Source organism: Rhamphochromis sp. 'chilingali' (assembly GCF_963969265.1).
Source record: "Rhamphochromis sp. 'chilingali' genome assembly, chromosome: 1".
Taxonomy (NCBI): Eukaryota; Metazoa; Chordata; class Actinopteri; order Cichliformes; family Cichlidae; genus Rhamphochromis; species Rhamphochromis sp. 'chilingali'.
This window is the reverse complement of record NC_137929.1, coordinates 68,860,654-69,004,832: the sequence shown is the minus strand read 5'-3', so window position 1 is coordinate 69,004,832 and position 144,179 is coordinate 68,860,654. Positions and strand designations below refer to the sequence as shown.

Here is a 144,179-nt window from a genome sequence, read left to right as displayed (position 1 = left end):
ACGTGTGTTTATTCCTCCCTAAATATCGTCGGTGAAGTTTGCCATGCACGTCAGATTTTCCTGCGCATTTTTATACCTCTGCCAACAGAGAGAGAAAAAAAATCACATTCTAACATACAGCTGGTGCTTAGAATACAGTTGAATAACTATTAAAAAACAGATGCTATAATATTTCTGTCCGGGTTGCAGACTTCATGATGAACATGCTGTTGCAAAGCAGTCTCGGCTGACTGTTCTGTCTACCAGTAGCTGGTGTTTTGCGCCTCTGGTATTCTTGCCAATTCCCTTTCTGTGTCCCGCTCATGTATTGACCAATGTGCCTGTTCATCTTAGCCGATACGATGCCTGACAGGAGCTTCCATGTAGTACTGAGGCAGGTTATTGGTCGGTAGTTGGAGGGGACCGGTCCCTTCTTGGGGTCCTTGGGGATCAGGACCGTCCGACCTTCGGTTAGCCATTCCGGGTGTCTCTGGTTAACTAGCAGCTGGTTCATTTGTGCTGCCAGACGCTCGTGGAGTACAGTCAGCTTCTTTAGCCAGTAGGCGTGAACCATGTCGGGCCCTGGTGCTGTCCAACTCTTCATACTGGAGACCCTTTCTTGGATATCTGCCACTGTGATGGATACTGGACCCTGTTCAGGGAGGTCGCTGTGGTCTGCCCTCAGATCCACTAGCCACTGAGCATTGCCGTTATGGGTTGCGTCCTTCTCCCATATGCTCTTCCAGTATTGCTCCGTCTCCAGCCTTAGTGGTGCTGTTCTCTTATTGTTCCCTTGCCACTGAGAGCACACCTTTGCTGGTTCTGTGGAGAACAGCTGGTTTATTCTCCTGCCTTCTATCTCTCTGGTGTACCTCCTCAAGCGGCTGGCCAAGGCTGTGAGTCTTTGCTTGGCAGTTTCCAAGGCCTCAGGTATGGACAGCTTGCTGTATTTCTTATGCACCTTATTTGTCGCACCTTTCTGCAACTCCGTTAGTTGGCTAACCTCCCTCCGTGCTACTTTGATCTTGCCCTCTAGCCTCCTTCTCTATGGAGGGTACTGCCCCTCGTGGCTGTTCAACTTGTAGCCAAGCATCTCACTGATCACTGCTGCCGTATTGTAGATCAGCTTGTTAGTGTCGGTAATCGTGGTTGTAGGTATTGTCCGTAGTGCTGCATTAACATCTTCCAAAGGCGTGTAGCCTAACCACTACGCTATCCAGCTGCTACACACACACATATATATATATATATATATATATATATATATATAAAATAGACAGAGTGGGACTAAGTGTAGACAGGTTGCCCTGGCACCAGACCTTAGAAAGGGGAAGTTCTTGCAAGCTGCACAGGAAGTTTTAGTGCACAGGCATATTAATAAATAAGACACAGAAAAGAGGAACTGAGTAGAAGGAGTTTGTTTGTAATGAAACTGTGTGTGTCACGTGTGAAATGTTTGTCTCAAGTAAAATAGTTTCAGGGCAATTCTATGAAATACTGAGGAAGTGTATGTATACTTCTGACTTTGATGAAAGTAATAAAAAAACATAACTTGATGTTTCTCTCTCTTTATTCGGACATTTCACAAATGCAAAAAGATATGTTAATATTTACTGATCTAAAACAAAAACATTTATTCAGATTTGATGTTATTGTGTTATTTTCTAAAGTGTATGTAAATATATGGTTTCAACTGTAATTCTGTGCTCTCTACCTTTACCTCTTCATTTAAGACTCATTTGTGAATTCCATTCTACAATGTGGGGTCATCAAAGTCTAATCGCCAAATACATTACCTTCTCTATCTCAATAAATCATGTTCAATTCTTGAAAGTGATCTCTCCTTATGGAAATGTAATCAGCCCAGTTCATCATTGGTCTACTGTAAAAGTACTCAAAGTAACCCTGTTTTTCAGGAGAAGAATTTAGAAAACCTTGCAGCCAGAAAAATGAAAAACAAAAAAGACAATCTGCACAACCACCCACATCTTTTTAATCTCTATTTAATCAAAAAGTGAAAATACAAGGTCTTTTGAGAGTACCCAGGGCAACATAACCACCTACTCAACTGTCAGCAGTTTAATCCCACACATGTCAAAATTAACTAAGTGATTTTAGGTCAGGGAATAAGAGATGATATCATTCATTTTTATTACACTGAAAAAATGAATAAGACTCCTTCATAGTTCACACCAACACACTGACATTTTTTTTTTATTTTTATAAATTCACAAAATGTAATCTATTGGTTCTAGATGTATTAGGAATTTACCGCTTTTCATTTACCTGACCTTTTAATCACTTGAATCAAAAATGCACTCAATTATCTTTATGAACAGAATCTTTGCATGAGGCATCATTCAAGAAATGAAACTTTGCATTCAGTTTCAGCATTCATACGGCTCCAAAACACATTTACACAACCTGACAGGTTTATTGTTTCACAGTCAAACTGTCTTATAAATCACATAATCAATAATCCTAACATTGACCAGTAAGACAGACACTTGTTGTATACTCTACAAAATGTCAGAAATCAGCCTGTAAGTAAAGACATTAGAGCAAAATCCCCCAAACAAAAATATGATAAAATAACAGAAAACTGTTATTATTTTCCTGTATCTTCTTCTGTTAATGTGACTAAACTTCACTTTAAAGATTATGAAGCCTGGCTTTCACGGTTTTGTTTCATTTGTCTTACTAACAGAGTGACACCTCCTACTGCAGCTCCAACTGCAGCTCCCACTGCAGCTCCCACCGGTCCCCCCACAGCTCCAACAGCACCTCCAACTCCAGCTTCAATGCCAATTCCGATACCAATTCCAGCAGCAGCTCCAACAAAAGCAGCACCTCCAACAATACCTCCTTCAATAAACTTGTTTTTTCTCTCCGCTTGTCTTCTTGCCTCTCTGTGTGTCATCTCTGGATTTTCTGTCCGAAGTCGTTCCATCTCCTCTTTAATGGCTCTCTCTGCCTGCATGAACTTTTCATTGGTGTAGTATCTTCCTCCGTTTAGCTGAAGCATTTTGTCGATCTTCTCCAACAGCTCTTTGACCTGCGAGCGATCCTTGCTTTTGTTGTTGAAGTAGTAATATCCTCCTTTAAAGTGATGGATGAAGTCACTGAGAACTTGATTTTGACCAATAAATGTTTCTATGGTCATTTCATCAGCCCTCAGACTGTCTCCATAGGTGAATAAGGCCAAAATGTAACGTGTTGCTTCTTCTCCAAACAATTTTTGAATATTTTTTATTGTTTTTTTATCTTCTTTACTGAATCTATCAATTCTGATCACAACCAGGATCACATGAGGACCAGGAGCAGCTAATGAGACACATGCAGAAATTTCTCTCTTTAGTCCCTTAATATCTCCAGTCTCAAGCAGACCTGGTGTATCAACTACAGCCAGGGTTTTACCTTCAAACTCTCCTATAGCTTTTTGACACTCTGATGTTACTGTGGAAGGAGATACTACAGATGTAAAAGCTCTTGTCCCTAAGATGGTGTTTCCTGTTGCACTTTTTCCAACTCCAGTTTTCCCAACAAGCACTATCCTGAGGTCTTGTAGGTCTGTTCCTTCTGGTGTTCCTCCTTCCTGTGATTCTTCTGGTGCCTGTAGTTCCTCATCTATATTTAGAGATTTGGCAAACATTTAACTTCTGTTGGTATATATTTCACACATTACCATTTCCTTCATATAATATAAATATTTTCACACACTGACAATAGACCAGTGTGACGTTTCTCTAGTTCTTTGCAGTTCAAACAGAGAGCAGATGGACAGGGAAGCAGTAACAGGTAGCTAGGATGAATCAGGATGTGAGAAAAAGCCATAAATTAAGATGTATTTCATTAAAACAAAAAAAACCCTGTAAACAAAAAACAACAACTTTATCATCATCATCCTTTATTTATATAGCACTTTTAAAACACACCTGGTAGACCAAAGTGCTATACAATACAAATATAAATATATTAATAGTAAACATGTCAGTTACCCACAGAGTTAAAAGCCAGGGAATAAAAATAGGTTTTTAATCTGGACTTAAAAACTGGCTCTAATGTAGCTTGTCTAATATGGAGAGGAAGGTTATTCCAAAGCATCAGAGCCGCAACAGAGAACCCTCGGTCTCCTCTAAGTTTCAGCCGTGACCTAGAAACTAAAAGCAACAGCTGCTCAGCTGACCAAAGTGAATGAATGGAGACATGGGGCTTCAACAAATCAGACAAATTAACAGGTGCCAGACCATTTAGATTTAAACACCAGTAAAAGAACTTTAAAGTCATTTAAAGGATCCTAAATTTAATAGGAAGCCAATATAGAGAGGCCAAAACCGGAGTGATGTGGTTGAATTTCCTTCTGCCATTGGAAAATTGTGCCAAAGCATTTTGCGCTAGTTGCAAGCATGACAAAGTGCCCTGCCCAACCCTTATTAAAAGGGAATTGCAATAATCCAAACGTGAAGTAATAAAGGCATGAATAACAGTTTCCAAGTCACGCTTGGAAAGAAAGGGTTTAGTACTTGATCTTTGACCCGTTGTCAGGAATGTAGATTTGGTTGGTTGAGCATAACTTCTCCAACTTTGAGAGATGGTTTTAATCCTACACATAAAAGTAATCACAGAAATGTGTTGATGTTGATTAATGTAGAAATAAATCAATTTCAAACATTAATCAGCAATAACGGTTACCACGCATTCTAATTATTTCTTCACAGCTCTCCTACAAGTCACTTTTGGGTTTGATGTTTATGTTGAAAAATCATAGATCAGCTCTGCAATTTGTAGGCTCGATGGACCTCTTTTAGATCAGATGTTAGAAAGACTTTAAAATAAAAACAAAACAGAAAGACATCAAATACAAATAAAAAGTAGAAAAATATGTAAAAGAGACAAAGACTAGATCAGGAAATGACTCTAAATAATGTCCAGCAGGTAGAGCTTGAGCTTTATTACTCTGTTTGCTTTAATTTAACTTACCAATCAGGGGCTCTGTCTCTATACCATCTGTGTTTATGGCTGCCATGTCTGTGGTTCTGTGTCACAGATGTCCTGCTGTGGAATAATTCAGCTCTTTGTTCCCCCTCACTATAAGTTTCTGCTCGGAGTCTCCTCCCTTTGAACATGTGATATTCTTACAGAGCCAAAGTCTGTTACTGACAGAGATCACAGGAAACACCCAATAGATGAATGGTGCAATAGTTTGTGTATCCTGAGTCTTGGACTTGGGCTTTGAGTTTCTTGGCATTTCGGATTCTTATTCTCTGTTTTGTTGGTTCTGTGGTGTTCACGTTTTTTTTAGTGTGATTCATGTGTGAGTTTTCTACCTGTTCCATATGAAATGCTGCTTTTCTTTCTGTAATGTTTAGGCTGTCACTTTTGTTTTGGATTTTTTTTTTCTTGGCAACAGACATGTGTGACTTTCTGTGAATGAAAGCTCTTCCAAGAAACCATCTGACAGTTAGAGAACACGAAGATCCAGTTTTGTCTTAATGCTGTTTGTCTAAACTAAGGAGGACTCTTCAAATGTTAGTATGGCTTGATAAATGATTGTCAGTTGTCATTGCAGGTTAGAAGCATCAAACATTTTCTTGAAGGATGTTCTGAGAGAAGGGTAGAAAGATTTAGAATAATACCTCTTTATGTTTTTATTTCTATCATTACTAGCAGGTTTAATCAGTTACTGTTTTAATGCAGTGAACAGATAAATGACATCTTCCCTCCAAGAGGTCAGTGACATCATCATCAAGAACAGATATGAGTTATGTTAAAAAAAATATAAGGTAGGTGAAAAATCCAAAAACAACTCCAATAGTCCAATGGTGGTTTTGTCACAATGTTTGGGACGGATTCACGCACAGACCAGGTATCCTTGGTAAAGAGAAAGTGCGTTTATTTACAGTGAGACACCAGGTGAAGATATATATACAGCGTGGCGGGGGAAAGGGTCCGGGGGTCCAGGGGGAAGCAGGGATTAAGCCAATAAATGCTCTCAGTGGGTTCCTCGCTTGCTCGGGTCCAGGGCAGATGCTGATGGCTCAACAATCCAGCGAAGGATGACACAGGTCCACCGTCATAAATAGTGCTCCAAATCGGCTGGGATCAGTTGCAGGTGTGACGGTGAGCACAGGTGCGTTGGCCAGGGGCGGGAGCCCGTAATGAGCACTGCCCCGGCAGAGGAGAGAGCGCAAAGGAAAACACAAACAAAACATGTTGCCAAACACAGAGTCAGCCAGCGAGGCACGGAAATCATGACAGGTTTGGACTTTGTTATCATTTTTTTTCTCCCACCCACCAACATAATGGTGACAAATAAATGGAAATCCTAATCTCTGATCCTATGAGTGCCAGGCAGTGCAGAGTATAGATGGAACTGGGGTGGCTGTAGCTCAGGTGGCAGAGCAGGTCAGCCACTAACCAGAAGGGTGGTGGTTTGATCCCAAGCTGCTGGGATCGCAGTCTGCATGACAAATATTCATGGGCAAGATACTAACCCCATGTTGCTCTCCCATGCATACGAATGTTAGATACTTAAGAGCGAAGAAGTGACTGGGTAAATGAATTACTTTTATAAAGCACTTTGAGTGCTCAGACAGAGTAGAAAAGTGCTATATAAGAACCAGTCCATTTACCATAGCTGATAACAGTGGGTATTCACCTAGTTTTCACTGCCTCAAAGCCCTCCAAATGTTTACCCTGTTTCCGCTGACAAAAGCCGTGGTAGCCTTTCAGGCCCGACCTCCATCAGCTAAACTCTTTAACAGCACCTCCGCTCTAGATCAGCGCTCTTCAGATAACTGGGTTTAATTTAGTGGCTTGAATAACCAAGCCCCAAGGATCTGTTACTTTCAGGAGGCTAGAGTAACCTGTAAGTGCTATTTATGCTGAATGTAGATTAAAACCGTTTTTTACGTTTACTATTTACAAAGGATTAAACATGGGACAAGCACAATTTTGTACATTTTTAATGTAGGATATTTTATTTAACCAAAATAAAAGAAGCAAAGCAAAAGTAGAATCAAATAATAACAAGAACAGACTCAAATCACTTGAATTATACTTATCCGATCAGATAGGAAAAAGGTTGGAGAGAGGATGTGCAAACCCAGGCCTGGACTTATCTCTTGGTTCTGTGCTGAGTGGAAATCCAAATCTTCTCAAAGCTGCAACGTCTGCACCTCTTCTTCTTTTTTTGCATACTATCCTTTCTGCTGTGCTTTAGTCTTCACCTAGATTTCACCTTCATGTCCCCTTTTTACATTGGCTAAGGCTTTCTTTAGGTGTTGATCCTGTTGTCAGAAGAGCATCACCATAAGCTCCTTTACTTAGTGATAAACAAACCATCGGTGCACGTGAAAACCCTTTGGAAATCCATCTTTTTAGCTTTGTTGAGCTCTCTTTCTCAGGTGGCTATCATCTTTTCCTGATATTCAAAGAGTTCTCCATGTCCCACTGTGATGAATTAGCTGTGTGCAGGCAGGAAAAGCACCCAGAACCGAACAAAAAACATAAGGAGGATGAGTTAAAAAAAACAGGTAACCACGAGAAGGTGATGGCCGGGTTCACCAGAACCCCCAGCAGAGACAAGGCATAGCTGAAGGGGTTCTCCAGAACCTCCAGTGGAGACAGACAAAGAGCCAGCAGGTTGGAGACCTCTGGCTGAGGCAACACTAACTGTAGCTGCACAGGGCACACAGCCCACTCAGGATGCAGTGGCTCGGGCTGTGCAGTGCAGTCGGTCTGTCTGGGCAGTGCCAGCAAGATGCAGTCCCCAGCTGGCTGAATGAGCTCACCAGAGCTTCCCACAACAGATGGAGGTGGCTGGGTTAACTCAACCAAGCTCTCAGCAGGGATAGGAAACTAAGACAGCCCAGCAGATGCCCCTGGTGAAGCAGCTGAAGGCTGAGAGAGTTCAGCTGAGCTCTCAGCCAATGATGGTGGTGACTGAAAAGGTGGTTGAGCTAATGATGGTGTCACGGTCCTGGGTCTATGACCCAGTGTTTTGTGTTATTTGTGATCATTCCCAGTGTTTAGTGTTCTCTGTGCCTCCCTTATGTTTGGTCTCTGTGTTTCTTAGTTGCTGTCTCCCCTGTCAGTTGTCTCCCCTAGTCAAGTCTGCGTCTCAGTCTTACGTTTGCTGTTTTACTTTGAAGGTCTGTGTCTTAGGTGAATGTACTGAGTTTTGCTTCCCTTTGGTCTCATCATGTCTGATTCCTCCCAGCTGTGCTCTGCTGCTGTGTCTCATTCCCCTCGTTATTCCCGGGTGTATTTAAGCCCTGTGTTTGTCTGTGTCAGTGTTGTGTTCTCTCTCATGCTGTGTATTTCCTTCTGTGCCTCTTGGTGAAGTTTAGTTTATATTTTCCAGGTTACTTTAGTCCTGTATCATTTCTGTGTGTCAGCAATAAAGCTGCATCTCGAGTTATCCTTGTGTGTTGCGAGTTCTACATTTTGGGTCCTCTTCCTGTCTGCACACAGCCGAATCATGACTTATGGAGTAGGTGGGTGACTGAAGTGGTGACAAAACAGATGGTGAAGCAGGTACCACAACAGAAAGCAAAGTTAGAGACTGAACCAGTGATCGAAGTAAGGATTGTAGTAATGGTGGTTGTAATGGTTGCTGAGCTAACTTTCTTGAGCTGTCAGAACACAAGGGAAACGGCTGGACAGGCTAACCTGAGTCTCCCGTGGCAAACTCACAGAGACAAAGAATAAACTCAGAATGCAGCTACATTGCTGAACGAAGAAACAATACAAAACTAAACTGGGAAAACTAATTAGCTGAACACATGGGGAAACGCATAAAGAATTACACACAACCATGAGGGATGACTGTCATGGTCCCCGTGCTTCTCTGACTGGCTCGTGATGGATACAGGTTTTCTTTTGTTTTTTGATCTCTCTCCCTCTCTTCTGCTTGGCTGGGTGGAGCTCATTAATTCTTTTTTTTTTTCAGTTTTATTTATACAGCACCAAATCACAACAACAGTCGGTTGAAGGTGGTTTATATTGTAAGGTAGACCCTACAATGATAGATACAGAGAAAAACTATTGGGATTAGAGAAATATTTTGCTGCTATTGTTAAAAATCATTATCATTACCATTGCATTAATAATTAATATTGATATTGCATTCAGATGTTTAAACATATTGGCACCCAATTAGCCTTTAGTACAGGAGCAGTTATAACTACTTTAAACTGTGGAGTTGAATCTATAATCCTAAATGCTTTTGAATGCTTTTATAATTTTAAATGTTCATATGCAGATCACAGGTCTGCAGGCCTGAGTGTATTCAGCAACCTGCTGTGTTTGAGTTTGCTTGGTAACAGATGACTGAGAATAAGTCAGGAAGTATACTTCTAAAATGCCTTTGTTTCCTCTGTAAAGTGTGCATTTTGAGGAGCAGTTTGGATGATGCTATGTGAATAACCAGGTTATTCATTATTATCTTTTATACTTTTATATTCTTTTATTAAGGTTTTAGTAGTAATTCTTGTTTAAGAGATTTATTCAACATATTACATATAGTTTCAGTTAGGTTATTAGACATAAGGATGAGCCTCTGTTCTGGTAGAAGGTCAGAAGTGCAACAGGGGAGATGAGAGAGCATTTAAGGTCGACACCTACACACATACGCACACCTACACCGCAGTTAGACTCAGGGGTAGGTGAAGGTTCAAATAATATCTTGTAAAAGCTTGTGACTGCAAAATTGTGCCTGCATGAGTGACAGTTTGTTGCAGAACTGCTGCTGATGTTCCAGGAGATAAGCGCGGGCAGGACGGGTGACAGGATGCACCTGCAGTGGAGAGGAGAAAATGTTCTTTTCAAACTGTGTTAAAAGTCATTGTGGTTTTGATTTGACGTATGCATGTATTGTGTCTGCTTAACGCATGAGGGGGCGTTAAGAAATATACCCTGATGATATAAAACCATTCTTGTGTAGTTTTTAGGGCAAGATCTGATGCTGTCTGCGTACAGTGATGATCTCCCACGTGTGTTCATTAAAAATCATCGTTTGACTGCACCCGGCCGGATCAGTGTTGTTATTTGGATTTCCTCCTATATCCCTCCTTTTTTTTTTTTTTTTTTTTTTTTTTTTTTGTGCCTCTCCCGTTTGGCTCTTTTGCCATCAGAATTATTGTCTAAAGGCAAAGAAAGATGCCCAACGGATTTACTTTACCAAATTGATCATCCCAGCCTTGCCATAATGGTCCATTTGATTCACCTTTTATTGTTTATTTTATTTTCACTTGCTGAATACGGGACAGACTTGACTGGAGGAAAGAAGGGGAGAAAGAAAGAGAGGGAAAGAGAAACAGCTGAGAAGAGGGACGGGGGAGAAGGGCAAAAAACTAAAACCAACAGAATGGGCAGAAAAAAAAGAAAAAAAAATCCATATATCGATCACCTGTTGAGAAAGAAAAAAGAAAACAAGCAGAAGAGAACAAGAGTAATAGAATAAACAACATCACAATGATATATGGGAATATGACAGTAAATACTAAATAATAAACATTATTGTGCAGCACATAAGATCAACAGAACACAGTGTGCTTTGAGGTAGGAGCCAAAAGGGTGTAGTTTGTGTGTGTGATCACCCGTGTGTACACCTGTGAGCATGGACGCGCTTGTTTTTTTAAAAGGTTCCTTCATGTAATGATCTGCTAGAGGGTGTGGGGGGGCCACAGCCCCGTCCTCCAGGGCATGAAGCAGGTATGGAGGAGATCAAAACTCAGGACATCCAGAGACCCCCAGATCACAAGAGACCAAGGAAGACTAACAGAGGGGCAGCCGCGCCACTGTCCCAGAAAGAGCTGAGGAGAGTCCCGGATGAGGGGTCACTCAGCAGCCGCGGAGCAGAAGCCAGGGGGAGTTGCAGTGACGCGCCCGTGAGCTCCGCCGGCAGCCAGCTGTGCCTGAGTGACCAGTGTTGGGAAGGTTACTTTTAAAATGTATTCCAATACAGAATACATGCCCCAAAATGTATTCTGTAACGTATTCCGTTACGTTACTCAATGACAGTAACGTATTCTGAATACTTTGGATTACTTAATATATTATCATGCTTTTTACAACAACGTGAATGTACTATTGCTGTGTGATTTATTACTATTACTGAAGGTCCGCGACTCCGAACTGTAGTAAAGGGACCTCTGACTAATACGGCGGGGTCCGTGTCGGCTCGTAGCCGAAAAATAGCTTTACTTTGTTGTGTGGGTCAACTTTTATTGCGAGAGACAGAGAGAGGCGTTGAAAGGCTGCTCCAACGGAACTTATTGTTTTCGGAGGAAAACACGAACACGGTGTACAGTCGAGTCTTAATAGCTTACTTACAACTGGGCTCGTCAGGCACTCTTCTTGGCTGAAGTGGTTATTATTATATTTACATGCTTCCAGCTCCCGTTTTTCCTCGATGACAACTCGTACCTTTCCACTCCCCTTTTTCTCCCTCCTCGCGCTCACAGACACATAACGTGTATGGCAGTCCATTCTCCCTGCAACACGGACTACACTGCCCATGATGCTACATTCTTTAGAGCTATGCTTGTAGCATTCTGCCTGTTAGCTTAGCACAACAACAACAACAACAACGAAAAGGCGCTCTCTCACCCAGGAAACACACAGTCGCAGAGAGAGAGAGCGTCGCCCTGTAACCATGGCAACCGTAACGCTGCCGCCTGGAACAACAGAACACAGTTGTCAAACAAAACCCAAACAGTCCTGACCCGCGACAATATGAAACAGGAAAGTACCGCCGTGTAATCCATTTATTTCAACAAAGTAACTGTATTCTGAATACCACCTTTTTAAACGGTAACTGTAACGGAATACAGTTACTCATATTTTGTATTTTAAATACGTAACAGCGGTACATGTATTCCGTTACTCCCCAACACTGTGATTGACCGAGCCCCAGGCCGAGAGGCCGGGGGCACCCCACCTCCGAAGTGGCCCGAGCGAGCCCCAGGCTCCAGACCCCGATAAGCGGCCGCCAAGGAGTGAGCCGGTGTGTACCTGGACGCCCACCCCCAGACACAAAGAACCACCAACGCACCGACACCTGAGGGAGTCCGCCACTGGCAGGGGAAGTGGTGGTGAGAGATAGGCCTCCAAACCTTGGAGGGCCTGAGATGTCCCCAGAGAGGTGGCGTCTGATACCCAACCTGACATATAGACACAGACATACAGGCACACACAGATACAAACATCCATTCCCCCCCTCATGCTCTCATATGCACTCACTCCACACTCAACCAACGTGGAGACAGACATAAAGAGACGCTGTACACACGATCACACTCCCCAAGCGTACTCTACGAACCGGGTCCAGGTACCCTTGCCCCTGGAGGGGGAAACTGCACCCAGACCCAGGTGGTGTCACCCTTTTCCCTGCGGTGGGGAGAGGCAGACCGCCCCGACTCCGCAGCAGCAGGGAGGCCCCACACTCCAGACCGCAGTCGGACGGCCAACTCCTCCTCCTAGCCCCCCCGCTCCAGCAGGCCGCAGCGAACGGGGGTGAGAGAAGACTCCAAACCTCCCTCCACCCGCTCATTGTAGTGTTGATGCATGTGTGTTCTAAGGTGCATTTAAAACCCAGGAGGGCATGGAGCTACCTGCCAAGGAGCAGCAGGTAAGCGCATAGTCCCTCCTGCTAGCCCTCAATGTCTACGTGTATTTAAAATTGAGAGGTGGGCAACGACGCCAGGGGTGAGGTGTACACCCTTATGGTCTTTTGGAATCCGTGTAGCGTGCTCACCCCCAAGATCCTATATGTATGTGTAATGAGAGTGTGAGTAATGTGAATGTCTAAGTTGTGGGATAAAATTGAGGCAGAGGCAGCCAGAAGGGGACGGGGGGTAGCCTCCTCTGCACCCTGGTGACATACCCCTACTCCAAGGCCCTGCATGTGTGGGTGGTTGTGGTGGAGCGGGAAGAGGGAGGCAGCTGGAGATTGGGAGGGAAGGAAGGGAGGGGCAGGTGACCCCTCCCTGGGGCCAGCTCCCCCGCTGACCCCAGTAGGCACCCCCATACTCCGCGACCCGCCAGGGAAAGGGGGCCCAGGCCCATCCAGACCGGGGCCCAGTGCAGCAGCGCCTCCCGGCCCCACAGAGCCCGGGACAGTCCACCCAACCCCACCACAGAGAAAACTGCACCCACCCCACCATCCACTCATCTTCCAGACTACATAAGACAATAGACGCCCAGGCTGAGATCTTCCTCCACCTCTCCTGTATCTCCCCCTCCTGCAGAGAGAGTTCCTGAAGAGAGGAGAGCTCCTGCAAGATGTGACAACCTCCCCCACCAGTTGAAGAGCCCCCCAGGTGGCTCGACGCACCGGCGGCACCCTGCGCCAGGGCAGACACTTTCATAAGTCTTCACATATCTCGCGCCAAAACTTCTGAACTGGTGGACAGAACCAAAGAGCGTGGATATAATTGTCCGGTGAATTGGTTTGGCAGTGTGAGCAGTTGTTGGTAGACGTAAAGCCCATCTTGAACATCGGATGACCTGTATAGTGCACTCTATGTAATATTTTGCATTGAATTAATTGAAGACTGGGATTTCTGATTAGATGAAAGGTTTTTAAGCAAGTCTGAGACCAGAAGTTTTGGTCTAAGTTAACTGATAAATCCGCTTCCCATTTTGCAATAGGAAGTGATATTGATTCATCTGTTTTAGAAAGCATTCTATATATTTTGGACAGTAATTTGGGGGTTTTAAGAGTAAGAAATTGAACCACACTTGGTGGTGTTTGTAGTTCAACTTGACCCGGTTTAAATTTCTTTTTTACTATGGATTTAATTTGTTGATATTCTAAAAATCTTTTCTTGTTGATCCCATATTGTGTAACTAGTCTGTCAAATGAAATAAATTCTGTTCCTTCTAGTATATGTTCTACATATTTGAATCCTTTATCACTCCAATCTGAAAAGTTTATCATATTATTGTTTTGTAATATGTCGGGTTGTTCCAGATAGGTGTACGTTTTCATGGGATTGATGAAGACGCCGTCAATTTTAGAAACTCCCACCATGCTGTCAGAGAAGAGCTGATGTTGATGCTTTTAAAGCATTCATGTCGTTGGATGTTTGAGCTGATAAATGGTAGATCTGAAATCTCTAGATTATTGCAAAGTGCCTGTTCTACATCTATCCAAGGTTCATCTAAGAGGGTATGTTTTAGCCATCCTGAGATAAACTGAAGCCTGTTGGCTAAGAAGTAGTGCTGAAAGTTAGGTAGTTCTAATCCTCCTTTATCCTTGGTCTTTTGTAGTGTTTTTAAGCTTATACGTGAGGGTTTATTTTTCCAAAGGAATTTGGACATACATGAATCTAGAGATCTGAACCAGTCTTGTGGCGGTTTAGTTGGGATCATTGAGAATAAATAATTTATTTTTGGTAAGACCATCATTTTTATAGCGGCAACTATTCCCATGAGTGATATGGGTAGACATTTCCACCTAGACAGATCACCTTCTACCTTCTTTAAAAGTGGGATATGGTTTAATTTAGTTAGATCTGCAAGCTCGGGAGAAACATTAAGACCTAAATATTTTATATTTCCTGATTGCAGTGGTGTAGAAGAGGAATTATGGAGGGAGCAATTAATCGGTAGGACTGTAGATTTTGACCAGTTAATTGAGTAATCTGATATTCTTGCAAAAGAGTTTATCAATTCAATCACCCCAGAGATATTGGTTTGTGATCCCTCCCTAATAACAACAATCATATGACCCCCTATGAACAAGCACTTTGGCGACAGTGGGAAGGAAAAACTCCCTTTTAACAGGAAGAAACCTTGTTGGGCATCTTTCTTCGCCTTTAGACAATAATTCTGATGGCAAATAGAATTGATGGCAATATATACATATACATAAAAACACCCAGCACGCCCCTGCGGGCGGTTTATCCTTCAAGCTCGGGTCCTCTACCAGAGGCCTGGGAGCTTGAGGGTCCTGCGCAGTATCTTAGCTGTTCCCAGGACTGCGCTCTTCTGGACAGAGATTTCCGATGTTGTTCCCGGGATCTGCTGGAGCCACTCGCCTAGCTTGGGAGTCACCGCACCTAGTGCTCCGATTACCACGGGGACCACCGTTACCTTCACCCTCCACATCCTCTCGAGCTCTTCTCTGAGCCCTTGGTATTTCTCCAGCTTCTCGTGTTCCTTCTTCCTGATATTGCTGTCATTCGGAACCGCTACATCGATCACTACGGCCGCCTTCTTCTGTTTGTCTACCACCACTATGTCCGGTTGGTTAGCCACCACCATTTTGTCCGTCTGTATCTGGAAGTCCCACAGGATCTTAGCTCGGTCATTCTCCACCACCCTTGGGGGCATCTCCCATTTTGACCTCGGGACTTCCAGGTTGTACTCAGCACAGATGTTCCTGTACACTATGCCGGCCACTTGGTTATGGCGTTCCATGTATGCCTTGCCTGATAGCATCTTGCACCCTGCTGTTATGTGCTGGATTGTCTCTGGGGCATCTTTACACAGCCTGCACCTGGGGTCTTGCCTGGTGTGATAGACCCCAGCCTCTATGGATCTTGTGCTCAGAGCTTGTTCTTGTGCTGCCATGATTAGTGCCTCTGTGCTGTCTTTCAGTCCAGCTTTGTCCAGCCACTGGTAGGATTTCTGGATATCAGCCACCTCCTCTATCTGCCGGTGGTACATACCGTGCAGGGGCCTGTCCTTCCATGATGGTTCCTCGTCTCCCTCCTCTTTCTTGGGTTTCTGCTGCCTGAGGTATTCACTGAGCACTCGGTCAGTTGGGGCCATCTTCCCAATGTATTCTTGGATGTTCCTTGTCTCATCCTGGACTGTGGTGCTGACACTCACCAGTCCCCGGCCCCCTTCCTTCCGCTTATCGTACAGCCTCAGGGTGCTGGACTTGGGGTGAAACCCTCCATGCATGGTAAGGAGCTTTCTTGTCTTTATGTCAGTGGTTTCTATCTCCTCCTTTGGCCAGCTTATTACCCCAGCAGGGTATCTGATCACGGGCAGGGCGTATGTGTTGATGGCCCGGATCTTGTTCTTACCATTCAGCTGACTCCTCAGGACTTGCCTGACCCTCTGCAGGTACTTGGTGGTTGCAGCTTTTCTAGCGGCCTCTTCATGGTTCCCATTTGCCTGCGGGATCCCCAGGTACTTGTAACTGTCCTCTATGTCTGCAATGTTGCCTTCTGGTAGTTCAATCCCCTCAGTTCTGACTACCTTCCCTCTCTTTGTTACCATCCGACTACACTTCTCCAGTCCGAACGACATTCCAATGTCATTGCTGTATAGCCTGGTAGTGTGGATCAGTGAATCGATGTCTCGTTCACTCTTGGCATACAGCTTGATGTCATCCATGTACAGGAGGTGGCTGACAACTGCTCCGTTCCGTAGTCGGTATCCGTAGCCAGTCTTGTTAATGATCTCACTGAGGGGGTTCAGGCCTATGCAGAACAGCAGTGGGGACAGAGCATCTCCTTGGTAGATCCCGCACTTGATGGTAACTTGTGCTATGGGCTTGGAGTTGGCCTCTAGTGTTGTACGCCACATCCCCATTGAGTTCCTGATGAAGGCTCTTAGGGTCCCATTGATCTTGTACAATTCTAGGCATTCCAGTATCCAGCTGTGGGGCATTGAGTCATAGGCCTTCTTGTAATCAATCCAGGCAGTGCACAGGTTGGTCAGTCTGGTCTTGCAGTCTCGGCTGATTGTTCTGTCTACCAGTAGCTGGTGTTTTGCACCTCTGGTATTCTTGCCAATTCCTTTCTGTGTCCCGCTCATGTATTGACCCATGTGCCTGTTCATCTTAGCCGATATGATACCTGACAGGAGCTTCCATGTAGTACTGAGGCAGGTTATTGGTCGGTAGTTGGAGGGGACCGGTCCCTTCTTGGGGTCCTTGGAGATCAGGACCGTCCGGCCTTCAGTTAGCCATTCCGGGTGTCTTTCGTTAACTAGCAGCTGGTTCATTTGTGCTGCCAGACGCTCGTGGAGTGCAGTCAGCTTCTTCAGCCAGTAGGTGTGAACCATGTCGGGCCCTGGTGCTGTCCAACTCTTCATACTGGAGACCCTTTCTTGGATATCTGCCACTGTGATGGTTACTGGACCCTGTTCAGGGAGGTCGCTGTGGTCTGCCCTTAGATCCTCTAGCCACTGAGCATTGCCGTTATGGGTTGCATCCTTCTCCCATATGCTCTTCCAGTATTGTTCTGTCTCCAGCCTTGGTGGTGCTGTTCTCTTATTGTTCCCTTGCCACTGAGAGTACACCTTTGCTGGTTCTGTGGAGAACAGCTGGTTTATTCTCCTGCCTTCTATCTCTCTGGTGTACCTCCTCAAGCGGCTGGCCAAGGCTGTGAGTCTTTGCTTGGCAGTTTCCAAGGCCTCAGGTATGGACAGCTTGCTGTATTTCTTAGGCACCTTATTTGTCGCACCTTTCTGCAACTCCGTTAGTTGGCTAACCTCCCTCCGTGCTACTTTGATCTTGCCCTCTAGCCTCCTTCTCCGACATATATATATATATATATATATATATATATGTATGTGTATATATATATATATATATATATATATATATATATATATGTGTGTATATGTATATGTATATGTATATGTATATATGTATATGTGTATATGTATATGTGTATATGTATATATATATATGTATATATATACATATACAGTGGGGCAAAAAATTATTTAGTCAGCCACGGATTGTGCAAGTTCCCCCACCTAAAATGATGACAGAGGTCAGTAATATGCACCAGAGGTACACGTCAGCTGTGAGAGACAGAATGTGAAAAAAAATCCATGAATTCACATGGTAGGATTTGTAAAGAATTTATTCGTAAATTAGGGTGGAAAATAAGTATTTGGTCACCTCAAACAAGGAAAATCTCTGGCTCTCACAGACCTGTAACGTCTTCTGTAAGAAGCTTTTCTGTCCCCCACTCGTTACCTGTATGAATGGCACCTGTTTGAACCCATCATCTGTATAAAAGACACCTGTCCACAGCCTCAAACAGTCAGACTCCAAACTCCACCATGGCCAAGACCAAAGAGCTTTCGAAGGACACCAGGAAAAGTATTGTAGACCTGCACCAGACTGGGAAGAGTGAATCTACAATAGGCAAGCAGCTTGGTGTGAAAAAATCAACTGTGGGAGCAATCATCAGAAAATGGAAGACATACAAGACCACTGATAATCTCCCTCGATCTGGGGCTCCACGCAAGATCTCATCCCGTGGGGTCACAATGATCATGAGAATGGTGAGCAAAGATCCCAGAACCACACGGGGGGACCTGGTGAATGACCTGCAGAGAGCTGGGACCAAAGTAACAAAGGTCACCATCAGTAACACACTACAACGGCAGGGAATCAAATCCCGCAGTGCCAGACATGTTCCGCTGCTGAAGCCAGTGCATGTCCAGGCCCATCTGAAGTTTGCCAGAGAGCACATGGATGACACAGCAGAGGATTGGGAGAATGTCATGTGGTCAGATGAAACCAAAGTAGAACTTTTTGGTATAAACTCAACTCGTCGTGTTTGGAGGAAGGAGAATACTGAGTTGCATCCCAAGAACACCATACCTACTGTGAAGCATGGGGGTGGAAACATCATGCTATGGGGCTGTTTTTCTGCCAAGGGGACAGGACGACTGATCTGTGTTAAGGACAGAATGAATGGGGCCATGTATCGTGAGATTTTGAGCCAAAACCTCCTTCCATCAGTGAGAACTTTGAAGATGAAACGAGGCTGGGTCTTCCAACATGACAATGATCCAAAACACACCGCCCGGGCAACAAAGGAGTGGCTCCGTAAGAAGCATTTGAAAGTCCTGGAGTGGCCTAGCCAGTCTCCAGACCTCAACCCCATAGAAAATCTGTGGCGGGAGTTGAAAGTCCGTGTTGCTCGGCGACAGCCCCAAAACATCACTGCTCTCGAGAAGATCTGCATGGAGGAATGGGCCAAAATACCAGCTACTGTGTGTGCAAACCTGGTAAAGACCTATAGTAAACGTTTGACCTCTGTTATTGCCAACAAAGGTTATGTTACAGAGTATTGAGTTGTATTTTTGTTATTGACCAAATACTTATTATCCACCCTGATTTACGAATAAATTCTTTACAAATCCTACCATGTGGATTCATGGATTTTTTTTTCACATTCTGTCTCTCACAGTTGACGTGTACCTCTGGTGCAAATTACTGACCTCTCTCATCATTTTAGGTGGGGGAACTTGCACAATCGGTGGCTGACTAAATACTTTTTTGCCCCACTGTATATACATATATATACATACATATATATATATATGTATATATATGTATATGTATATATGTATATATTAGGGGTGCAACGATATTCGTATCGATATTGAACCGTTCGATACAGTGCTTTCGGTTCGGTACGCATATGTATCGAACAATACAACATTTGTAATTTATTTTATCAACTTTCCTTCTGACGATGCTGTCTGTGTGGAGCGCTCAGTGAATCTGCGTTCGACTACTCCGCCTAGGCTGCACTGTTGAGTGCAGATCCACTGAGCGCTCCACACAGACAGCATCATCAGAAGGAAGAGCGCAGGGCAAGCTAGCGAGACAGAAGTTAAGCTCTCCTTGCAACATGGCAAATTGAACATCCCCCACCCTCATTCAGATCTGGCGTTTGGAATTATTTTGGTTTTCATGTGACGTATGACCCTGAAGGTAAGCGCGTCATGGACTAAAGTAAAACAGTATGTTGGATGTGCCACGCAATGCTCAATTACATGGGTGGGAGCTAGTGTGTTAGCGCAGTTAGCTCGTTAACGTGTTGGCCAACACGTTCTCACTCCCAACTCGTCAAACGTGTGACGCATGCTCAGGCTCCCTCTGCTGTACTTATGGACGCGCAGGGTACCCCCCTCGCGTCGGGAATTGATGTGAAGGGTCCTCCGATTGAAGAGATTGCCGTGGAAGAGCCTGTTGTCCGTATATTTATATATTTCCGAAATCACATTGTAGTGACGTATACAGAACACAATAAATTATATAATGTAAACAACTACCTGAAAAACAGGTAGAACAATACTTTTGTATGGTTTATTGCATTTATGAAAGGAGTGATGTATACTGGGTAATGGCACAGCTAGCTACTGGGTGACTTTATTCACCCGCTTCGGCTGTTATCAGTCCATACAATGGGCGTTATTAGCACAAATCAGTCCCATAGATATGGGCCATCTCCTGCTAGATTGTTCAGAAGGTTGTTCTCATCCATCCAAATGGAGGATCACTAACAGGAGCGTGGAAGACTCCAGAATCCACTCTGGCTGGAATTCGGTGGATATGCAGTGTGTACAGGTAAGACCATTTAAACGGACAGCATTTATAGAATGACTATTAAAAGTCAGCGAGTGTCAGTAATGTTAATGTGGTTATGTTAGTAATACACAGAGTGCTAATATAACAGCTTTAAGATGCATTTGTAGATATTATTACGTGTTTTACCGTCTTTATGGTGCTAGCTTAAAGTTACGGTGTAAACGTTAGCTTATATTGGAGTAAAGCTGTTACTGGTTAAACGATGTTAGCACAGAAATATTAGCTTCTGTCATGGCTGATGAAGTTGCTAGTTAATAAAGTTTTCAGTAAAGTGTTTAATCGCAGCCACAGATTGACAGCAAATATCTCGATTAGCTTCAGTGCATCTGTAATAAATATGTGCAAGTTTCAGTGCTTCGTTTAAACTGTATGATACTTATACTGACCCAGGGTCAGTGTAAAATACAATCCTAGCTGTGTGAACAAAGCCTGGCTCCTTTAATGCTGCATGACAAACCTCAGGATGCAGGTTATTATTACTCTTTCCTGCTGGCACACCTGTCACACCTGAGAGTCAGCTAGAAACTTACAGTGACGTGGACATCATGCAAAGACTGCCAGACTCTGTAATACTGTAAATGATCAGTGACTCAGGTTAACACTAAACTTTAAACGGCACCTCTGTGTCTCTGTGTGCTGAACATGTAGGATTGAGTCAGGCTGCATTGACTGTGGGACTTTAATGTGTTAAAAGCAGGTTGAAGACGGCTCAGAAACATTTGAAGATTAAAATTCAGCATTATGGCTGCTGGTGGTTTGTAAAGCCTCTACTCAGCTGTATTTTTGTTACTAACTTATGTTTGTTTCATTTCATTCATTCTCCACATGATGTTCATTTACAGAAATGTTTCACAGGAACTGATTTCTCCCAAAGGTTGAACTAGTGTGTTTCCATAGATTACCTCTGTATGAATGTACTTCTTAAATGAAGGCAAGTGTTTGTCCTTTTTTGTTCCTCAGGTACAGTACGTGATATCAAGGGCAGGCGGTCAACACTGGGGAAGACAAGAAGCAGACGTACTTCCAAGAGGGAGCTGCAGTGAGGTCAGAGGTCAGAATCTGAAACGGCTCAGGTTTATATTTTAGAGGTTATAAAAAATCAAAATGTATTTATAAAGAAACCTTTAAATAATAGTCATAATTATGATTGTTATAAGAAATATCAAACATTTAAGTGGATTTTCTGTTACACATATCGTGTTAGCCCTGCGATAAACTGGCAGCCTGTCTTTGTCCTGTATCAGCTGGGATAGGCTTCATCCTCCCGCAACCCTGAATTGGATACATTGTATTCCAATTATGTAATCTGATCATTTACAAACTCAAGGTATCTAATCAAAATTTAATAAATGTAAATGTGTGAGCTGACATAGAGGACAGCTACATGTAGTCTGAAAAACCTTTGTTGTCAAGTTTGCAGGTCTATCAGCACGAGACATTCTTACATAGAAGAGACATTAAAGTCTCTAACTCAGTGAAGCATTATTGGTCCCGTCTGTTTGGATAAATATAGTAAGTTGATGTATCTGCATTTATTGACACATTTTCTTAAGTGCTTATCCAGCTCAGGATCACAGTGGAGCTGCAGCTGGATATGTTCACTAAATAAACCTTACAAAAGTTAACAATAAACCTGCATCCCTGTACGTTGTTGTCCACAGGATGAGAAAATCAAGCTGGAAGACTGTGGAACATGTTAATAAATGTTTGTGTGTTTATGCCTGTGTCTTTCACAGGAGGCGCTGGAAGGTTTCCCTAATAGTTCCTGGTGAATCAAAGCAGAACCATAAAGGTTGCTGGACTGCATGATGGCCTTACCCCTGAGCAGTCATCCTGTTAAAGGAGGAACAGTTAGAAGCTGTTTTCAAAGTAGCTGAGCAGATTTCATCTCAAGTAAGCGATTAACTGTTTGTTCATCTGTTCTGCCACTTAAAGAGCATTTAAGGACGTCTTTTGAGTGTCCAGTTGAATTAATTCTACTGGCTCTCATGGTCATTTGTGATTATAGACATATTTTTCATGTTCATCCAGCTATTTAGTAAATTCTATCTATTTAGTAATATCCATCAGCTATAAAATGTAATATAAATATAAAAATATCTAAATATCTCCTGTCCTTTATGTTTTAATGATGTAAGTCTGTTTACATTAGCATTCCTCACATATCAGTGAGATGCTGTACAGTACAATCCTACTGACACAGCAGAGGGATAACGACGGCTATTCAACATCGTTACACGACACATTCGAGCTGCATGACGCAGACAAAGTGACTAAATCATCTTTTTTGTGGTTTATTGTCTTCAAACCAGCAGACAAAGCCGATTGCAGAAGATGTCAGAGAAGAACTTCAGGCCGTGGACTGAAAAGGTATTTTTTTCTTGTTATCAAAGAAGTTAGTGCGCATGCGCCAACCAGCGTGCAGCCTGTTACAGTCGCTCCTGCTTTTCTCTTAGTTTAGCTTTTTTTTTATTACGTATTCTTTTTTTTCCTGACTTGTATTTTCCTCCGTTTTCTATCTCTTACTCAATCATGTGGATTGAGAGAGTTTTTGTTCTTCTGGTGGCCGTGGAACTGTTACTTTTATCAAGGAACGGGACCGCGGCACATCTCCTACACGCACGGACTGTTTACTCCAGAGATCAGCTGATCGCCCTGATGCCGGCCGGTTCGCTGGCCAGGCCCGCAGAAGTACCAGCTGAAATTTGGAGGAAAACACATCGGGGATGCAGAGGTCAAGGACAGAAGAGAAGAAAAAAGGTGACGGTGAGACAGCGGAGGCTCGAAGCGAGGAGGAGGTTTAAACCGTGTCTGCCGTCTATCGTGATGGGTAATGTGCGATCGTTGGCAATTAAAATCGACGAGCTCTCAGCACTGGTACGGAGTCAGAGGGAATACCGAGAGTGTAGCCTGATGTGTTTCACCGAATCATGGATGCACCAGGACATTCCCGATGAGAATGCTTCCGTGGAAGGCTTCCACACTGTTCGGGCGGACAGGGACAGCATCGCTAGCGGTAAGCGTAAAGGAGGTGGGCTTGCTGTTTTAGTTAACAACCGGTGGTGTAACCCTGCCAACATAACAATCAAAGAAAGGATTTGTTGCCCGGACACTGAACTGTGTGCTGTTGGACTCAGGCCGTATTATTTACCCAGGGAATTCTCTCACGTCATCTTGGTGGCTGTTTATGTACCCCCCTCTGCTAACCCCACAGCTGCATGTGACACTATCCACTCTGCCATAGCTCGGCTACAGACTCAGCACCCGAGTGCCTTTATTGTGATCTCGGGTGACTTCAACCATGTATCACTGGACAATACACTACCAACATTCAAACAATATGTGGACTGTCCCACCAGGGGAGAGAAAACTTTAGACTTACTGTATGCTAACGTCAAGGATGCATACAGCTCCTCCTCCCTCCCCCCACTTGGTAGGTCAGATCATAACCTGATTCACCTCACCCCCCGCTATGTGCCAATTGTGAGGAGGGAACCTGTGACCACCAGGACTGTCAGGAGGTGGTCAGAGGAGGCCTTAGCAGAACTACAGGGCTGTTTCGAGGTGACCGACTGGGAAACACTCTGTGAGCCTCACGCCGAGGACATCAATGGGCTTACTGAGTGTATCACAGACTACATAACTTTCTGCACCGACTCCATTGTTCCAGCTCAGACTGTTCATTGTTACCCAAATAACAAGCCGTGGGTGACTAAGGACATCAAAGCCCTCCTCAACAACAAGAAGAGGGCTTTCAGAGGGGGCAACAAAGAGGAGGTGAGGAAGGTCCAGGTGTTACTAAAGGACAAGATCAGAGAGGCTAAGGACAATTACAGGAGGAAGCTGGAGTGGAAACTCCAGCAGAACAGCATGAGAGAGGTGTGGAGGGGCATGAAGACCATCACTGGATTCAGGCCAACCAACAGCAGGGGAACTGAGGGAGGTGAGAATAGAGCCGACGAGTTGAATCTGTTTTTCAATAGATTCGACACCACAGTGTCTGCTCCCACCCCCACAACCTCACCTGCAGTCAGCCTGGAATCCAGAGCCACACCACTGTGCCAGCCTCTCTCTTCACATGTTGCCTCCTGTGAGATTCCTGACACCCCTCCCCCACCCATCACCTTCACTCAATACCAGGTTGAGATGCAAATGAGGAGACTTCACTCAGGCAAGTCTGCTGGACCAGACGGAGTGAGTCCCCTTGTCCTCAAGACCTGTGCCCCCCAGCTGTGTGGAGTCTTTCATAAACTGTTTATGCTGAGTCTGAGTCTGCAGAGGGTCCCGGTGATGTGGAAGACATCATGCCTCGTCCCTGTACCAAAGACGCCTCGTCCCAGTGGCCCCCAGGATTACAGGCCCGTGGCACTGACCTCCCACATCATGAAGACCCTGGAAAGGCTCATCCTGGACCAGCTGCGACCCATAGTAAGACCACACCTGGATCCCCTTCAGTTCGCTTATCAGCCTCGTCTCGGAACTGAGGACGCCATCATCTACCTGCTCAATCGTGTCTACACCCATCTGGACCAGCCGGCGAGCACTGTGAGGGTCATGTTTTTTGACTTTTCCAGTGCTTTCAACACCATCAGGCCGACCCTCCTGGGTGATAAGTTAGCAGCGATGCAGGTGGATGCTTCTCTGGTGTCCTGGATTGTTGATTACCTGACAGGAAGACCACAATATGTACGTCTCCCACAGTGTGTGTCTGACAAGGTGATCAGCAACACAGGGGCACCACAGGGGACTGTCCTCTCCCCCTTCCTCTTCACCCTCTACACCACAGACTTCAGCCACTGCACAGAGACCTGCCATCTTCAGAAGTTTTCTGATGACTCTGCGGTGGTTGGATGCATCAGCAGGGATGATGAGACAGAGTACCGGGCTGTGGTCGACTCCTTTGTCACGTGGTGTGAGCAGAATCATCTGCAGCTCAACGTGGCAAAGACCAAGGAACTGATCGTGGACTTCAGGAAGACCAGGAAACACTTGACCCCTGTTTCAATCCAGGGGGTAAGTGTTGACATTGTGGAGGACTATAAATACCTTGGAGTACACATTGACAATAAACTGGACTGGGCTAAAAACACCACAGCACTTTACAGGAAGGGCCAGAGTCGTCTCTATTTTTTGAGGCGACTGAGGTCCTTCAACATCTGCCAGAAAATGCTGAGGATTTTCTATGAGTCTGTTGTGGCCAGTGCGATCCTCTATGCTGTTGCATGCTGGGGGAGCAGGCTGAGGGTCGCAGATGCCAACAGACTTAATAAACTAATCCGTAAGGCCAGCAATGTTGTGGGGATGGAGCTGGACTCCCTCAAGGTGGTGTCGGAGAGGCGGATGCTGTCCAAGATAAAGACAATGTTGGATAACACCTCCCACCCACTCCATGACATGCTGGTCAGTCACAGGAGCTCGTTCAGTGAGAGACTGAGATTACCGAAAAGCACCACTGAACGACACAGGAAATCATTCCTGCCTGTGGCCATCTCCCTGTACAACGCATCCACTTAACACACTGTTTGCTGCTACAACTACACATGTTTCTTTTCCAAATATTTATTTATAAGTGACTTATGTATGTATGTATGTATATATATGTATATATTGTACTATTCTTAGTTAGTGTATTGTCTGTCTTGTCTTAATGTTGGTTTAAAATGGAGCACTGTAACAAAAAATAATTTCCCCCAGGGATCAATAAAGTATTCTGATTCTGATTCTGATTTGGAGTGGCAGCTTCTACAAGTGGTTGTGCTAAAGTAAAGCTTACAGTCTAAGAAATCACAGTGTTGATATTCAGCACAAAGAGAAAAGCTCACTTGTTTGAATTTATTTACAATCATAGTTTTATAAATTCTGACTGTAAACAGCTTTTACAGCTTTGATATTGTTTGACACTCGATATCAGGTGATAGGGTTTAATTTAAAGGTTTCTGTGTCCCAATGAGCCATTTACACTGACCAGTGTCAGTTTAACTGTAACACATTCATTATTTAGATTCAACAAAGAAATAACTGAATGTAAAAATGGCAGCCCTCAGGCAGGTTTATAGAGATACATGCATGCATTATGAAATTTATGTATCCCAGATAATTGTTATTCATCTAGTCATGGCATACCCACCTCTTCCTCCCCAGTTAACTGCAACCCAAAAGAACTAGTGGGGCTATTTACACACTCACAACCAGTGTGGGGTAAAAAGAGCCACCAAAAAGCTGTCAGCCACAGATGTGCTAGAAGAGTTAGAAACTCTACTTATGGAGAAACTTTCTAAGTCTAACAGGGGACAGGTACTCCTGCCCAAATAACATGATATAACCCCACATACAGCCCAGCCATAAAGTGAACCAAGTCATTTAATTAAAGACAGCATGGGACCAAATGCATGTAACCAGCCTGCACCCACCTGACATTTCTTCCTCCTGAATTAAATGAATGAATGGATGAAAGTTAAATGACTACAAACCTAAAGCCACTAGTTCCCACACTGGAGCTCCCTGACACTGTGTGTTAACTGTACTGAGCTTGTATCAACAGTTGTAACAGGCTAAGCCACCTGAGACACTGCATTGAATGATTGTTTCTATCTTAATGATTTCAGCTGACTCGTTTCAGCTCAGATGTTCTGCTTTTTCCTTTCAGTAGATCAAAGCAGCTCGTGCTCCTTCTGCTTCCAATTTAGAAGAAGAAGAAGAAGAAGGCGAAGGCTTCAGCGAAGTGGCGTTCATGGTCTCAGTGAACAGTCACGGTCACACACTGCATGTGGTTTTAAAAGCAACATGTCTGTTCACCACAACGATCGAGATGTGTAATATTAGTGCAGCTACGGTTTGTTCTTGAACATCAGTTCTGTTTTCTACTTTGATCACTTAGACCAAAAAAGTGTTGTTTTCAGATTCTTCCTTTTACATCTATAAAGCACCTGCTCATTTTTTATTACAATTAGTTTCACATGAATGTTAGTGTTTCCTTTATGATCTTTTAATGCTTACACTACACTGTACACGTCTACATTAGAGACATTTCTGTTGACTCAGAGTTGTGAAATGTTCTTTTATTTGATGCACAATATGAAGTTCATAATTTTCTTACAAATAAAACTCTGATGACAAACATGAACAGCTGTGCTTATTTCTGAGACATGAGTTTTTGAATGTGTTCATATTTAGACAGTGTGCATCTGTATGCTGAAACTGTGATGGTGAACCTGAGGTGATGGTCAACAGAAGGCAAATATATATCAATATAAAACAATATTGAAGTAATGTCTTTACCCCCTGCAGAGTGTGGACGCTGTGCACTCAATCACCTTATTCACTGTAGTAAACGTGCACCGCTAGCTCACGTGACTGACTCTCTCCATGGTTACATCGTATATTATTAGCTATGTAAACAGCTTCCAAAGATAGCGCCATAGCTCTCTGCAGCTGTAACACTTTCACACTTTGCAAATCATTTCACGTTTTTCATAGTTATGAAGACAGAATATGTTTTTAAGGTCATGCTATGCGGTTGCTATGGTGGTTGCTGTGGACTTGGGTGGACCGCGTCCGATTCCTGTTATTAGCTGTCCGCCGCAGGAAGGCTGCGTTCCATTTATAAGTAGTGACAGTCTGCCGCAACTCGAACTCAAACCCCGCTTTGTTCTTTAATTATAGGCCTTTTATAGCCGTTCATGACACGCACACACACACATAAAGCACTTTGCCTCACCATGAGAATGCAAGTTTACCTAACCTAACCTTAAAGTATCTGATATAGGATAGAAAAATGAAGCAACCAGAGATTTAATGATGAAGACTCTGGGTTCTGTAGTTCACGTTTTACAGTCCTGAATGACTCTTTGCATATGATTTATTGAAGAGCAGTTTAGAATGCACTTTACATTTAGACTGTTGCTGTTTCATTTTTTACATTGTTGCCGTGTTATGTCATGAATAAGGTTCACCTGCTGGGGGTTTGATGGATCAGCTGGACAATACAGTCAAAGACAGACTTCATTCATCATATGCAAGAATCCTAGTTGGATTTTTGTTGTCACTCATGTTTTTGAACCAAATATTGAAAACAATTCTGACAGACTGGATACCTGGTCAGGGTGTACATTACCTTGTACTCAAGCATCCCAGGACAGAGCCCTGCCCCACCATGAGCCTGGGTGGATACGTGGTTATAATATAAAAGGACCGATACTGAATATGAATATTTCATGAAAACTGAATTATAATACAAATTAGTAATAAGGGTTTCTCTGCGCCCTTATCTACCCCATACTCAAAGAGCTGCGGGCAGAGAGGGTGACAGGAGAGGATGGCACTGAAGAGAAGATGCTCGGTTTCTGGAGTCTCCTGGTCCTGTCAGTATTAGTAGGATGCATCTGCTGTGTCTTCTCGTGGATGCTCACCTACCTTGACTTGTTCCAGCCTGGTATGGATTCCCAACACTGCGGACAGTGGCCCACGTCAGAGACGTTTAATATTGATTACATATGTCTGAATTGCTAACCCTAACCCTAGCTCAACAGACCACAATGCCCTGGACTGTCAGTATTATTACATGCTGTGAACATAAGTAGCTTTGATCACAGTTTATGTTGTAAAAGAGAAGGAATATTGGAAAAAAGATCAACATTGTGATATTATTTCTTCCAAACTGACCAGAAACATGCTTGTCAGACTCTCACAGCAAAGGATCAGACCCACTGTGCATGACAGCTCAGGCCAATGATGTCTGTTAGATTGTCAGTTGTTTAGTGCTTCTGTACAGTTAGGGTCACAGTCTCTATTTCAGAATAATTAATATGCGGAAAACACTAAAAGTTGATTATCTTCCAATATTCTAGCATAATTAAAAAACTTTGACTTTGTAAGTACATATTATTAGTCCTAATGCCAGCATGATTCTTCATAACTCCTGCTTTGAAATACTGAACTTTAAAATTGACCTGATGAACGATCATTTACAGTGGCAGTCTGTCAGGATCATTCTGACTGTAAGATCACTCTATTAATCTGAATCCTTCTGCAATGTGCTGTGAATGAATGCTGATACTACTCACTGTGGGAAAACTGTTAATAAAATGAATCTGTGACACATGCAGCACATTCAGTGAGGAAGAGGACACAAAGGGAGGACACGCAGAGGCTGTGTTGAAGTCAGAAATCCAAATCTTTATTAAAAAACAGGCGGCGGTTACAAACAGGAAGACAAGCAGTCCATCAAACAGACTACAGGGTCAAACATACAGAGAATTCAAACAGCAGTAAAAAATAACTGGACACTGAAAAACATAAAGCAATGTGTGACGCAATAAAAGGAAGCAGCGCAGTATATTCACTGAATTATCATCAATTACAAAAGAGAAAAACGACGATTTCTAAGGATTATTTTCTTAAATACAGTTAGTGTGGCTGGTAAAGATGGAAACATACAGAAAGTAAACTATGTGAGTTTGTGAACTTTGTTAGTAACAAATGAGGTAAAAAAACAACCCCAAAACAGACAAAACACAGAAAGAGGCTCTCAGTATTCATTCATAATTAGAAAGAAACATTCTGGTCGTGGATTTTTACAGTCTTAGTTCCGCTCGCTGTCATCATTATAATCATCATGATCAATGGCGAGGTCCTGAGGTGGGCGGGGCTGTCTCTGGTGATGTCACCATGAAGGAACAGCATCTGGCACGTGTTGCTGAAACATCCCAGTACGCTGGTGTAGTTTCCTCTCCAGCTGTTTGACATGTGACACTTGAACATTAAGGGGAAGAAGAAGAAACAGTGTTAGGTCAGGTGACCACATGGTTTCTAAAGTAACTGACAGGAAGTAACCAGGCCATTAGAAATGGATGGCATGTGTTTAGAGTTACTGTAGTTGGGTAACTCTACTTACCAAAAGCAGAAGCACACAGATGAAGGATCAGATGCTGAATGTTGCAGGAACATGCTCATGTGTGGTGGTCATTCAGTGCTGCTCCGGCAGGTTACACAGTCCAAGACTGATATGCTGCCCATCTGAGAGTTTGAAAACACACATGCAAAGATTTATTTTGTATTACAGTCAAAGTTGGATGTTCATTTTTGTCCTTTAAAAATGTTTGTGTATTTGAAAGCACTAACATTTAAGGATGACTTGGATCGTCTCCTTTAAAGGGGAGACAAGTGTATCCACTGATCCACGTCACTTTACCTGGATGATGACTCCTCCCCCCTCACTCAGAAACACTCCTAATATAACCAAGCAAATAAATAATATTTATTTACTTACATCATTACAAAAACAGCAAAAACATCTCCCTTTGATTCTATTTCTCCATTCCTGCTGAACATCAGGCAACAAATATCTCAATAAATCACAGTAAAATGTAAAGCACATGTTTTCTTTGTCTATCCTCTGCAGAGCCTCTGTCAAGAAAAACATATCTGTAAGCATAAAACAAATATACATTTCATAACACGTCACTGGACAAACCTCGGTCAGCTGATTTCCTCTGTGCAGTGCAGATGAGCATCAGTCAGCAAGTCAAGGTGGTGAGATGGACTGGTGTCCTTTGTGACTCTGCTGGTTCTTCTGAGGAAACACCACCGTCTCTCCACACCGTCATCTGTGAGCACAAACTGCTGCTCTGCCAGCATGTAGGAATCACATATCACACACACAGGGGTGAAGAAACATCAGAGCTCAACTTTGGATACTTTAGATCTAAACAGATCAAAGCAGCTCTTAGTTTCAACAATCAGTGAGCAGACAAACAATGATACCAAACTGATTCTGTATGAATACAATATGGTATTTTCAATACAGGTGTCAAATTAATTTATTAAAACTAATACAGATATATGTATATTTTTGATAAATTAGTTTGCTAAATTATAAGAATATATATATATTTTTTTTTTTTCATTTAACAATTGCAACTGAAAGAAATTAAATACTGAACAAAAATATATTGTCACATTCTGAGCATGCTCAGCACGCTGACGGACTTGAAGTTGCTACAGATTTTAAGAAGTGATAATTATAGGGAAGAAACTTCTCTTTTTCATCCGTTTAATCAAACATTTGATGCCTTAGATGTCTCAGTCTATAGCGTTCTGCAACTACAACTAACCTGAGGCTTGGATTTGGCTGCAGGTGCCCCTCTACATCCTTCTCAGCAGCACACATGTGGGTACCATTTAATCCCACTTCTTCCTGAGCTTTGCTTCATCACAAGACCAAAGGTGGCGTCCCGTGTCACAGTCTTATCATCATCCAGAAGAAACATTTGAAGAAACATCATGGAAAAGAAACATTTACGCGCCTCCTGGTTTTGTTTTCTGATCCTGCAAAAAGACTGAGGACAACAAAGCCCAGAGAACACGAGATACACAACATCCAACATTCAGACTCAACAGCCTCCATAAATGAAGAGCACCAGGTTGGTTCAGTTATAGTAGATATGAGCATACTTCACATTACTGGGTATGAATAATAATGAGGAGGCAAACTTTGAAGATGCAGAGCATGATGTCCCATCATCAGACTGTAAACAAACATCCACCAGGCTCTTTGTTGGCAAAATTGATGATTCTCCCATCAGGGATCAGTAGCGTGTATTAACCTGTGGTATAAGCAGCAGTCACTGAAATATTACTGTTTCAGATAAGAAAGCCAGGGTGGGAGGGATCTCTGCAAACTGACTTACCTCTGCAAGTGTGAAGCTCAACAAAAATCTGACTCTCCAGTCACAGACAAACAAAAACTCCAGCTGGGAGATAGAAAACGCTGTCTGGGTCCTGCTGGATGTTGCTGGGCAGAGTCCCACATTAGCAGAGTGCTTCTTGGTCCCACTGACCCATGTGGACAGTGACTGTGGAGAACTGTTCTGGAAAACAGAGAAGAGAATTAAAATAACAAAAAGTAGCAGCAGTTCAGATCTGATTTAATTTAATTTCCTTCACACAGCACATTCGTCCAGGCTGACAGGTAAACATAGAATTAATCTCAGGTAACATGCAGGATCTATATTGCTATCATACCCCAGTTTCAACATCCATTTGATTTGTTACTTGAAATCTGTCAGACATCTGACTTTATTATATATCTTATCCACACACCATCACCTTTAACAATACTTTGTCTAAGCCAGGGGTGTCGAACTCCAGGCCTTGGGGGCCGGTGTCCTGCGGGTTTTATATATCACTCTGGGTCAACACACCTGAATCAAGTGATCAGTTCATTACCAGGCCTCTGGAGAACTTCAAGACATGTTGAGGAGGTAATTTAGCCATTTAAATCAGCTGTGTTGCATCAAGGACACATCTAAAACCTGCAGGACACCGGCCCTCGAGGCCTGGAGTTCGACACCTGTGGTCTAAGCCAAGTACCAACCAATTTGACAATTCATTGAAAGTACCATGCAGGGAAGGTGGACGCACCTGCATGGCATCTGCGCCCGCTGATAACAAGAAGGGGAATTAGGGTTTGTGTGGATGTGTTGTGGAGTGATGTATGTGTGGCTGGCAGCTTGGGAGCTGCAGCTGTAATAAAATGGCTCCAAAACTTGACCCGTGGACCAGCCGTGCCTTATTCACACCACATTGGCTTTGATTATTTGAGATGTTTTTCACCGTGAATCTCACATTACATGAAAATTGCACCGGTGTAATTCAGCAGACAATAGCAAAGCTCGTGATGAAGGCAGGCACACAGGAGTTAGTTCAGACTTGTCTAATCACAGGACTAGAACAAAACACACCGACTGTAAGAGAGATTCTGTCTGTAGCCAATTTCAGCTACATAAAGAATACTTCAGCACCAGTGACTGTTTACACGCGTTGGCTGTTTCCTCTTAGTTGATGTAGAAAGTTTTTCAGCTGCCCAAACGACCTGCTATTTGTTACAAGAGGACAGAGTCTCCTCTACAAACAGATAATTTTGCTATTGTTACTACAGTAACTATGGTAGGCCGGGATCTTTCTGTGTGGAGTTTGCATGTTCTCCCCATGTTTCATGGGTTCTCCCCGGGTACTCTGGCTTCCTCCCACAGTCCAAAGACATGCAGTTAGTGGGTTAGGTTAACTGGAGACACTAAATTGCCGATAGCTGTGAATGCGGGAGTGAATGTGAGTGCAATTGGTTGTCTCCTGCCTATGTGTGTTTGCTCTGTGACAGACTGGTGACCTGTCAAGGGTGTACCCTGCCTCTTGCCCTAAGACAGCTGGGATAGGCTCCAGCAGCACCCCCTGTGACCCTGAGAAGGATAAGAGGAAGTGAATCAATGGATGGATAAATGGATACTAACCAGAATCAGAAAAAATAGAATCTAAATAATCTGTATTGTGACTTTATACACAGGCAAGATTCAATATTGTGTAGCTTCAACCACTTAGAAAAAAGCCACAACTGTTTCTTTTGATAACATGTTGAATGATGATTAGTAGTTTAAAAAACAGAAGCAGTGCTAACAGCCACACAATGCTTAAATGTGATATTGTACAAACGATGCCCACGAATCAGCATTTCTCACCACTTCTCAAAATTGCAGCAGGAAATAGTTTTCACTTCTCTGTCCATTTCAAAGATGGCATAACCTAGTCCAAGCTTTCAGAAAGTAAAAGAAGAACTGATTTTGAGTTAGTTTCATAAAGTTTTGGCTTGACTTGGATCACAGGAGTGACTCATTTAGGTTAAGATACTGAGATTAAGAAGGTATCTCCTTCCTCTTATGAGACAAATTGTCATGGTCCAGGTGAGTGCTGGGTTTTCCTGCGTGCCAGTAAATCCATCACTGGGGAGTGTCAGGAAATCAATATCCTTAGTATTCTTATTTTCCTATTATATTGTTTTATGTACTTTAATAATGAAGGCTTGTAGAGCAAGGCCACCTTTGACTCACAAACTAAGTGCTCAGCCAGACTGAAAAACCGGAAGTTGTAGTGCACAGGCCTATTAACAGATAAGACACAGAAAAGAGGAACTTTCCATATAAGCAATGTTTGAGACTGTGTGACGTGTAAAGCACCAAAATAACACCCATATGAGACACAGCTTATGATTCTAATGTTAGAGCTCTTGCAACTGCCGTTTGAGCGGTGCAGGGGTCTCTCTCTTCCGGAAGATGATTGAATAAAAAGAAATATAAATGTTTTAACACACTATGAGTCGGTTTTCTCTGTTCTGTCATGGGGACAAAAGAATCGGGGTTCAATAGCAGAGTCACCACACCCCTCGTTTGTGGCACCTGTGTGTAATTTGCTGAGAGGCTCTTAAGACCAGCGTTCTCAAACATTCCTTGCTGGAATGGCAGCTGACCCACGTTAGTGAGAGTCATAGCTTGGTAAACCCTGTTTTTGTCTCGCTAACCCTGTCTACTTGCCTCTGCAACTTCACAGTGGATTGGATCTTGCTGCCTGTAACCACTCAACTCCACGTCGCTGGCCTCCTTTCTATTCACGGCGCTATTCATCTGCCTGCCTCCCTGCCCAACACTTCACAGTGAGTGTACACGAACTGGTTTAGCCACACTCGGACCACTAACCCCCTCCTAGCCTCGCCGTCAACCCAGACAAGTAAGACTATGTATTTTGTTGCCACCACTTCTTGGACTGCTGTGTGGGGCACGCATTGACTCTACACTCCTTTCATTACAGTGACTCAGAGAAACCCAGTGACCCTGTACCCTGTATGCCTGCTCCGGAAAATCCCAAATAACATGCCCAGCCCAATAAAGTGACTGTTTCTTTTGGACCTTGCTGCTGCACATGCAGTGTGATTCCTGTTTACTGGTTTAACAATTATTTTGGAGATGGTCTAGCCAAGACTTGTTTACTTTCTCAGCATTCCTAGTAACAGCTTTATCTGCTAGCCCTTGGTAATCACAGTGTGTTTGTAGCTACAGATTCTAGTACCGTAATCAGAGACTTTATGTTAGTAGGTAGCCAATGTTCAGAGGTCTGTTTTCCCTCCCGCCCTTAGTTCACGTAAAGCATTTTGTTTCTTTTACCTCCTTCAAGGTGTGCCATTTTTTTGAGTGCCAAATAAATTGTTCATTTGCACTATACCTCCGAGCCCCCGTGTGGTGTCTGCATTTGAGTCCACTTAATCAAGTTTGAAGATTGAGTTTTATTGTTATTTCCATGTTTGCTCTTATTTCACACAAATTACTTTTCAATTTTTCAAAAAAGCTGCCAGTCGCAATTAGCACAACTCTGAAAGGCTGGTGAAAAGTATTCTCCATCGTGTTTTTCAGAACAATCCGATTAAATCCCTCAGTACCTTTATCCCCTAGTACAGAGCTGGGGAAGAGCAGTACCAACAACTAAATTGAAGATTACCATAACAGATAACTCGCTGATGAAAAAACACACACCCAGACTTTACAAAGAAATTTAAAATATTGATATACAAAACAGCGCTACATGAAGTTTTCACCAGCTCTGAGCCCTGAACAAATCAGATTTAAAACTTGTACTTTAATCTGTAAACATGGGATAATGTAAAATATAAAAATATAACTTGTATAGTAAAGATGTACCTTTATTATATATTGCAATATTTTTAAAAAGTACATGTGAATTCTAACCATTCCGCCCTCTTCTGTGTCTCTATAATTGTTTTTACATCAGTACTGCCTTTCCCTTCTTACTGAGTAAACTCACATTTTCACTGTTCCAGTATTAAAATGTAATTTCTACAGTTTAGTGCCACTAAGCATTCCAAACTGTACTATTTCTGCTGTACTAATTTACTACCTGAAAGTTATATTTTATTATTCAGTTAAGCTTCTCAATCTTGGCTCTAAGTTCCCTGTTTTCCCCACGCACACTAAGTTAAATGAGTACAACAAATATTTTGTATTTTTCTTTTTTTTTTGTGTGTGTGTGTGTGTGTTAAAATTAAACTGAAATCACTTGCTGGGGTTAGGTTAATTGATAATTCTAAATTGCCTGAATGTATGAATGTGATTGTGAATGGTTGTCTCAGTCAGACAGACTTTCAACCACAGTGTGTCTTGTCTAGTTTTTGTTCTGCTGTTTTTCCCTGTGGTGGTTTCTGTGACACAGACACGCAGACCCCACACCACACACACGTGTGATTTCTACCACAGGGAAAAGCATAGCAGAAGAGAAATTAGATGAGCCAACATAATTTCGTGTGTGTGTGGTGTCTACGTGTCTGTGTGATGTGTCACAGAAACCACCACAGGGAAAAACAGCAGAACAAAAACTAGACAAGACACACTGTGTTTGGAAGTCTGTCTGACTGAGACATGTAATAAGTGCAATTGTTATACTAAAGAGAGAGTTTCAAGCAATTGCAAAAACTACAAATTAACAAGTACAGCAAATGTTTACCTTATTATTGAAGTAAAATTATTAAAATGCAATCCACATATCTCTCTCTCTCTCTCTCTCTCTCTCTCTCTCTCTGTGCATGCACATACACACAGACATATGCAGACACACACACAAATAGCTTTTCACCTGTTCAGGTGAGCCTCCCTTCTTTAAATTACTGTCATCTTGTATCTTGTGGATGCTGTTGCCTGTGGTCTATGGAAGCAGGCTAACTATGACCATCCATCTGTTGTTGTTTTTTATGTTCATATATGTTTTAGATATTATCAGAGCTGAAGATGTTCAGATGTTCACTGGGAGTGAACAGGATGGAAAAGATTAGAAAGGATTCTATCAGAGGGACAGCTCAGAGTTGAAGAGGGTGAGATGGTCTGCACATGTGCAGAGGACGGAGGGTGAATATACTGGACAAAGGATGATGAAGATGGACTTGCCAAGCAGCAGGAAGACTTCAGATAACATTCATGGATGTAGTGAAGAAAGACATGCAGAGGGTAGGCATGAAAGAGAACGATGATGGGATAGCAGGAAAAGGGGAACAGACGCCAATATCATGTTCAAAAAGTTCATGTTTCTGTTCCCATCCTAGTTCTTTTTTTAAAGATTTGTCAACAACTATCACACTGTTGCTTTCACTCATATAGCATAAAACCTCGCAATGGTCTCTTCACCCATTCCTGCTGGTTTTCAGTGTCCAGTCCAAAACCTCACCACACATACAAGAAACAATGTTTTAATAGTTTGTGTCAATTTCAGTCATCTATAGTTTTTTTTATTTAGTTTGTGTTTAGATCAGGGGTGGGCAACTCCAGGCTCCGAGGGCCGGTGTCTTGCAGGTTTTAGATATTACCCTGGCTCAGCAAACTAGTGATGGGTCGTTCGCGAATGAAATGGCTCTTAGAGCTGACTCTTTGACGTGAACGACGCGAGCCGGCTCCTTGTCGCGAGCCGTCACGTGGGTTTTTTTTTTTCTCTCACCCTCTCTCTCTCTCGCACTTTTTTTCCGCTTCACTCTGCACGTGAGCCTTGTGCTTTAGATGGGCAGAGGGGGAGGGGCGGTAGTTATACTCAGTACACTGTAATCCCTAACAGTTGTTCTAGCTCATAACTAATAAGCTCATAACACTCAAATGTCGTTTTGTAGTTGAGCAAACTATAAAGTATTGAGCTCTGTTGGCTTTTATGCAACTTTAATTGAATAGGGCTCAATATTTTTTAGCTAATTTGTTCGGAACGCTCAAAAAGTTTAAGAAGCATATATTAGTGACGTTCTGGTGGGTGGAGTCTTGTCGCTCCCTCAGGAAAGCTGAGTCAGCCATCTTGAATTTACCTTGATGCAGGGAAGATTTGGCCAGCCCATGTGGATTAAGAGTCCCCAACTTCAACCTACCACGACCACCACCTTATTTTTTTTCATCAACTGCCCTAAATTTGGTAAGTCTAACGTGTTTTTGTTTTGTTTAAATTTAATTTCGATAAACATTCTTTTTTATTTTTTTACTGGAAATACATTCGTACTTTGCGCACAGTGAATGTTTGTTATAAATGAATTCGAATCCAAGTAATTGTAATTTTAGAAGTTTTCGAATGTGACAAATACGTAATGTTATTTCAAATTAGAACGGTGTAACGTTTTGGCGGTTTTCCGTGGGGGACAACATTTCCCATAATGCATTGTATTCTTGCCCGGGAAGTTGACGGTGGCAGTTCTAGCTCTATGCCTTTGAACTTTCTACTAAAATTTTCTACTGTCCGTTTCTACCGGTTATCGTATTCGCCGGTAATGCACGTGCGTATTGTGAGTATACTTATTTCAATAAGTGTCCGTGTTACACAGTCAGTAGTTTACGCTGTTGAGCTATGTGTGTGTGCTAGCATGAAGCGAACAATAATAAACAACATGAGTGTGTTATCATGATGGTAATTAGACACATGTTTGTATTTTTTCGTAGTCTCAAATGTGTGGTTGTGAGATAATCTCGAAGTTCTTTTAACAGTTTAGAGGGGTATTCCACTAAGCGAGCTCTACAAGTCAAGCCTTGCGGAAAAATGCATCGCCTGATTCAGCCTAACATTACACACTGGTCAAACTCGGTGCTACGAACGAAGTTCACCTAAATTGTTCGCGCTAATTCGACAAGGCTCAACCAGCCAGACTGAGGCGCCTCCTTGACACCTTTAAGCCAGACCCTATCGATCTTTGCTAGATAAATTGAAATGAAATGAAAATAAAGAGCCGCGTTCTGCTCCCAGGCTAAGAAAGAATCATTGATGCAGACTGTGCGGATCACAAATACTCCCTAACCTGTAAGGCAGGGGTGTCCAAACTTTTTTCACTGAGGGCCACATACATAAAAATATAGGAGGGGCTGGGCCACTTACTAGAAATTAGGTAAAAAACCTTAACTTTAGTGTATTAAAGTGTATTAAAGATCACAAAATCACTTAAAAGTGGTCGAATATGTTATATTGTTGAATATAATTAAAGACAAAACCGCCTTCATCACAGCTTTCCATAAATTGATCTTTATTGATTCATTCAGAAAAAGTTTTGGTAGCTCATTTTCAGAACAGCAGCTTCAGATTTCTTCTTAGACAGAAGATTTACAGCACAGAGAAAAAACAATAAAGGGGAAAATAGGACGGGTAAATTTCAAGTTTGTTATTTAAGTTATTAAGCTTAGCAACACACCTATTAACATTAGTTTGAAACGGTTAACATTAACAGACTGAACTGGACTTAATAACAGGAGTGCATATAATCTTAGTAAATTATTGTGGTGAGTATCAGCTGCGCTGGGTATGTAAATCGGGCCATCCAGCTGCGGTGCTGATTCGACGTGACTCGTGCCAAAAATCCGGACAAATGTCACTTGATCAAGGAGCAGATCTGCATCAGATGAGATCAGCTGACTACGTGTGTGTGTGCTGTGCAAAAAATGTTTTTGAACATTAACAAGTCGTCTTTGTGCACATATTGTTTACAGATATCAGACTGCAAAGAGCGCTACAGAGAGTCAGCATTTCACCAGTTGTCAGTGGGTGAGTTTTATAATTTGTGTCCTAATTTAAATAAAAAATAAATACAAAGAAACTAGAGAATTTTGCCCTGAATTATTCAAAATTTTTAGATTTTTTTTTTGCAACAGAACAGACAAAATTAAATTACTGTGTGAACTTGTTGGCATAATTATGTTCCACCTAATTTAAAAATTGACATGCATTTTAAATACAATGCGTGTAAACAGTGCATTTTGAAAAGCCAAAAGTGCAAACAGGGCTGAAATGGTTTTGACTGCAAATGTTTTAATTGCAGGGGTGAAGTTGGCCCAATGGAGTGGAAATGCAAGTTGTGTTCTGCAACTTCAAATACTCGGGGACAATTATTTTGGCACTACACTGTATTGCATACCCAATATTCACGAGTGTCCCCCCTGCCATGTCTCTATGACAGTTGCATTTGTACTTTTCCATCATTCGAGGCAATGAAAGCTCATCTGTCAAGATCACATAATGATTCACATAGAGTTGATGCAACTGAAGGAGCACGTAGTTGTTTTATATGTCCTTTGTGTAACTTCACACAGCCCTTTTCTGAGGGAATTCTGTTTGGTCACTTGAGAAATCATTTACGAAGTCATGAGATGGTACCATGCCCATTCAAAAACTGTAATTACAGAACAAATAGTTACTCAGCATTTAATGCACACAAAAGTAGAAAGCATAGTGGTGATTCAGGCTTTGGTGAATGTGTTGTATTGGCATACAACGATAGCGCCCCAGAGCTAGTTGCAGCAGAAAGTCTTCGGGAACCTGCTGAAACTCACAGTCCAGGGTCTGCAGACACATTTGATCTCGATGAGATAAACAGTCAGTGTGACCCAGACATGTTAAAGGCCCAGCTGAACCATAACTTGGCATCGTTATTTCTAAAGATGCAATCTATTCTTCATGTGTCAGAAATGGCATCTCAGGAAATAGTGGAACATTTGACTCAGATATTTTTCTTGTCCCAACCGATACTCAAACATGACATCAGAGAGGTCTTAGAGAGTCATGATATCACTGTCAGTGAAGCAATTCTAAATGAGGTTGTCAGTACTGTTATGGACTGCAATGTTATTGTCAGTGCCACAGCTAAGGGGAAGCCGTTATCCTCAGCCAAGAGAAGGAAAACCTTCATCGAAAATAATTACCCTGTGGTAAAGCCTGTACAGTATCTGCTACAGCCAGGACACACAGCAGTACATGTTCCCATTCTCAAAATGATACAAAAAATCTTCAGTCATACAGATATTCTTGATAAAATTAAAGAAACAAAGGTGGCACAAAACGGTGTCTATGTAAGCCACCAAGATGGTTTGTACTTCAAAGAGAACACATTCTTGTCTTCAGATGAGTTCAAAATAACACTAATTTTGTACATTGATGATTTGGAGATAGCCAATCCACTTGGCACATCGCGCAAAATACACAAAATCTGTTCAGTATACTGGATGCTTGCTGATCTTCCCAGTAAATACCGGTCAGCCTTGCATGTGATTCAGCTTGCTGCTTTATGTAAAGTGGCTGACATCCAGACATTTGGGTATGAAAAAGCACTTGGTCCTTTGTTGAGAGACCTCCGTACCCTTGAACAAGATGGGATATTTATTGAGTCTATTGGTAAGGTAGTCCAAGGAACAGTCATGTGTGTGGTGTGTGACAATCTTGCAGCCCATGAGTTGGCAGGCTTTTCAAAGTCTTTTAGAGCAGAACACTTTTGCAGGTTCTGCACAGCAACACAAGTTAAACTTCAGACTCATGAAGTTGCAAGCGGCGAGTTCAGTCTTAGGACAAAAGACAGCCATAATAGTGATGTGCATGCCGTAATGCATGGGGTCAGTCGGAGTCAAAATGGTGTTCAGGCAGATTGTGTCCTGAGACAGCAACTAGAGCATTTTCATACTGTCACTGGCTTTCCACCTGATGCCCTCCATGATCTTTTGGAGGGCATTGTGCCTACAGAGCTCGCCCTGTGTATTGGAGAGATGATCCGTCGCAAATACTTCACCCTTGAATATTTGAATGACAGAATTCTGTCATTTCCCTACCAAGGAACAGACAAGCTTGAGAAACCTCATAAAATACCACAGAGCTTTGCTTTAAAGAAAAGCATTGGTGGTAATGGCCATGAAAATGCCACATTGCTTAGACTGCTCCCTTTGATTATTGGAAATGCTGTTCCTGAAGAGGATGGGATATGGACTGTGCTAATGCACTTAAAAGAGGTAGTAGAGTTATCACTGTCTTCAGAATTCACAGAGGAGTCCATCCAGTATTTACAGTCGAAGATCCAAGATCATAGACAGATGCTGAAAGAAGCCTTTCCAGATTTCAAACTCCGTCCTAAGCATCACTACATTGAACACTATCCTGACCTTATACGTCTTTTTGGGCCCCTTGTACACTTGTGGACAATGAGGTTTGAGGGAAAACACAGTTTTTTCAAGAGAGTTGTACACGATACACAAAACTTTAAAAATGTGTTAAAAACACTCGCCGACAGGCATCAGTACATGGTAGCATTTCATCTCAGTGCCTCAGGATTCTTCAGACCTCACCAGCAAGCATCAAATGTCTCCTCTGTACTGGTATCAATGCTTCCAGATGTTGCAAAGACATATGTTAAACAAATAACAGCAAGCAATGTTATTTACAGCACATCAAAGATCTGCATTGATGGAACTGATTATAATGTAGGAATGTTTTTGTCTGTTGGACAAGAGGGAGGACTGCCTAAGTTCTGTAGAATTGAACAGGTTCTCCTGGTTAATAGTAGTGTTGTCTTTCTTTGCCAAAGGCACATATCGCACTACATTGAACACCTGAGATCTTACGAACTTTTCCCAAATAATCTGGCTGTTCACACCCCATCAGAGCTAAATGACAAAACACCTCTCTGTGCTTACAACGTAGATGGAAGATTGCTCTTGACACCAAAACGTTTCATATTATTACATTGAAGATTTATTGAAGCAGGTTAACAGCTGACTTCAACATTCTCTTGGAGCTGTGCTGGGCAGTGGGTCCATGAATAAACTGCCTCACTCCAGCAGGTGTCCTTCCATACTTCCCATCGTTCAAGTGAGGCTATGGACTTGTGTACATTGTTTGTATCACGTTTACTCTCCATAAAAATTAATGTTTGTTCTTTTTTTTCCCTTTTTCTTTTTTTTTCTTCCCCTAGGAACCAAAAGATGGCTGCTGCCCAGAAGCATGTGCTGCGTGTGTATGTTGAACGAGACACCGCCCTGAAACTTACTCTACTTGAGCGACCAAAGTCAGTGGAGGAGCTGAAAGAAATAATTCAAGAGAGGTTCAAACCAAGACTGGATGGGGACTTTAGCCTTCACTATGAGGATCCGGACTTTGATGGTGATCTTTGTCTCCTTGTGGACATCCAGGAGTTACCAGAGAAGGGCACATTAAGAGTTGTCAGACCTGAAAGCGACACCTTCTCTACTGCATCTTCTGACACAGACATACTCCCACATGTACCTGCGATACAGCGCCAGAAGAGTTGGCCTGATGAATTTGTTGTTCCTAGTTTTGGTTATGAAATGGATCATATACTAGAAGAAGGAAATCGAGTTTATGAAGAATCAGGAAAATTGCTGAAGTTAAAGAGATCACAGAAGAGTGAAATCCTTAGAAAAATGGCAGAAACAATCTACAGTTTTAAAGCATACGCACATGACAAGGAATTGGCAATGGCTGCTCAAGCTTTGATTAGAGCTCATCCATGTCTCAGAATGACAGCTGGTGAAGACGGGGCGTTGGGATGGAAACGCCACATGGGGTACAAGCTTGCATCTTACCGTAACAATCTGGCCAAAGCTGGGGTTGCAGAAGTAGCCATCAACACAGGGAGGCGGAGCCGAAACAACCCCAACAATGATCACCCCCATCAAAACATAAAGAAAGCTCGAAAAGCTGAGGTCAACTACATCACTAACCTACCGAAGGATCAAACCCCAGCCTCTCTGGAAAAAATGAGAGAACAGATCATGCATGAAGTCGAAAAGACTGAGAGAAACTACTTGGTCATAGGCAAGCTCATGGACACAACCTATGCCCTACGTCGCCAAGAAATTGTTGGAGCTGTTGTAGCTCCACGAGTGAGAGACGTCGTGGACAGATGGCCAGCCCTACTTATAGAGTCACAGGTAAAAATAAAATAAAATTAAAAGTGTGTGTGTGTGTGTGTGTGTGTGTGTGTGTGTGTGTCTGTCTGTCTCTTTACTGTTCTCCCAGTTTTTAAAAGTCTAGATTTTCAAACAATTTACCAAAAAGCAAATGGCAGATGTAAAATGACAACACATCACTGTGATGTTTTTTTTTCTTTTTTTCCCCATTCATAGTAAACAAAGTCTCTAGAAGTTTATTTATTTAAATTTCCTTTAGATAACATTACAAAGAATGACGAATAACTTTCTATTTTGGCCTTGGTTCTGATTAGAATTTCTCTGGTTTTGCTAACCTGAGAACTTTTTAAAATACATTCACAATTCTGTTCCTAATTCATCTTTGTTCATTTCTGTGTATTTCTGTTCATGTACAGGTGGTGGCAGAGTTCCACCGAATCAACAATGTTAACCTGCGCACTCAATTCTACAAGGAGCTGGACAGACACACCCCTAGACTCATCACTTTGTTCCGAGACAAGGCCATCAAGACTGGCAAGACTGCAGAGGAGCTAGCAAAGCTCATGAGAATTTATGACATTCGGGTAAATTTTTCATTTCACATGATTCAGGATTACATTAACCGATGGTTTGTACACAGCTGTAAGAAGCCATAGTGTCAATTGCTTCAACTGTGCTCCGAGATTAAGTGATTATGCCATGGATACAAGGTTGTCATTTTAGGAGAAGGACATCTTGACAAAATCTATCCTATCAAAATATCCAAAAAAAATCCAAAATACAGAATTTACCATCTATGGCTAGGGTAGGGTAGGGTAGGGTAGGGTTACCCTTCTAGATTGACAAGTTTAGCCCGTTACACAAAAAGTTTGGACACCCCTGATCTATAACAATGACAATCAGAACATGGCTATCCAACACTTTGTTTTTACTCTGCATTTGTGTAAATACTATTCTAATAGATATTGTATGTTCATCTAGGAACAGCATGATGTAAATTCAATTCAATTTCAATTCAATTTTATTTATATAGCGCCAAATCACAACAAAAGTCGCCTCAAGGCGCTTCATAGATACAGAGAAAAACCCAACAATCATATGACCCCCTATGAGCAAGCACTTTGGCGACAGTGGGAAGGAAAAACTCCCTTTTAACAGGAAGAAACCTCCGGCAGAACCAGGCTCAGGGAGGGGCGGCCATCTGCTGCGACCGGTTGGGGTGAGAGAAGGAAGACAGGATAAAGACATGCTGTGGAAGAGAGACAGAGGTTAATAACAGATATGATTCAATGCAGAGAGGTCTATTAATACATAGTGAGTGAGAAAGGTGACTGGAAAGGAAAAACTCAATGCATCATGGGAATCCCCCGGCAGCCTACATCTATTGCAGCATAACAAAGGGAGGATTCAGGGTCACCTGGTCCAGCCCTAACTATATGCTTTAGAAAAAAGGAAAGTTTTAAGCCTAATCTTAAAAGTAGAGATAGTGTCTGTCTCCCGAATCCAAACTGGAAGCTGGTTCCACAGAAGAGGGGCCTGAAAACTGAAGGCTCTCCCTCCCATTCTACTTTTAAATACTCTAGGAACAACAAGTAGGCCTGCAGAGCGAGAGCGAAGTGCTCTAATAGGGTGATATGGTACTACAAGGTCATTAAGATAAGATGAGCCTGATTATTTAAGACCTTGTATGTGAGGAGCAGGATTTTGAATTCAATTCTGGATTTAACAGGAAGCCAATGAAGGGAAGCCAAAACAGGAGAAATATGCTCTCTCTTTCTAGTCCCTGTCAGGACTCTTGCTGCAGCATTTTGGATTAGCTGAAGGCTTTTCAGTGAGTTTTTTGGACATCCTGATAATAATGAATTACAGTCGTCCAGCCTGGAAGTAATAAATGCATGAACTAGTTTTTCAGCGTCACTCTGAGACAGGATATTTCTAATTTTAGAGATGTTGCGCAAATGGAAGAAAGCAGTCTTACATATTTGTTTAATATGTGCGTTGAAGGACATGTCCTGGTCAAAAATGACTCCAAGGTTCCTCACCGCGTTACTGGAGGCCAAGGTAATGCCATCCAGAGTAAGAATCTGATTAGACACCATATTTCTAAGATTTTCAGGGCCGAGTACAATAACCTCAGTTTTATCTGAATTAAGAAGCAGAAAGTTAGCGGCCATCCAGGTCTTTATGTCTTTAAGACATTCCTGCAGTTTAACTAATTGGTGTGTGTTATCTGGCTTCATGGACAGATAGAGCTGGGTGTCATCTGCATAGCAGTGAAAATGTATGCTATGTCTTCTAATGATACTGCCTAAGGGAAGCATGTATAATGTAAACAGAATTGGTCCTAGCACTGAACCCTGTGGAACTCCATAATTAACCTCAGTGTGTGAAGAGGACTCTCCATTTACATGCACGAATTGGAGTCTATTAGATAGATATGATACAAACCACTGCAGCGCAGTACTTGTAATACCTACAGCATGTTCTAATCGCTCTAATAGGATATTATGGTCGACAGTATCGAACGCTGCACTGAGGTCTAGCAGGACAAGCACAGAGATGAGTCCACTGTCAGAGGCCATAAGAAGATCATTTGTAACCTTCACTAAAGCTGTTTCTGTGCTGGGCTGAGCTCTGAAACCTGACTGAAACTCTTCAAATAAACCATTCCTCTGCAGATGATCTGTTAGCTGTTTGACAACTACTCTTTCAAGGATTTTTGATATGAAAGGAAGGTTGGAGATTGGCCTATAATTAGCTAAGACTGCTGGGTCTAGAGATGGCTTTTTGAGTAAAGGTTTAACTACAGCCAGCTTGAAGGCCTGTGGTACATAGCCGATTATTAGAGATAGGTTGATCATATTTAAGATCGAAGAATTAATTAATGGCAGGACTTCTTTGAGCAGTTTTGTAGGAATGGGGTCTAAAAGACACGTTGATGGTTTGGAGGAAGTAATTATTGAAGTTAACTCAGAAAGATCAATTGGAGAAAAAGAGTCTAACTTAATATCAATGGTACTAAGAGTAGCTGTAGATAATATTACATCTGTGGGATGATTATTGGTAATTTTTTCTCTAATGATAAAAATTTTATTTGTGAAGAAGTTCATGAAGTCATTACTAGTTAACGTTAAAGGGATGGTTGGCTCAAAAGAGCTCTGACTTTTTGTCAGCCTGGCTACAGTGCTGAAGAGAAACCTAGGGTTGTTCTTATTTTCTTCAATCAGTGATGAATAGTAAGATGTTCTGGCTTTGCGGAGGGCTTTCTTATAAAGCAGCAAACTATTTCTCCAGGCTAAATGATGATCCTCTAGATTTGTGACACGCCATTTCCTCTCCAGATTACGAGTCATCTGCTTTAGGGTACGTGTTTCAGAATTATACCACGGAGTCAGGTACTTCTGATTTGAGGCCTTAGTTTTCACAGGAGCTACAGTATCCAGAGTCGTACGTAGTGAGGAGGTGAAATTATTAACAAGATAATCGACCTCTGTTGGGGTAGCGTTCAGATAGCTGCTTTGCTCTGTGTTGGTACAGGGCATTGGAGATGATAATAGTGGGTGGATTATATTCTTAAACTTAGTTACAGTGCTTTCAGAAAGACATCTACTTTGATAAAGTCTACTCTTCACCGCTGTGTAATCAATTATTGTAAAAGTAAATGTTATCAGGAAATGATCAGACAGGAGAGGGTTTTCAGGAAACACTGTTAAATGTTCAGGTTCGATGCCATATGTTAAAACAAGATCTAGAGTGTGATTAAAGTGGTGGGTGGGTTCTTTTACATTTTGAGAGAAACCAATTGAGTCTAATAACAGATTAAATGCCATGTTGAGGCTGTCATTTTTAGCATCTACATGGATGTTAAAATCACCCACAATAATTATTTTATCTGAGCTCAGAACTAAATTAGATATAAAGTCTGAGAAATCAGACAGAAACTCTGTGTAAGGCCCAGGTGGACGATAGATGATAACAAGTAAGACTGGTTTCTGAGTTTCACAGCTGGGGTGGACAATGTTAAGCATCAGGCTTTCAAATGAATTAAAAGTCTGTCTTGGTCTTTCATTAATTAATAGGCTGGTGTGAAAAATTGCTGCCACACCGCCCCCTCGGCCTGTGCTTCGAGGTTTCTGGTAGTTAGAATGACTCGGGGGTGTTGATTCATTTAAACTAACATAATCATCCTGCTGCAACCAGGTTTCTGTAAGGCAGAGTAAATCAATTTGTTGATCAATTATTAAGTCATGTACTAACAGAGACTTGGAGGAGAGAGACCTAATATTTAATAATCCACATTTCACTGTTTTACTCTTTGGTTCAGATGTGGATACTGTATTGTTCTTTCTTTGTGATTTTTATATGTTTAAGTTGTTTGTTGCTGGTTTTTAGTTTGTTTTTTGTCTTTTTGGAAGCTGACACAGTCTCTATGGAGATGGGTTTTTGGGGGGATAGCAGGAGGAGAGAAGCTGCAGAGAGGCGTGTAAGACTGCAACTCTGCTTCCTGGTCCCAACTCTGGATAGTCATATTTTGGGGGGTTTAATAAATTTGTCCATATTTCTAGAAATGAGAGCTGCTCCATCCAAAGTGGGATGGATGCCGTCTCTCCTAACAAGACCAGGTTTCCTCCAGAAGGTTTGCCAATTATCTATGAAGCCCACATCGTTTCTGGGACACCACTCAGACAGCCAGCAATTTAAGGAGAACATGCGGCTAAACATGTCACTCCTGGTCTGATTGGGGAGGGGACCAGAGAAAACTACAGAGTCCGACATTGTTTTGGCAAAGTTGCACACCGATTAAATATTGATTTTAGTGAGCTCCGATTGGCGTAACCGGGTGTCATTACTGCCGACGTGAATTATGATTTTACTGAATTTACGTTTACCCTTAGCTAGCATGAAGTTAAATGCATGAAGTTAAAAGATTACAACTAGTAAAACAAGTTTTTAAAAGAGACTTTTCCATTTGATTACGTTTTGTATGATGGATTATGCAGAAAAAGTAGAATTGGGCTGAAGGATCTATTGCTTTATTACCTGTCCAGGTTGTAAATTGTGTTTTTAAACTAAGTAACTAAGTAATTAATTACTTTTAAAAATAAGTAATCAGTAAAGTAACGGGATTACTTTTTTGGAGAAGTAATCAGTCGTTAGTTATTGACTATTTTTTTCAAGTACCTTGACGAACACTGCTCATGACACACCTTAAACATCATGTGATCCATTCTCAGTCTTCTCTTTCATTCATGGCTTCAACATGTTGAAATGAGCTTTGACGAAACATTCAGTGAAATAAAGCTTTCATCACATAATTCATGTGTGCACCAGATGAACTCTACAAAGACTCAATTGATTTATCTTTTGTTTTAGATGAACTTTTATCACTTACAGCTATATTAAGTACGTTTTTATCTAACTTCTCACTCATTAACATCTCACATGATTTCAGATCACTGCTGTTCCCCACCAGCCCTGTAGGTGGCATCAGTGTGCCTCAAACCATTTACAGATGATTATGTGTAGTTCACAGTTCATATTTAAATAGAAGATGTGGGACATTGAAGCAACACGTCCATCCACCCATGAACATGTAAGAAATAAAAATAAAGGTTTGCTTCATGTCTGTAATATGTAGACAATATTCTCAGTATAGCAGTTTGGGTCAAAGTGCAGATGTTCCAGATGTTCTGCAGTCTCTCTGGTTTTCATGTTAACATGTTGATTTTGTACCAAAGTGAAACTTTTTTTTCATTCATAGCTGGTTTCACAGGAGGTCAAGGCGTCAAACAAACAGCTTTAACTGCACAATGACACACTTTAAATCATCTACAGACAAACTTGTGTGTTTAATTTATGAAGAAATAATAATGATGTGTTCTACAGCTGTCCATAAAGTAGCTTCTCACACAAACTTTGACACACCATGACTTTAGTTCATGAAAAGCTGAATAATTAAGAGCTGTGACTACTATGAACTGCTTATGGTGACTCCATTAAGCTCTCAGCTGAAGTTTCATTCATTTATTTTAACATTAATGTCGCCTTTTTAAGTCTGTGTGAGGATTTTTATGACAGACATTAAAGGAGCTTCTTTGATTAGAACCAAATTCATGTTGATTTTTAGCCTTATAATCATAAAACTGGAGACTAATGAAAAGTATAATATTTTTTTTTAAAAAAAAGCCTTTATTATTTGAGTAATGCCCGAATCTGCTCTGAGAAAGAAATAGCACAGAGTTGTTGATGCCATTTTGAGATTAACTGAATTTTTTCTAAGTGCTCTTATTGTGAAAATCTGCACCCCCCCCCCTCCCACCTGTTTCGCTTCCGGTGGAATCCCGCCTCCTGCCAGGAAGCAGCTCACCTGTTTTTTCGTGTTTATTGTCCAGGTGTGGAACTTGTTGTTGGTGTGTGTGAAGAAACTGTAAGTTTGCTTTGTTTCCTCCTTTAAAAGTTTGTCTTTAGGAACTTTACTGTTTGTTCAGCTCATGTTTCATTTCCGTTCTCTCCATCAAAGTCAGTGTGTAATGTTTTCCTGGCTAACATCAGCTGTGTGCAGCTGAGTTCCTGCACAAACAGCACAAATCTGCCGCTCCATAGTTCACGGTAACGGACTCACAGCTGGACCAATGAGGCCGAGTGTGTCCGCCACTCTGAGCTACGTTCTTGTTTGTGTACTTATAGTTTGTACTTTGAGTTCACTCAGAGGCTGAGTCCCAATTAAGAGACTGCACGCTCGAAGTACGCGCACTACGCGTACTACGTACGGTGCCTACTATAAGTGCGGAAGTGAGAGGCTTGTGAAATGGGACGCTATGGCATTACTGAGAGTTGAAAAACTGTCTAAAGTCTTTCATCTTTAATAAAATGATCAGCGTTCTGCTCTACCAGGTGTAACAATTGAGTTTAACATCCAGGCATCCATGAAAACGGAATTTATGACATTTAACAGAGTTAGAAGTTAGCAGGGAGTTAGCTCGCTAGCTTCTATGTAAATACAATATAGCATGTCCTGACTGCGGGGTTTTGGAAACAAATTCAAACGTACAGCTTTGTTATCACTTCCAGCATAAATGAAGACAGGAAACTAAACAGCAGTGACGTTTGTAGGGTTACTGAAGTTGGGCTAGCTGGTATATAATGATGTGCTACGTGACCGCTAGCGACACAGCTATGTTAGCATGATATAAACAAGCTAACCTTTTTTCCACGCGATAAAAGTTAACGTGAGTGTTTTCGGTTGTCAGGAACAAATGTAATCACATGGCAGGATGCTGTAAAAGGACCAAACTTCAGCCAGGAGAACAACTGAGATAATCCATCCACAATACGAGGTTAGTCATTCATATACTGCTGCATGGGCTGGGCTGTAGTTACATCCTAAGGTTTTAAAAACTGAGCTTAAATAAATGATTAGCAGTAATAAAAGCCGAGGGAGGTCAACAGTGATCACTGACTGTTTTAGGAGCTTTTTGAGATCAAATAGAAGAAAATACATAACATTAAACATGTTAACAACACAAAAGCCATATTAAACGCAGACTACTTTAGACCCGGAAGTAGGATTCGTCGCGTCATCACTGAACAACCGGCGCTGTTTAGGTTGCCTAGCAACCATGATACTAACCGCGAGACACCTTACATACAGCTTTGTGTGACAGAAATGAAGGAGAAAAATGTTTTGTTAGTCATTCATTTTTGTCATGACATCACTTTGATTAGTTGAGTATCTGAGGCTGAGACCACGGGACTGTAAACATGATTGTTGGGCTTCATTTCTGTGCTGAACAGTTATTTAAGATTAGTTAGTAAATAACAATTAGTTGATGTTGTTCATGAGACCAAAGTCATCTCACTGTGGCAATGTAAATATAATATGGCCAATATTATAGTATTGTCAGATTATTATGATATATATGTATATATATGTATATATACAGTGGGGCAAAAAAGTATTTAGTCAGCCACCGATTGTGCAAGTTCCCCCACCTAAAATGATGACAGAGGTCAGTAATTTGCACCAGAGGTACACTTCAACTGTGAGAGACAGAATGTGAAAAAAAAATCCATGAATTCACATGGTAGGATTTGTAAAGAATTTATTCGTAAATCAGGGTGGAAAATAAGTATTTGGTCAATAACAAAAATGCAACTCAATACTTTGTAACATAACCTTTGTTGGCAATAACAGAGGTCAAACGTTTACTATAGGTCTTTACCAGGGGCCTGTTCTTCGTACCGCGCTAAGTGAGTTAGCTGGATGAGATTGTTGACGATTTCGCGTGATCCTGGATCGTTCGGTTCCCCGAAGCCCATCCGGGACTTGCTGTCATAGCAACAGAGCCGTAAGCGTAAACCTGCTTGGGAGCAGGTTTACTTTATGTAAACAGGATTAGATCGTGGCCACGCAGGTATGTCCGCGTCATTCATACGAAAGCAACAGCGATATTCCACCACTGTTTCACCATAAATAAATAACATCAATGTAACTGAAGATAATGCAGCACTTGATCCTTTTATTGATTTCACACAGATACATACAGGTCATTCCCTAAAAAAGGGAAATGTACTATTAACATTCTATTACATGTATGTGATTATTACAGATGTAATTCATATTTCAGAGTAGTAATTGTAAATTACTTCGTGTAATCAAGATGAGAGACCACGGCTATAAAAGCGAAGGTGGATTTGGGAAGTCTGTCGCAGCCATGTCCTGTCCGTATACGCGAGCCACCCATTGCGGAAGGTGCAAGATTGATAAGGAGAGTCCTCAGAATTCAGCGTATATTGCGGGACAGACAGGATCCTTTAGCTCAGCGCGACAGTGTGCTTATAGAGAGATATCGATTTTCCCGTGAGGATATTATTTACTTAACCAACTTGTTGACGAGGGGGTGCAGGACCACCACCTGTCTTTTTTTTTCCTCTGCCCTTTTCTTGGTTGCTGTTATGAACAAACAAACAGAGTATTCCAGGGTCTCTTTTCAAGAGACGACAAGCAATATAAGTGATAAATATTACCATTCTGTAGAATATTCTTATATTTCACTTTTACTTGTTCCCATGTTCTAGTGGGTCCTGTTGTGGCTCTAATGTGAAAGGGGATATAATATAACATATTATAATATAATATAATGTAATATAATATTGGATAATATGGTGTGATATGATAAATCTACCCTACCGCCTACTGGTGTTGGCCAGAGGGGCCGATGGCGCAATATGGCAGCCTGGCTTCTGTCAGTCTGCCCTAGGGCAGCTGTGGCTACAACCGTAGCTTGCCTCCACCAGTGTGTGAATGTGGGAGTGAATGAATAGTGGCATTGTAAAGCGCTTTGGGTGCCTTGAAAAGCGCTATATAAATCCACTCCATTATTATTGTTATTATTGGATTACTTACGAGTTTGATTTGTCAGCAACTTTCTGCCAGCCCTCTCTCCTTGCTTTTGCAGCCTTTGCAGTGTTCCCTTGCGTTTTAATTAAACTCTGAAACTCCTGAAATCCCTCACTCAAGAGTTCTTGCTCTGCTGCCGAAAAATACCGAGCGCGCCCCTTCGCCATTTTCGCCAACCAATCAGCGGGTTGCCGATCACTGTTTCTGCTATCGATGCGTATCCCCTTTTACTGCTATCGATGCGTATCCCCTTTTACGGCACCCAGTGATCGCACATTACTTCATCCAGCTATACTAATCGTCAACAACAGGTGTGTTCGGGGAACCGGAATAGCGAGCTCAGAGTTAGCGCGATGATTTGGTCTTGGATGTTTCATTTGATCTTGGATGTAGTAAGCGACGTACGAAGCACAGGGCCCAGGTTTGCACACACAGTAGCTGGTATTTTGGCCCATTCCTCCATGCAGATCTTCTCGAGAGCAGTGATGTTTTGGGGCTGTCGCCGAGCAACACGGACTTTCAACTCCCGCCACAGATTTTCTATGGGGTTGAGGTCTGGAGACTGGCTAGGCCACTCCAGGACTTTCAAATGCTTCTTACGGAGCCACTCCTTTGTTGCCCGGGCGGTGTGTTTTGGATCATTGTCATGTTGGAAGACCCAGCCTCGTTTCATCTTCAAAGTTCTCACTGATGGAAGGAGGTTTTGGCTCAAAATCTCACGATACATGGCCCCATTCATTCTGTCCTTAACACGGATCAGTCGTCCTGTCCCCTTGGCAGAAAAACAGCCCCATAGCATGATGTTTCCACCCCCATGCTTCACAGTAGGTATGGTGTTCTTGGGATGCAACTCAGTATTCTTCGTCCTCCAAACACAACGAGTTGAGTTTATACCAAAAAGTTCTACTTTGGTTTCATCTGACCACATGACATTCTCCCAATCCTCTGCTGTATCATCCATGTGCTCTCTGGCAAACTTCAGACGGGCCTGGACATGCACTGGCTTCAGCAACGGAACACGTCTGGCACTGCGGGATTTGATTCCCTGCCGTTGTAGTGTGTTACTGATGGTGACCTTTGTTACTTTGGTCCCAGCTCTCTGCAGGTCATTCACCAGGTCCCCCCGTGTGGTTCTGGGATCTTTGCTCACCGTTCTCATGATCATTTTGACCCCACGGGATGAGATCTTGCGTGGAGCCCCAGATGGTGGGAGATTATCAGTGGTCTTGTATGTCTTCCATTTTCTGATGATTGCTCCCACAGTTGATTTTTTCACACCAAGCTGCTTGCCTATTGTAGATTCACTCTTCCCAGTCTGGTGCAGGTCTACAATACTTTTCCTGGTGTCCTTCGAAAGCTCTTTGGTCTTGGCCATGGCGGAGTTTGGAGTCTGACTGTTTGAGGCTGTGGACAGGTGTCTTTTATACAGATGATGAGTTCAAACAGGTGCCATTCATACAGGTAACGAGTGGGGGACAGAAAAGCGTCTTACAGAAGACGTTACAGGTCTGTGAGAGCCAGAGATTTTCCATGTTTGAGGTGACCAAATACTTATTTTCCACCCTGATTTACGAATAAATTCTTTACAAATCCTACCATGTGAATTCATGGATTTTTTTTTCACATTCTGTCTCTCACAGTTGAAGTGTACCTCTGGTGCAAATTACTGACCTCTGTCATCATTTTAAGTGGGGGAACTTGCACAATCGGTGGCTGACTAAATACTTTTTTGCCCCACTGTATCACTGACTTTCAGCTTGTTGTGTTTGTGGATATATGACTGACTTTAATTATTAAACATTCGCACATAAATAAGTGACGTCATATTCAGTACTTTTGACAGTTCACTCTTTGGCCACTCCGTCTTATTAGGGAAGTTCCACATACATAAATGTAAATTTCAAAACTCAACCCCATCATTTAATTTGTTTTTGATTGAAATTGAATATTACTTAAACTCTCTTAAATTAACTTCCAATAAAAAAGGTTTATCATTGATTGAAATTCATTCAGAAATGTTTAGCGAATGAGCTGTCACAACTTTCAAGTACAAAGTTGTTATGAAGTCTGTCACATTCCCCCTTTTTTCTTTTTTTTTTTCTCCTTTATTTATTTATCCTTCTTATTTCATTGTGCTGTATATTGTCACTCTTATTTGCCTTGTATGTCTACTGTACAAACTGAACTGGAATGACTGACTGTTCGCGTTATGATTTCAATAAAGTTTGGAAAAAGAAAAAAACAACCACTTCGGCCGCTCCCTTCTGCCGTATTTTGCGGCACAATTCTCCACACCCACCGCCGCGCTATGAATTGTGGGACCACGAAGCGTGCACCGGACCACGCTTGATATTTGGGGAGATCGACGGCGCATTTGGAGTATGCATTTGAAGCACACTTCGAATTGGGACAGCCGTCGTCGCGTGGCGGTGACGTAACCGCACTTGGAATGCGTACTTCAAGCGTGCAGTCTCTTAATTGGGACACAGCCAGAGTCCGCAGACTCCGAGATCGCAGCCTACGTGATGACGTCACAGCTCAGCTGCAGTGTTTATTTATGGCCTTTACCTCCTTTACTGTCACTGTGATTAGTATTTACACAGCAGAGACCTGCAGAGCGCTAACGCTAAGTTAATGATAAGAGCTCTTAAAGACACGAGGGAAATAAACATTATTAAAAGGAAACATAGATTTTGAGCAGTTCAACAAAAAAAAATCTCTTCAGCTCAAACTGAGGAGACAAAATATTCCAAATGTGGATTAAACATTTGATTCATACGTCTCTAGCAATAAAGTCAGAGCTTTAAGTTCATCCTTGTTTCCTCAGACTGTTTGAATTCATTGTGTCAGAGAAACTTTAGACTATTCAGCAGAGCTGATGTGGAGCTGAGATCTGCATCAACATGAATGTTACATGTACGGAGTTAACATGTTAAACTACGACAGTCACAGAAATCATGTGTGAACATCATGTGATCTTAAAGTGTCTGCATGGCCATAAAAGAGCTTTTAATATAGTTTTATACGGAGGTTGGAGTTTGCAGAGAGCTGACTGCATCTGACTCAGAGCTGTTCCTAATGTTCTGCAGGTAAGATCAGGTTTCTGTGATCCCTGATGTGGACCATGTGACCTGGTTTTTAGGTTACATGACAGGTCAGAGGTCAGCGACTTTAATTCAGTTACTTCTGTTAATGTGAACTCACTGAGTGTTTGTGGTTTACCTCTCAGACTGACTGAAGTCCGCAAGAAGATGATGATGGAGGACGAGGAGAACAGAGCAGAGTCTGCAGGAGCCAGCTGTCCATCTATGAGGAGTGACAGGTCCAAACCTCAACCTCCAGACTTCAGTGCTGAACCTGGACAAACTAGGTCAGAGACCTGTCATGAGCTTCTTTAGATGTTTGTGTTTTCCTGGATAAATATGACCTGAAACATCCTTAGATTTTTACAAAGATTCATTAAAAAGAAAACAATGAAACAACAAAGGTAAAAATATTAGACTCAGTCGTTTGCTGTTTGAGGACAGTGATGCTCATATCTCTGGGGAAAGTGTGTACTGAGTGGGTTCATGTTTGTCTTTAAAGAACAGAGCTGCTCTGTCTCTGATTCTCTTTGTGTCTGATCTGTTAAACAGTCTGAGAGGTCACACAGGGACCCAGCAGCTAAAGCCTGGATCATACTGGCTGCTGTTAATGACACCTCCATCAGGACAACACTGTACTGATGCTCAGATTTAATCACAGGGAACAAAACCATATTTTACCTTCAGATGTAAAACTTTCAAATATTCATTAAATATGCAAAGTGTTTCCAAACAATCAGAGAGGGCAGATGTGAAGCACTCTGTGAATTTTGATAAAATTACACATCTGTTATTCATCTGTACTACACTAATCCACCAAGGGTTAGGGTTTCTATTTGTTTTGCATATTTCTCATAATTGTATGTTATAGATCATCAAACAAATTTTAATATTAGAGAAAGAGATGCTGATTAAATACAAAAAGAGGTTTGTAAGTGATGATTTCCTTTTTTTAAGGTGGGGAAAAAGCTAACCAAACCTACCCTGCGCCTTTACATAATTGGCTCTGTCACACATGGCAACAAGAACTACATTTGCAATAAATTTCAATGAGTCTTTCACATCAGCGTGAGGACTTTTGCCCCTATATGAAAAGTTAATTGCCCTGAACCGCAGTTTTGGAAAGCTTGAGTCAGTATTACTAGCAACACACAAACAAAAAACAACATGTAACAAATGATCAAAAAGAAATTAGGATGGGGCAAATTCTGTTTCACAGCACTTCTGATGTTTTAGTCGTGACTTGGTTTGAAACTAATCTTGAGTCCAGTGCCTCTTTTATTTGTTATGGCTGCCATAATTGTATCCAATTCAAAGGTAAAGCTTGGACTTCATATCTTATGATACACTCAATCTTAGTGCATTATTTCAGTTACAACCTCTTTTCTCAGTTTGTGTAAACAGACTAAGTTTCCGAGTTAAACTGTACCAGCGTCATCATCACTGCTACTGTTGTGATCAGAGTTTTTGTTTAAGATAAGATAAAACTCTATTAATCCCTCGGGTGGGTTCATCTGGGAAATTCGGTTTCCAAAAGGACAGCACCGACAGAAGTTACAGTTACAGAATATTATATACACACACACACACACACACACACACACACACACACACACACACACACATATAAATACAGAGACAAATATAAATAAAATATACGAAGGGGATAAATAGAATAAATAGGAATAAAAATAAAAAATACAAGTGAATTGCACATTTCAAGTATGGAGTCTATTGCACCGTTGAAGAGGCACTACAGCTTAGTTGTTCCCCCCTCCTTTGTCCTCCTGTCTCCCCTCCCTCTCCCCTCCAGGGAGGAGTTAAACAGTCTGATGGCGTGTGGGACAAAGGAGTTTTTAAGTCTGTTGGTTCTTGTCTTGGGGAGAAGCAACCTGTCACTGAACAGACTCCTCTGGTTGTTAATGGCCGTGTGCAGAGGATGCCCAGCATTGTTCATAATGTCCAGCAGTTTCTTTAGTGTCCTTTTCTCTGTCACTGTCACCGGAGTGTCCAGCTTCATGCCGACCACAGAGCCAGCCTTCCTGATCAGTTTCTCCAGCCTGGATGAGTCCTTCTCTGCTGTGCTGCTCCCCCAGCACACCACAGCATAGAAAAGTACTCCAGCAACCACTGACTGGTAAAACATCCTCAGGAGCTTCCTGCAGATGTTAAAAGACCTCAGCCTCCTGAGGAAGTACAGTCGGCTTTGGGCTTTTTTATACAGGTGCTCTGTGTTGCATGACCAGTCCAGTTTATTGTCCACCCACAGCCCGAGGTACTTGTACTTGTTGACCACCTCCACCTCCTCCCCCTCTATCTGAACCGGCAGTGGACCTTCTCTGGACCTCCCGAAGTCCACAACCAGTTCCTTAGTCTTTGAGGTGTTGAGTTGCAGGTGGTTTGTGTGACTCCATTCGACAAAGTTCCTCACCAGACTTCTGTACTCCTCTTCCTGATCATCCCAGATACACCCCATGATGGCCGTGTCATCTGCAAACTTCTGAATGTGGCATAATTCAGAGTTGTAGCAGAAGTCAGAGGTGTACAGGGTGAAGAGAAGAGGGGACAGCACAGTTCCCTGTGGTGCTCCTGTGCTGCTGACCACAGTGTCAGACATGATGTCCTTCAGCCTGACGTACTGTGAGGTAGTCGGTGAGGTAGTCGGGGGGTCCACCTCCATCCTGTTCAGTTTTTCCTGAAGCATACAGGGCCGGATGGTATTAAAGGCACTGGAAAAGTCAAGAAACAGGATCCTGACCGTGCCTTTTCCCCCATCCAGGTGTGAGTGGGCTCTATGCAGGAGGTACAGGATGGCATCCTCCACTCCAACATCCGCCTTGTATGCAAACTGTAGTGGGTCCTGGGCATGTTGTACCTGTGGTCGGAGGAGGTTGAGGAAGAGCCGCTCTAGAGTATTCATAACATGTGACGTCAGTGCCACCGGTCGGAAGTCATTCAGCTCATTGGGCCGGTTCTTTTTGGGGACCGGGACGATGCAGGATGTCTTCCATAGGGCGGGCACTCTCCCCAGTCGCAGACTGAGATTGAAGACTCGTTGTAGCGGCTCCCCAAGTTCAGCAGCACACGCCTTTAGCATCCTAGGACACACCTTGTCTGGGCCTGCTGCCTTTCTGGGGCGAAGCTTCCTCAGTTGTCTCCTGACCTGATCCACTGTGACACTGGGAGATGTTTGGGAGGAAGGGGGAGAAGAAGATGTCTTGCTGCTGAGAGAGGGATTGGAGGAGGGGGGTGTCATAGTGTCAGGAAGGGGTTTACAACTGGGGGACTTTTTATTCACACACTGCTCCAAAATACATTTGTACTGAAGGTCTGTTTTTAGTCACAGTTAAGCCCCTGTGTTAAATGTCCAGTAGGCTGCCTTTTTCTATTTTAACAACTGGGACAAAAGATGTCATAAACTGCAGCAGAGCAGTATAAGTCATGTTTTACTTGAAACAACACATTTTAACTGGGACTGTGTTTCATAAGATCGCTGTTTGAAAGACTGTTCCACACTAAACAGATAAAGATTTATATTAAAACTAATTCCTCACTCGCCTTTGCAGACCTTCTCCCTCCACGTCTTCTCAAGCTCTTCTCTGAGCCCTTGCTACTTCTGCAGCTTCTCGTGCTCCTTCTTTCTGCCACAGCAAAGAAGATGGTACTCTCAACAACAGACTGATAAAACAAAGAGCAGTCTGCTGCATACATTGATGAATCTGAGCCTTCATAGAAAGTAAAGTGGGCTCAGACCTTTTTTGAAGGTATTGTCTCTGTTGGCAGACCACTCCAGCTTGTGATTCAGTTGAACTCCCAGGTATTTGTAGGATGTGACTATTTCAAAGTCAGTCCCACAAATGCGGACAGAGGAGGGTCGGGATCTGTTTCTGCTGAAGTCCACCACCAGCTCCTTTCTTTGGCCACATTCTGCTGCAGGTGTTTCTCCTCACACCACGAAGCGACCAATCAGTCTACTGTACTCCTCTTCTCGTCCCATTTCCATGGTTTCAATAATGGCCATGTCATCAGAGAATTTCTGGAGGAGACAAATTTCTGTGATGTACTTGAAGTTGGCCATATAGATGGTGAAGAGGAAAGTGCACAGCGCAGTTCTATGGAGTGATCCTATGTTGTTGTTCAGGCTCTCTGACCACAGCTCTGCAGTCTCAGAAACTGTGGTCATCCCGCCAGGCAGTCGCTGATCCACTGGACCAGTGGAACCTCCGCCTGCATGTCCTCCAACTTCTCCCTCAGCAGCCTGGGCTGGATCATATTAAAGGGGCTAAGTGTTAGTCACAACCGATTGTCTTCTTTTAACCATAAGAATGACTACTATTCTAAAAGCAAGCGCACAAAGAACCAATGAGAATGAAGAACAGGATAAAGAGCTGCTGTGGCTCAGTCCCATATCTTTGATTAGAAAGGAACAACACAAGCAATATACTGCTGCTCAAGCAGATTCAAGCAGTGCACTCACATTAGAGCAGCTGATGAGAGAATCTGTGTATATGATAAAATGGCTCATCACTCGCTCCTGCACTGATGGATCTCCAGATGTTCATTTGGCTGAAGTCGGTGAAGAAACTGTGGTCTACGTATTTCACACGGTATAGCCTCAGACTGGAATGAGCTCCCCGAATCACTGCAGCACCTTCAGCTGGTACTCAGTCTGATGTCTCTGTTCCTCAGTCTTGGAGCCCCTACCAGTCTTTCTACACCACCATGGTCTTCTTGCTCACCTTTTCTTTGTCCTCATTGTTCATCGGGCGTGTTGTGTTGTTCCAATGATACAGCGCTGATGTTCCTGCCATAAATGCACAAGAAGTACAGTGTTGGTCTTTCTTTGGCTGGAAACCATCCCTTACTGATCCAGAACAGTTTGATCACTCCTAGTAGGACAGGAAACACACTGATAAAAGCCTCAAAGTGTCTTTGTAAACAGACATGATTCAAATAAGCCAGTATGAGTTTGGTTCCTGCAGTTTGTGCATCATAAACAGTGCTGAAGCAGAGGCAGTGTGTGCCTGCAGGTTAATGTACACTGCTGTTATAAGAGCTGTGGAAATTCAGGAAAAAAGGATGTAACAATACTGGTGACAGTCCCAGGACAGTCACAGAGTTACAGCGTCACTGATGAACATAAAGACAGAAAGGTCATCCAAAGATTTGCTGAACAGAAGATGATCATCAGTGACGCTGTCTTTAAAATACTCTTGTTAGAAAAGTAAAACTTTAATGGTTTTTCTCTTGTTGCGTTTGTTTGAAGCTGCTTCCTGTTGGCTTCAGCTGTTTGAAGTTACCGTTTTCTAAACTTCTACATTCTGAAACTTCTTCAGCTCTGAATAGCACTGAATGATTTCAAGCACACACTTTGTCTAATAAACCTACATCTTTTATTCTTTATACAGGTTGAGGATCTGTGGTTTGTCAGAGATGAACTGTGATTATCTGGCAGCAGTGCTGAAGTCCAACCTCTCCCATCTGAGAGAGCTGGACCTGAGCGTGAACAACCTGCAGGATTCAGAAGTGAAGCAGCTGTGTGGTTTTCTGGAGAGTCCAGGATGTGGACTTGAAATTCTGAGGTCAGTCTCTATGTTTTAGTTGTGCTGAGATGTATATGATGTGAAAGTTGTGCTGACACTAAACTGCAGACATCAGACTGATGTTATACTAGCAGGAGTATATACTGGAGGATTTTCATGGTAAAGTCTGTTTTCTTCCTCTCTGATTTAGTGCATTGACTGTAGCAGAACAATGTTCACATTTAAACAGTGATACTCAATGTATGGCCCGTGGCCCACACATGGCTTGCTGACCTTTCCTAATTCAGAGAGAGGGGACCCTGGTTAACTGTGTAGCGTTCTTATTCACAGGTCTAAGTATGAGACACAAAAATGAATAATCCACAGCCGACTCTCTTTAGCAGGTCAAAGTTCACAGCAGAAAGCATCTGTGAAATACTGTAATTCCTGGAGCAGGAATTATTGCACATTTACAAACTGACACTGCTGCACGGCATGATGGGTAATGCTACCCGGTCGGGTAGTCAGATGCTTTCTTGTAAGCTGGAGGCTGAGACATTTCCTAATGACATCACACTGCGTTTTGGTGAATATGAAGTTTACTTGTGAATGATTTCCACCTTTGACTGCAACAGTGTGAAATCAGTGATCCAGCAACAGTTAAAAAAAACAAGCATTTATTTTCAAAGCTTTTTATTAGAAACACTTTTAAACTTCTATTTTTTAATATCCCAGGAAGCACAAGTAAGCCTGCAGTCTGAAAGTGCAGTGCTCTGTGACGAGAATAAGGCATTAATAACAATAATCAGCTCGTATTAGATAATAAGCTATTTTCCAGGAAGTACCTTCCTGTTGCAGATGAGCTGATCAGAGTCAGGTCAATCAGCTCTGAGCATGCTCAGTCTGAGTCACGGAGTCCGACACTATGATTCACAATGGCAACGGGTAAATAAATAGCAAAAGCTCTGTGTGAATCCAGAGGAGCAGGAATATGAAGACGTGTCAGTGCTGAGAGTGATATAAAAACAGGAGGAAGAAGAGTTTGAATCAGTGTGGGTCACTTGGTCATCATCATAGACTCAATAAAGTTTATACAAAATCCATCATTTATTATAATGTCTATGCTTATCATTGAGCAGCTTGAACTTTGATCAGATGAATCGATCAGTGTGATTGATTCCAATCAAACAATGACTTATCACTGATCAGTGTGTAACACAGTCAATGTTTGCAGTGCAGGAAACTTCCAATCTGATATCAACACACTATCCAAAGAGTCTCAGAGTTAAAAAGATGGAGGTCATAGATTTTATTCTGATCTTATGGTAAATCTGTGATGTCATTGCCGTCCCCATCCTGATATATTGATGACTGATTGGCCGTAAAAGCTTTATGTTTAGCAAACCAATGTTTAACTGGGATTTCTGCTTTTGTAACAAGGTAAATTTGTGCAGATGTACACTCTCCACCGAGCTTTGACTTTATGAATGAGGAAATGACTCAGAGTGTCAGTCAGCTGTAGATCAGTGTACAAGCTTAACCATGAAAGAAAGAACAGCTAACAGATGTGTGCTCCTCAAATCTGCATGAATCATGATCATGTGTTTGAGTGAATCTGTGACTGAACTGTAATAATGTTAAAAAGTAAAAATGAGGAGGACATGAATGAAAACAAAGTGTGATGAATGAGAAGAAGGTGGTGACACTCAGCTGTCATACTGCTAATGTTTCTCAGGACCTGCTGTACATGTTGCATTAACAGTAAACAAACTGGAAATCTTTGTGGAGCTGAGCCCAAGGATTTCTGTTGATCACCAATAATCTGATGCAGTTTGATTACAACCATGTTTAAATATGTGTTGATGTAGCTTGCCATCACCGGTCTGTGAATGTATGTGTGAATGGGTGGATGACTGAATGTAGTGTAAAGCGCTATACAAATACAGGCCATTTACCATTTATACAGGGAGTGCAGAATTATTAGGCAAGTTGTATTTTTGAGGAATAATTTTATTATTGAACAGCAACCATGTTCTCAATGAACCCAAAAAACTCATTAATATCAAAGCTGAATGTTTTTGGAAGTAGTTTTTAGTTTGTTTTTAGTTTTAGCTATTTTAGGGGGATATCTGTGTGTGCAGGTGACTATTACTGTGCATAATGATTAGGCAACTTAACAAAAAACAAATATATACCCATTTCAATTATTTATTTTTACCAGTGAAACCAATATAACATCTCCACATTCACAAATATACATTTCTGACATTCAAAAACAAAACAAAAACAAATCAGCGACCAGTATAGCCACCTTTCTTTGCAAGGACACTCAAAAGCCTGCCATCCATGGATTCTGTCAGTGTTTTGATCTGTTCACCATCAACATTGCGTGCAGCAGCAACCACAGCCTCCCAGACACTGTTCAGAGAGGTGTACTGTTTTCCCTCCTTGTAAATCTCACATTTGATGATGGACCACAGGTTCTCAATGGGGTTCAGATCAGGTGAACAAGGAGGCCATGTCATTAGTTTTTCTTCTTTTATACCCTTTCTTGCCAGCCACGCTGTGGAGTACTTGGACGCATGTGATGGAGCATTGTCCTGCATGAAAATCACGTTTTTCTTGAAGGATGCAGACTTCTTCCTTCTTCCTCTCTGCCCTTTACCAATCCAGCCACGGGCCCATCCATCTGGCCCATCAAGACTCACTCTCATTTCATCAGTCCAATGAAACCTTAGAAAAATCAGTCTTGAGATATTTCTTGGCCCAGTCTTGACGTTTCAGCTTGTGTGTCTTGTTCAGTGGTGGTCGTCTTTCAGCCTTTCTTACCTTGGCCATGTCTCTGAGTATTGCACAACTTGTGCTGTTGGGCACTCCAGTGATGTTGCAGCTCTGAAATATGGCCAAACTGGTGGCAAGTGGCATCTTGGCAGCTGCACGCTTGACTTTTCTCAGTTCATGGGTAGTTATTTTGCGCCTTGGTTTTTCCACACGCTTCTTGCGACCCTGTTGACTATTTTGAATGAAACGCTTGATTGTTCGATGATCACGCTTCAGAAGCTTTGCAATTTTGCTGCATCCCTCTGCAAGATATCTCACTATTTTTGACTTTTCTGAGCCTGTCAAGTCCTTCTTTTGACCCGTTTTGCCAAAGGAAAGGACGTTGCCTAATAATTTTGCACACCTGATATAGGGTGTTGATGTCATTAGACCACACCCCTTCTCATTACAGAGATGCACATTACCTAATATGCTTAATTGGTAGTAGGCTTTCGAGCCTATACAGCTTGGAGTAAGACAACATGCATGAAGAGGATGATGTGGACAAAATACTCATTTGCCTAATAATTCTGCACTCCCTGTATGTCGAAGTGATTCAAGTCAATTCAATTTTATTTATATAGCGGCAAATCACAACAAAAGTCGCCTCAAGACACTTTATATTGTACAGCAGATCGCACAATAATAGATACAGAGAAAAACCCAACAATCATATGACCCCCTGTGAGCAAGCACTTTGGTGACAGTGGGAAGGAAAAACTCCCTTTTAACAGGAAGAAACCTCCGGCAGAATCAGGCTCAGGGAGGGGCGGGGCCACCTCCTGTGACTGGTTCGGGTGAGAGAAGGAAAACAGGATAAAGACATGCTGTGGAAGAGAGAAAGAGATTAATAACAGATATGATTCGATGCAGAGAGGTGTATTAACACATACGGAGTGAGAAAGGTGACTGGGAAGGAAAAACTCAATGCATCATAGGAATCCCCGGCAGCCTACGTCTGTTGCAGCATAACTAAGGGAGGATTCAGGGTCACCTGGTCCAGCCCTAACTATATGCTTTAGCAAAAGGGAAAGTTTTAAGCCTAATCTTGAAAGTAGAGATAGTATCTGTCTCCTGAATCCAAACTGGAAGCTGGTTCCACAGAAGAGGGGCCTGAAAACTGAAGGCTCTGCCTCCCATTCTACTTTTAAATACTCTAAGAACAACAGGTAGGCCTGCAGAGCGAGAGCGAAGTGCTCTAATAGGGTGATATGGTACTACAAGGTCATTAAGATAAGATGGGGCCTGATTATTTAAGACCTTGTATGTGAGGAGCAGGATTTTGAATTCAATTCTGGATTTAACAGGAAGCCAATGAAGGGAAGCCAAAACAGGAGAAATCTGCTCTCTCTTTCTAGTCCCTGTCAACACTCTTGCTGCAGCATTTTGGATTAGCTGAAGGCTTTTCAGGGAGTTTTTAGGACTTCCTGATAATAATGAATTACAGTCGTCCAGCCTGGAAGTAATAAATGCATGAACTAGTTTTTTCAGCGTCACTCTGAGACAGGATATTTCTAATTTTAGAGATGTTGCGCAAATAAAAGAAAGCATTCTTACATATCTGTTTAATATGTGCGTTAAAGGACATATCCTGGTAAAAAATGACTCCAAGGTTCCTCACAGTGTTACTGGAGGCCAAGGTAATGCCATCCACAGTAAGAATCTGGTTAGATACCATATTTCTAAGATTTTCAGGGCCGAGTACAATAACCTCAGTTTTATCTGAACTAAGAAGCAGAAAGTTAGCGGCCATCCAGGTCTTTATGTCTTTAAGACATTCCTGCAGTTTAACTAATTGGTGTGTGTTATGTGGCTTCATGGACAGATAGAGCTGGGTGTCATCTGCATAGCAGTGAAAATGTATGCTATGTCTTCTAATGATGCTGCCTAAGGGAAGCATGTATAATGTAAACAGAATTGGTTCTAACACTGAACCCTGTGGAACTCCATAATTAACCTCAGTGTGTGAAGAGGACTCTCCATTTACATGTACACATTGGAGTCTATTAGATAGATACAGTGGGGCAAAAAAGTATTTAGTCAGCCACCGATTGTGCAAGTTCCCCCACCTAAAAGGATGACAGAGGTCAGTAATTTGCACCAGAGGTACACTTCAATTGTGAGAGACAGAATGTGAAAAAAAAAAATCCATGAATTCACATGGTAGGATTTGTAAAGAATTTATTCGTAAATCAGGGTGGAAAATAAGTATTTGGTCAATAACAAAAATACATCTCAATACTTTGTAACATAACCTTTGTTGGCAATAACAGAGGTCAAACGTTTACTATAGGTCTTTACCAGGTTTGCACACACAGTAGCTGGTATTTTGGCCCATTCCTCCATGCAGATCTCCTCGAGAGCAGTGATGTTTTGGGGCTGTCGCTGAGCAACACGGACTTTCAACTCCTGCCACAGATTTTCTATGGGGTTGAGGTCTGGAGACTGGCTAGGCCACTCCAGGACTTTCAAATGCTTCTTACGGAGCCACTCCTTTGTTGCCCGGGCGGTGTGTTTTGAATCATTGTCATGTTGGAAGACCCAGCCTCGTTTCATCTTCAAAGTTCTCACTGATGGAAGGAGGTTTCGGCTCAAAATCTCACGATACATGGCCCCATTCATTCTGTCCTTAACACGGATCAGTCGTCCTGTCCCCTTGGCAGAAAAACAGCCCCATAGCATGATTTTTCCACCCCCATGCTTCACAGTAGGTATGTTGTGCTTGGGATGCAACTCAGTATTCTTCGTCCTCCAAACACAACGAGTTGAGTTTATACCAAAAAGTTCTACTTTGGTTTCATCTGACCACATGACATTCTCCCAATCCTCTGCTGTATCATCCATGTGCTCTCTGGCAAACTTCAGACGGGCCTGGACATGCACTGGCTTCAGCAGCGGAACACGTCTGGCACTGCGGGATTTGATTCCCTGCCGTTGTAGTGTGTTACTGATGGTGACCTTTGTTACTTTGGTCCCAGCTCTCTGCAGGTCATTCACCAGGTCCCCCCGTGTGGTTCTGGGATCTTTGCTCACCGTTCTCATGATCATTTTGACCCCACGGGATGAGATCTTGCGTGGAGCCCCAGATGGTGGGAGATTATCAGTGGTCTTGTATGGCTTCCATTTTCTGATGATTGCTCCCACAGTTGATTTTTTTCACACCAAGCTGCTTGCCTATTGTAGATTCACTCTTCCCAGTCTGGTGCAGGTCTACAATACTTTTCCTGGTGTCCTTCGAAAGCTCTTTGGTCTTGGCCATGGCGGAGTTTGGAGTCTGACTGTTTGAGGCTGTGGACAGGTGTCTTTTATACAGATGATGAGTTCAAACAGGTGCCATTCATACAGGTAACGAGTGGGGGACAGAAAAGCTTCTTACAGAAGACGTTACAGGTCTGTGAGAGCCAGAGATTTTCCATGTTTGAGGTGACCAAATACTTATTTTCCACCCTAATTTACGAATAAATTCTTTACAAATCCTACCATGTGAATTCATGGATTTTTTTTTTTTCACATTCTGTCTCTCACAGTTGAAGTGTACCTCTGGTGCAAATTACTGACTTCTGTCATCATTTTAAGTGGGGGAACATGCACAATTGGTGGCTGACTAAATACTTTTTTGCCCCACTGTATGATACAAACCACTGCAGTGCAGTACCTGTAATACCTACAGCATGTTCTAATTGCTCTAATAGGATATTATGGTCGAACAGTATCGAACGCTGCACTGAGGTCTAGCAGGACAAGCACAGAGATGAGTCCACTGTTAGAGGCCATAAGACGATCATTTGTAACCTTCACTAAAGCTGTTTCTGTGCTGTGATGAGCTCTGAAACCTGACTGAAACTCTTCAAATAAGCCATTCCTCTGCAGATGATCTGTTAGCTGTTTGACAACTACTCTTTCAAGGATTTTTGATATGAAAGGAAGGTTGGAGATTGGCCTATAATTAGCTAAGACTGCTGGGTCTAGAGATGGCTTTTTGAGTAAAGGTTTAACTACAGCCAACTTGAAGGCCTGTGGTACATAGCCGATTATTAGAGATAGGTTGATCATATTTAAGATTAAAGCATTAATCAATGGCAGGACTTCTTTGAGCAGTTTTGTAGGAATGGGGTCTAAAAGACACATTGATGGTTTGGAAGAAGTAATTATTGAAGTTAACTCAGAAAGATCAATTGGAGAAAAAGAGTCTAACTTAACATCAATGGTACTAAAAGTAGCTTTAGATAATATTACATCCGTGGGATGATTATTGGTATTTTTTTCTCTAATGATAAAAATTTTAGTTGTGAAGAAGTTCATGAAGTCATTACTAGTTAACGTTAAAGGGATGGTTGGCTCAACAGAGCTCTGACTTTTTGTCAGCCTGGCTACAGTGCTGAAGAGAAACCTGGGGTGGTTCTTATTTTCTTCAATCAGTGACGAATAGTAAGATGTTCTGGCTTTGTGGAGGGCTTTCTTATAAAGCAGCAAACTATTTCTCCAGGCTAAATGATGATCCTCTAAATATGTGACACGCCATTTCCTCTCCAGCTTACGAGTCATCTGCTTTAGGGTACGTGTTTGAGAATTATACCACGGAGTCAGGTACTTCTGATTTGAGGCCTCTGCTACCACTTTCCACATAAATGAAGACAGAAAACTACACAGCAGTGGCGTTTGTAGGGTTACTGAAGTTGGACTACTTGGTATAAAATGTTGTGCTACGTGATTGCTAGCGACACAGCTATGTTAGCATAACATTAGCACAGTGAAGCTGGAGGATGAACGGCAACTTTTTTTTCCACTCGAGAAAAGTTAACGCGAGGGATTCTGGTGGTTAGGGACAAATGCAATCGTATAGCAGGATTCTATACACGGTGCAAACTTCAGTGAGGAGAACAACTGTGATTATTCATCCACAATACGAGGTTAGTTATTAATATACTGCAACAACATGGGAATAAAACAGCTGCCAGAGAATTCAACATTAATGAATCAATGTTACGGAAGTGGAGGAAGTGCAGTTTTTGGCTTTCCCCATATTTCAAAAGTGCTTCATCTCTTTGCTATGACTGTCGCCCGGGATAATTTGCAGATGATAATGGTTGTAGCCGCTGCGATGCTTTCGACCAAAACAGGCACAGCTTGATGACATCAACATGCGCTAACGCTATAGAGCAGTATATTCAAAATCTCTATCGTTGGCCAAATTTATATAGTTTCTATCGTATATCGTTTATATAGCCCACCCCTAGTGAGGAGGTAAAATTATTGACAAGATAATTGACCTCTGCTGGGGTAGCGTTCAGATAGCTGCTCTGCTCTAGGTACAGGTCATTGAAGATGATAACAGTGGGTGGATTATATTCTTAAACTTAGTTACAGCGCTTTCAGAAAGACATCTACTGGGATAAAGTCTACTCTCCACTGCTGTGTAATCAATTATTGTAAATATAAATGTTATCAGGAAATGATCAGACAGGAGAGGGTTTTCAGGAAACACTGTTAAATGTTCAGTTTCTATGCCATATGTTAAAACAAGATCTAGAGTGTGATGAAAGTGGTGGGTGGGTTCTTTTACATTTTGAGAGAAGCCAATTGAGTCTAATAACAGATTAGATGCCATGTTGAGGCTGTCATTCTTAGCATCTGCATGGATGTTAAAATCACCCACAATAATTATTTTATCTGAGCTGAGAACTAAATCAGATAAAAAGTCTGAGAAATCAGAGAGAAACTCTGTGTAAGGCCCAGGTGGATAATAGATGATAACAAGTAAGGCTGGTTTCTGAGTTTCACAGCTGGGGTGGACAATGTTAAGCATCAGGCTTTGAAATGAATTAAAAGTCTGTCTTGGTCTTTCATTAATTAATAGGCTGGTGTGAAAAATTGCTGCCACACCGCCCCCTCGGCCTGTGCTTCGAGATTTCTGGTAGTTAGAATGACTCGGGGGTGTTGATTCATTTAAACTAACATAATCATCGTCTTAATGCATTCTCAATCATCCAGGAAAATAAATCTCCAAAAGTTGATTCTGTTCATCTGGACGTAGCGTTTTCTGGGGGAATCGTTTCGTCACTCCTCCAAGTGACTTCTTCAGTCTGGAGTGGTTTCAAGTGACTGAAGAAGTCACTTGGATGAGTGACGAAACGATTCCCCAGAAAACGCTACGTCCAGATTAGCAGAATTAACTTTTGGAGTAACATAATCATCCTGCTGCAACCAGGTTTCTGTAAGGCAGAGTAAATCAATTTGTTGATCAATTATTAGTGATTGGATCATATTCTGACTTTAGGCTATAATCATTAGAAAATGTTGCACTTCTACAAGTTCCAAACATCCCAGAGGAACCCTGGGACATGCTAAGCAATAATATGATGGAGTTTCTTTGTAACAACTTGGTTTTGTGATTTAATCCAACAGGTTCCAAAATCCTGGAAATTTCCTCACTGGTGTTGATGCTCTTGTACCATTTCTCTGTCATCCTCGCTCCTTCTTTGCACTCAGTCTTTTGTGCATCATAAACACTCACATGTGGAAAACCAAATTTTTATTGAACAGAAGATGATCAATAGCGACGCTGTCTTTAAAATACTTTTTCTAGAAATGCATAACTTTAATTTGAACATTTATTTCTGTTATTGTGGGTTTTTTAAGCTGCTTTCTGTTTGCTTTAGCTAATTGGAGATTCCATTTTTGAAACTTCTACACTCTGAACTTTCTTCAGCTCTGAATATATTATGAAACACTGAATGATTTCAAGCACACACTTTCTCTAATAAACTTGCATATTTCATTCTTTATAAAGTTTGTGGACCTGTGGTTTGTCAGAGATGAGCTGTGATTATCTGGCAGCAGCAATGAAGTCCAACCCCTCCCATCTGAGACAGCTGGATCTGAGCTACAACAACCTGCAGAATTCAGGAGTGAAACAGCTGTGTGGTTTTCTGGAGAGTCCAGGATGTGGACTTGAAATTCTGAGGTCAGTCACCATGTTTTAGTTGTGCTGAGATGAATATGATGACGAAGTTGTGCTGACACTAAACTGCAGACATAAGGCTGATATTATACGGATCCACACTGAGGATCTTCATAGTATAGTCTGTTTTCTTCTTCTCGGGTTTAATGTTTTAACTGTAATAATTTTCACCTTTGAAACAGTGATACTGAATGTATGGCTGGCGGCTCATACTTGGCCCTCCACAGGGTGCTGAGTGGCCTGCCGACCTTTCCTAATTCAAAGAGAGGGGACCCTGATTAATCCACAGCTGTCATTCCTAACCAATGGCGGTGCGGACACAAGCAGCAGCTGCTCTTTGTCCTGGCAAAAGAGTGTTCCTATCTTTGTTTTCCTGTTTTTCTTGTTCTTTTTTGTTTAAAATCAACAGAAGAAATTGCACAAACTTTTCATACGTGAAAGAGCTGTTAGGTCTAAAGTCACAGACCTCGCTGTCTCAAAGACCAATTCTTGCAAACAGAGCAAAACCACAGTGCTTTTATCTTTTACTTGTCACAAGGAAATCCCGGCCAGGATCTCTGAGAGAGTCATTCACTCCTCACCTAAGCTCACCCAACTCCAAACCTCAATCCCGTTACGGCTCCTTTTATTTGAGTGAAAACGGTTATACATTCAAGGCAAGCATATGTGAGCAACTTCAGCGTCTGTGTGTGTGTTTTTCCTGACACCATATATGGCATGACCTTTCACAAGATCTCCAGTCGCTCCATATAGGGCAACCTTTTAACAAATCAACATGTGCACTAAGCATGTAAAAAGAAGAGGTGAGCAGTCTTGCACCTTCGAAGAACAAAACCTTGTGGTTTCTAAATGTGCAATGGAAAACTATAGCAACGAGGCTGCTTGCATCTCATATATGTACAGAAGCTACGACCTAATAAGGAAAAAACATTTTATCAACAGAAATGCAAGCAATGGTCGTGTGACTTTGCACAAATACCAATCTTAAAATAATCAACTCTAACAAGAGCTACGAGTTACAGTAAGGAACATGGGGTGACCGTGGCTCACGGGGTTGGGAAGCGTATCTGTAACCGGAAGGTCGCCGGTTCGATCCCCGGGCTCTCTGTCCTGGTCGTTGTGTCCTTGGCAGTTTACCCTACTGCCTACTGGGCCGATGGCGCGATATGGCAGCCTCGTTTCTGTCAGTCTGCCCCAGGGCAGCTGTGGCTACAACTGTAGCTTGCTGTAGCTCCACCAGTGTGTGAATGCGAGAGTGACATTGTAAAGCGCTTTGGGTGCCTTTAAAAGCGCTATATAAATCCAATCCATTATTATTATTAAAATAATCAACTCTAACAAGAGCTACAAGTTACAGTAAGGAACTACAGACTGCTTTGGAGGCACCATCAGTGACTAGGGATGGGTACCGGTATCCGGTGCCATCATGGCACCGGTTCTGACATAAACGGTAGTAACCAGACCGAAAAGCAGCGCACATTTCGGTGCTTTATTTCGGTGCTTTCTTTCCTGTGATGTCATATACTTTGGATTCCAGCCGATCATTTTACCTTTGCAAGTGTAGTAGGCGGGCCCAGGTATGTACATTCTTTTAGAGCAGAGCTACAGATTAAGAACGCTCAAGGCGAAGCGGTCAAAAGTCTGGCTGTACTTCACAGCAAAAGATCCAAACTCAGCAGCCTGCAACAAGTGCTTTAAGGTGATACTGTCAAAGGAGGTAACACCTCGAATCTGATGAAACACCTGGTGACGCATATCGGTTTTTTTTAAAGCCAAGAAATGCACCGTATTTGATCGCTTGCTGCGAGACCTCACACCGGCACATCTACTGCAGGTGTGGTGCCTGTTATCGGTCCCAGAGTTAGCAACATCCCCCAAAAACCCAAAGAGTAGAGTCCTGGCCCCTAGCCCTGCCAGTGTAGCAGAAATGATGACAGATGATGATGGCAGCAACAGCTGTTCTTCTCTGCGTGAGTAGCTTAATGTTGTTCGTGTGTAATTTATGCTGAGTAGGCTAACCACGTTATTACATTAATGCATGTAAGGTGAACTAGCAAACACTGTCGTAGTTACATGCAGCTGTCTTCTTGTTTGATGGCAGATACTCCCTTCACCCTGGCCAAAAAGGCTAAAATGACCAAAGAAAAAGTGGGAAACAGCTAAATATGAGAGGTTTTTGGATAAAGTTTCTGTTTTTTTCATTGATTAAGCACTGCTTCCAGCCAAGAGTGATACCATATATGCCCCATAGCTGCAGAAAAGGCTAACATTGTTTTCTTTTTACAAAAAAACAGCTAAACATGAGAGGTTTTTGGACAAAGTTTGTGTTCTCCATTCTTTAAGCACCAGTTCGAGCACCGTTTAAGTACCGGCACCATTTCAGAAGTACCGGTTTGGTACTGGTATTGGATAAAACCTAAACGATACCCATCCCTATCAGTGACCCCCTCTACTAGATCTCGTCCACAGTAGAAACGTCTCAGTTGGTACAAGAGGAAACAGAAGAGGGGTAATGACGAATGCATGTGGAGTCAGCTAGCAGCTAATTCACAGAAACCTGCTATTCACACCATCGTACTGTCCTCCGAGCGCTCCCTGGACAACAAGCTGGATCATGTAGACTAACAGTGGCTTGCAAAATTATTCGGCCCCCTTGACCAGCTAATATGCTTTAGAGCAAACAGATCTCTCGCCAAAAGAGGTAAGACTAGCAGAGGAGGACTCTGTGTTTACATCCACAATGCTTGGTGTAGTGATGCTGTTGTGGCCTGAAAACACTGTTCACCTCTGCTGGAGCTTATGATCATCAAGTACAGACCATTTTACCTCCAGAGGGAATTTTCAGCCATGCTGTTTGTTGCTGTCTACATCCCTCCCTGCTCCAATATCAACAACAGAAGTGAGGCACTAAATGAATTGTATCAGCATGTCAGTGAGCAGCAGACAGCCCACACAGATGCTTTTCTCATCCTAGCGGGTGTTTTCAATCATGCAGACCCAAAGACTGTGTTTCCCAAACTGCATGAACACATTAAGTTTCCTACATGAGGAAACAACATGTTTTCACCACCCAGAGAGGAGATTACAAAGCACCCTGCCCCCAACCTTGTTGCCTCTGATCACATCACTGTTATGCTAATACCAGGCCCATGGTCAAAGTCACCACACCAGTTTGTAAGCAGGTACGTGTATGCCCAGAATGGTCCTCAGAGGCACTGCAAGAGTGTTTTTGGCCACAGATGGGCAGATCTTTAAACAGGCCATCGCACATGACAACAACTTAGACCTTAGGAATATACAGAAACTGTCATTGCCTACATTTCAAAATGCACGGATGGTATCTCAGAGAACAGGGCTATCACTGTCAGGGCCAATCAGAAACCATGGCTCACAGGTGAGGTCTACAGGCTTCTGAGGGTGAGAAATGTGGCCTTCAGAGCCAGGGATGAGGTGACTACAAGCCTGCACCGCAGACCGCCGTCAGTTCCACCTCTTTACCAAATGAGCTGAAGTAATTCTTTGCTCGCTTTGAGGCACAGAATTACACCCCCACACAGAAGACTTCCACACACCCCCAATGAACAGGTGGTGACACTATCCTCAGTGCGTAGGTAGGATCACACATGAAGCTTCAGGTGCTATCAACATCCCTGTATGAGCGCTGAGGGACTGATCTGTGAAACTCAGATGTATTCACTGACATATTTAATGCATCACTGAGCCAGGCTGTCGTTCCCACATGTCTCAAAGCCTCCACCATCATTCCCGTACCAAAGAAGTCGTCTCCCTCCTGCTTCAACGACTACTGGTTGCACTCACCTCAATCATTATGAAGTGCTTTGAATGGGTAGTCATGCATCAAATCAAGACATCTCTTCCCCCCAACCTTGATCCATTTCAGTTCCCATACCAGTCAAACCGCTTGTCTGATGATGCAATTTCAACTGCCCTTCACTCAGCCCTCACACATATGGACACTAGAGACTTATACTTTAGAATGCTGTTCATAGACTTCATTTCAGCATTTAACACAATCATTCCCCAGCAACTCATTCACAAACTGGATCTGCTGGGGATCAGTGTAATTGGTGGCTAGATTTCCTGACAGGAGGACAGCAGACAGTATGGGTCGGCAGCAACATCTCCAGCATAAGAACACAGAATACAGGGGCTCCCCAAGGATACCTATTGATTCCTCTTCTCTTCCCTCTGCTGACCCATGACTGCACACCATGACACAGTTCCAACCTCTTCATCAAGTTTGTAGATGACACAACTGTGGTAGGTCACATCAGCGACAACGATGAGACCGACTACAGGAGTGAAGTTAACCATCTGGCTGAGTTTTGCAGCAACAACAAGCTGTCCCTGAATGTGGAGAAGACTAAGGAAATCATCATAAACTTTGAAACATCAGGGTTATCCTGCTGATCAAAGTCCAACACTGAGTTTGTAAAAACATGTTTGTGAGTCATGTTGTTCGGTTTATGAGGAAAATGATTCGATAACTGCTTATACACAACATTTCATCATCTTTCCTCATAACCCTCTTTTGTCTGACCATTAGAATCACATTTGAATTTCCAATAAAAGACTCCACAGAGTTTGGTGAAAATAATGACAGTAGATGTTTGTGTGAAAGTGCTGGAAGCAAATTGGTGTGTGATGTTCTTTCAGTGTGCGCTTTGTAGACGCTCCCTGAGCACTGGTCTCACAGCCAGCTGCACATAGAGAAATGAGCTCGTAGTTTGTCCGCTTTAATAATGTGACTGGAAATAAAGTGTTGTTGAACTTGTAATATGTCAGTTTCTTTTCAACTTCACCTTTAAAAGTGAAGTCTGTGGTTACTTGAATGAGAAACATGACTTTTTCAAGTTTTTTTTATGTTTTTATGATAAATATACAATTTCAATTTGAAAAATTCATAGTTTTTTCTTTTGTTGTGTTTATTTGAAGCTGCTTCCTGTTGACTTCTGCTGTTTGGAGTTTCCATTTTCTAAACTTCTACATTCTGAACAGATTATGAAACACTGAATGATTTCAAGCACACACTTTGTCTAATAAACCTCCATCTTTCATTCTTTATACAGATTTGAGGACTGTGGTTTGTCAGAGATCAGCTGTGATTATCTGGCAGCAGCGCTCAAGTCCAACCCCTCCCATCTGAGAGAGCTGGACCTGAGTGACAATGACAAGCTGCAGGATTCAGGAGTGAAGCATCTGTGTGGTTTTCTGGAGAGTCCAGGATGTGGACTTGAAACTCTGAAGTCAGTAACCATGTTTTAGTTGTGCTGAGATGAATATGATGTGAAAGTTGTGCTGACACTAAACTGCAGACATAAGGCTGATATTATACTGATCCACTCTAAGGATGTTCATGGTGAAGTTTGTTTTCTTCTCTGGTTTAGTCTATTGACTGTAGCAGAACAATCTTCACATTTCAAACAGTGATATTCAACGTATGGCCCGTGGCCCTCACAGGTCAAAGGTCACGGCTCATGGCAATCTGTGAAACAGAAACAGTTTGGAGTTGGTACCTGTTGATTCCTGAGCTTTGATAGTCAAAGGAGCTTGTAAAGAAAAGCGTCTGGACTTCTTTAAGTTACTTGAAGACGTTTCACCTCTCATCCGAGAAGCTTCTTCAGTTCTAAGGTCAAATGGTGGAGAGTCCCAGATATAAACCTAGTGGGAGTGACCCCCACAGAGGGACAAAAGGACCCCCTGATGATCCTCTAATCGCCTGAGCCAAGGTGTGAAACTGGGTGTGGGTCCCAATCAGCCCCACCTTATCATGCGAATTACTGAGATCAGATGGCCCTGAGCTTTGATACTGGATTTGCTTCAGTAGTTATTACCAGCACTGCTTTAGGAGCTACATTTAATCATAGCTGATTGCCTTCTTTTAACAATCGGAATGACTACTATTCTAAAAACAAGCACAAAAGAACCAATGAGAGTGAAAAACAGGATAAGCAGCAGACGGCCATCTACATGCTGTAGTGGATTACAGTTACTAAGGGGTGCTGTCGCAGTCATGCAGTCAGTAGACTACTCTGCTTGTGCTGTTGTTGGTAAAGATGAAGTGAAAGCGAGCATTAAAACAATGAAAAGTGTCCACTGTAGCCTCTGAGTTTCTCATGCTCTTCTTCTTTTATCCTCCATGTTTGTGCTGAATGCTGCTGTCACTCTCTTCCCTGTTCCCGCCCACTTTGCAACCAGTCAGCATTGGAGCATGCACAGCATCGCCTACACTGAGCTTTGTTGTGACTGCTTGCACTCGTATGCAGCACATTCCCAGTACAATAACCAGCTGTGCATGAAGCTAACACCACCAAGAGCAGCTGCTCAGTGGAATTGGAGGAGAAATGTCTCCAGCTTCTCACAGGCACTATACAGAATGTGGATCTCCACAAAGACTGTGGAGAGCTCGTCCCAGACCCTAAATCCACACTTGTCTGCACAAAACTTCTCACACGTTCCACTCACAAGTGTTTTCTAAGTGAAGATCCTAGGTTCAGGTCCAGCTTGTTTATCAGAAGCTGCAGTAGATTGTTGCTTTGTGAGGATGGATCACTAAAGACACCAGATATGGAAACACAGCATCATACAACACAACGAAGAGATCCAAAGCATTTTCTCTGCATTTCTGTGGCTGATTCTGCTAGAGCAAAGTTATTTGAAACCTTGTTGTTCTAAACTTAGGGACCAGAAGAGGAAACTGAAACTCCTTACAGAGAGTTCAGTGGAAGCAGCCAAGTGCTATAAGTGTCTGCTGTACAGTGATGCTGGTTCAGCTGTGGCTCAGCACAGTTTCATAGTGTGACTCAATAAAAGCAGCAGGACAAAAAATCATGATGCTTTCATCAGCGTGGCATTAAGAACGTTTCTTGTGACATGAAAGATACTGTAGCTATTTCACTCAGAGGTTTACAGTTTCAGCTTCACACTTCGGCTCTTTTGAGTAGCTTTAGTGTAGAGCCTCCACCAAAGTCCCACTGTCGGCCTCCTAAGCTGGTAATTTTTTCGGTTTTGGACCTGGATGTTTCTTGTTCAGTTTTTTTGATTTCACAGAATGAAACTTGACATTTTTTTCATGTTTTATGATAAATGTATGACTTTAATGTGAAAAATTCAGTTTTTTCTCTTGTTGTGTTTGTTTCAAGATGCTTCCTGTTGACTTCAGCTGTTTGGAGTTTCCATTTTCTAAACTTATACATTCTGAACCTTCTTCAGCTCTGAACAGATTATGAAACTCTGAATGATTTCAAGCTCAGTTTGTCTAATAAATACAATTACAATTTTATTTATATAGCACATTTAAAAAACCACAGGTATGCCAAAGTGCTTCACAGAACGAGTTAAGAGCAATAATAAATACAAAACACAAAATACAAATAAAATATACTAACAGGCGGGTGACATAACTAACCAATAATACACCAGGCATAGTAGGCACAACACGAAAGGCTGAAAGTTAAAACATTATAAATATTAATAAAGCGAAAAAGATAACTTACAGTACACTAAAAATGCGGGCTCTAGGAGGCGGAGAAAGCAAGGCTAAACAAATACGTTTTTAATCGAGATTTAAAAGCTTGAATTGAATCAAATCCCCGAATAGCTAGAGGGAGGTCATTCCAGAGGTAGGGTGCGACAGTGGCGAATGCGCGGTCACCTCTGGTCTTGAGCCGAGATCTAGGTCGCACCAGGAGCATTTGGCTTGCTGATCTAAGCGCTCTCCCATGGGTATAAAAGCTGAGGAGATCTGTAAGATAGCTGGGCGCGGTGTTATTTATGATTTTAAAAGTGAGCAATAAGATTTTAAAATCAATATGAAATTTAATAGGGAGCCAGTGCATAATAATAATAAACTTCCATCTTTATTCTTTATACAGATTGGACAGCTGTGGTTTGTCAGAGATGAGCTGTGATTATCTGGCAGCAGCGCTCAAGTCCAACCCCTCCCATCTAAGAGAGCTGGACCTGAGTGACAACAACAAGCTGCAGGATTCAGGAGTGAATCAGCTGTGTGGTTTTCTGGAGAGTCCAGGATGTGGACTTGAAACTCTGAAGTCAGTCACCATGTTTTAGTTGTGCTGAGATGAATATGATGTAAAAATTGTGCTGACACTAAATATAGACATAAGGCTGATATTATACTGATCCACACTGAGGATGTTCATGGTAAAGTCTGTTGTAGAAGAATGTTCACATTTCAAACAGTGATACTCAACCTATGGTCTGCGCACACATGCAGACATGACAGATCACGTCTTAGTTACCTGGCTCTGCCGAATAGAGTCAACAGTGACATTAAGGTGATAGGTGATGATGATAGCCTTTATTTGTCAGTTGCAGTTGCCCACAACCGAGATGACAGACCTTGCCAACCGTACATGCAATACACAAACATCACATTGGGGAGACATCTTCTCCAAGATGTTATCAATATTGCAGAGCCATAAAGACATGCTACGCTTAACCCTTTAAGACCTACCATAGAACCAAGTCCCCCTAAGCTTATCTTCATATTTTTATATGCTGCAGTGCCATTTTTGGGAGCATTTCAAGTTGCTATACATGAATACAACTGTTATAGCCCAAATTTTAATGCATTATGTATGTATTAAGTCCATAGTAACGACATTAATTGCAAAAAAGTTCAATAAACTAAAAAAAAAAAATTTGAAAATCAATTTGTTTTTTTTGTTTGTTTTTTTTAAACATATATTGCTAGTTAAATTTAATTTAAGACAAAACTGTAAATACAAAAAAGTTGCACAAGTTATTAGAAAAAGCACACACTTTGGGTAATAAACTTACATTTTTCATTCTTTATACAGATTGAGGAGCTGTGGTTTGTCAGAGATCGGCTGCGATTATCTGGCAGCAGCGCTCAAGTCCAACCCCTCCCATCTGAGAGAGCTGGACCTGTGTGACAATGACAAGCTGCAGGATTCAGGAGTGAAGCAACTGTGTGGTTTTCTGGAGAGTCCTGGATGTGGACTTGAAACTCTGAGGTCAGTCACCATGTTTTAGTTGTGCTGAGATGAATATAATGTGAAAGTTGTGCTGACAATAGACTGCAACCAAGTTCATAACAACTGAAGCGTGGCTCCATTCCTATACATATTCCATATCTTATAGTGAGGATTTTCCAGAAGAGCAAACATTGAACATGCCTCCAAACATGTAATGAGTCAGACTGAAATCATTTCTACAGAGAACAGTGTGAGTTCTCAGCAGGTCACGTCAATAAGAAGGACAAACAGTGCAGCAGGAATGACTAAACCCACTAACAGTCTGATATCCCCTGTTCCTGTTGGTCTACAGCATCATTATTAATACTGCTCCACCACCATGACTGCAGCTGACCAATGAGCTTCTGTGATTTCAAGTGATGCTCTGTGACTCAGACTGGAGAAATGCTAAACGATTTCTACAAAGTGTGCGTGCTCAGTATGAGATGAGTTTGGTAGCTCTGTGTGTGCACAGATGAACTCCACAGGACATCTCCTGAATGAAGAAACTGTGCTAGTTTGTCCAACAGCAGGAAATATTCAGAGAATATCTGTGAAGCAGAAGCTAAACATAATAATAGGAATACTTCAGCTTTTGGTGTAGCTTTAGTGTAGAGCCTTCACCACAGTCCCACTGACGGCCTCCTGAATTGGTAATATTTTTGGACTCTGATATTTCTTTTTCCATTTCACACAGTGGAAATGTACAACTTTAGTGTGAAAATTTTTTCTCTTTTGTTGTGTTTGTTTGAAGCCTCTTCCTGTTGACCTCTGCTATTTGGAGTTTCCATTTTCTAAACTTCTATATTGTAAACCTTCTTCAGCTCTGAACAGATTATGGAACGGAAATGAATCATTTCAAGCACACACTTTGTCTAATAAACCTCCATCTTTCATTCTTTATACAGATTGAGGACCTGTGGTTTGTCAGAGAAGAGCCTTCAATATCTGGCAGCAGCGCTGAAGTCCAACCCCTCCCATCTGAGAGAGCTGGACCTGAGTGACAACAACAATGTGCAGGATTCAGGAATGATGCAGCTGTGTGGTTTTCTGGAGAGACCAGCATGTGGACTTGAAACTCTGAAGTCAGTAACCATGTTTTAGTTGTGCTGAGATGAATATGATGTGAAAGTTGTGCTGACACTAAACTGCAGACATCAGGCTGATATAATACTGATCCACTCTAAGGATGTTCATGGGGAAGTTTGTTTTCTTCTCTGGTTTAGTCTATTGACTGTAGCAGAACAATCTTCACATTTCAAACAGTGATACTCAACGTATGGCCCGCGGCCCTCCACAGGGTGCCAACCGGCCTGCTGACCTTTCCTAATTCAGAGAGAGGGACCCTGATAAACTGTGTAACGTTCTTCTTCAAAGTTCTAAGTGTCAGACACAACAATGAATACTCAACAGCTGACTCTCTTTAGCAGGTCACGGCACTCAGCAATCTGTGAAACAGTGTCCAACAGTGCGGAAACATTTCAGAGAATATCTGTGAAGCAGAAGATAAACATAATAAGAAAAGCAAACTAATGATAAAACTCCTGCTCTGAGCCAACATTTAAACATCACTATCAGACAGTGAAGGCTTCGGAAGACTGCTCACCTCTCAGACGTGATTTCACAGGATAAAACTTGACAATTTTTCATGTTTTTATGATCGTTGTTCCTTTTCTTGTGTTTGAAGCTGCTTCCTGTTGGCTTCAGCTGTTTGGAGTTTCCATTTTCCTGACTTCTACATTCTGAACCTTCTTTGGCTCTCAACAGATTATGAAACACTGAATGATTTCAAGCACACACTTTGTCTAATAAACCTCCATCTTTCATTCTTTATACAGATTGAGGACCTGTGGTTTATCAGAGATGAGCTGTGATTATCTGGCAGCAGTGCTCAAGTCCAACCCCTCCCATCTAAGAGAGCTCGACCTGAGTGACAACGACAAGCTGCAGGATTCAGGAGTGAAGCATCTGTGTGGTTTTCTGGAGAGTCCAGGATGTGGACTTGAAACTCTGAGGTCAGTCACCATGTTTTAGTTGTGCTGAGATGAATATGATGTGAAAGTTGTGCTGACAGTAAATTACAGACATAAGGCTGATATTATACTGGCAAAAGTATATACTGGAGGATCTTCATGGTAAAGGCTGTTTTCTTCTTCTCTGGTTTAGTCCATTGACTGTAGCAGAACAATGTTCATACAGGGAGTGCAGAATTATTAGGCAAATGAGTATTTTGTCCACATCATCCTCTTCATGCATGTTGTCTTACTCCAAGCTGTATTGGCTCGAAAGCCTACTACCAATTAAGCATATTAGGTGATGTGCATCTCTTTAATGAGAAGGGGTGTGGTCTAATGACATCAACACACTATATCAGGTGTGCATAATTATTAGGCAACGTCCTTTCCTTTGGCAAAATGGGTCAAAAGAAGGACTTGACAGGCTCAGAAAAGTCAAAAATAGTGAGATATCTTGCAGAGGGATGCAGCAGTCTCAAAATTGCAAAGCTTCTGAAGCGTGATCATCGAACAATCAAGCGTTTCATTCAAAATAGTCAACAGGGTCGCAAGAAGCGTGTGGAAAAACCAAGGCGCAAAATAACTGCCCATGAACTGAGAAAAGTCAAGCGTGCAGCTGCCAAGATGCCACTTGCCACCAGTTTGGCCATATTTCAGAGCTGCAACATCACTGGAGTGCCCAAAAGCACAAGGTGTGCAATACTCAGAGACATGGCCAAGGTAAGAAAGGCTGAAAGACGACCACCACTGAACAAGACACACAAGCTGAAACGTCAAGACTGGGCCAAGAAATATCTCAAGACTGGTTTTTCTAAGGTTTTATGGACTGATGAAATGAGAGTGAGTCTTGATGGGCCAGATGGATGGGCCCGTGGCTGGATTGGTAAAGGGCAGAGAGCTCCAGTCCGACTCAGACGCCAGCAAGGTGGAGGTGGAGTACTGGTTTGGGCTGGTATCATCAAAGATGAGCTTGTGGGGCCTTTTCGGGTTGAGGATGGAGTCAAGCTCAACTCCCAGTCCTACTGCCAGTTTCTGGAAGACACCTTCTTCAAGCAGTGGTACAGGAAGAAGTCTGCATCCTTCAAGAAAAACATGATTTTCATGCAGGACAATGCTCCATCACACGCGTCCAAGTACTCCACAGCGTGGCTGGCAAGAAAGGGTATAAAAGAAGAAAAACTAATGACATGGCCTCCTTGTTCACCTGATCTGAACCCCATTGAGAACCTGTGGTCCATCATCAAATGTGAGATTTACAAGGAGGGAAAACAGTACACCTCTCTGAACAGTGTCTGGGAGGCTGTGGTTGCTGCTGCACGCAATGTTGATGGTGAACAGATCAAAACACTGACAGAATCCATGGATGGCAGGCTTTTGAGTGTCCTTGCAAAGAAAGGTGGCTATATTGGTCGCTGATTTGTTTTTGTTTTGTTTTTGAATGTCAGAAATGTATATTTGTGAATGTGGAGATGTTATATTGGTTTCACTGGTAAAAATAAATAATTGAAATGGGTATATATTTGTTTTTTGTTAAGTTGCCTAATCATTATGCACAGTAATAGTCACCTGCACACACAGATATCCCCCTAAAATAGCTAAAACTAAAAACAAACTAAAAACTACTTCCAAAAACATTCAGCTTTGATATTAATGAGTTTTTTGGGTTCATTGAGAACATGGTTTTTGTTCAATAATAAAATTCCTCAAAAATACAACTTTCCTAATAATTCTACACTCACTGTATTTCAAATAATGATATTCAATGAATGGCCCGCGCCTCATCCACGGTCTGCTTACCTTTCCTAATTCAGAGAGAGGAGAGCCTGACTAACTGTGTAGTTTTCTTGTTCACAGGTCTAAGTATCAGAAACAACGATGAATAATCCACAGCTGACTCTCTTTAGCAGGTCAAGTGAGCTCAGGCACCTCCGCCTGCACAGTCACAGTGTAACAGGTGTAGAGTAATAAATAAAGACTTTAACAGCAGGCAGGATTTCATAAGCTTATGTACAAACATGTAGGATGATGGTGGCAGGTATGGAAACGGGTCCATAAAGATTGAAGCGTGTCTTTATTCTTTTGCATATTCCATATCTTATAGTGAGATTTTCCAGAAGAGCAAACATTGAACATGCCTCCAAACATGTAATGAGTCAGACTGAAATCATTTCTACAGAGAACAGTGTGAGTTCTCAGCAGGTCACGTCAATAAGAAGGACAAACAGTGCAGCAGGAATGACTAAACCCACTAACAGTCTGATATCCCCTGTTCCTGTTGGTCTACAGCATAATACTGCTCCGCCACTATCACTGCAGCTGACCAATCACTTTCTGTGATTTCAAGTGATGCTCTGTCACTCAGACTGGAGAAGCAGAAGCTAAACAGAAGAAGAGCACACACTTTATCTAATAAACCTCCATCTTTCATTCTTTATACAGGTTGTGGAGCTGTGGTTTGTCAGACACGAGCTGTGCTTATCTGGCACCAGCGCTCAAGTCCAACCCCACACATCTAAGAGAGCTGGACCTGAGTGAGAACAACAAGATGGAGGATTCAGGAGTGAAGCAGCTGTGTGGTTTTCTAGAGAGTCCAGGATGTGGACTTGAAACTCTGGGGTCAGTCACCATGTTTTATTTGTGCTGAGATGAACATTTAATTAAAATTTTATTTATATAGCGCCAAATCACAACAGCAGTCGCCTCAAGGCACTTTATATTGTACAGCATATCCTATTATAATAGATACAGAGAAAAACCCAACAATCATATGACCCCCTATGAGCAAGTACTTTGGTGACAGTGGGAAGGAAAAACTCCGGCAGAACCAGGCTCAGGGAGGGGCGGCCACCTGCTGCAACCGATTGGGTGAGAGAAGGAAGACAGGATAAAGATAAAGACATATTGTGGAAGAGAGACAGATATGAATAACAGATATGATTCAATGCAGAGAGGTCTATTAACACATCATCAGCGCATCATAGGAATCCACCGGCAGCCTATGTCTATTGCAACATAACTAGGGGAGGATTCAGGGTCACCAGGTCCAGCCCTAACTATATGATTTAACAAAAAGGAAAGTTTTAATCCTAATCTTAAAAGTATAAATAGTTTCTGTCTCCTGAATCCAAACTGGAAGCTGGTTCCACAGAAGAGGGGCCTGAAAACTGAAGGCTCTCCCTCCCATTCTACTTTTAAATACTCTAGGAACAAGAAGTAGGCCTGCAGAGCGAGAGCGAAGTGCTCTAATAGGGTGATATGGTACTACAAGGTCATTAAGATAAGATGGGGCCTGATTATTTAAGACATTGTATGTGAGGAGCAGGATTTTAAATTCGTTGAAGGACATATTCTGGTCAAAAATGACTCCAAGGTTCCTCAGTGTTACTGGAGGCCAAGGTAATGCCATCCAGAGTAAGAATCTGGTTAGATACCATATTTCTAAGATTTTCAGGGCCGAGTACAATAACCTCAGTTTTATCTGAACTAAGAAGCAGAAATTTAGCGGCCATCCGGGTCTTTATGTCTTTAAGACATTCATGCAATTTAACTAATTGGTGTGTGTTATCTGGCTTCATGGACAGATAGAGCTAGGTGTCATCTGCATAGCAGTGAAAATGTATGCTATGTCTTCTGATGATACTGCCTAAGGGAAACATGTATAATGTAAACAGAATTGGTCCTAGCACTGAACCCTGTGGAACTCCATAATTAACCTCAGTGTGTGAAGAGGACTCTCCATTTACATGAACAAATTGGAGTCTATTACATAGATATAATACAAACCACTGCAACGTAGTACCTGTAATACCTACAGCATGTTCTAATTGCTCTAATAGGATATTATGGTCAACAGTATCGAATGCTGCACTAAGGTCTAGCAGGACAAGCACAGAGATGAGTCCACTGTCAGAGGCCATAAGAAGATCATTTGTAACCTTCACCAAAGCTGTTTCTGTGCTGTGATGAGCTTTGAAACCTGACTGAAACTCTTCAAATAAACCATTCCTCTGCAGATGATCTGTTAGCTGTTTGACAACTACTCTTTCAAGGATGTTTGATATGAAAGGAAGGTTGGAGATTGGCCTATAATTAGCTAAGACTGCTGGGTCTAGATATGGCTTTTTGAGTAAAGGTTTAACTACAGCCAGCTTGAAGGCCTGTGGTACATAGCTGATTATTAGAGATAGGTTGATCATATTTAAGATTGAAGCATTAATTAATGGCAGGACTTCTTTGAGCAGTTTTGTAGGAATGGGGCCTAAAAGACACGTTGATGGTTTGGAAGAAGTAATTATTGAAGTTAACTCAGAAAGATTGATTGGAGAAAAAGAGTCTAAATTAATACCAATGGTACTAAAAGTAGCTGTAGATAATATTACATCTGTGGGATGATTATTGGTAATTTTTTCTCTAATGATAAAAATTTTATTTGTGAAGAAGTTCACGAAATCATTACTAGTTAACGTTAAAGGGATGGTTGGCTCAACAGAGCTCTGACTTTTTGTCAGCCTGGCTACAGAGCTGAAGAGAAACCTGGGGTTGTTCTTATTTTCTTCAATCAGTGATGAATAGTAAGATGTTCTGGCTTTGCGGAGGGCTTTCTTATAAAGCAGCAAACTATTTCTCCAGGCTAAATGATGATCCTCTAAATTTGTGACACGCCATTTCCTCTCCAGCTTACGAGTCATCTGCTTTAGGGTACGTGTTTGAGAATTATACCACGGAGTCAGGTACTTCTGATTTGAGGCCTTAGTTTTCACAGGAGCTACAGTATCCAGAGTCGTACGTAGTGAGGAGGTAAAGTTATTAACAAGATAATCGACCTCTGTTGGAGTAGCGTTCAGATAGCTGCTCTGCTCTATGTTGGTACAGGGCATTGAAGGTGATAACAGTGGGTGGATTATATTCTTAAACTTACTTACAGCCCTTTCAGAAAGACATCTACTTTGATAAAGTCTACTCTCCACTGCTGTGTAATCGATTATTGTAAATGTTATCAGGAAATGATCAGACAGGAGAGGGTTTTCAGGAAATACTGTTAAATGTTCAGTTTCTATGCCATATGTTAAAACAAGATCTAGACTGTGGTTAAAGATTAAAGTTTTGAGAGAAGCCAATTGAGTCTAATAACAGATTAAATGCCATGTTGAGGCTGTCATTTTTAGCATCTATATGAATGTTAAAATCACCCACAATAAATATTTTATCTGAGCTGAGCACTAAATCAGATATAAAGTCTGAGAAATCAGATAGAAACTCTGTGTAAGGCCCAGGTGGACGATAGATGATAAGTAAGACTGGTTTCTGAGTTTTACAGCTGGGGTGGACAAGGCTAAGCATCAGGCTTTCAAATGAATTAAAAGTCTGTCTTGGTCTTTCGTTGATTAATAGGCTGGTGTAGGGCTGTCCGACATAACGATATATATCGGATGGCGATATAAAAACATCTATAGTTTCCTTTTATGCCATCGTTTTTTTCGTGGTGTTGCAAAATAAACTGTTTACGGCAATATTTTTTCATCGTTTTGATGGTCACTGTAGTGGCTATATTAATTTCTTAAAGTTCTCTCCTTCTCTTATATTTAATACAATCACACTATGGACGGACAAGCGACTGTTTTTATACATTGTCGTTAGCAACAACGACGGTAAAAACATCGCGTGTCTGCTTGTTTATTTTCCACATAAACCTTTCACAGTAAAGCTCAAGATCCTGTTGAGACTTTTCAAAATAAACTGAATCACGTGAAAGAGTATGCAGTCTTTACGGATGAGAAGCTAAAAAGAGCCTCCAGGTGCTAAAAAATAAACCTTAGATTCAAACGTTAGAACAGTCTTTTCCCCGCAGCACGCCGTGTAATAAATAATCACAAAGAAAACAGCGGCCGTAACACTTATGTCTAAAAATGTATAATTTCATGCATTGGTTTAAACACTCGAGTCCAGGTACACAACGCCCAGCTGGAAACATTTCACGCAAGTCGAGCTGCACGGATTCACAGAATTTACAAAAAATTTTTAATTTTTGTGATTTATATCGTTATTGGGACGATAGATGTCTTACATCGGGATATGAGATTTTGGTCATATCGCACAGCCCTAGGCTGGTGTGAAAAATTGCTGCCACACCGCCCCCTCAGCCTGTGCTTCGAGATTTCTGGTAGTTAGAATGACTCGGGGGTGTTGATTCATTTAAACTAACATAATCATCCTGCGTCAACCAGGTTTCTGTAAGATAAGATAAGATAAGATAAGATAACCTTTATTAGTCCCACACGTGGGAAATTTGTTTTGTCACAGCAGGAAGTGGACAGTGCAAAAGTTATGACGCAAAAATTAGAATACAATAAGAATAAATACAGTACACAGCTGTACAGAATAGAATAAAATAATATACTATATACAGTAGAATAAAATAGAATAAAAATATACAATAAGATAAAAATAGAATACGAATGCTATATACAACTGAGTAAAAATACAACGATGACAGAAAGGATTATTGCACTTAGTGTTATTTCACATGTGTGGATGTGTGTGTTTGTTCAGTTAAAGTCTTTGTTGTGGAGTCTGACAGCAGTGGGGAGGAAAGACCTGCGAAATCTCTCCGTCCCACACCGTGGGTGCCGCAGTCTCCCACTGAAGGAGCTGCTCAGTGCTGTCACAGTCTGCTGCATGGGGTGGGAGACGTTGTCCAACAGGGATGACAGCTTAGCCGCCATTCTCCTGGGGCAGCGTAAATTGATTTGTTGATCAATTATTAAGTCATGTACTAACAGAGACTTGGAGGAGAGAGACCTAATGTTTAACACAATCCAGCCCTCAGTGCTAAGGGGAAGCTGCAGGGAGTGGGTGTGGACCATCCACATGGATTGTAGACTACCTCACCACTAGACCCCAGTATATGAGGCTGGGGGACTGGGTGTCTGAGGTGGTAGTCTGTAGCATGGGGGCCCCACAAGGAACAGTACTTGCCCCTTTCCTCTTCACCCTGTACACCGCGGACTTCAGATATTACACAGACACTTGCCATCTCCAGAAGTTCTCAGGCCATTGTGAGTCGGTTGTCGGAGGGAAACAAACTGGAATACAGGGGGGTCATCAATGCCTTTGTCAGCTGGTGTGAACCATCTTGGCGTCAATGCTAGCAACATGAAGGAACTGGTGGTTGACTTTACACCAGTGAACATCCAGGGTTTGGACATTGAAACTGTCAGGTCCGACGGTGCCCCGACCGGCGACCTGTGTGTGTATGTGTGTTTGTTCTCCCGCTCTGTTTTTGTCTCCGTTGTAGTTGTTACGCGGTTGCGTAGCAACGGGAGATGTCCGACCCGGAAGTGCCGCCACTCTGAGCGGTTCCACCTGCAACTGATTCCTCGCCAGCTGCTGCCAATCATCCACCATTGTAACAGAGCTATTTAATGGTGTGGCTGAGTGACAGACAGCGCTGGAGTATTCCACCAAGCCTGGCTACGAGTGAGACGGAGATACGAGAGGAGAGACGTCACTGTTCACGAAAGTCGTGTGGACACACGAGGGGAGCACGGAAGGGATTTTGCACTGTGGATTACTTTGGATTGGCTTCACTGTAAATAAAGACACTGTTCAACCTTAACGAGCGGACCGCGTCTGGGTTCTCTTACTCACCACCCCCTAACAGAAACGGTGGAGGAGTACAAATACCTGGGTGTTTACCTCAGTAACAAACTGGATTGGTCCATGAATGCAAATACACTTTATAAAAAGGGTCTAAGTTGTCTTCATCTGCTACGGTGGCTGAGATCCTTTGGGGTGAACAGGACTCTTCTAAAGACGTTTAATGACACTGGCGGCATCTGCTGCCTTTTATGGTGCTGGAGTGGTAGAATGGCAGAGAGGGACAGGGGGAAATTAATAAAATGGTCAAGAGGGCCAGCTCTGTCCTGGAATTTCCTCTGAAGTTCATTGAGCAGGTTGGGTAGGAGAGGATGTTGTCCAAGTGGCTCAGGGGGTTGGGAAGCGCATCTGTATGTATGAATGTGAGAGTGAATGAATAGTGGCATTGTAAAGCGCTTTGGGTGCATTGAAAAGCGCTATATAAATCCAATCCATTATTATTATAAGCTAACATTCATCATGGACAATGCCTCTCCATCCCCTGCATGAGACTGTAATGAGCACTGAGCAGCTTGTTCAGTGGTCATCGTTTACACCCACAGACGACCGCTGAACGGTCATCTTTTACACTACCGCAGGTCATTCTTACCAGCAGCTGTCAGACTCTATAACACAGTTTAACATGGTTATCTTACTAATCACCTGTTTAATTGACATATCTTGTGTTTTTTAATTGCTTCTTATTTGCAGCTTGTGTGTACACTGTATATTTCATTAGGATCATTCACGACCCACCCCCACACACTTATGTACATATCTCTGTACACTTTTTTATCTGTTCGAATTTAGGTTTATTTATGTAGGACTACTTTGTGTCTTTTTTTATATTCCTCTTGCTATAAGAGCCATGTAACACCCAAATTTCTCATTCATGGGATTAAAAAGGTTTATTCTATTCTGTTCTATGGTATTCTATTCTATCTATTCTATGTAGAAGCTCCCCTAATAGAGTCACAACACATGTCCAATACTTTGTCTGTATGGAACAAATAATTCAAGGAACAGAGATTTAAATCACCAAAATCAAACTGGCTGCATCGGGGCATATAGTCTGAAAAATCTGCACAGTTTCCTGTTTGAAGCTGCTTCCTGTTGGCTTAAGCAGTTTGAGTTTCCATTTTCTAAACTTTTACATTCTCAACCTTCTTCAGCTCTGAACAGATGATGAAACACTGAATGATTTCAAGAACACACTTTGTCTAATAAACTTACATCTTTCATTCTTTATACAGATTGTTGAGCTGTGGTTTGTCAAAGATCAGCTGTGATTATCTGGCAGCAGCACTGAAGTCCAACCCCTCCCATCTGAGAATGATAGACCTGGCTGAAAATAATATGCAGTATCCAGATGTTAAGCAGCTGTGTGATCTTGAGGAGAGTCCAGACTACAGACTGGAGACTCTGAGGTCAGTACAGTGTTGGAGTGAGTGGGTGGTGCTGTCAGCAGTGTTGTACTAAACACAATCAATATGAAACAAAGATCAAGTGTTTCCTGTAAAGCTGCAGCTTCTCAGTGAAGCTGTTAGAAGAGAACGGTAACAGGCTTCAGAATTGGACACAAACACTTCCTGTTTCTACCTTTTTTGCGAGCTGTATGGTTACCATAGTAATGGCTCACATGCTCTCATCAAACACGGTCAGCAGCCAATCAGCTCTCTCAACAAAGTAGCGTGCAGACCAATGACTGCAATTATTTCCAAGTTTCAAGCAGTCTCCATCAAAAGGACAAAGGTCACTCATTTGAGGAGTGAAAGAAACCATCTATGTCCGCTGTGAACGATCTTTGAACGGATGAGGTGGCTTACGACACCAACTGTAATCTGGTTTTGAGATCCCTTCCCAGACTCCTTAACACCCACTCACATCCTGGGCCTTTTGACCTCAATAAATCACTTGATGGGGTGGGGCTAGGTTGCACAATTAGTTCACCCAAAACCCACACCTGTCACTGAAGTCCCTGCTGCTCTTTATACTGGATGTGCTGCATCACTGACTGACAGCTGATGAAGAGTCTCTGGAAACACTCGTTTATCTCCTCTGCTCTTCCTTCTTCTCTCTGCAGGTGGAGGTGATGAGGGTAAACAGGACAATGTGCGTGCTGAGAGAGGAGGAGCTGTGTCCTGATGATCCAGAGAGGTTGAAGCAGCAGCAGCTTGTGTGTAGAGACGCTCTGACTGGGCCATGTTACTTTGAGATGGAGTGGAGAGGAGAGCTTCATCCAGCAGTGACTGACAGATGCATGAAAAGATGACTGTCAGTACTGCAGAGTGAACTGCTCTGAGAACAGCTCCACTGTCAGACACAATGTAGAGTCCAGCATCAGCCCTGTGTGTCCCTCTGGATCTGACAGAGGATCATCAGTGTATCTGGACTGCTCTGCTGCTCTGTCCTTCTACAGTCTCTTCACAGTCTCTGTCTGACACTGGCTTCAGACCCTCCTGGATCAAATTCACCTGGAAAGGCTTTCCATTATGAATAATAAACATAATGTTTTTATAAGATAAATATCATGTTTTCATGTATGTGTGCAGTTTGAGCCTCAGTGGATGAATCCGTGCTTAATCATCATCATTTATTTATACAGCACTTTAAAAACAAAACTGGCAGACCAAAGTGCTGTACAATACAAATATGGATATAGTAATAAGATAGCAGAAACCAGACAAAGCAATCAAATTAATAAAAAAAACGTTAGTTATCCACAGAGTTAAAAGCCAGGGAATAAAAATAGGTCTTTAATAAAGACTAAAAAACTGGCACTGATGTAGCCTGTCTAACATGGAGAGGAAGGTTATTCCAAAGCATCGGCGCTGCAACAGAGTCTCCTGTAAGTTTCAGCCGTGACTTTGGAACCGAAAGCCAGACAAATAAACAGGTGCCAGACCATTTAGAGATTTAAAAACCAATAAAAGGACTTTAAAGCGGATTCTAAATTCAATTGGAAGCCAGTGTAGAGAGGCCAAAGTCGGAGTGATCAAATTTCCTTCTCCCAGTTAAAAATCGTGCCACAGCATTTTGCACTAGTTGCAAGCGTGACAAAGTGCCCTGCCCAACCCCTATTAAAGAGAATTGCAATTATCGAAATGTGATTTGGGCCAAATAAAATGGCTTCTGTCTTCCGATCATTAAAATTTAAAAAGTGTTTTGCCATCCATGCTTTAACATCAGTAAGGCAGTCAAGTAGAGGTTGACCTGGGAGACTATCAGAATGACGTTTGGATACCTCCCCATGTCAATCACTGCTTGACTGTCTTAGCGATATTAAATTATGGATGGCAAAAAAATTTTTTAATTTTAATGATCGCAAAACGAAAGCAATTTTATATGGCCCGCATCGCTCTACTGATTCTCCAGATGTTGATTTTGGTGATTTGACCTCCCAACTGAAAAGTTCAATCACTAATCTTGGTGTTAAACTTGATTCTGCGCTTACTTTTGAAGGTCATGTAAATGGAGTGATAAAATTAGCTTTTTATCACCTCAGACGTCTATCGAAGGTTAAGCCTTTCCTTTCCAAACCCAATTTGGAAACTCTTATTCATGCTTTTATCACCTCACGTCTGGACTATTGTAATTCCCTTTTAATAGGGGTCGGGTCAGGCACCTTGTCACGCGTGCAGTAAGTGCAAAATGAGGCGGCACGATTTTTAACCGGTAGTAGGAAATTCGATCACATCACTTCCTTGCACTGGCTTACCATTGAAATTTAAAGTCCTTTTATTGGTTTTTAAATCTTTAAATGGTCTGGCTCCTGTCTACTTATCTGATTTGCTGAAGCCACATGTTCCTCCTCGCTCGCTCTGTTCAGCTGAACAGCTGTTGCTGTTGGTCCCTAAGTCGCAGCTGAAATGCAGAGGAGACAGAGCGTTTTCAATTGCGGCTCCGATGCTCTGGAATAACCTTCCCCTCCAAATTAGACAAGCGTCATCAATGCAGGTTATTAAGTCCAGATTGAAAACCTATTTTTATTCCCTGGCTTTTAACTCTGAAGGAAACTGACACCTTTATTATTATTATTTTTTTTTATGATTTTATGGTATTTTTAATTTGTTAGTTGTTTTGATCTGTGTTGTTCAGCACTTGTAGGCCAAAAATGAATACATATCATTTCATTCAATTCATGCAAAGGTTATTTGCATGACGCACAAACAGACACAATTGGAAAATTACAAATGTATTGTGCATGAAACGAATTCAAACGTGTTGCAGATGTGTGTGTCACAAGCAGTAGCGGTTTTTGATACGGGCGACACAGGCGGTTGCCTGCGGCGGCATCACGGACATTGGCAAAAGAATAAAAAATAATTTTTTTTTTTGCTCGTAGTCATGCTGCCTCGACGTTATCCAGCGCATATTGGGAATGGCATAGGCACCAATCGGTTTTCTATCGCCCATTAGCTGGGAGTAAGGGCACCCTCGTTTGCGAGGTGCGCCTGCCGCTTGGGTCACAGGTAGGAGAGGGCGGGGTGGCGGGGGATTCTCTGGCTGGCTGGAGCAGTATCTAATAACCAACTCGCAAAGTAAAACAAAATAAAAACAAAACAACAAACTCAAAAACACCAGACATTATGATACAGACTTATAATTTGCACCGATGTTTTTTCGAAATTCTATACGTGAAAAGTGAGCGCGAAATCTGAAAACAAAAAGAAGATGCATATTCTCTGTCATATGAGCCTGCATGAATAAACTTTCTGAATCATTTATCATCTGCAACTGAAAATAGTTGTGGATGATTACTATACCTTTCTAATGTGACGTTGTCCCTGCTCTCTTTCGCTCTCTCTCCCTCTTGCTCTGTTCTTGTGCTACTGCGACTGTAACTACCGCCCCTCCCCCCTCTTCCCAACGCAAGCACAAGGCTTGCCTGCGGTGTGAAGCGGAAAAAAAGTGCGAGAGAGAGGGTGAGAGAAAAAAAAACCCCACGGCTCGCGTTGTTTATATCAAAGAAACGGCTCTAAGAGCCATTTCGTTCGCGACCGACCCATCACTAGTGCACACAAAGTAAACTGCACACTTTAGTTGTGAAGCAAAAACGCTGAAATCGGAGACATAAAACCTACAAGGGGAACAATCATCGGCGGGGTGTTAACTGTTTGCTGTTTTCGTGATCGCGTCACGCATGACAATATCACCAGGTAAACTCGCGACATTTTAAAACATTTTGTTGTTCAACAGCAGCATGACTGACGGAGTTTGTTTGAGAAAACCTCACAAGTGTCACAGATAACACATTTTTTTTTGCTGGTTTGTCAGTAGCAGCTCCTGAAAAGCAAGTCTGCCACACATCTGTTCGACCAAATCCAGTTAATCTGTGACGCCAGTTAACCTGGAACACCGGCAGCAGCCAATTAGCGTCAGCTGCTAGCCCCACAAACAGTCAATTAAAAGTTCAAACTCACCAATTCCGTTCTGTTCAGTGCACGACAACACTACGGCTCAGGCTCAAAGTAATCGGTGTCTAAGTCGCATAAGGTTATAATTAGAGATGGCACGATACCACTTTTTTATGTCCGATACCGATATCATAAATTTGGATATCTGCCGATACCGATATGAATCCGATATAGTGTTTTTTAATCAACAAAACTGTTTTTTAAAATATCTTGCTGCATTTTGCAAGTCTGCAAGTTCATACTCAAGTTTAAAACAACAACTACACTAAAGCTATTCTGTTATGCGCATGCGCCAACCAGCGTGCAGCCTGTTACAGTCGCTCCTGCTTTTCTCTTAGTTTAGCTCTTTTTTTCTTACGTATTCTTTTTTTTTTTCTGACTTGTATTTTCCTCCGTTTTCTATCTCTTACTCAATCATGTGGATTGAGAGAGTTTTTGTTCTTCTGGTGGCCGTGGAACTGTTACTTTTATCATGGAACGGGACCGCGGCACATCTCCTACACGCACGGACTGTTTACTCCAGAGATCAGCTGATCGCCCTGATGCCGGCCGGCTCGCTGGCCAGGCCCGCAGAAGTACCAGCTGAAATTTGGAGGAAAACACATCGGGGATGCAGAGGTCAAGGACAGAAGAGAAGAAAAAAGGTGACGGTGAGACAGCGGAGGCTCGAAGCGAGGAGGAGGTTTAAACCGTGTCTGCCGTCTATCGTGATGGGAAATGTGCGATCGTTGGCAATTAAAATCGACGAGTTCTCAGCACTGGTACGGAGTCAGAGGGAATACCGAGAGTGTAGCCTGATGTGTTTCACTGAATCATGGCTGCACCAGGACATTCCCGATGAGAATGCTTCCATGGAAGGCTTCCACACTGTTCGGGCGGACAGGGACAGCATCGCTAGCGGTAAGCGTAAAGGAGGTGGGCTTGCTGTTTTAGTTAACAACCGGTGGTGTAACCCTGCCAACATAACAATCAAAGAAAGGATTTGTTGCCCGGACACTGAACTGTGTGCTGTTGGACTCAGGCCGTATTATTTACCCAGGGAATTCTCTCACGTCATCTTGGTGGCTGTCTATGTTCCCCCCTCTGCTAACCCCACAGCTGCATGTGACACTATCCACTCTGCCATAGCTCGGCTACAGACTCAGCACCCGAGTGCCTTTATTGTGATCTCGGGTGACTTCAACCATGTATCACTGGACAATACACTACCAACATTCAAACAATATGTGGACTGTCCCACCAGGGGAGAGAAAACTTTAGACTTACTGTATGCTAACGTCAAGGATGCATACAGCTCCTCCTCCCTCCCCCCACTTGGTAGGTCAGATCATAACCTGATTCACCTCACCCCCCGCTATGTGCCAATTGTGAGGAGGGAACCTGTGACCACCAGGACTGTTAGGAGGTGGTCAGAGGAGGCAATAGCGGAACTACAGGGCTGTTTCGAGGTGACCGACTGGGAAACACTCTGTGAGCCTCACGCCGAGGACATCAATGGGCTTACTGAGTGTATCACAGGCTACATAACTTTCTGCACCGACTCCATTGTTCCAGCTCAGACTGTTCATTGTTACCCAAATAACAAGCCGTGGATGACTAAGGACATCAAAGCCCTCCTCAACAACAAGAAGAGGGCTTTCAGAGGGGGCAACAAAGAGGAGGGGAGGAAGATCCAGGTGTTACTAAAGGACAAGATCAGAGAGGCTAAGGACAATTACAGGAGGAAGCTGGAGTGGAAACTCCAGCAGAACAGCATGAGAGAGGTGTGGAGGGGCATGAAGACCATCACTGGATTCAGGCCAACCAACAGCAGGGGAGCTGAGGGAGGTGAGAATAGAGCCGACGAGTTGAATCTGTTTTTCAATAGATTCGACACCACAGTGTCTGCTCCCACCCCCACAACCTCACCTGCAGTCAGCCTGGAATCCAGAGCCACACCACTGTGCCAGCCTCTCTCTTCACATGTTGCCTCCTGTGAGATTCCTGACACCCCTCCCCCACCCATCACCTTCACTCAATACCAGGTTCAGATGCAAATGAGGAGACTTCACTCAGGCAAGTCTGCTGGACCAGACGGAGTGAGTCCCCTTGTCCTCAAGGCCTGTGCCCCCCAGCTGTGTGGAGTCTTTCATAAACTGTTTATGCTGAGTCTGAGTCTGCAGAGGGTCCCGGTGATGTGGAAGACATCATGCCTCGTCCCTGTACCAAAGACGCCTCGTCCCAGTGGCCCCCAGGATTATAGGCCCGTGGCACTGACCTCCCACATCATGAAGACCCTGGAAAGGCTCATCCTGGACCAGCTGCAACCCATAGTAAGACTACATCTGGATCCCCTTCAGTTCGCTTATCAGCCTCGTCTCGGAACAGAGGACGCCATCATCTACCTGCTCAATCGTGTCTACACCCATCTGGACCAGCCGGCGAGCACTGTGAGGGTCATGTTTTTTGACTTTTCCAGTGCTTTCAACACCATCAGGCCGACCCTCCTGGGTGATAAGTTAGCAGCGATGCAGGTGGATGCTTCTCTGGTGTCCTGGATTGTTGATTACCTGACAGGAAGACCACAATATGTACGTCTCCCACAGTGTGTGTCTGACAAGGTGATTAGCAACACAGGGGCACCACAGGGGACTGTCCTCTCCCCCTTCCTCTTCACCCTCTACACCACAGACTTCAGCCACTGCACAGAGACCTGCCATCTTCAGAAGTTTTCTGATGACTCTGCGGTGGTTGGATGCATCAGCAGGGATGATGAGACAGAGTACCGGGCTGTGGTCGACTCCTTTGTCACGTGGTGTGAGCAGAATCATCTGCAGCTCAACGTGGCAAAGACCAAGGAACTGATCGTGGACTTCAGGAAGACCAGGAAACACTTGACCCCTGTTTCAATCCAGGGGGTCAGTGTTGACATTGTGGAGGACTATAAATACCTTGGAGTACACATTGACAATAAACTGGACTGGGCTAAAAACACCACAGCACTTTACAGGAAGGGCCAGAGTCGTCTCTATTTTTTGAGGCGACTGAGGTCCTTCAACATCTGCCAGAAAATGCTGAGGATTTTCTATGAGTCTGTTGTGGCCAGTGCGATCCTCTATGCTGTTGCATGCTGGGGGAGCAGGCTGAGGGTCGCAGATGCCAACAGACTTAATAAACTGATCCGTAAGGCCAGCAATGTTGTGGGGATGGAGCTGGACTCCCTCAAGGTGGTGTCGGAGAGGCGGATGCTGTCCAAGATAAAGACAATGTTGGATAACACCTCCCACCCACTCCATGACATGTTGGTCAGTCACAGGAGCTCGTTCAGTGAGAGACCGAGATTACCGAAAAGCACCACTGAACGACACAGGAAATCATTCCTGCCTGTGGCCATCTCCCTGTACAACGCATCCACTTAACACACTGTTTGCTGCTACAGCTACACATGTTTCTTTTCCAAATATTTATTTATAAGTGACTTATGTATGTATGTATGTATGTATGTATGTATGTATATATATGTATATATTGTACTATTCTTAGTTAGCGTATTGTCTGTCTTGTCTTAATGTTGGTTTAAAATGGAGCACTGTAATAAAAAATAATTTCCCCCAGGGATCAATAAAGTATTCTGATTCTGATTCTGATTCTGATTATACCTGTATGCAAAAAAAATATTTCATAGTTCAGCAATACTGATCAATCTAATAAACTTAAACCTACACCATCCTCCCTATTCTGGTATTTTAAAGAGTACTTAGCGTAAATATTAAGCAACCTAACTAATAGGGTTCCAACTCCCAGCAACAACAAAAATAAATAAATAAAAAATAGGGAACCACCCCTCACGCGCCACCTCATGATGCTTAATCGACGTAATCAACCTTAATTTGATGCAGTGTGAAAAAAAATGCACAAAAATCAATTATTTTTCAAGAAATATTAAATAGATTCAACATCTTTCTTCAACAAAATTGCAGACTGCACAGATGGTACCTTCCCAAAGGAAAAAGTACTATAGCTTACTAGGGTATATATATTAGACTTAATAGTCACTATATACAGTAATTGACTTCTATTCATTTTACATCAAATTAAAACTTTGGGTGTCAGATAATTATTTATTAAAAGCTAGACATTTTAAATGAGAATAAGAAAGAAAAGTATGTCTTAGGGCATTAACTGGAAAAGGGGGCACAATCGGCCCCCCTGGCTAAACTTTGCTAGATCTGCCCCTGCACAGTTACCAGCGTCAGCTACGTAGAAAAAGATCCTGGTGTAGAAAGTAATATTTAAATAAATTCTAACAACAGCTTAAGCTTAAACGTGCTGCTGTTGTTCAGCCGCTGGTTTCCTCTTTCTGGTGCAAAGTGGGCCAAAAACAAACAAGAGAATCAGAATCAGAAAGGGTTTTATTGCCAAATGTTGAGCAGGTTTACAACATTAGGAAATTGCTGCGGTGCTTCAGTGCAAACATACTGTCATAGAAAATAAGAATAAGAATTAAAAGTGCTAAGTAGATGGATATATACATGATATATACATGAGTGCAGGTGGTGATCAGTGACAAACATGGAATGATGCAGTGAACACAGCGTATGTTCATGTGCCAGGGGTGGGAACAGTCATATGGTTATTGTTCATGTGTCCAACAGCAGAGGGGAAGAAACTGTTCTTATGGCGAGAGGTTCTGGTGCGAATGGACCGGAGCCTCCTGCCTGAGGGGAGCAGGTCAAACAGACTGTGTCCAGGGTGAGAAGGGTCAGCTGAGATCCGGGCTGCACGCCCCAGTGTCCTGGAGGTGTACAGGTCCTGCAGAGATGGGAGTCTGCAGCCAATCACCTTCTCAGCAGAGCGCACAACACGCTGCAGTCTCTGTTTGTCCCTGATAGTGGCTCCAGCGTACCACACGGTGATGGAGGAGGTGAGGATGGACTCGATGATTGCAGTGTAGAATTGCATCATTGTCCGTGTTTGCAGGTTGAATTTCTTCAGCTGCCTCAGGAAGTACATCCTCTGCTGGGCTTTCTTGATGACGGAGGTGATGGTGGGCTCCCACTTCAGGTCCTGGGTGATGGTGGTACCCAGGAAGCGGAATGAGTCCACAGAGGTGATGGGGGTGTCAGTCAGGATGATGGGGGGGAGTGGAGCTGTGTGCTTCCTGAAGTCCACAATAATCTCCACTGTCTTCTGGGCATTCAGCACCAGGTTGTTGTGGCTGCACCAGGACACCAGACGTTCAACCTCCCTCCTGTAGGCAGACTCATCCCCGTCCGAGATGAGCCCAATAACGGTGGTGTCATCTGCAAACTTGATTAGCTTGACAGACTGGTGGGTGGAGGTGCAGCAGTTGGTGTACAGGGAGAAGAGCAGAGGAGAAAGAACACAGCCCTGAGGGGAGCCGGTGCTGATGGTCCGGGAGTCCGAGACATTCTTTCCCAGCCTCACATGCTGCTTCCTGTCCGTCAGGAAGTCAGTGATCCACCGGCAGATGGGATCAGGCACATTCATCTGGGAAAGCTTGCCTTGGAGATGGTCTGGAAGGATGGTGTTGAAGGCAGAGCTGAAGCCAGCAAGTACCAACGACCGGATTTGGTGTGTGGTAGTAACAGATAATGCACATTCTTTTTTTAATTATTTGAATATATAAATACACAAACACACATATGCTTTCAATTGTGTAATTTGTATGATTTAGGTAGCTCTGTTTTGGGAAGGTCAGTTAAAGCTAGAAATGTTTTTTGTTTTTCGAAGTTCATACATGCTTCGGAGTTTGTACGTGCTCTTTGATGCTTGTATGTGCTTTGGAGTTTGTACATGCTTTGTCTCTAGGGCCACTATATATATTTATATGTAAACATATAAATAAAACCACTTTATTTTACGTTAGTAATTTCTTTTGTGCATAAGTTTATATTGTTGTTGATAATAAATCAATTAAAGCAACAAAACAACCTGAGGAGCCAGTTGGGAGCCGAAAGAGCCGGCTCTTTTTACTGAGCCGAGCCGAAAAAGCTGGTTCTCTAAAAAGAGCTGGAATTCCCATCACTACAGTAGATGTCTTCTGAAAGCGCTGTAACTAAGTTTAAGAATATAATCCACCCACTGTTATCATCTTCAATGCCCTGTACCAACACAGAGAAGAGCAGCTATCTGAACGCTACCCCAACAGAGGTCGATTATCTTGTTAATAATTTCACCTCCTCACTACGTACGACTCTGGATACTGTAGCTCCTGTGAAAACTAAGGTCTCAAATCAGAAGTACCTGACTCCGTGGTATAATTCTCAAACACGTACCCTAAAGCAGATGACTAGTAATCTGGAGAGGAAATGGCGTGTCACAAATCTAGAGGATCATCATTTAGCCTGGAGAAATAGTTTGCTGCTTTATAAGAAAGCCCTCCGCAAAGCCAGAACATCTTACTATTCATCACTGATTGAAGAAAATAAGAACAACCCCAGGTTTCTCTTCAGCTCTGTAGCCAGGCTGACAAACAGTCAGAGCTCTGTTGAGCCAACCATCCCTTTAACGTTAACTAGTAATGACTTCGTGAACTTCTTCACAAATAAAATTTTTATCATTAGAGAAAAAATTACCAATAATCATCCCACAGATGTAATATTATCTACAGCTACTCTTACTACCATTGGTATTAAGTTAGACTCTTTTTCTCCAATTGATCTTACTGAGTTAACTTCAATAATTACTTCTTCCAAACCATCAACGTGTCTTTTAGACACCATTCCTACAAAACTGCTCAAAGAAGTCCTGCCATTAATTAATTCTTCGATCTTAAATATGATCAACCTATCTCTAATAATCGGCTATGTACCACAGGCCTTCAAGCTGGCTGTAGTTAAACCTTTACTCAAACAGCATCTCTAGACCCAGCAGTCTTAGCTAATTATAGGCCAATCTCCAACCTTCCTTTCATATCAAAAATCCTTGAAAGAGTAGTTGTCAAACAGCTAACAGATCATCTGCAGAGGAATGGTTTATTTGAAGAGTTTCAGTCAGGTTTCAGAGCACAGCACAGAAACAGCTTTAGTGAAGGTTACAAATGATCTTCTTATGGCCTCTGACAGTGGACTCATCTCTGTGCTTGTCATGCTAGACCTTAGTGCAGCATTCGATACTGTTGACCATAATATCCTATTAGAGCGATTAGAACATGCTGTAGGTACTACAGGTGCTGCGCTGCAGTGGTTTGTATCATATCTATCTAATAGACTCCAATTTTTTTGTGTAAATGGAGAGTCCTCTTCATACACTGAGGTTAATTATGGAGTTCCACAGGGTTCAGTGCTAGGACCAATTCTGTTTACATTATCCTTCCCTTAGGCAGCACCATTATAAGACATAGCATACATTTACACTGCTATGCAGTTAAACTGCAGGAATGCCTTAAAAACATGAAGACCTGGATGGCCGCTAACCTTTTGCTTCTTAATTCAGATAAAACGGAGGTTATTGTATTCGGCCCTGAAAACCGTATGGATATGTCCTTCAGTGCTAATATTAAACAAATATGTAAGACTGTTTTCTTCCATTTGCGCAACATCTCTAAAATTAGAGACATAATGTCTCAAAGTGATACTGAAAAACTAGTTCATGCATTTATTACTTCTAGGCTGGAATACTGTAAGTCGTTGTTATTTATATATTATTATTTATATACCTAAAACCTCCCTGAAAAGCCTTCAGCTAATCGAAAATGCTGCAGCAAGAGTCCTGACAGGGACTAGAAAGAGAGAGCATATTTCTCCTGTTTTGGCTTCCCTTCATTGGCTTCCTGTTAAATCCAGAATTGAATTCAAAATCCTGCTCCTCACATACAAGGTCTTAAATAATCAGGCCCCATCTTATCTTAATGACCTTGTAGTACCATATCACCCTATTAGAGCACTTCGCTCTCGCTCTGCAGGCCTACTTGTTGTTCCTAGAGTATTTAAAAGTAGAATGGGAGGCAGAGCCTTCAGTTTTCAGGCCCCTCTTCTGTGGAACCAGCTTCCAGTTTGGATTCGGGAGACAGACACTATCTCTACTTTTAAGATTAGGCTTCAAACTTTCCTTTTTGCTAAAGCATATAGTTAGGGCTGGACCAGGTGACCCTGAATCCTCCCTTAGTTATTCTGCAATAGACGTAGCCTGCCGGGGGATTCCCATGATGCATTGAGTTTTTCTTTTCCAGTCACCTTTCTCACTCCGTATGTATTAACAGACCTCTCTGCATTGAATCATATCTGTTATTAACCTCTGTCTCTCTTCCACAGCATGTCTTTATCCTGTCTTCCTTCTCTCACCCCAACAGGTCGCAGCAGATGGCCCCGCCCCTCCCTGAGCCTGGTTCTGCCGGAGGTTTCTTCCTGTTAAAAGGGAGTTTTTCCTTCCCACTGTCACCAAAGTGCTTGCTCAAAGGGGGTCATGTTTTTTTTCTCTTTTTCTCTGTATGTATTATTGTAGGGTCTACCTTACAATATAAACCACATTGAGGGGACTGTTGTGATTTGGTGCTGTATAACTAAAATTGAATTCAACTGAATTGAATTGAATGTTTGTGTTTCAAACAGGAAAACCAGCAGAAATAAATGACAACCTGCCAGAGTTCAGAGAGTTTCTGAGGTGCTCACCTCACCACTCTCTGCGTGTTTCCTTCCTGCTTAGAGTTCACTTTCACTTCCTGAACTTCATGGAGTGGAACTTATTGCTGGTGTGTGTGTTTGAAGATACTGTAAGTTTGCTTTGTTTCCTTCTTTAACAGTTTGTATTTAGGAACTTTATTGTTTGTTCAGCTCATGTTTTATTTATTCACACAACAATATGTGTCTTTTTATTTCCGGTCTCCTACACCAAATTCAACAACCCAGGCAAGCAGAACCCAGCAGCCACTCGCACAAAGACGCCCCCACACCCACCAGAGTTTCCCCTATGCTCACGCTGCAGCAGCTTTGCGCTCACGCAGTTTATCTGCATGAGCAAACTTAATTTTGCTCATTCAGATCACTTTGGCTTTTGATGAAAGAAGCTTGTCAGTAACAGCAGTCACTGTGTATCAGTGAATGTATCATGTGTGCTTCATGGCTTCTTCTAGTGGACTGATAGCAGAAGTAGAGCAGCTGATTGCAGCTTCCTCTGCCTCACACTGCTGTCTGACTGCATTCAGCTGACACTGAGATGAAGCAGGAAAGAAGCAGCTGATATTTGGACAGCACACATGATGGAAATGATAATTTTAGTTGATGTGCACGCGAATTATTCGTGTTTCCTCTTCAGGTGAAGGTAGAAAGTGTGTGTGAGCTGATGTGGATTTGAATTCAGCAGCATGGATCTGTGTGAGGACAGAGAGGAGGGAGTCCCTCCCTCTAAAACCACTCAGAGGTGAGATGACCATCTCTAACTGTCCATGACTTTTCTCCATGTCACAGCTCAGCACTCACATCACTGCTCCATCATTATTCACAGGAATCAACCTGGGCTTGAACTTGGACCTGAACCCGAGCTTGAGCCTGAAACCAGCTGCGTGTGCTTACAGTGCAACTGCATGAAGTTTTTTATTTGTAGATTCACAAAAAGAAGACAGTTATCTAAGAAAAGGTAAGTTTGTGTCACTATTAAATTATCACTACACTTATTGGCAGTTTATATGCAGTGATATGGCTGTTCGATATGACCAAAATCTCATATCCCGATAACGATATATTCTGTGAATCTCGGGCAACTCGACTTGGGTGAAGTCTTTTCAGCTGGGTGTCATATATCTGGAGTCGAGTTTTTTGAAACTATTTATTTTTATACATAAGTTTTAACGGCTGCTATTTTCTTGCTGTGGGGAAAAGCCTGTTCTAATGTTTGAGTCTAAGGTTTACTTTGAGCACTTGACGGCTCTCTTTTGCTTCTCATCTCTAAATTCTCTCCATACTCTTTCATGTGATTGTTGTGTAGGCGGTAGAAGAAAAAAAACAACAATATTTCGCAACGCCATGAAACAAACGATAGACATGAAACGATAGATGTTTTAATTCATCATCCGATATATTTCGTCATCGCGCATAGCTCCATGCAGTGAAGAGTTTTATGTTTTTTTTCTTCTTTTTAGCGTCCATCAGGGACTTAGCACTGAACCCAGCTTTGTGTCCTTAAAGAGTGACTGGTGTGAAAGGTGCTCTAGTGGTTTTGAAAGACAAGAACTGTCTTCTGCAGAGAGGTAAGATGTTAGTAACATGTACTTTTTAACTGATTAACTGTTTATTGCTACCCTAAATATCCTATTTAAATTACAAACACATCAGTCTTATTTAGACATTCTCTTAAAATCCAGACTTTGTTTTCGAAAGAACTGAAATTCCTCTTCTGCTGCTTAATTTAAAAAAAATCCCTCCAAGGTGTTCTAAATGTGCTTCAAAAAATAAAACCTTGAATTGGACTTTATTTTAAATACTGTACTGCCAACACCAGTTTGGGGTGTATATGGCTCATGCACTAAATGTTTGTCACAGTGTCTTCCATCATATTCATTAATTTAGGACAGTAACTTCATTTCTTGTGTAAAAAAGGATCAACTTGTGTTTTTTTTTTTAGAAATATGATAAAAGAGGAGCAGAGGGAACCATCAGCCAAAACAGCATCAGCAGGTAGGATATTGCAAAACTTCAGAGCGGGAGTCAAAAGGAAATAAAATTTTGTATCCAGTAAGGGTCCTAGATAACCCCCCTAGATAATTAAGCCTACCACAGACATGATCAAGAGAGAGAAATATGAAGTCATACCGTGTGCTCCGGCATGGAAGGACAGGCGCCTGCATGGTATGATTTGTACCACCGGCAGATAAAGAAACTGGCCGTCCTACCAATAGCTGGACAAAGCTGGACTGAAAGACAGCACAGAGGCACTAATCATGGCAGCACAAGAACAAGCTCTGAGTACAAGATCCATAGAGGCTGGAGTCTATCACCCGGCAAGACCCCAGGTATAGGTTGTGTCAAGATGACCCTGAGAGAATCCAGAACGTAACAGCAGGGCACAAGATGGTACCAGGCAGGGCATACATGGAACGCCATAAACAAGTGGCCAGCAGAGTATACAGAAACATCTGTGCCACATATGGCCTGGAAGTCCAAAGATCAAAATGGGAGATGCTCCCTAGGGTGGTGGAGAATGTCTGAGCTAAGATCCTGTGGGACTTCCCGATATACACGAACAAAATGATGATGGCTAATGTGGTCACAAATTTTAAATCCAACATGATAACTTTATTCCACCTACGATGTGGAGCTCCAAGTTTTTTTTTTGTTTGTTTTTTTGTTTTGTTTTTTATAGATCCAATTTCAATCAGTTAAATCAGTAAAAAAGAACTTCTGGAAAAGAGCAGAATTCTTGGAACACTGTTTAATACACCAAATCGTATGGACAGCAATAAAATAAATACAGAAAACAGCAAGACAACAGATAGCAAAGCAAGCAAAGCAAATCCCGGGGTGTAGAGTCTTAGGCAAAGACAGCAGAGCCACACAGAGACAGACAGAAAAAAGCAGAGAACCGGAGTGTCCTCTGGCGCAGTATTATAGGGACCAGTAACCCGACCCGCTGGTGCTGAGCATCTTTCCACTTGTCTTCCAGCCAAAAACAGCAGGTGCAGGCTCAGGTACGGCCAGGGACAGAGTCAAGACTATGGCTAAGGGTCATCCGCAGATGGGTAACCTTGATTAACCCTTTGCTTTGGCTTATCAAAATAGGTCACGGCACATTCAAAAGTTAACACAGCAAGGGGCATGATCTTATGATATACATGTGAATACTTGGACTAAATATCAAATATATTGGGTAAATGCTTTAACATACTGATAAATACCCCAGTGTAGTTTTATAGTGTGTGTGTATACATGATTATATAATCCTTAAGGAGATTTTATTGTATTGTGTTCATTACTGACTGTAGACAGATGATAGTTTTGCTACATCAGAGCAAAATATCTTATGTTTATTGCAGATGTGTGGTACAGACATCACTCAAAAATTCCACTACACTAACCAACCAGATATAGTGGTACTAGACAAGCAGAACAAGAGGGCCGTAGTCATAGATGTAGCGATACCGAATGACAGCAACATCAGGAATAAGGAACATTAGAAGCTGGAGGAGTACCAAGGGCTCAGAGAAGAGCTCCTGGAGATGTGGAGGGTGAGGGTAACAGTCGTCCCAGTGGTAATCTGAGCACTAGGTGCAGTGACTCCCCAGCTAGGAGAGTGGCTCCAGCAGATCACAGGAAAAAAATTGGAGATGTCTTTCGAGAAGAGCGCAGTCCTAGGAACAGTTAAGATACTGCACAGGACCCTCAAGCTCCCAGCCCTGTGGTAGAGGACCTGAGCTTCAAGGTCTAGACCACCCACATGGGCAAATGGGGAATTTTTAATGTCTCTGTTGCATCATGTCTTAATTATTCTTTGGCACTGATTATTAAAAGAGTGAGTGAGATGTACATTTATAGCTCTTTCTTGTTCCTGTAGAGGAGGAGCTTGCCAGGGTACGGACAACCTTTGTGTGGAGGGTCTCACCAGAAATTCTTATACAGCTGCTTGAGGCCCTTGTAACAGAAAGTGTCTTCAATGATTTGGAGAAAGAATCGATATTGGAGGGGAACCCTGTTAGAGCTGATAAGGCACGTTGCTTTATTGACACAGTGAGGAAAAAAGGAGACAAAGCATGCAAGATAATGATCAGACACCTTCAGACCATAGATCCTTCTCTCTTCTTTCAACTGCATTTATACTCTGATCCATCTGCTCTGCAAGGTAAGTTCATTTATCTCTAAATGAATGGTCACCTTTCAGCTTGTTGAGGTATAAAAGTGTGAAACCTCAGAATTAATTGTAAGAAACCTAATTCTATAACATATGTTTGGATTTGTTGAAAGGCTGCAAAATATTTTCCAGAGGACATGGAGGTATTTTGATGATTATTATAAACCTATGAAACTACTTAGAAGATCAAATGTGAGCAGCATTTAAATAAACGCCAGTCTTCTTCACTTGGTAAAACCATGGAAACTGATTGCTTTAAAAAAAATGAACATATCATAAGTAAAGTATGTTAGGATTGGGTACATACGAAAAGCTGTAAAGTAATTCATTATTTTGTGGGTTTAATGTTTTCAGGAATTACATTTAGGAAATCCCGGAGCCCTTTTTGATGAATTTTGGGTAGAATGAGCATAAAAAAATATAATGAATATAATAAGCAGCAGGCAAAGTTCTTCACATAGCACCCCCAGACCAGGTTTGACTGGATATGTTTTTTTCCTTTTTTAATGTTTTTTTTATTCAGATAGTCTTCAGAATTGTCAGCCTAAACTTAAGTCCAACCTGAAGAAGAAGTTCCAGTGTGTGTTTGAGGGGATCGCTAAAGCAGGAAACCCAACCCTCCTGAATCAGATCTACACAGAGCTCTACATCACAGAGGGAGGGACTGCAGAGGTCAATAATGAACATGAGGTCAGACAGATTGAAACAGCAAACAGGACACCAGACAAACCAGAAACAACAATCAGACAAGAGGACATCTTTAAAGACTCACTTGAAAAACAGGAACTAATCAGAACAGTGCTGACAAAGGGAGTGGCTGGCATTGGGAAAACAGTCTTAACACAGAAATACACCCTGGACTGGGCTGAAGACAAAGCCAACCAGGACATCCAGTTCATATTTCCATTCACTTTCAGAGAGCTGAATGTGCTGAAAGAGGAAAAGTTCAGCTTGGTGGGACTTGTTCATCACTTCTTTACTGAAACCAAAAAAGCAGGAATCTGCAGCTTTGAAGACTTCCAGGTTGTGTTCATCTTTGATGGTCTGGATGAGTGTCGACTTCCTCTGGACTTCCACAACACTGAGAGTGTGACTGATGTTACAGTGCCCACTGCAGTTAATGTACTTCTCACAAACCTGATCAGGGGGAAACTGCTTCCCTCTGCTCATATCTGGGTAACCACACGACCTGCAGCAGCCAATCAGATCCCCCCTAAGTATGTTCACAGAGTGACAGAGGTCAGAGGGTTCACTGACCCACAGAAGGAGCAGTACTTCAAGAAGAGATTCAAAGATGAGGATCAGGCCAGCAGGATCATCTCCCACATCAAGACATCACGAAGCCTCCACATCATGTGCCACATCCCAGTCTTCTCCTGGATCACTGCTACAGTTTTGGAGGATGTGCTGAAAACCAGAGAGGGAGGACAGCTGCCCAAGACCCTGACTGAGATGTACATCCACTTCCTCGTGGTTCAGGCCAAAGTGAATAAGGTCAAGTATGACGGAGGAGCTGAGACAGATCCACACTGGAGTCCAGAGAGCAGGAAGATGATTGAATCTCTGGGAAAACTGGCTTTTGATCAGCTGCAGAAAGGAAACCTGATCTTCTATGAATCAGACCTGTCAGAGTGTGGCATCGATATCAGAGCAGCCTCAGTGTACTCAGGAGTGTTCACACAGATCTTTAAAGAGGAGAGAGGACTGTACCAGAACAAGGTGTTCTGCTTCATTCATCTGAGTGTTCAGGAGTTTCTGGCTGCTCTTCATGTCCATCTGACCTTCATCAAGTCTGGACTCAATCTGCTGGAAGAACGACAAATAATCTTCAAGTCTCAAATAACAGAATCTGCAGAGAAACACTTCTACCAGAGTGCTGTTAATGAGGCCTTACAGAGTCCTAATGGACACCTGGACTTGTTGCTCCGCTTCCTCCTGGGATTTTCACTGCAGCCCAATCAGACTCTGCTACGAGGCCTGCTGAAACAGAAAGGAAGTAGCTTACAGACTAATCAGGAAACAGTCCAGTACATCAAGGAGAAAATCACTGAGAATCTGTCTGCAGAGAAAAGCATCAATCTGTTCCACTGTCTGAATGAACTGAATGATCGTTCTCTAGTGGAGGAGATCCAACAATCCCTGAGATCAGGAAGTCTCTCCACAGATAAACTTTCTCCTGCTCAGTGGTCAGCTCTGGTCTTCATCTTACTGTCATCAGAAAAAGATCTGAATGTGTTTGACCTGAAGAAATACTCTGCTTCAGAGGAGGCTCTTCTGAGGCTGCTGCCAGTGGCCAAAGCCTCCAACAAAGCTCTGTGAGTACGTTTGTACTCATTTCTATTTTTACATAAACATTGTAATGATTTTGGCCCCCTTTAAAAAATAGGTTCAAGGTTCTTTATTTGTCACATGCATAGTTATATAACACACAGTGAAATGTAGCCTGACACGCTCCTCGACATGTGCAAAAATGTGTGTGTGTGTGTGGGGGGGGTAGAGGAAGAACACTGAACACACACACATATATATATATATATATATATATAGTGTTCAGTGGGGCAAAAAAGTATTTAGTCAGCCACCGATTGTGCAAGTTCCCCCACTTAAAATGATGACAGAGGTCAGTAATTTGCACCAGAGGTACACTTCGACTGTGAGAGACAGAATGTGAAAAAAAAATCCATGAATCCACATGGTAGGATTTGTAAAGAATTTATTCGTAAATCAGGGTGGAAAATAAGTATTTGGTCAATAACAAAAATACAACTCAATACTTTGTAACATAACCTTTGTTGGCAATAACAGAGGCCAAACGCTTACTATAGGTCTTTACCAGGTTTGCACACACAGTAGCTGGTATTTTGGCCCATTCCTCCATGCAGATCTTCTCGAGAGCAGTGATGTTTTGGGGCTGTCGCCGAGCAACACGGACTTTCAACTCCCGCCACAGATTTTCTATGGGGTTGAGGTCTGGAGACTGGCTAGGCCACTCCAGGACTTTCAAATGCTTCTTACGGAGCCACTCCTTTGTTGCCCGGGCGGTGTGTTTTGGATCATTGTCATGTTGGAAGACCCAGCCTCGTTTCATCTTCAAAGTTCTCACTGATGGAAGGAGGTTTTGGCTCAAAATCTCACGATACATGGCCCCATTCTGTCATGGTCCTGAGTCTGAGGACTCAGTGTTTTGTGTTTCCTTATGCTTTTGTTCATTCCGAGTGTGTATTCTGTTGTGATTTTGCCATTTGTTAGGTTTCTGTTCTTTGCCTGCCTGCTCCCACTTCTCTGTGTTCCCTCTGTCTGTCCATGGTGTTATTGTGTCTGCTCATGAGTCTGCCTGTCATGTTCAGTGTCCTGTCTGATTCTCTGTGTCAGTTTCCTGTTTTATTCTGAAAGTTCATGTCTCATGTCAGTGTGTTCAGTTTTACCTCTCCCCTGTCTCGTTAGCCTTATTGCTCCCAGCTGTGTCTCCCTCCTGTGGCCCATTCCCTGATTACTCCCCGTGTACTTAAGCCCTGTGTTTTCCTGTGCTCTCTGTGACGTCGTCCCTCATGCTGTGTGTGATTCCCCCGTGTTTCCTGGTGAGCCTTATGTTAGTTTTTCCCAGTCTAGTTTTGTATCGCCTATCATCTTCTGTTACGCAATAAAGCTGCCTTTTGAGTTTATTCCCTCGTGCCTGTGAGTCCTGCATTTTGGGTCCTACTCCTGCCTGCCGCACAGCGTTCCATGACAGTACGACGTCACCAGATATGGACCCAGCAGCACTCAACCCACCAGAAGAACTGCGTCTGGACATTATCTACTCCGTGGAAAGACTCCTGCATCTGTGGCTCGAACATGAGGGGAAGGAATTTCGCCGTGCTGTGGAAACCAAACTACAGCGTTTAATCTCTGGTCTTCCCTGGCTACTCAGTGCGCTCCACCCACTTGAACAGGATTTAATCCACAACGAACTCCACCTTCATCCCCCAGCTGCTACTACCCACCTGCCTGAAGGGCCGGATGTGGAGCCGCTCGGCCCGTCAGAACCATCATCAAAAAAGAAACGACGATCACGCCGCCAGCGCGCCACCCCACAGCCGGACATTCAGACTTCTAATTCACCTGCTGTGCTACCAGAAGCTCAGTTAGCTCCCTCGCAGCCACCCTCAGTTCAGTTAGCTCCCTCGCAGCCACCCTCAGTTCAGTTAGCTCCCTCGCAGCCACCCTCAGCTCAGTTAGCTCCCTCGCAGCCACCCTCAGCTCAGTTAGCTCCCTCGCAGCCACCCTCAGCTCAGTTAGCTCCCTCGCAGCCACCCTCAGCTCAGTTAGCTCCCTCGCAGCCACCCTCAGTTCAGTTTCCAGTGTCCCCCTCAGTTCAGTTTCCAGTGTCCCCCTCAGTTCAGTCTCCCGTGTCCCCCTCAGTTCAGTCTCCCGTGTCCCCGCTAGCTCAGCCATTAACTCCACCACACGCTCCATTTTCACCTCTACCCTCGCTTCAGTCATCAGTTCGGTCTGCCACTCAGTCGCCCTTAGTTCCGTCATCCACACTACCACCTGTTTCCCTTCCACCACCACCATCACTACACCCAGCCATTCAGGCTGCTACTCAGTCAGACATTCAACCCATAGCCCTGCCGTTAATATGCTCTGTAGCTGAGCCACTAGCCGCCCGACCCGCAGCCACTTCAGCCACTCCTCCACCCGTCACACCTCCACTACAACCATCACTGCAGTCTCTAGCGCAGTCACCTGCAGCTCTGCTTTCCCCAGTGCAGTCTCCAGTGTCCCCAGTGCAGTCTCCAGTGTCCCCAGTGCAGCCTCCTGCAGCCCTGCTTTCCCCAGTGCAGTCTCCAGTGTCCCCAGTGCAGCCTCCTTTAGCACAGTCACCCACTCAACCACCAGCACCACAACCGTCACTACCTCTAGTTCATTCCCCTGTGAAGTCATTAACTCCACCACCTACTCCACTCTCACCACCACCGTTACTACAGACATCAGCTCAGGTCCCCGTGTGTCCGGCAGCTCAGGTCCCCGTGTGTCCGGCAGCTCAGGTCCCCGTGTGTCCGGCAGCTCAGGTCCCCGTGTGTCCAGCAGCTCAGCTCGCACCTGAACCTTTGGCCCAGTTCCCCGTAGCAGTGCGGTTTTCTAGCCAGCTTAACGTTGAGCCCGGGGTCCCAATCCTCTCTGGCTCTACTTCAGCTCCTGCTGGAACCTCGGATGAGCTCATCCAGGACTCCGCGGCTCCCACGCCGCCATCTACCTCGTCCGCTGGGGGTTCCAGTGAGCCCGGCCAGCGCCTCCCTGTCTCCGCTGGAGGGTCCGAGGGGCCCGTTCAGCCTCCTGTCTCCGCTGGAGGGTCCGAGGGGCCCGTTCAGCCTCCTGTCTCCGCTGGAGGGTCCGAGGGGCCCGTTCAGCCTCCTGTCTCCGCTGGAGGGTCCGAGGGGCCCGTTCAGCCTCACGCCGCATCAGCTGGAGGGCCCGAGGAGCCTGTCCAGCCGCCATCTGCGACCGCCTCGTCATCGCCTGGCCCGGCTACATCCGCCTGTGCTTCTGCTACGCCTGGGCCAGCCTCTGCCTGTGCTTCTGCTACGCCTGGGCTAGCCTCTGCAACCTCGCCCGGCCCGGCCTCAGCCTCTGCAACCTCGCCCGGCCCGGCCTCAGCCTCTGCAACCTCGCCCGGCCCGGCCTCAGAGCCTTCGTCTGCTGCAGCCTCCGCAACCTCGCCCGGCCCGGCCTCAGAGCCTTCGTCTGCTGCAGCCTCCGCAACCTCGCCCGGCCCGGCCTCAGAGCCTTCGTCTGCTGCAGCCTCCTCAGAGCCTTCGTCTGCTGCAGCCTTGACTGGTCCCGTCTCGACTGGTCCTGTGCCCACCGGGCCTCGGCCAGTACGCCTGACACTGGAGAGCCGCCGCCGCTGCCTTCCGCGCGGCCGGCCCCCTGAACTGCACCGTCTTCGCCTGAGTGGCCGCCGTCGCCTTCCGCACGGCCGGCCCCCTGAACTGCACCGTCTTCGCCTGAGTGGCCGCCGTCGCCTTCCGCACGGCCGGCCCCCGGACCGCCTTCGCCTGAGTGGCCGCCGTCGCCTTCCGCACGGTCGGCCCCCGGACCAGCGCTGTCATCGTCGCCGCCGCCTCCCGCGCGGTCGGCCTCCTGAACTGCTCCGTCGTCTCCTTCACCGCCGCCGTTGCCTTGCGCACGGCCGGCCTCCTGAACTGTTTCCACGTCGCCGCCGTTGCCTTGCGCACGGTCGGCCTCCTGAACTGTTTCCACGTCGCCGCCGTTGCCTTGCGCACGGTCGGCCTCCTGAACTGTTTCCACGTCTCCGCCGTTGCCTTGCGCACGGTCGGCCCCCTGAACTGCTCTGTGTTTGGGTTATTTTCTTGGGCTCCGGTGTTTGCTGTGCTCTTCTTTTGTTTTCTGTTCCGGGCCCTCCGTCCTGGGCCCCCGCCGCCCGCCCTGGGTTGTTTTCTGTTTGGTTTTGTTTTTCTGTGTTTGGGCTGTCTGGAGCCAGCCCTTGAGGGGGGGGTACTGTCATGGTCCTGAGTCTGAGGACTCAGTGTTTTGTGTTTCCTTATGCTTTTGTTCATTCCGAGTGTGTATTCTGTTGTGATTTTGCCATTTGTTAGGTTTCTGTTCTTTGCCTGCCTGCTCCCACTTCTGTGTTCCCTCTGTCTGTCCATGGTGTTATTGTGTCTGCTCATGAGTCTGCCTGTCATGTTCAGTGTCCTGTCTGATTCTCTGTGTCAGTTTCCTGTTTTATTCTGAAAGTTCATGTCTCATGTCAGTGTGTTCAGTTTTACCTCTCCCCTGTCTCGTTAGCCTTATTGCTCCCAGCTGTGTCTCCCTCCTGTGGCCCATTCCCTGATTACTCCCCGTGTACTTAAGCCCTGTGTTTTCCTGTGCTCTCTGTGACGTCGTCCCTCATGCTGTGTGTGATTCCCCCGTGTTTCCTGGTGAGCCTTATGTTAGTTTTTCCCAGTCTAGTTTTGTATCGCCTATCATCTTCTGTTACGCAATAAAGCTGCCTTTTGAGTTTATTCCCTCGTGCCTGTGAGTCCTGCATTTTGGGTCCTACTCCTGCCTGCCGCACAGCGTTCCATGACACATTCATTCTGTCCTTAACACGGATCAGTCGTCCTGTCCCCTTGGCAGAAAAACAGCCCCATAGCATGATGTTTCCACCCCCATGCTTCACAGTAGGTATAGTGCTCTTGGGATGCAACTCAGTATTCTTCTTCCTCCAAACACGACGAGTTGAGTTTATACCAAAAAGTTCTACTTTGGTTTCATCTGACCACATGACATTCTCCCAATCCTCTGCTGTATCATCCATGTGCTCTCTGGCAAACTTCAGACGGGCCTGGACATGCACTGGCTTCAGCAGGAACACGTCTGGCACTGCGGGATTTGATTCCCTGCCGTTGTAGTGTGTTACTGATGGTGACCTTTGTTACTTTGGTCCCAGCTCTCTGCAGGTCATTCACCAGGTCCCCCCGTGTGGTTCTGGGATCTTTGCTCACCGTTCTCATGATCATTTTGACCCCACGGGATGAGATCTTGCGTGGAGCCCCAGATCGAGGGAGATTATCAGTGGTCTTGTATGTCTTCCATTTTCTGATGATTGCTCCCACAGTTGATTTTTTCACACCAAGCTGCTTGCCTATTGTAGATTCACTCTTCCCAGTCTGGTGCAGGTCTACAATACTTTTCCTGGTGTCCTTCGAAAGCTCTTTGGTCTTGGCCATGGCGGAGTTTGGAGTCTGACTGTTTGAGGCTGTGGACAGGTGTCTTTTATACAGATGAGTTCAAACAGGTGCCATTCATACAGGTAACGAGTGGGGGACAGAAAAGCTTCTTACAGAAGACGTTACAGGTCTGTGAGAGCCAGAGATTTTCCTTGTTTGAGGTGACCAAATACTTATTTTCCACCCTAATTTATGAATAAATTCTTTACAAATCCTACCATGTGAATTCATGGATTTTTTTTTCACATTCTGTCTCTCACAGTTGAAGTGTACCTCTGGTGCAAATTACTGACCTCTGTCATCATTTTAAGTGGGGGAACTTGCACAATCGGTGGCTGACTAAATACTTTTTTGCCCCACTGTATATATATATATATATTAGTATATACATTGGGTGAGTGTGCAGTAGTAGCAGCAAGCAGGTGAATTCTTTACATTAAAATGAATAGACATCTGACTATTTTACAGGATAGACAATATAAACATATTTAAAATTAAAGGAATTTGAAATGTACATTGTGCCTTGGTTTAGAGTGTCTGGAAGAGAGTCCTGTCTCAGTCAGTTATAGATGATGTGAGAGGGCGGGTGTGTGTGTTTAGGGCCCGGATGGCTTGGGGATAGAAGCTCCTCTTGAGTCTCTCTGTCCTTGCCCGGAAGATGCGGAACCTTCTACCAGATTGCAGAAGTTGGAACAGTTTGTTGCCAGGATGGGACGGGTCCTTCAGTATCTGCGCTGCTCTAGTCCGGCATCTCCTGGTGTAGGTGTCCTGAAGCGGAGGGGGGGGGGGGGAGCAATCCTGCAGCAGCGTTCTGCTGTACGGATCACTCTCTGGAGAGCTTTTTGGTCCTTTACACAGCTGTTCCCGAACCACGATGTCATGTTCTGTGTGAGGATGCTTTCCACAGCGCCTGTATAGAAAATCCTGAGGATCTTTGGAGAGACCCTGAACTTCCTCAGTTGTCGTAGGTGATACAGGCGCAGCCTAGCCTGTATATAATGGATATAAACCGCAGCACTGTGGCGGGACGTCATCTGTGATGCCACTGCAGGTGTTATGGATGCACCTGCGCAGCATGTACAAGAAGAAAGAAAGTGTACTTTATTGGTCCCCGTGGGGAAAATCGCTCTCTGCATTTAACCCATTCACTCAGTGAAGCAGTGGGCAGCCATTGGGCGCCCGGGGAGCAGTGTGTAGGGACGGTACCTTGCTCAGGGGTACCTCAGGGTAGCTGTTCAGGGGAATCGAACCCCCGACCTTCCAATCATGGGGCCACCACTCTACCTACTGAGCTATCCCTGCCCCCAACATCTCGGTGGCATAAAAAGCTGTTCCTCCCTTTGATTGCGTTCTTGTTGTTGTGTACGTGTGGCTGGCAGGAAGAGAGCTGCAGCCGAGAAGTCATCCAAGCAAGCATCCTTGTGTGTAAATAGCTTGTGTAAATAAAGCATGGTGCAAAGCATGGAAATGTCAGTGGGTCTGTTGTGGTATACGACAGACCCACTGATATACTCAGTCAGGTGTATCATACCTTTAATGTGTCACAGCAGCAGAAAGTATTAGGATTTCTGAGACATTTGTATATGCAGTTGTTATCAAAGTACAGATCCACTTTGGGTAGGTTTTAAACTATGACACATCATTTACATTGCTGAAATCAACACTGAACTGTATAGACCTGTGTCTGTGAAGGTTCTCAGTCATCCAGGTCATCGTAGACTAAGGAGCTTGCAAAGAAAAGTGTCTGGACTTCTTTGAGTTGCTTGAAGACTTTTCACCTCTCATCCAAGAAGCTTCCTCAGTTATAAGGGTCAATTGGTGGGGAGTCCCAGATTTAAACCCACTGGGAGTTTTCCCCCAAAGGGGGACAAAGGACCCCCTGATGATCCTCTACCTAATCACATGAGCCAATTTGTGAAAGTGGGTGTGGGACCTAATCAGCCAGGGTTTCGGGTGAGCTCACTGTGAAACCTGGCCCCACCCTATCATGTGATTTCCTGAGGTCAGATGGCTGAGTAAGTAAATTCTCTCGTGACAACCTTCTCAAACTGTATATCTTGACTCTCAGGTCCAGAATTTGCACTGCACTTTTCTACCAAACAGAATCTCAAAGGGAGAAAATGCAGTGGAGGCCTGCGGCACCTCATGTCCTGCAAAAAACAAAGGGTCCAACCAGTGATTCAAATTGCGTTCATCCTCATGAATGAACTTACAAATCAAACTTACAATCAATTTTAATCAACTTTTCTTTGCAAACTCCTTTGACAATCAACTTTAAAGTTTTCTTTTAAGCTGCCCCACGAGTCTGGGGGTGGTAGACGCTGGTCTGAACAGATTAATGCCCAGCCATTTGTAAGACACACACCATTGGCGCTCAGCTATACAGATGTCCAATCATTCACTAGCTGGGCCAGCATCCTCATTTTAGGTTTTGATAGCGTTTTAGTTGGTAAAGCTCAGACAGAATTGAGCTGCGGCTTGGGGAAAGCCTCGAAGGAGACTGGTGGCTGCTCCCGGTCCTGGCAGATCCCCAAAGAAGGCATTCCCTAGGGCAGTAAAAACTCTGCATTATGAAGGTTAAAGACCTTTGAAGTAATTCAGTTTTCAGTGACAGATGCTTTAAGACACTACGATAATATCTAGAGGAAAAACCCAACAATCGTATAACCACCTATAAACAAGCACTTTGGCGACAATTTACTTTGGGTAAGGTAGCGATAACTACCGTGCCGATTTCTGAAATGAACAGAAGTGATGGTAAGCAGCTTTGGAAGAAGCTGGCATCCCGGTGCCAAAGCTTGCAGCTGCATTTGCATAGGACAGATAGAGGAAGAGAAACTGGCATCCTGGTTCCAAAAGCATGCTGCTGCATTTTGCCAATGGGGGATACAGGAAAGGGAAACTGGCGACTCATTCATAGAAAAGTTTGCTGCTATGATTGTTACAGTTACCGTTTAAAAAGGTGACATTTAGAATACAGTTACTTTGTTGAAATAAATGGATTACACGGCGGTACTTCCCTGTTTCATTTTGTCGCGGGTCAGGACTGTTTGGGTTTTGTTTGACAGCTATGTTCTGTTGTTCCAGGCGGCAGCGTTACGGTTGCCATGGTTACAGGGTGACGCTCTCTCTCTCTCTCTCTCTCTGCGTGTTTCCTGGGTGAGAGAGCGCTTTTTTGTTGTTGTTGTGCTAAGCTAAAAGGCAGAATGCTACATGCATAGCTCTAAAGAATGTAGCTTCATAGGCAGTGTAGTCCGTGCTGCAGGGAAAATGGACTGCCATACCCGTTATGTGTCTGTGAGCGAGGGAGGGAGAAAAAGGAAAAGTACGAGTTGTCACCGAGCAAAAACGGGAGCTGGAAGCATGTAAATACACTCAACAAAAATATAAACGCAACACCTTTGTTACTGCTCCCATTCCCCATGGGATGGACGTAGAGACCTAAAATTCATTCCAGATACACAATATAACCATCCCTCCCAAACAGTGGTCACAAATCAGTCCAAATGTGTGGTAGTGGGCACATCTGCTATATTGAGATAATCCATCCCACCTCACAGGTGTGCCACATCAGGATGCTGATCTGACATCATGAGTAGTGCACAGGTGTACCTCAGACTGCCCACAACAAAAGGCCACCCTGGAATGTGCAGTTTTGTCTCACAGCAAAATGCCACAGATGCCACAAGCAATGAGGGAGCGTGCAATTGGCATGCTGACAGCAGGAATGTCAACCAGATCTGTCGCCCGTGCATTGAATGTTCATTTCTCAACCATAAGCCGTCTCCATAGGCGTTTCAGAGAATATGGCAGCACATCCAACCGGCCTCACAACCGCAGACCTCGTGTAACCACACCAGCCCAGGACCTCCACATCCAGCAGGTTCACCTCCAAGATCGTCTGAGACCAGCCACCCAGACAGCTGCTGGAACAATTGGTTTGCACAACCAAACAATTTCTGCACAAACTGTCAGAAACCGTCTCAGGGACGCTCAACTGCATGCCCGTCGTCCTCATCGGGGTCTTGACCTGACTCCAGCTCGTCGCCGTAACAGACTTGTGTGGGCAAATGCTCACATTCGATGGCGTCTGGCACGTTGGAGAGGTGTGCGCTTCACGGATGAATCATGGTTCACATTGTTCAGGGCAGATGGCAGCTGAGAATGTCCCAGTTCTTGCATGGCCAGCATACTCACCGGACATGTCACCCATTGAGCATGTTCGGGATGTGCTTGACCGGCGTATACGACAGCGTGTACCAGTTCCCACAAATATCCAACAACCTCGCACAGCCATTGAAGTGGAGTGGACCAACATTCCACAGGCCACAATTGACAATCTGATAGATTCCATGCGACGATGTGTTGCACTGCATGAGGCAAATGGTGGTCACATCAGATACTGACCGGTTCTGGGTCCCCAGACCCCCAATAGCGCAAAAAACTGCACATTCCAGGGTGGCCTTTTGTTGTGGGCAGTCTGAGGTACACCTGTGCACTACTCATGATGTCAGATCAGCATCCTGATGTGGCACACCTGTGAGGTGGGATGGATTATCTCAATATAGCAGATGTGCCCACTACCGCACATTTGGACTGATTTGTGACCACTGTTTGGGAGGGATGGTTATATTGTGTATCTGGAATGAATTTTAGGTCTCTACGTCCATCCCATGGGGAATGGGAGCAGTAACAAAGGTGTTGCGTTTATATTTTTGTTGAGTGTATAATAATAACTACAGCAGCCAAGAAGAGAGCCTGACGAGCCCAGTTGTAAGTAAACTATTAAGACTCGACTGTACACTGTGTTCGTGTTTTCCTCCGAAACAATAAGTTCCGTTGGAGCAGCCTTTCAACGCCTCTCTCTGTCTCTCGCAAGCAAAGTTGACCCACACAACAAAGTAAAGCTATTTTTTGGCTACCAGCCCGACACGGAACCCACCGTATTAGCCAGAGGTCCCTTTACTACGGTTCGGAGCTGCAGACCTTCAGTAACAGTAATAAATCACAGCAATATTACATTCACGTAGTTGTAAACAGCATGATAATATATTAAGTAATCCAAAGTATTCAGAATACGTTACTGTCATTGAGTAACATAACGGAATACGTTACAGAATACATTTTGGGGCATGTATTCTGTAATACATTTTAAAAGTAACCTTTCCAACACTGGATGTAACCTGTTTGTGTATTACACCTGTCGATGGATTGTGTTCTGGCATGTAAATAAGAGGTAGGAGACAACACTGGATCCTTGGGTTCTATACTGCAACATCTGCAACACATAGAAATACAGGTCTGTGGAGTATGTGTGTCACACACCTGCTAGGGTACCTCTCCTCCAGCCATGGTGAAAGGAGCTGTTTCCTGCAGCCTAATCAATTCCACAATAATATAATAAACCAAATGCAATAAATTGTTTTAAAATATTAACTTAAGCTCTCAAAAAAACAACAAAAGCACAAAATAATAAATATATCACTGTTGAATAGCCAAAAACCACTCGAAGGAAAAAATACACAAAACAATACATCAATCAGACAAGCAAATATAACCCAAAAACCAGGACCCAACATTTTGGTGCTTATAATTCAAACATTAAACTCAAATACAATCATATTAAGAAACGCCATTCAACAGGCAATACAACACTGTACCACAAACACAATCAATGAAAAACCACATTCCCGGAACAAAAAACCATCTCGATACCTGCAACACATAGAAATTCAGGTCTGTGATCTGTGTGTCACGCGCCTGCTAGGACACCTCTCCTGACAGAACACAGTGCATGCCGTTAACAAAATACGGCAGCGATTCCTTTCAGCTCCTGCTAGTGATCAGGCTAACTTAGCATGCAAGTACTACAGCTGCATCCTTGGTCTAAAACTTATTAAAAACTTGTATTAGTGAACTCAGCCTCCTACCAAAATTACACCAAATGAGTCTGTTAACAAGTGACCAAAACGCAGCAGTTCGGGTATATTCAAATTACAGCTTGAGGCCTTAGGGAACTTTTGTTAGCTCAAAGCAACGTGACAATGGCAATGCTGAAAGGAGCCGTGACCGGGGCACACATGCATGTGCCTACGTTATCACGCAGCACATAACCACACAACACACACAGACATAGGCAGGATGTTTTGGTGAAATTCAGAAGTATTTAACACATATGCTACATTCACCCCCCGAATTTCACCAAAATCACTACACATCTGAATGTTACTACAGAAGAACCTGGCACCTCAATGCCAGAAGGTTTGCTGCTGCTGTTGTGATGATAAATGCAGTGAAACTGGCCACTCATTGACAGGACGCTTGCTGCTTCATTGCAAATCAGGGATACAGAAAGAGGCAGACATCTCGGTGCCGGAAGTTTGGTACTAGAAAATCTTGATGCTGCGTAGCGAATGGGGGATGAAGGAAAACCTGACAGCCCAGTGCAATCCCCCCCCCCCCCCTCTGGCAAATACGTTGGGTTCCGTGTCGGGCTCATAGCCGAAAACTAGCTTTACTTTGTTGTCTGGGCCAAATTGCTAGCGAGAGAAAGAGAGAGGCATTCCAATGGAACTTATTGTTTCGGAGGAAAACACGAAAAAAGTGTACAGCTGGGTCTTAATAGCTTACTTACAACTGGGCTCGTCAGGCACTCTTTTTGGCTTTAGTGGTTATTATTATATTTGCATGCTTCCAGCTCCCGTTTCTGCTCGGTGACAGCTCATACTTTTCCTTTTTCTCCCTCCTCGCGCTCACAGACACATAACGGGTATGGCAGTCCATTCTCCCTGCAGCATGGACTACACTGCCCATGAAGCTACATTCTTTAGGGCTATGCCTGTAACACTCTGCCTATTGCCTTCATATTAAATCATTTTTGTGAATAATTTTTTTAAATATTTCTTCACGTCATTATGCAGGCCGCAAGTAGAAGTGACATGGGCCGTGAGATTGAGACATAGTTATTAGAGCCTCTTAATGCGTGTTTTCTTTGGGGCGTGGAAACCAAAAATAGAGAGGGCATAGCTGAACATATGAAACAGGAAAATACCACAGTGTAATCCCTTTATTTCAGCAAAGTAACTGTATTCTGAATACCACCTTACCACCTGTAATGGAATACAGTTATTCATATTTTGTATTTTAAATACGTAACGGCAGTACATGTATTCCGTTACTCCCCAACACTGATGGTGTTTAAAGGCAGGTGCGCGAAGATGAGCTTGTCCCTCCTACCTGGTGTTGACAGGTGTGTGGAGCTACGAAGTACGCTGTAGCTTTGCTGTTGGAGTTGCAATTTGCTTCTGCACATAAAACATTTGGATGTGTGGGGACAAGAAGCAGTTGACCCAGGCTACGGTCCAGTCTGAATCTTTAGCGAAAGAATATTCTTGGGATATTAGGTACGGTTCTTCAGACATCTTTAGGAGGTTTAGTTGTCTTAAGTTGTTCACTCACAATCTTGTCTTAATTCCTGGAGTCTTGTTCTTCCTTTCTAAAGCATTCTATTTTAGCCAGAAGAATGTTAGTACATCTTCTTATGTTGGTAATCCAAGCTCATACCTTATATCTCATCTTCAGTGCAGAGATCTGATTTTTACATTTATGACGTGGCTCCTGTAATTGTAGAGAAAAAAATAAGCCATCAGAAAAACCATCGAGTATGGAGAAAAAACTCAACTGAAATTGTTTCTTCTCAGAAGTAATGTATTATTATAACTGGATTCAGTGGTTCTGGAAGGCTACTGTAACAATCTTTCACACAGAAATACATTTTGCTTCTTGCTTTTCCTTTGGTGTTTTCTGACAGCAATCATTGTTAAATTAATTTGGCATTTCAGATCATCTTGTCTGTGAAGGTTCTCAGTCATCCAGGTCATCGTAGTCAAAGGAGCTTGCAAAGAAAAGTGTCTGGACTTCTTTAAGTTACTTGAAGACGTTTCACCTCTCATCCGAGAAGCTTCTTCAGTTCTAAGGTCAAATGATGGAGAGTCCCAGATATAAACCTAGTGGGAGTAACCCCCCCACAGATGGTTTGAAAGAGGAGTGAAAGAAACCATCTATGTCCACTGTGAGCGACCATCTTTGAACAGAGGCGGGTGTTTACGACACCAACTCTCTGCCATCTATAATCCAGTTTTGAGATCCCTTCCCAGACGCCTTAACGCCCACTCACATCCTGGACCATCTGATCTCAGGAATTCGCATGATAAGGTGGGGCCAGGTTTCACAATGAACTCACCCGAAACTCCACACCCAGTTTCACACCTTGGCTCAGGCGATTAGAGGATCATCAGGGGGTCCTTTTGTCCCTCTGTGGGGGGTTACTCCCACTAGGTTTATATCTGGGACTCTCCACCATTTGACCTTAGAACTGAAGAAGCTTCTCGGGTGAGAGGTGAAATGTCTTCAAGCAACTTAAAGAAGTCCAGATGCTTTTCTTTCCAAGCTCCTTTGACTTCAGATCATCTTCTTCAAATGCACCTTTTAACTGGGGGGCTCTTTTATATCATTAATGTTTGTAATCCAGCATTATATATTATGTTAAATAGGTAATGAGTAGAGCAGGGCGATATGACCAAAAATATTTATTATGATATACATTTGAAAATTTGTGATAATGATATAACTGACGATATAATTGACACTAGACAAATACTTTACAACTCCACAACTTTATTAGTGCAAAAAAAAAAATCAATGTATTTTCACTTAAACAAGCAGCTGTTTATTATGTGCATTAAAGTTATATAAAAATTTAACAGTGCAAATGTAAATTCCTTGCTGACAGTTTAACAAAAAGGCATTTCTAGTGGAAAATGGCTATATCCTCTACATAACCATGTATAATATCCACAAAACTTATATACACACAATACGGTAGTGGTGGGCGGATCGATCCAAATATCGATAGTACCGATACCAAGTCGGCATCGGTATTGGATTGATACTAGCCTAGTGAGATTGATTATTTACTTTGAGTTCTGCTCGTTTTCGGCAAAGACGAAACAGCCACGTCGCTGGACTTGCCGCTCCTGTGAATTTGTTTACATATTAATTATATTTTTACCAGTTTTTGTTGTTGAGAATTTTAATTGTAATTTTTGTATTATAGTTTATCAACAGTATGTGTTTTAATTTATTTTACTGGTTTGCGTGCACTTAGAATTTTTCAAAAAAAAAAAAAAAAATATCGCCACCACGCCAGACCCAATGGCATTTTCATGCTTCGTAGCATCATTTATTCTTAAAATAATCCTTTCTGTAACAGTAAATTCAACGGCTGCAGCTCTCCCACTGCCAGCCGTACACATCACCACCACCAAAACTGCAGCGGCATCGCAGCATCTGCCATGTGCGTATGAAAACAAAGGCACTGGGCATGCGTGTTTTACCCATATTCTATCGCGATATTTCATTTTCTTATCGCTGCCCATCGTTATACCGGTATTACCGTGAACGGTATGATATTGCCCAGCCCTAGTAATGAGTGTAATAATGTGAAAACAAAGATGTATCTTGCTGTAATTTTTGATGGTGTGGATTTCCACTATCATATTCCAGAACCGGGTTCTGTAATTTATGCATCAGCATGAGACGACTTTATTTTCAATCATGATCAAAGTTTGTTTTCAGAAGTAGAAGCTAAAGGGGTGCTGTTCTTAAGGACCGAGTGCTGCCCTTCAGCAGATGTCCTGAAACTGGCCAGTCTAGTCTGGCAAGGCTAGTGACATTAAAAGGAAAGAAGCTCAAGTTGCTTGCTTCAGATAGAGAATTAAATGAGAGAAATGGTCCAAGACGGGACAAATAGGACTTATTTTGGCCTGAATATACACAGATATTAAAATCTTCCCTGTTTTCCTTTTAGATATGTTGGTATAATTGTGTTATTTTATAATGTTTTTATGTTGGTATAATTGTGTTATTTTATAATGTTTTTATTTTTTCCAGACACAATTTTTAAGTTTATTTATTTTTGTTTGTTTGCTTTTAGATTGAGCAGCTGTAACCTCTCAGGTAGAGTCTGTGAAGATTTGTTGTCAGTTCTCAGCTCCCAGTCATCTAGTCTGAGAGAGATGGACCTGAGTACCAACAGCCTGAAAGATTCAGGAGTAATAAAGCTGTCTGCTGCAGTGGATAGTCGACACTCTAAACTCGAAATTCTCAGGTCAGATCAAGTGCTTGTTGTAGTTTCTTATTATTTTTCATTATTTATAAAATTTCAAGACAACCTGTTAAACAAAAGGCAATAAAAATTATTTAAAATTTTGGATTAATCATTGCTAATTATTGATTTTTCATGTTTTTTTTTTTAATTTCCAGACTGAGTGTGTGTAACCTCCCCAAGAAATGCTGTGAATCTTTGTCTTCAGTTCTCAGCTCTCAATCTTCAAGTCTGAAAGAGCTGGACCTGAGTATCAACCACCTGCAGGATCCAGGACTGCAACTTCTATCTACTGGACTGCAAAGTCTAAATTGTAAACTGAATACGCTGAGGTCAGGTTGAGGTCAAATTATATTTGTTTGTTTAATTAACAAATCAAATATCTAGCCAATAAATGTCAAGCCCATCTATATGTTGTTTTATCAAAGTAGGGCATTAAAGAATTCTGAAAAAAAGAATATCGCTTAATCTAATAGTTCCTCACCGCACCCTTGTTACAATTTAACAAGGGCATTTCTTTTAATGGTCATATTATTTTTTTCAGACTAAGTCAATGCACCTTCTCAGAGAGAAGCTCTGAAGCTCTTTCCTTGGTTATCAGCTCCCAATCCTCTAGCCTGAGAGAGTTGGACCTGAGTAACTCTGACCTGCAGGATTCAGGAGTGAAGCATTTATTTGTTGGACTGGAAAGTCTAAACTGTAAACTGGAAATTCTCAGGTCAGTTTAAAAATTTTCCATCAAAGATCATTGAACACATTATGTTTATAACTGAATCAATAGATCATCTTTATAGAAGATGGATCGTCAGCTTTGCCTTTGGATGGATTATTACCTTCTAAATTACTGTCTTATATTTTTTCATGGTGGAACTTTTTCATAATTTCTTCTGCTCTTTTTGAAATTTAGTGCAGTTTTGCTTCCATAACATACCAAGTTCCTAAGAAAATGTTGGAATGATATGTTTAAGTGTTGGTTACTGTCCATGTTTCTTTATATTATTGAGACTATGTGGAGTGTAAATGAAATAAGGACCTAGTTTTAGTAAAACTAAAAGTGACTCATTTATTTGGCTGGAAGAAGGTGTGATAGAGGGACCCAAATGCACACAGTGTTGCAATGCAAGTCAATGTTTTGTTCAGAGATTTTCAGTGTTCAACTTTTCAACTGTCATCTCAGCCCAGTACCACACACTCTTCTTCCTCTGGAACAGCAGCAACTGGAATAGGGAAGACATGTTTACTGTGATGGATATCCGCTGTGCCAGCCAGCTTTCCCTGGCACTGTCCCCTGAACCCGCTGCTTCACCACTCCCATGCAGCCACAGCAGGCGATTTAAAACATAAACTACAAAGAGAGAAACTGAAAACTACAAACTTATTGAAAACTGAAAACATGCTAGGCCTGAAAACACTGCCTATGGGAAACACTGGGTCAGGGAGAACAGAACTCCCACAAAATACCCTAACCCTAACCCCTAACCCTATCCTTCAAGCCCAGTCCTCTACCAGAGGCCTGGGAGCTTGCGGGTTCTACACAGTATCTTAGCTGTTCCTTGGACTGTGTTCTTCTCGACAGATATCTCCAATTTTGTTGCTGGTATCTCCACTTCCTAGTGCTCCGATTACTACTGGCCTGCTAGAATCTTGGACCCTTGTCTCAGGGGCATCTTTACACAGCCTGCACCTGGGATCTTGCCTAGTGTGACAGACCCCAGCCTCTATGGATCTTGTACTCAGAGCTTGTTCCTGTGCTGCCATGATTAGTGCCTCTGTGCTGTCTTTCAGTCCAGCTTTATCTAGCCACTGTTAGGATTTCTGGATGTCTGTCAGTTCCTCTATCTGCCCATGGTAAATACCATATCATACAGGCGCCTGTAGTTCCATGATGGTTCTTCCTCTTCCTCCTCTTTCTTGAGTTTCTGATAGAGTTGGATGTCTCGAGACCGGTCTCGAGACCAAGACCGGTCTCGAGACCACTTTTACGTGGTCTTGGTCTCGTCTTGGTCTCGACGGACTTTTGTCTTGGTCTCGGTCTTGGTCTCGCTGTTTCGGTCCTGCGTTCTCAAATCGACATAGTGTTTGGGAGATTTGGAGTCAACCATCAGCGGAGCGGGGGGGGGGGGGGTGGCTGGCTTACTGGGCTTAAGCCCGGGTCATTTTTTTCAGAAGCATGGGATCTTTTGGAGTGTAATTTTTTAGTTAGATGCCTGACTGACAACTGTATAAAACAAAAACAACACACGAAGCACAGAGCGCACCGTCATAAATTCCCCCTAATTTTGGTATGATCCGAGCTCAGGCACTAGGTGACTGAGCACAGCACCCATGTGAGCGAGGGGGGAGAAGCTGCTGCCTGCGAGTTTGCTGCAGACAGAGGAGAGCTTAAGTTTGACCAGGTATCAAAGAAAATCATTCGTACTGAACTAATAATGTAAATATGACGGTGTATCACAAAAGATTGATATCAAACTGATCACTTGGTTGCGTTACTTGCTCTTCGAGTGAATCAACAAATGGATAAATAAAAAGCCGAACAGCAATGCTGATTTTTTAGAGAGTCTTAGCTTACATTTCATATTTTCAGTTGTTTCCCTCCACGGCTAAACAAACTCTCTAAATCGGTTTCAATTGTGTACTGATGTACACAACAATGGACATAAGGAGCTTCTTTCAAAGAAAAAACTCAGGTAGATGTTATTTTATATATTATGCTTTGGATGTTGTTCAGTATATCTATGCAAAACAAGAGGAATTTCAATACACAGCAGTATATTCACAGCTGAAACCAGATATTTACATACACTTTATGGAGAAAACATAAACTTTTTTTTACTGTACAACATCAATTTAGAGTAAACTTTTGTTTTAGATAAATAAATGTTGAAATATCTTTTGAATTAGTTAAATGTCAGAATAAAAAGAGGAGCTGTCTATTTTAATCACTTTGATCAAATGTAGGAGCACATGTACACTAAGTTTATTGTTAATTAATAAGAAAACTCCAGACGATTCCATTCTGAGCTGAAGAAGCTTCTGATAGGTTAGTAGAGTCCATGTGAGTAAACTGGTGGCACACCTGTAGATGCATATAAGGCAAAACACAGAGCCTGTTTCTGTGACATGGGAACATCAAGAGATGTCAACCAAAACACCAGGAAAAGAACTGTGGAGCTCCATAAGTGTGGCTCAATTTTGAATACAATTTGGTGCCATTTGCAATTAAGAAATACAGACAGTTTCTCTCTTTACTCTTAAAGTTAACAAATATGTTTTTTATATTTATCAATCTAAAAAAATAAACATTTAGTCTGATTTGATGTTACAATTAAAAAGTGTTTTTATCTGAAGAGTTTGTAAATATCTGGTTTCAACTGTATATTTGATGATGTTGCTGTTTGGCTTGATTGTCAGCACAAAGAGGGAGAGAGAGGAACAGAGAGGGAGAGAGAGAATGAGGACAGAACAGAGATGAACAAGAGCAGGTGAGACACACATGTTAGTCAAATGGTTGTTTGCCAAAACTCATCAGAACATGTACCTAGTGTTTCTTTTTAGATACCATTTGTTCCTTTTCAAATTCTATATTTATTAAGTTATGCAGGCTTGTTTGCACAACAAGGCTAAATAATTATATAATCTTTTCTCAATCTAAATATTGTACTTTGGTAGAATTAAAAAATAAGTGTAGTGCAGGTCTATGATGATTTTTAGTGCTACTATCATCTAGTTCTGATTCTGGTTCTGTCTTGGTTACTGTTGTAGTCCTGTTTTAATTCCGGATCAGTTCTGGGTCTGGTTGAATTGGGGTTTAGTCCTCGTGTCTCGATACAGGCCCGACTTTCTTCTGCCTTGCTGCTTAATTAAAAAACTAGTTTAAGGTGTCCTGCATATGTATATAGAATAGCATCTGGCTGCAGTTTAAAGACTTTTTTTGTCTCGGTCTTGGTCTCGTCTCAACTTGGTCTTGGTCTTGGTCTCGATACCCTCTGGTCTCGATGGTCTCGGTCTTGGTCTCGATACCCTCTGGTCTTGGTCTCGGTCTTGGTCTCGATACCCTCTGGTCTTGGTCTTGTCTTGGTCTCGGATTAGGCGGTCTTGACTACAAGTCTAGTTTCTGATGCCTGAGGTATTCACTGAGCATTCAGCTGGGATAATCTTCCTGATGTATTCGTGAATGGTCATTGTCTCATCCTGGATGGTAATACTGACACTCACCAATCCCCAACCTCTTTCCTTCTGCTTAGCGTACAGCCTCAGGGTGTGGATTTGAGGTGAAATCCTCCATGCATGCAGTTGTTTCTATTGTTTCCTTTGGCTACCTTATTATCCTAGCAGGGTACCTGATCATGCGTAGGTGTTGATAGCCCGTATATTGTTCTTAACGTTCACCTGACTCCTCAGGACTTGCCTTACTCTCTGCAGGTAATTGTTGGTAGCAGCCTCTTCATAGTTCCCATTTGCCTGTGGGATCCCCAGGTACTTGCAACTGTCCTCTTTATCTGCAATTTTGCCTTCTGGTAGTTAAATCCCCTCAGTTCTGACTACCTTCCGTCTCTTTGTTATCATCGGACTACATTTCTCCAGTCCGAATGACATTCCAATGTCATTTCTGTATATCCTTTTTAATATGGATCAGTGAATTGATGTCTCATCCACTCTTGGCAGACAACTGCTCCATTCTGTAGTCAGTATCCGTAGCCAGTCTTGTCAATGATCTTACTGAGGGGGTTCAGGCCTATGTAGAACAGCAGCAGGGACGGATTGTTGTCTGCCACATTCCCATTGAGTTCATGATGAAGGCTCTTAGGTCCTGTTGGTCTTGTATAGGTCTAGGCATTATAGGATCCAGGTATGAAGCATTGAGTCATAGGCCTTCTTGTAATCAAATCATGTAGTTCACAGTTTGGTCAGCCTGGTCTTGCAGTCTCGTTTGATTGCACGGTCTACCAGTAGCTGGTGTTTTCCTCGTCTGTTATTAGTCTTAGTCTACAGTCTCCTTCTCCATGGAGGGTGCTGCTTTGTGGATGATGATATATTCTCACACTGATCCTGCATGGTGATGCTACCATCCACCCACTCCTCCTGGATTCACATCTTCATCATCATCTTTATCAATCCTCACAATATTCCACCTTCATCCGCTTCATGTTCAGGTGCCTAATTTTCTCCATGGGTTATGGTGGGACGTTGAGTGCTGAAGTCAAACAGATCTCAGAAATTAAAGACTGATTCATTTATATTTTGTATTATGAGAAGCAGCTAGCTTATCCATTATTCTCCTTATAGGCTCGGGCTATTCATAGATTTGCTATGATACTCTGAGCATTTTTTCTGTTTTCACTCGTAATGCTTTTTATATGCATATCCTTAACTTTTGTCCTCTCTGTCCACAGTTTGTCTTTTGTTCTTTTCTCTTCGTGCACATCCCCCTGTGCCCACCTCCCACCCAAACAGCCATGTTAAATGGCTAGTCTTGATCCCCAATGCTACAAAGTGCTCCTCACACTGATGGTCTTATTGATGGGGCTTTCTTGCTGATATTTCATAGCAAGTTATATTGTACAGTAAGTTAACTTGCGCTGCCTAATTCGTTTTTCTTTTTAGTTGTAAGTACAGTTAAATTAAATCAAACAGATGGTTAGATGTTATTGTTTCTAACAAACAGAAAGTCATTGGTTACAGATGGATTGTTGTTTTGTGTGTCTGCAGTCTGTCAGGCTGTCTGATCACAGAGGAAGGCTGTACTTCTCTGGCCTCAGCTCTGAGCTCCAACCCTTCCCATCTGAGAGAGTTGGACCTGAGCTACAATCATCCAGGACACTCAGGAATGAAGCTGCTGTTGGCTGGACTTAAGGATCCACGCTGGAGACTGGACACTCTTAGGTATGGAGAGAATGTCTGTTTGAGAAGGAAGAGCTGCATACATTTCAAGTGCAAAGGGAAAGCCCTTCTCTGAATTGAGGAGGGGACCTAAGAGTACATCTTTCACCATCTTAGAAAGCTGTGATTGCAGCCATTCCCCAACTCTCTGGGAATGGTACTCATGGCCATTGATTACTGATCAATGGTTGTTGATCAATAGTCATGATAATTTGCATAATAATGATAATGGAACTGACCTTATAGCCCATTGTTCATTCAATGGTGCTAGTTTCAGTTATTGTGCAAATGTACTGTTTATAAGTTTGGGGAAACCTGCAGTTACTGAAGAAGTTACTTGAATGAGTGACAAACATTTTCTCCCACTAACAACACTACATTCAGATGTACAGAATCAACTTTTTGGGATTTCCTACATTCTTCATTCACTTTCTGTTTGTTTCATGCAGATGTAACATGAACAATCACACATGTAGGAACAGTTTTTCTTTGTTCACAGCATAAACTGTAGTCTAGTTGAACAATGAAGAGATAAATATGTAGCAATTTCCGAGGAGAACTTTTCCAGGAACAATAATAAATGTCTTTTGCTCATATTTTTTTCACCATTTGGATAGATTGCTTTATGTTTAACAATGCACTGCTAAATTATTTTTCTCTGTCTCACCCTGATTCATATCAAATTAATCTCTGCATAAAAATGTACTAAAGACACATTCATGCGGGCCTCATTCTCTGACTCCCCGGGCTCTTGCCACCTCACCGCTGCATCATGCAGCTTCCGGCCTAGAAGATCTTACTTAGAGCTCAGTAGCAGACACGGTGGCAGATTCAGGGCCGCCATCTGGGGCTTCCCTGACAGCAGTGGCAACAGTTGTGGTGCCCACTCTGCCGCTGACACACCTCAGCAGTGGCCTTAAAGGTCTCCAGGAAGACCTGGGAGTCATCTCCCTCCCCTATCCTGTGCAGCGACACCGACAGTGGATGGGGGATGGTGATGCTGTAGCCCCGACCTGCCACTTCTGCTACTGCCAATCACATGCGCCTGAAGTTTTGCCAGGTGCTTCTGCTGCACCACAGCCTGATTATTGTTCATTGCCACCATGTAATATGCAGCAGCCACGTCATCAAGTGGAAACACTGTCCATGTTTATTTTCCACTTTGATTGCCATGACACACACTACTGGCAGCCTCTTCATTGTTTTCTGGCTTGGCACCCAAGCATGCAGCTTTCCAGCTGCACTCTGACACTCTCCAGTCTCAACTCCAACTTAACTAAAAATCACAATGTATTGTCATGGTGGCCCTGTGGCTGACAAACATATCCCACATAGCAAAATTGGTATGGCCCACACACCGCAAAGAATGACGGCCCTTTGGTGGCCCAGATCTGGTTTTCCAGAGGTGGCCCACACATGAGCCAGCACAAGGCCAGTTGCAGACACACTGGTGGTCCTGTGCTGGCCCATGTGTGGATTAACTCTGGCAAAGGAAACTCTGTTCAGACAGTGAATGGACTGATTCTTATATAGCGCTCCTCTACTTTCCCGGATTACTCAAAATGCTCTATACAACATGCCACATTCATGCAATCAAACACTTTCTTTGAACTGAATGCCACATCAACCAAAACCACAATCGGGACAGATATGGCATGCCATCGCATAAACAGATCTGGCCCACATCTGGCTGCCATACAGTCTGCCATGACACTAGTCAGTCAGTCAGTCAGAAGTGACAGCTTAATGCCACATCTGGCCAGACATCTTTTCTATGAGCCTGGGCAACATAACCCAGAACATATGCCATCACATAGACAGTGCCATCTATGCCAGCCCTGGCCCATATCTGGATGACATACCACTTACCGTGCCAGAAGTCAGTCAGCAGTGCCGGCTTGATACCAGATCCGGGCCAGACCTGCTTGCTATGTAGGGATTGTTCCTCAGCATATTGCATAACCAAAGATAAATGAGGCCCTGTTTCTCTAAAATGATGTCACTGCCTTATTTTTTATTTGAGCTGTCTTAGCCTGGTGAGACTCAGGCTAAAATATGTGGGTTGACGCTGACAGTGGGGATAACTTTTCAAGTAACCTTCGAAAGCTCCAAATTACCACGAAATTCATGCTTATAATAAATGCATGTAAGCTTCTGACCACAAATTTAAGAACAGCTGAAATTTTTTGAATTTTTGTAATATTATTCATGTTCAAACAGATGAGCTCACATGTAACCCACCCTCAAATATCTCAAATATGATCTAATCTCCTGAACTGTAAAAACGTGATTAAATAAAACAATTTTTGAACAAACTTGTTCAACACACTTGAGTAACATGGATTTTTCTTTGAAGATGAATTCCATTACTTTAGTATACAACAAATCATTAAATTTCATAATAAATTGTTGTTTCAGATTTGGTTCATACTTATGTGAAGTATAAATGCCTAGAAATGTATCATACTTCTTAAAATATTTTGAATTGAAACTACATTTGAAAATATTAAAATCCAAGTACAAAAATGAGAAGCTTTTCAATGGGAGCAAAAATTGATAGGCGAACATTTTACTGTCTCACACATTGTTTTGGGGTTCTATGTAGAGAAAATGTTGGACTGTTCCTTTTAGAGATGGCACGATACCACTTTGTTATGATACCGATACCTATATCATGAATTTGGATATCTGCTGATACCGATATGAATCCGATATAGTGTGTTTTTTAATAAATACTGTTTTTTTTTATATCTTGCTGCATTTTGTATAAGTTCATACTTAAGTTTAAATAAACAACAACAATAAAGCTATTCTATTAAACCTGTATGTAAAAAAATGCACTGTGCACAAAATATTTCATAGTTCAGCAACACTGATCAATCTAATAAACTTAAACCTGCACCATCCTCCATATTCTGGTATTTTAAAGAGTACTTAGCAGAAATATTAAGCAACATAACTAATGGGGTTGCAAACTCCCAGCAAAAGAAAAAATAGGGAACCACCCCCCACCTCATGATTCTTAATCGACGTAATCAACTTTAATTTGATGCAATGTGAAAAAAAATACACAGAAATAAATTATTTTTCCACAATAATTAAATAGATTCAACATCTTTCTTCAACAGAATTGCAGAATTCACAGATGGTACTTTCCCAAAGGAAAAAGTACTATAGCTTACTAGGGTATATTAGACTTAACAGTTACTATACACAGTAATGGACTTCTATACATTTTAAATCAGATGTAAAATGGGTGTAAGATTCAGATAATTATTTATTAAAAGCTCGACATTTTAAATGAGAATAAGAAAGAAAAGTATGTCTTTGTGCCCCCTTTTCCCTGTTCATGCCCTATCAGCCCCCTTGGCTAAACTTTGCTAGATCCGCCCCTGCACAGTTACAGCCGTCAGCTACGTAGAAAAAGATCCTCGAGTAGAAAGTAATATTAAATAAATTCTAACAACAGCTTATCAAGCTTAAACGTGCTGCAGTTGTTCAGCCGCTGGTTTCCTCTTTCTGGTGCAAAGTGGGCCAAAAGCAAAGAAGAGAGACGGACTCGCGACAGAAAAGCCGATCAGCTGATCATTGATCAGTTTCATGATTGAAGTAGCAGCAGGAGAGAGAGAGAGAGAGAGAGAGGCAGTCGCTCCATATATCGGTTGTTAAGCTTAACATGGGAACAAACATTCATAGATGAACTTACACACTTGCTTTACTTCTCTCTGGGATAACTTTCTCGGAGATGAAATACTGGTTTGGTAGCGAAGCTCCAAATACATGCAGCCGCTCTATCACGTGACGCATACTGCTCCGACGTGCTACGGTTATGAGCCGAGTTACACTGTGTTGCAAGTTTTGTGAGGTGTTTTCATGATATTTAATGGATCGGATTACATTTTTTATTTATTTATATTTATTTATAACCGATCCAGTAATTTAGGTCAGTATCGGACCGATACCGATACGTGATATCGGATCGGTCCATCTCTAGTTCCTTTATCAGTGTCTAACAGTATGTGGATGCGAGCCATGTAATGTCCATGTGTGCATGCTGAAAGAGACTGTGCTTGTCTGACGCCCTCCTCCTTTCAGGTTGGAGCCTGCTGGAGTCCGATGGTTGACACCAGGTCTGAGGAAGTGTAAGTGTGTTTTTAATGTGGTTCATGAAAATAACGCAGCACACATTCAATCATCTTCAAACTGTTACATCACTAATTCATATCTCTGATGTCAGGAGTCATCATCAAAGTGTCAATCAATGAACAGATGATGTTTCAATAACTGCAGCTGGATTGTGTTTGTTCTCTCCATCAGATTCCTGTCAACTCACAATCGACACAAACACCGTGAACACAAACCTGCAACTGTCTGACAACAACAGGAAGGTGACATATGTGGAGGGGGTTCAGTCATATCCTGATCATCCAGAAAGATTTGATGTTCATCCTCAGCTGCTGTGTAGAAATGGTCTGACTGGTCGCTGTTACTGGGAGGTCAAGTGGAGAGGAAGGGTTGATATATCAGTGAGTTACAAAGGAATCGAGGGAAAAGGAGACACTTATGACTGTAGGTTTGGACAGAATGATCAATCCTGGAGACTACGCTGCTCTAATGATGGTCCTCATTCTGTCTGTCACAATAAGAGAGAAACATCCATCTCCTCCTCCTCCTCCTCCTCCTCTGTCTCTAACAGAGTAGCAGTGTATGTGGACTGTCCTGCTGGCACTCTGTCCTTCTACAGAGTCTCCTCTGACACTCTGATCCACCTTCACACCTTCAAAACCACAATCACTGAAATGCTTTATCCTGGATTTTCGATCTGTTCTAGTTCCTCAGTGAGTCTGTGCTAAGTTGAGTGTAAAGAGTGAACTCCTGTTAGAGAACACTCTGACTCTTGAAGAGATAATTCAGTCTGTACATGTCTGTCTCTTTCGCTCAAACTCATTTTCAGAGTCATAAATTCAATCAGTTTATGTTTTAAACTGTTAAATGATTCCTTGTAAACTTTAGCAATCATTTTTGCAAACTAATAAGTTGAAAATGCTTCAGCCATATAAGATGAATGTATTGTCTCAATAGTTTATAAAGCAACATTTAATGTCTGAAAAACATTGAGACTGTTAAAGACAGCAAACTGTGTCTTCGTAGTAAAGGGCCCAGTGCGCTCTCACTGCTGCTGTTTATTTCTAAGGTGACGGCTGCACATTGGAGCTGTGAAACTTTAAACTCCATTGAGACATTAAAACTTACTGTCCCACAGCCTGATAAAGGGGACGTGGAAATCGCTGCTGTTTGTGGCAGATCAAAGTGAAATAAATGTAATTGGTTGAACAGGTATTTGTGGTCTGTGCTTTGTGTTTCCAGCAGTGTGAAAGAGACTCAGCGGCAGATTAGAATCAAGTTATATAAACATTTCCACTTTCTCTATTGAAAGTAGAAACTAGAGAACAGGAGGGAGTCAGAGCTGAACATTTCTGCCTGTTTCACATTCTCCTTGAAAGTAGACTTTGTAAAAAAAACCATCGAGAGCTATGACGAAACTGTCTCACGTAAAGACCACCCCAGAAAAGGAAGACCAAGAGTCACCTCTGCTGCTGAGGATAAATTCATCCAAGTCATCAGCCTCAGAAATTGCAGGTTAACAGCACCTCAGATTAGAGCCCAGATAAATGCCACACAGAGTTCCAGTAGCAGACACATCTTTACATCAACCGTTCATAGGAGTGTGTGTGTGAATCAGGCCTTTCTGGTCAAATAGCTGCCACAAAACCACAACTAAGGAAAAGCAAAATGCAGAAGAGATTTGTTTGCGCCAAGAAACACAAAAAATGGACATTAGACCAGTGGAAATCTGTGCTTCGGTCTGATGAAATCTTTGGTTCCACCTGACGTGTCTTTGTGTGATGCAGAAAAGGAGAACGGATGGTTTCTACATGCATGGTTCCCACCATGAAGCATGGAGGAGGTGTGATGGTGCTTTGCTGGTGATACCGTTGGGGATTTATTGTCACAGTCTGGCTGCGAAGCTGACTGTATAAATTTGAGGATCGGATCTGAAATGCAGACACGAAGGAACGAGAAGAAAACTTGAATATAACAAAATGCAAGCCGTTTAATATGACTGATAAGAAAGGTACAAGAACAAAAAGCATATACACTAGGAAGAAACTAACTAGAACCGAACTGGGAGAAAATAAATGTGAAACACAAAAGATGAAGAACAAAACCTTGAACGTGGCAAAAACCTGTACTTGGAAAACCCTGGAGACACAGAAGCATGGAAACATGACAAGAACAACAGACAACCTGACAATGAACGAACAGAAACACACAGACTAAATACACACAAGGGTGGTTAGGGGAAGTGGATACACATGGGGAAACAGCTGACACTAATCTGACATAACGAGACAAAGGAAGCGACGCCAACTGCTCTGACATAGGACACAAACCTTCAAAATAAAACAGGAAACATGAGATGAAGACATGATAATACACACCTGACAACCTGAAATCAAAGACAAGAAATACATGAGACTAACCAGAAGATGTAAGTGAAACACAAATAGATTAAACTTGAGGCAACTAAATAATGAACCTAGAACTTAACATTATGTTCCAAATATAATAAAGAAGATCAGAAAACAAATGAAAACGCAGGGTCACAGACCCAGCCCCTGACATTTATTTTTTATAATTATTTTACTAGTGCAAAGCAGTAATCAAAGCAAAAGGCAGCTATTTTCAAGAATATAAAATATAAAACATTTTTTAAGTTATTTCACACTATTTTGTCCATCCATCCTCTCCTGCTTATCCTAGTCAGAAGATCTGGAGCCTATCCCAGCTGTCTTAGGGTGAGGGGCAGGGTACACCCTGGACAGGTTGCCAGTCTGACACATAGACAGACAACCATTCTTATTCATGTGAAAATATAGAATTACTAATTAACCTAACCCCACTAACTTTTTGACTCTTGGAAATGTGGGAGGAAGCAGGAATACCCAGAGAGAACATAGAAACCACACAGAAAGTCCCTGGCCTGATAGTGGAACTATGCTAACCAACATGCTTCTGTGCTGTCTTTAGTACATACGTGTCCATATGTGTTTATTTGTAGTTTTGATGCCTTCAGTAAGAATCTTCAATGTAAACGTCGTGGAAATAAAGAAAACAACATTAAATAAAAAAAAGGTGTGTCCAAACCTTTTACAGGTATTATATACGACAGTAATGCTTCCAAAAAGATCACGTTTTTTTCATCACACTTTGGATCTGACTGTTTAAGTGAATGGAGAACCTTTATTGGTCTTCACAGTCTAGAGCTAAAAAAAAGAGCTAAAAAAAATAATAACACATTCAGGTCATGTTATAGCCGTCAAACAGTGGGTTTTGGAGATTTTATGTCTTCCTTAACTCCCTGTACTTGCAGTGTTCCTCAGGGATCTATATTGGGGCCAATTTTATTCTGCGTTTACATGCTTGTTTCCATTCATACACCGATGACATTCAGATTTCTCTTCAACTGAAGAGAAGCTGTTCTGCTCCACTTTTACCTTTCCTTTAGTCTGTTGATGAAGTTAAAGTCTGGATGGCCTCTAACTTCCTTAATGTTTATGAGAACAAAACCGAAGTGATGGTGTTTGAACCAAGTGGTAATCCCAGCACATCTCATTTTAATCTACACAGTCTTGAGCCTTTTATTAAGTTGAATGGCAAAAATTTGTGGGCTATATTTGACAGCAATTTCACCTTTGAAAAACAGATTAGCTCAGATGCTTTTTCAAACTGAGGCTTTTATCCAAGGTGAAATCATTTTTATATTCTAAAAACTTTGAACAGGTGATACATGCTTCCATTACATCCCAGCTGGACTATTGTAACTCCGTATATGTTGGAGGTAGTCAGACCTACCTTGCAAGGCTGCAGTTGGTCCAAAGACAGTTGGTCCAAAGTGCTGCAACTCGTTTTCTGACACGAAATAAAGATGTCAACTTAGTTCCCTGGTGCTTGCCTCTCTTTACTGGCTTCCTTTTTTCACATCCGAATTGATTTCAAAATGTTATTATTGACTTAAACAGCCCTGAATGGACAGGTTTTTGGGTCAGTATTTGACCTCTTGCAGCCTTATCCACCCTCTAGATCTCTTAGATCAAATGATAATGATTCTTTGCTTTTAGCCATAGCAGGGTCTAGGCTGGTTTAAAGAGGTGATCAAGGATTTCAACCCCTTACTCATCAGGCTTCTACTGTCAATATTTTCAAATTTCATCTACAAAAAAACCATTTGCATTCACTGACTTTTTAATAGATTATGAGAGTTATTTGGTATTTGGTACTATTATTATAAATGATTTGGTATGAGTTATTTTGTATTTCCGTACAACACTTTGTTCAGTGTTGCTGTTGTAATTAAATGTGCTATATAAATAAAAATGATAACAATAACATTGGCTGTTTTCTTTTATAAGTGCATGTGTGCTCATTTGGAATAAAAGAAGCCACATTATAATGGTTGGATGCTGCTTTTTAATCATGTGTCATGTCATGATCACGTGTGCTATTCTCAAGCATGTGTTGTCTCATTGAGGAATGTATTTACTGATCTTTGGCTCTAAAACTGAAAAAAATCTACTATTAATCTAATAATTGCACACACATAGATTTAAAGATAAACCTTTTTCAGAGGTGTGGAGATGCCCGGCCCACACACATATTAGCTGGACTCAGCCCCCACACTGTAGAGCTGGCAGAGAAAAGCCCTGTGGTTTAAAGCTCCTTTCAGTGCCTCTGAGAGTTAATGTGATAGAAACAGTGAATCCTGGTCTGCTTTAATCCAGCTGTTTCACACTAAACATCAGCTTGGATGAAAATGGAAGTTACTGTGGAGCCTTATTGAGGGGAGGCTTATGAAATGTGAAGAAACATGTTGTGGTGGGCAGGTGAAGCCTCATTAAGCTTGGAGGCTTTACTTGTATTTACACCCAAAAACATTCAAAGCTTCGAGTCTTTGATCTTTGATCAACTCTGATTAATCAGTCATTTGGGGAATAATGTGGTACATTAGGAATGTTTATTGACAGAAGCAGGTGCAAGATTGATTTTTTTCACAGGTTTTTCATCCAAAATCATTTTGTCTCTCCTGTGGCAGCCTCAGTGGACTTCTCCTCTGGCTCAGCAGTCCAGCAGCTTTAGGAAATCTAATTTCACCTGGCACTGGTGATGCAGGAATAAACAGATATCTGCCAGTTTCCACACTGTTGGATTTGTTGGAAGTGTCTGATGTGCTGCCAAGTATTTGAGGGGGTCTACTGATCTTCCAAGTGTGGCTCTCTCATATACCTGTGACACAAAGAAAGATGAAGCATCAGCTCAAACAGAAAAGTAGGATATAAAAAGGGGACATTCTCAGTGGTCAGTCTGCCCAGCAGCATCAAACACAGCTGGACTCCATATTTATGGTCTGCACATGTACAACAACTACTTTTACATCTATTCAGTTCACAGTCATCTCCATGCTGCTCTTTGTAGACCAGTGGATTGTCAGTGTGTCCAACATGGATCTGATGTTTGGCTCCATGATTTCAGTCTGATTGGGTCATTCATAAAGTATTCTGTCCCAGCTGCTGGAGGACAACATCATCACTTTTCTGAAGAAAAAGCTGAAGAAGATCCAGAAGGTTCTTAGTCCAGATCACCCAGAATCCTTAGAGAGCCAGTGGGGAGATCATGGACCAAAGAGGAGCAGCAGAGAGGCAATTGTGAAGATCACACTAGACTTCCTGAGGAGAATGAAGCAGGAGGAGCTAGCTGACCATCAGCAGAACAGTAAGAGGATTTCTATATACAGTGGCTTGAAAAAGTATTCGGCCCTTTTGAACTTTCCCATATTTTGTCACATTACAGCCACAAACATGAATCAATTTTATTGGAATTCCGCCTGAAAGACCAATACAAAGTGGTGTACACGTGAGAAGTGGAATGGATATCATACATGATTCCAAAGTTTTTACAAATAAATAACTGCAAAGTGGGGTGTGTGTAATTATTCAGCCCCCTTTGGTCTGAGTGCAGTCAGTTGCCCATAGACATTGCCTGATGAGCACTAATAACTAAATAGAGTGCACCTGTGTGTAATCTAATGTCAGTACAAATACAGCTGCTCTGTGACGGCCTCAGAGGTTGTCTAAGAGAATATTGGGAGCAACAACACCACGAAGTCCAAAGAACACAGCAGACAGGTCAGGCATAAAGTTATTGAGAAATTTCAAGCAGGCTTAGGCTACAAAAAGATTTCCCAAGCCTTGAACATCCCACGGAGCACTGTTCAAGCGATCATTCAGAAATGGAAGGAGTATGGCACAACTGTAAACCTACCAAGACAAGGCCGTCCACCTAAACTCACAGGCCGAACAAGGAGAGCGCTGATCAGAAATGCAGCCAAGAGGCCCATGGTGACTCTGGACGAGCTGCAGAGATCTACAGCTCAGGTGGGGGAATCTGTCCATAGGACAACTATTAGTCGTGCACTGCACAAAGTTGGCCTTTATGGAAGAGTGGCAAGAAGAAAGCCATTGTTAACAGATAACCAGAAGAAGTCCCGTTTGCAGTTTGCCACAAGCCATGTGGGGGACACAGCAAACATGTGGAAGAAGGTGCTCTGGTCAGATGAGACCAACATGGAACTTTTTGGCCAAAATGCAAAATGTGTGCCGGAAAACTAACACTGCACATCACTCTGAACACACCATCCCCACTGTCAGATATGGTGGTGGCAGCATCATGCTCTGGGGGTGCTCCTCTTCAGCAGGGACAGGGAAGCTATATCATGTTTAACCTGAGTAGCAAAACACAGGGGTTTGAAAACAATGTGCCGGTAGTTTGCTGTTCTCGCCGGCTCTAGTGAGCTATCGAGCTGGTGGGTAAAAGACGTCTCTGAAAATGTCAGAGCAACTTTGTAAATATATGATGTGTTCATAAACCGAGCAGATATTTGAAGTTTACTAAATTCTCGCCTGAAAATATCTTAAAAGTTTATTTTGTGACCCAGAAAGTGAAATGAGAGTAATATTAAAACTAGTTTGCTACCGCCATTGTTGGAAGCTGGAATTGGCAGGGCTACGCTATGAATTCTGGGATATGGTAGGCTACGAAGGATACACCTGACCCATCCTTCAAATCTGGGGAAAAGTAGACGTAATTGGCCTACAAATGCGGCCTCAGGAGGATGGAGCCTATGAATTTGGACACCCCTAACATGTGTATGAGAGCCAGAGACTGTGCTGGTCTGACCCCCCTCCTCTTTTCAGGGTGGAGCCTGCTGGAGTCCGACGGTTGAGACCAGGTCTGAGGAAGTGTAAGTGTGATTTTAATGTGATTCATGAAAACAAAGCAGCACACATTCAGCCATCTTCAAACTGTCACATCACTCATTCACATCTCTGATGTCAGGAGTCATCATCAAAGTGTCAATCAATAAACAGATGATGGATCAATAACTGCAGCTGGATTGTGTTTGTTCTCTCCATCAGATTCCTGTCAACTCACAATCGACACAAACACAGTACACACAAACCTCCAACTGTCTGACAACAACAGGAAGGTGACACATGTGAAGGACGTTCAGTCATACCCTGATCATCCAGACAGATTTGATCATTATCATCAGCTGCTGTGTAGAAATGGTCTGACTGGTCGCTGTTACTGGGAGGTCGAGTGGAGAGGAGACGTTTATATATCATTGAGTTACAGAAGAACCAGAAGGAAAGGACGCAGTAGAGACTATGTGTTTGGGCACAATGATCAGTCCTGGAGTCTAGACTGCTCTGATGATGGTCCTCAGTGTGTCTGGCACAATAACGGACAAATTTCCATCTCCTCCTCCT

At 42.7% G+C, this 144,179-nt stretch overlaps 4 protein-coding genes and 1 long non-coding RNA gene across 6 annotated transcripts; 3 read left to right on the top strand and 2 right to left on the bottom strand.

Annotated features, from left to right (window-relative positions):
- Nucleotides 1-2,638: 2,638 nt before the first annotated feature.
- LOC308410006 (GTPase IMAP family member 9-like) lies at nucleotides 2,639-9,989 on the bottom strand (the record flags this gene model as incomplete). The annotated part of the gene is made up of 1 exon (XM_080903055.1): nucleotides 2,639-9,989. Exon 1 carries the CDS (start codon nucleotides 3,629-3,631, stop codon nucleotides 2,639-2,641), a length of 993 nt encoding a protein of 330 aa, XP_080759181.1. The 5' UTR covers nucleotides 3,632-9,989.
- Nucleotides 9,990-29,555: 19,566 nt separating this feature from the next.
- On the bottom strand, nucleotides 29,556-31,503 carry LOC308396916. The gene is made up of 5 exons (XR_013971658.1): nucleotides 31,456-31,503; nucleotides 30,816-30,969; nucleotides 30,464-30,571; nucleotides 30,237-30,358; nucleotides 29,556-30,094 (listed from the first exon to the last, which is right to left on the bottom strand). It is a non-coding gene; the product is annotated as an uncharacterized lncRNA (long non-coding RNA).
- Nucleotides 31,504-38,056: 6,553 nt separating this feature from the next.
- Nucleotides 38,057-44,721, top strand: LOC308396463 (uncharacterized protein). Its single transcript, XM_080881786.1, has 4 exons — nucleotides 38,057-38,119; nucleotides 39,673-39,727; nucleotides 42,915-43,893; nucleotides 44,289-44,721. Exons 3-4 carry the CDS (start codon nucleotides 42,925-42,927, stop codon nucleotides 44,526-44,528), a joined length of 1,209 nt encoding a protein of 402 aa, XP_080737912.1. The 5' UTR covers nucleotides 38,057-38,119; nucleotides 39,673-39,727; nucleotides 42,915-42,924; the 3' UTR covers nucleotides 44,529-44,721.
- Nucleotides 44,722-50,208: 5,487 nt separating this feature from the next.
- LOC308396273 (ribonuclease inhibitor-like) lies at nucleotides 50,209-93,114 on the top strand. Its single transcript, XM_080881463.1, has 12 exons — nucleotides 50,209-50,299; nucleotides 56,502-56,642; nucleotides 61,764-61,937; nucleotides 71,488-71,661; nucleotides 76,749-76,925; nucleotides 79,554-79,730; nucleotides 80,502-80,678; nucleotides 81,587-81,763; nucleotides 82,517-82,693; nucleotides 85,133-85,309; nucleotides 91,582-91,755; nucleotides 92,412-93,114. Exons 2-12 carry the CDS (start codon nucleotides 56,524-56,526, stop codon nucleotides 92,419-92,421), a joined length of 1,713 nt encoding a protein of 570 aa, XP_080737589.1. The 5' UTR covers nucleotides 50,209-50,299; nucleotides 56,502-56,523; the 3' UTR covers nucleotides 92,422-93,114.
- A 10,665-nt stretch (nucleotides 93,115-103,779) lies between these two features.
- Nucleotides 103,780-139,157, top strand: LOC308395916 (uncharacterized protein). 2 transcript variants are annotated; one of them, XM_080880966.1, is made up of 13 exons: nucleotides 103,783-104,458; nucleotides 104,595-105,105; nucleotides 105,190-105,321; nucleotides 105,824-105,931; nucleotides 106,306-106,358; nucleotides 108,232-108,516; nucleotides 109,049-110,840; nucleotides 126,241-126,414; nucleotides 126,570-126,743; nucleotides 126,956-127,129; nucleotides 132,121-132,294; nucleotides 136,387-136,433; nucleotides 136,609-139,157. In XM_080880966.1, exons 2-13 carry the CDS (start codon nucleotides 105,050-105,052, stop codon nucleotides 137,142-137,144), a joined length of 3,705 nt encoding a protein of 1,234 aa, XP_080737092.1. In that variant the 5' UTR covers nucleotides 103,783-104,458; nucleotides 104,595-105,049; the 3' UTR covers nucleotides 137,145-139,157. The 2 variants fall into 2 exon arrangements, 1 of the variants encoding a protein (XP_080737092.1); XR_013971488.1 differs by lacking the exons at nucleotides 136,387-136,433; nucleotides 136,609-139,157 and adding an exon at nucleotides 131,805-131,975 and having other exon boundaries at nucleotides 103,780-105,105; nucleotides 132,121-132,257.
- The last annotated feature ends 5,022 nt before the right edge of the window (nucleotides 139,158-144,179 follow it).

Excerpts from the sequence above, each read along its gene's own strand:
- LOC308396273 (XM_080881463.1), top strand. The coding sequence starts at position 56,524 with ATGATGATGGAGGACGAGGAGAACAGAGCAGAGTCTGCAGGAGCCAGC. Across the intron at positions 56,643-61,763 it reads GCTGAACCTGGACAAACTAG|GTTGAGGATCTGTGGTTTGT; the intron begins GTCAGAGACCTG and ends TTCTTTATACAG. Across the intron at positions 79,731-80,501 it reads TGTGGACTTGAAACTCTGAA|ATTGAGGAGCTGTGGTTTGT; the intron begins GTCAGTCACCAT and ends TTCTTTATACAG.
- LOC308395916 (XM_080880966.1), top strand. The coding sequence starts at position 105,050 with ATGGATCTGTGTGAGGACAGAGAGGAGGGAGTCCCTCCCTCTAAAACC. Across the intron at positions 106,359-108,231 it reads AGCCAAAACAGCATCAGCAG|AGGAGGAGCTTGCCAGGGTA; the intron begins GTAGGATATTGC and ends TTGTTCCTGTAG. Across the intron at positions 127,130-132,120 it reads TGTAAACTGGAAATTCTCAG|TCTGTCAGGCTGTCTGATCA; the intron begins GTCAGTTTAAAA and ends GTGTGTCTGCAG.
- LOC308396463 (XM_080881786.1), top strand. The coding sequence starts at position 42,925 with ATGGCTGCTGCCCAGAAGCATGTGCTGCGTGTGTATGTTGAACGAGAC. Across the intron at positions 43,894-44,288 it reads CCCTACTTATAGAGTCACAG|GTGGTGGCAGAGTTCCACCG; the intron begins GTAAAAATAAAA and ends GTTCATGTACAG.